Source organism: Carassius gibelio, chromosome B15 (assembly GCF_023724105.1).
Source record: "Carassius gibelio isolate Cgi1373 ecotype wild population from Czech Republic chromosome B15, carGib1.2-hapl.c, whole genome shotgun sequence".
NCBI lineage: Eukaryota > Metazoa > Chordata > Actinopteri > Cypriniformes > Cyprinidae > Carassius > Carassius gibelio.
The window spans coordinates 11,912,685-12,056,863 of record NC_068410.1 but is presented as its reverse complement, the minus strand read 5'-3'; the positions used below and the strand labels follow the sequence as shown (position 1 = coordinate 12,056,863).

Here is a 144,179-nt window from a genome sequence, read left to right as displayed (position 1 = left end):
GCGTGTAAAGCTTTGTGTTTCTCATGTTCTAGCTCACTTCGCTTGAGTTAAACAGGCTCTGACAGGTACACACACATTGTTTTTACATTCATCCAATGCTTGTATGGCATTTTAATCAAACGCCGTGTTGTTGGAACTCAAAGCAGTAAATGTGTTTGCTGTAATCATTCACTTATCGATCAATGTCACGTACTGATTTCATTACGGCTTTCTTTCTCTCTTTCTGGAGCTGACCGAGGAGCTTCCATTACTAAACACGCTCGTATACTGCCAAACAGCATGCCAAGCTATTGTATTACACCCAGGATACTGGATCATTTTGATCTATAAAAGCAGACAATCCTATCAAACACATAAACAACTGATCTGGGATGTGTGTGATTGTGTTCAAAAATATGCTTGCATGTGCATATGGGTTTCTCTGAGCATTTGGGGTTTATGCAGGATAAATAAATAAACAAATAAATAAAATAAGTCACACTTTATTTCCAATTCCAGTTTCACTATTTACAAACCATTAACTAAGAAACTCCTAATTGGCTGCTTATTAATACGTAATAAGGTACTTGTTTAGATTAGTAGATTAGTATAATTTACAATTATAAAACTAACATTTTGAATAAATAAAAAAATCACAATAAATAAGTAATTGTTTTTTTGTTTTGTTTTTTGTGATTTTTTTTTTTGACAACTCTACAGAACAGACAATGTCCTTTTTGCCTTTTGTCTTTTTTTGCAGTGCATGGGAACCCAGTTTTCCTCAGAATTACGCTAAATCTGAAAAAAAAAAAAAAACCTCCCCTTTGAGACATCAGGGGAACTTCCTTCAAGGAAAAAATGATTCATACATAAGAATAATATATATTTTTCTTTCTAAATATGCAAAAGGAGAAAAGTTCGGATTGGTATAATCTGTGGTCTAAATAAATAATACAGACTGTTCAACAAAGACAAACTACCAACACAACTATTGAAGTTTTCTGATTAAACTTAATTGATTAGAAATCATTCCCCACACTTGTTTTCTCTGAACCTGAGTGTTGCTGACCCAAACCTGTTTGTTACCGAACAAATTCAAATCTAAGAGACTCAGTTTTACTCAGATTTGAGTTATGTGTAGTTACTGCATCTTCTTTTCGAAGGACTGTACACTTCATCCCCATTTAAATAACAAACTTAACGTCTGTTTATGTGCAACAACAGTCTGCTGAAGTCAAGAGAGTTCGGAGAATCTCAGGAACTCTCCATTCAGAAACAGAGGGATGCTACATGTAATGGAAAAGAGTGGAATGTCCGCATGTGAAACCCTCAGCCACTTTTTCCATCTCTTTCTTCTCACTCATCTTCTCCGATGCATTCCAGCCCGGAGTGGAGTGGAGCGGAGCAGAGCGCAGCGCGAGGAGAAGGAGAGAGGGAGGCTGTGCGAGGCCGGGAACACAGAGCAGCGGCCGGAGGGATGTTTAGATAGGTGCAGGCTGCCACTAGGAAGTCCGGGCTCCAATATAAACATGCAGCCACACAGCCCAGCGCTCACGACTGTGGGAGAAACCTGCCCCCAGCCGCCTGAAAGAGAGAGAGAGATAGAGGGAGGATGGGTACACGGCCACTTTCAAATCCTTGAGGAGTATATACACAGCTGACTAGCCGCTCTGTAGCAATTTCCTCTCTCTCTCTCTCTCTCTCTCTCTCTCTCTCTCTCACCCCAGGCAGGGCTCTAGAGGCCAAAAGTAATAAGAGTATCTAGATGTGATCTCACCAACAAACAAACACGCTTCTGCACACACACTCACACCCACCCACACGGGTCACAGTTCATCTCTTAAAACTTGTCATTTCGATGAGAGATAGGAAGGGGAACGCGGCTGCAATTACATTTAATTTACATAATAATTAGACATGTGCATTAACAGGGCGGCAACACACCATGATGCTTTAAAAAGGAAAGGAACTGCTTAATATACAAATAACAACAGACTTATTTAGAATAATCTGTCTTATTCTGAAGCAAAATGCTTAAACTAAAAGGAACTGCAATGCTGGTCCAGCCAGCAAAATATAAAAGTATTTTTGTATATTTTTTTCATCTTCATTTTTGGCTTTTTTTCAGTTATTTTTGCATTGCACAGGAATACAATTTTCAATTGTTAGAATGAATGAATGATTAAACGCATTAATTCATATTTGTGTTCTACTTATGGTGCTCTACCAAGGCAAAAATTACACCAAGTTTTATTTTATTTTTTGTCATTGAACTTTGAAAATCATAATTTCTTCTGAATCCAAGCATATCTGGCTCAAACCTATCTCTTAGGGTTAGATCAATTTCACTTAAAACTCAATTCTGAGTTATGTTTAGATATGAATGTGGATCAACTAATGAGGAATAGCATTTGAAATATAACATACAGTGACCCCAAAAAGTATTAGGACACTTAAACACACTTAAAGTATATGAATGTCACTGCATTGAATAAATATCAAACCAAGCCATTTATTCTGAGACAGACAGCACAGGTGCACTTTTGAAGAAAAACATTTCACAAAAAGGCTTTAAAGGATAAGACAAAATATGTACTGTTCAAATGAAGAAAGAGTGCATAATTTCTGGTCGTCAAACTTAGAGGAGAAATTCCATAGTAAATGTCTCGGCTAGGACACCTGTGTGAACCTGAGGGCCAAGATGGTTAAAAGTAATAATAAAATTGGCATGCTTTATTTAAATTCCAATTTGTTATCAATGCAATGACATTCATATGTTTTAAGTGTGGTTTAAAGTTAAAGGTAATAAAAAATTAAATGGCCATCATACTTACCAAGGGCAAAAATAATGTATCTGTTGATACAGTCAAAGTCAATGGGGTCCACAACAACTTTGGGCCCAGTGAATTTTGTTAAGTGGATAAAAACAAACTAAGAATAAATTCAAAATATATTATTTTTGTCTCGCAGAAGAAAGCAAGCCATACAGGTTTTGCAATTAAATTAGTGATTATATTTTTTGGGTAAAGTCTTCCTTTAAGTGTCCAAATATATTTTGGGATCAGTGTATGGTGGCAATAATTGTTTCTAGGACAAGGTCTGCAATCACTAAGCGAAGAGGCTTATGTTTCTGAAGGTAAAGTATGGCAGGTTATCGTGCAGTTGTATAATGGAGAGTAATGACGTGATGTATGTCTCTGGCTGTGATGGGCTCTGTACAAGAGGCCTGCAGACACTCAGGCAATATGTCTCCTAGACAAGTGTGTGCAGACACCTCTAATTCGGGTAAAGATGGAAAAAGACCAGCCTATGCATGTTTAGTCTGTTCAGCAGTGATGAGTCCCATGAGCAGTAAAGAGCGGGACTGTCACCGCGCATCTCTCACAGCACTTAGAAAGAGACAGAAAGATTTTTTTGTTGCACTTTCCTGCAACTCTCAAGACTATAAACGGTGTTGTCGCATTCTCCATCTCTTTCTAAAAATGGTCCTTCTTCCTTTTTGTCAGTTTAAAAAAATTAAATGAATTAAACTTAATTAAATTAAAATGAAAGCAATTTTATTATTTATTTATTTATTTATTTTGAGTTAATTTTACTTTATATAAAATAAAATAATTTTCAGAATTTAAAAAAGAATAAGAAAAAAATATAAAATATTTTGATTTTTATAAAAAATATTAATTAAAAATAAAAAAATTAAAACATTTGTATAATGTTATTCTATTCTATTCTATTCCATTCTATTCTATTCTATTCTATATCCTTATCCTATACAAGAAGGTCAATTTGGGTTAAAATTAGGAAGAGAAAAATGTTTATATATATATATAAAAACAGAAAATATTTATGTAATATTATATCATATTTCAAAAGGAAATAAACTTATATTCTTATATAATATACATGTAATAATATATTAAATAAATGTATAATATAAACATAAAATCACATTTTAAAAGTTCGAGTTTGAAATACAGAAGTACACAAATGTCTAAAACAAAGAATCTGACAATGTCCTTTTTACGTAAAGAAAAAGCCAGTGTTTTGACCAGAACAGTCGCTGTATTCATACCCGGTAAAACCTGAGGCTTTCAGAGGCCGGAAGCCCTGAGGCCCTGGTCAGGTTCATAATGCAGTCATATAAAGGAATTAAAAGGCCTAAAATAAAATAACAAAGAATACAAATAAAAAAGAGCAAGAAGGACTCATTATTAGACACTGGCATTTCTGCTGCCCAACACACAATGCAGTTCAGCCTAGATGAAACACTGGCCATATGGAGAAGGAACGGACCCACCCGAGCACACGGACACACAAACAGGCCTTGACACATCTCTGCCAGTAAACACACGCACATCCAGCTCTTCCTGGAACAGCACCACCATACAGCTGCGAGGCTCGTAAGCAGCACCAGCACCAACAGCGGGACACACGCAAACACACACCCTCTGATAAACAAAAGATCAAAGTGTTACTGTCATCAACAAAGACACCCTCCAGATTATCGTTTCACGTGAAGTGTGAAGATGACACTCCACATACTAATAAAACACACATTTTTGTTTCTTATACATTGTTGTATTCTGTTACCCATACATATAAATGTCATTTTCAAAACGGGGACATGGGCTGAATTTGAGAGTCAGCACATCTACAACGTCTTTGCTTGGTGTGCCGATCGGTTATTTCCCCTGAAAAACCCACCATCGAGATTGGGTTCCCAGACACACCAACAGGTTCTTCCTTTGACACACTTTCTTTGTGCTGCAGTTTAGCAAAAATGGCCTGCGGTTTCATTGTGTGTGAATGTGGGAGCAGCTCAGTTCCCGAACTCGAGCTCCGATCAGCTGATCACTTTATCAGCACAAAGATAGTCACACCTTCAAAAAAAATGTATATTTCACATCCATTTATGATGTGGTTTTGGGGGACAGTCAGCCTTTGCTGACACACGTGCTGATTAATAACGCCACACTAACAGCAGGCTGCTTCCAGGAACATTTTTTGGAGATTCCAAATCAAGGTTAGAGACAAGAGGGACTTTGCAGATGTGACGGCTGGAATGCAGAACTGCAGCCACACTTTGTGCCCCATCTCTTTTCTTTCTGTCCAATCAGTTTCTATATTTATAAACACAATGAATATGTTAGGGATTTACAACTGTATAGAGTAATAGCTATTTTATGCTTTGGTGAAAATGGTGTCTGAATTTGAATAATCTAATTAATACATTTTCATACAATACGCTGACACCCCAGTGATTGTTATGTTTGTTATGTAATGTTAATTGTTAGGTTTGGGCTTCATGTTTATTTTTTTCCCTAAATATCATATGTTGGTAACAATTGACCAAAAAAAAGCCTTTATGTGTAATGCATTATAAAGGTTTATTGAAGACTACAATGTATTAGAATTATTCATAATGTGCATTGTAATACTTTATAACTTGTCATCGTTGCAATACATTATATTTTGTCATAAATAAAATATAACCAAATGTAAAATACGTAAGTATTATAATGTACTGTGGTTGCAATTACTCAAGAGATTGCATAATGCATTAAGCCATAATTAATGCATTAAAACTACTTTTATAACACATTACACATAAAGGCTTTAAGTAAAGTGTTACCAATATGTTTTAAATTTCATATTCATACAAAATCGCAAGCTTGTAAAGTAGTTATGTTTTGTAGTGAAATTGGGTTGCAAGAAATGTTCAAATTGTCCCAGGCTGCATGCAAAACAAACATTCAACACGGTCAGTGTAATCTAATTCATTAACCAATGGCTTTTATGAACATGTTTTTTTTTATGAATCAGAAAAATATGGCAAGATCACTGTAGCCAGATTCCCAAATGAAGAAAATCATAAGCCAGTTCTTTCATCGAATAGTTAAAAAATCTGTATTATCAGCTTAAATCAGTCTGAAACATGGCCTGTATAATTTGTAGCATTAACAGAAAGATAATTTCCTACATGTGTAAGCAGAATACACATTAGCAGAAGTATAACACAATGAAACAGAATCAAATTTAGAACAGAGAACTTGTGAATTGTAAATCGTTTTAGTTTTACCTGAGTGTAGAGCAGCATTTGGGTCACACCACGACCACAAAACCAATGTTCATATCTCCATCTCTCGAGTTACTGGAAGATATGCACGTGAACAGTATACAGTGAGTCTTGCATTGTATGGTGTGACAAATTAACACTGCACGGGTTTACTGTAAATGCAGTCTGAGTCCCCAGTTCTTGAGACCTTTTACTTTTACTTTTAAACAATCTCTGCTCTCCTTCTGATTTACTGCTAGTTCTTTTAAAGGTGGTTAACATTGTTCTGGCCTGGAATAACCTTCATATCAACTAACCAAATTTTAGGGCAAGCCTTGTGATAGGATGAAAACTAGAGATGCATGAAGTATTTGTATTAAATATTGGTTATGTATATATATTTATCCTCATTGTAAAGTATTAACAAAATGTAATTATTGTCCATATCATAAAAATAATTAGTAATCTGTATCTGTCAGAATTTTAATATTGATGAAAAGGAAAGAAATGACATTTGACAGGAATTATATTCCATTACCAACATCTTAATGTTAAACAAAAAAAGATTTTGCAAAACCACCTAGATGATAACATGTTGTATTATAGATAATCTAATAAACCCAACCAGCTTAACCAGACAGATAATACTTGCTGAACAGCTTTCACCAGCTACATTTTGGACATCCTCATGTTGGTACACCAGCATAAATCAGCCTTGACCTGTCTAAGCTGTCTTGAATGACAGAGTATCTGGAGGTCTTTCAATTTCGAGATGCTCCGTCTGCATGCATCGCTCTCTCTGGAGTCTGTGGACAAATTCCTAAAGAATCCTCCTGCATTGTATCACTGTCGCTGTCAGAAGACAAGAATCGTCCTTATACACACACTTCTGCCACAGCGTACAACAAATGACCAACTAGTCAAGAACACTTAACGTTTAAAAAATGTGTATTCACGTAACACTTATAGACACACATACACACTAAACGCTTTCACACAAAAGTCACTCACATAAAAACACACCTTGCATAAATCCATGTAAATGCAATAAATGTGTTCCCCTGCACTATAAACACATCGCTCGGCCTGGAGAGGCTTCAGATGGAGCAGTCGAGTAGTGACATACGAGCGTGTCCTGCGACACAGAAAGACTCCATCCTCCATCGGCACACATTAACGTGCTGCCTACGCACGCTTCTGCGCCGAGTACGCCATGCTGAAACTAGCCAGGTCCTGCTGGTTTACAATGCGTCAGAGTCTGCAGACTGGTCCTGGGTCTCATGATCTACTGCTTTATAAGAATATACAGCACACACACACTAACTTTAGGTGTGTGAAGGTGAAAGGCTGAGGCCTGGAACAATCTGGTAGAGTTTGAACTTAACTGAGTCAATTCATTCTCATGACCTTAAAGCAAATGAAGCAAACATGCCACTGAATGACTTGGTGTGCAAAGTTTTATGTGCTGTGTTGAAGTGTTTCCATTTTGAAGCTTGGCAGAGGCATGTCGAAGGGATTGCAGTATTAGAGGGATATACTTCTTCAAGTCATCATTTCAGTGTAGTGTTGGTGTTGATAATGTTTGGTTTCATTAATGGTCCACAAAGATCTGCATTCTACCACTGAAGCGAACAGAACACATCAACGTAGAACATCAATGTACGGCATAACCAGTGTAGTCTAATTTCTGAACAAATGACTCTTATGAGACAGTTCTTTTTAGTGAGCGAGAAACAAACAGTGCTGGGACCAGTCAATTCATGTCTATCTTCAGTAATCAGTGGTATTTTAAATCATTTAAAATGTTTACTATATATTAATATTTTTAATAATAACAATATATTTTCATGTATTTTATTACATTTTTTAATTAAAAATATTTAAGGTTTATTTGTTTTACTATAAATATTTAGGACCATTTATACTGCCGTTTTAAATGGTTGCATTTCACTGAAATTGCATCATTTAAAAATGAATAAATAAATAAATAAATAAATGAATGAATGAATAAATAAATAAATAAATAAATAAATAAATAAATAAATAAATAAATAAATAAACTAAAAAAATAGCCAAACATAAAAATGATTTCATCTGTATGATTTCCTTATGTGGAAACAGAAGATATTTTGAAGAATGTTGGCAGCCAAACAGTTTTGGTGACCGTTGACTGAAAAAAGAAAGAAACTGAAACATTTATCAAAATATCTTTGTTTTATGTTTTACAGAAGAAAGAAATTCATTCAGGTTTGGAATGGCATGAGGTGAGTAAAGACAGAATAGGCTGAGATGATGACAGAATAACATTTTTAAATGATCTCTCCCATTTTATTTATGATTCCCATTTATAGTTGACTGCTCAAACGTAAAGAAAACAATGTAAAACCACAACAGGCTGTAAAATTGAATAGTCAGCATTTAGAGGGGTACACCAGCAAACAAAATGCCTCAAAAGATAACACATCCATGGGCAAAAGCCACCTTGGCCATGAGAGGTGTTCTGCAGTTTGGGGTTTACTTTGGAACCTCACTTTGTCCTAATTTCACATTCACGATCTTGAACCAAATACATAGAGGCTTTAAACAGAGTGGCATCTCGAAAACAAGTACAAAATAATACTAGAATGGGGCAGAAAAAAGGGAGTGGAAGTTCAGAGGAATGAGGAGGCTCTTCACTGGATATTTAGGGTGGAAAATCCCTTTCTGTTCTTCGACTTGGGCTGAAGAGTGCCATGGGACGTTCTGTCCTGCTGGAAGGGTGAGAGACAGAGAAAGAGAGGTTGCAGCCACGTCTGAAACTCACACCCTCTCTGCGGACGTATCATTACGAGTGTTTGGGCAGTCTTAGAGCGTGTGTCCATGCATGTGGAGCTCAGCAAGCGTCTGAAAGCCATCGCTTACTGCGAAGAAGTGCAGAGGGGGGTGGCGGTGGGCTGCAGGTGGCTTATTCCTGAGTGCTGCCAAAAAAACAGAATACCCCGGGGTGGGAGAAAATAATAAGAGAGGGAGGACGGGATGGAGGTTGATTTAGGCAGTGTTGTTTTTTTCAGTATTGATTTGGAAGGGGCTCTGGGTTACATTGCAGCACGCTTTGCCTTCTACTTGAACCGGGGTGTGACTCGTAGTGAAGCCCAAATGACTTAATTCATTCTTCTAATCCTCCACACGATGCACTTTCAGACCTCAGAGGCACAGGGCTGTGCCCATTCCCCGAGCTAGAGAAGAATCGAGCCAAGATCCATAGTTTTTGATAACAACACATGCCCTTCCTCTCGATCGCGCAAACATTTTCCCAAGTTCACCCTCCCACCTTAGACCACAGTCTGTGAGCTGTTCAAAGAAACATTCTCGCTGACACTTTCTGCAGGGCCACATTTGTCAAACTGAGACACGTCCAAATGCTGCTAATTGCATTTCTGTGAGTCTGCCGATAAGCAACAGAGAGAAAATATTTGTAAATACTTCCCTCGGGGGATTTCGATTGGACAAATGAAAGATAACCCAATAAAATGAGCTGCAAAAATGATTATCTTACTCTGTATTTTTGTCTTGTTTTCCATTGCTTGTTTCCACAACAGGACAAAAAAAGGTAATTGCAACTGTTTGAGGAAAAAGTCAAAACTGTGAGATACAAACTCAGAAATGTGAGATATAAATGCTGAACTGCAAAATGTAAACAAAATTCTTTCAGGAAAAGTCTGAATAGTAAGTCGCAATTACCTTTTTTGTTCCATGGTGGAAATAAAACAAAACAAAAACACAATTGTAAGATTTTTTTGCCCCAAAATTGCACGTTTATATCTCACAATTCTGACTTCAGTTTAGAATTCTGAGATAATTATGAGGAACTGTGATTTGTTTAATCTAAATCATTTTTTTTCCCCATGGTGTAAATGGCTGCAAATTATAATTATAAATATGGAATATTCTCAAATCATGATACATAAAAGCAAAATAACATAAAATATGAAATCTTGTTTTATAAAAAAAAATCATACAATTTTGTGAGTTTATACTTAAAGCAAGAAAAATATCACGATATGGGATAAGAAAAATAAACTCAGAAATATAAACTCTAAAAATAAACAAGATTTTTTTTCTTAGCCCAATAACAGATATATATATATATATATATATTTTTTTTTTTTTTCTTTTTTTTTTACTCATATTAAGTTAGATGATTTTCAACCAGCTATACACACCAAACTATCCTGTTTATTTGTCAACAAAAGTTCACCACATGATTTACAAAGGCATGTAAAATGCATCACCAGGTGGACTTTGGGCTTACACTATGTGAAAACTACAAATCATACTTACACATTTTTGTATGCCTGCTCAGAAATAGTATAATCAAGCTCAATGCATTATGGGTGTTGAAGTGTTTCTCTTTATTTATTTATTTTTGCTGCAGTCATATAAACCCTTTAAAACATGGTCACTTAATTTGAAGCAATTTTCATCTTAAGCAATTTGGTTGTCAAGTAAATATATGTGTTTATTTTTTATGAAAAACAAGACAAAAATACCAAGAATATAATTTTTTGCAGTGTGACAGAGATACGTCTGAGCCGCTAAAGCCCAAAATCCCATAGTCCAACCATCCAAATCGAACTCACACTGTTTTGCTGCACCTTTATAGCTGAGGCCTTTTGGAAGACCCCGTCCAATTATCATTCAGATGACCTAAGCTCAGCAAGGTGGCCGTCAGCCTACACCTGAACTCAAATGACACGCGCAGATGCACAGGGAGGCTTTAAACTTGGCCCTGCATAGTAGGAAGGAATCTAGAGGAGCACAAAGAAGAGGAGGAGCAGAGGAGGGGAGGGGAGGGGTAATCTTTCCTATGGGTGCTGTGCGATCCAGCCTGTATGACAGCCGAAAATGTGGAACGCATTACGGAAGTGACAGAGTCGGGACATAGATACAAACAAACACATAAATCCCCATTGACTGACACACAGACGCTCCGCCAGACAAACAGGCACCCCTGTGCCCTAACTCCGATGTTTCCCTCTCTCTTCACTCTGTTCTGAAACCTAGTGAGATGCCTACACAGCGCTGTAGATGTGTAGTGGATGTTTCAAAAGCCATGGTACTTCATTATACTATATTATGGTCAAATTCTAATCTAGCAGTGCATGTAAAAGCAAAGACAATACCATAATGCATTACGCTGATAAAAAATTAAATAAGTATATTAGAATGATTTCTGAAGATTAAACAACACTAAAGACTGTAGTAATGACTAAAAAAAAAAATACATAAAAAACATTTATAGTGATTTTGTTCATTACAAAAATTGTATTCATTTTGGTCATCTGTATTTAGATTTCTAATATACAATGTAATCATATATAACATTGCATTTAACCACATTTTAATCATATTTAAACGTTTCAAATAATTATAGATAAAATAAGATCAGAAAAGAAATTAAGGATTAATTTTATTCAAGGGGTTAAACATTTTTCTTTAACCCAAAATTCATTGGGGTTTTCACTTATGAGTGTACATTTCAGTTATGATACTGACTTAGAAGACAGTTCCCTTTATAGGCAGCTCACTTCTAAAATCCCTTCCTAACACTCTCTTCTTTACTCATTTATATATCTGAATCTTTCCCAGTTGCATTTATGGTCACAGCTGGGTTTATCAGTCTGTGAGATCTCTCTCATCTCTGTGGTGAGATTTTTCGTTCTCTCTCACCCTTTTGGTGGGGGCCTCTGGCCTTGCTCTTGGTCAGGGGGCCCAAAGAGAAAGTATTTGCCCCATCACCAGTCCCCTGCCCCTCTTCTCCTCTCACTGTGCCTTGGCCGCTCTATAAAGGTTAGTGAGGGCTTGGTGTGGGTGTTGTGTCTTATAGTGAATTATGGGTACTACAGCCAGGAGACCCCAGAAAGAGTGAGATGGGTGTGCAGCTGGAAGCAGGATGAAAGGGAAGGAGAGAGAGAGAGAGAGAGAGAGAGAGAGAGAGAGAGAGAGAGGGCAATTCGAAAGTTCATAATGCCAAGTGCCGATGTGTTTGTTTTCCATCACTGCTGTTCCGGGCAATGAGGAGGGGAAAAAAATAACATGAAAAACAAATAACGGATGTGATTTATGACATACTGTACGTTCATGAGCAAAAGAAGGGCAATAATTTCACTGTGAAAATGGGTTGAATTATCACATAACAACCCACTGGGAGGATTGCTATTTTGATTGACTATTTATCATAAAGGATAATACAGAGTTCTGGGCTGTTATTCAATATACTGCACTTTTTATTATACACATTTGTTTTTAAGTTTTAAAAAAACATTTAATGACTAATGGGCATATGTAACACTGTTTGAGGAAGTGAGCATATGAGTGAGAGAGCAGAGAAGTTTTATTAAATTTTTTATTTAAGCCAGTTTAGTCAGACAAAACAAAAGAGATAATAAAAAATATATCTTTAACTTTACACTCTTAATTTATACAGTGGATAATTCATTATTAAGTATAATATATAATGTTAATGTAGAAATTGTACAATATATGGATATAATAAAAATAACTAAATGATCAAAAAAGGATTAGGACAAAATAAGAACATGCTAAAATATTAATACTGACAAATGAAAGTCCATGGTAGCAGACAGATTTAATATGGTCAGGATCAGACTTGCACAGAACACCTGTTTTACGTTTTATCCTTTATAAAACTTTACCATGTCTATTAATATTCACAGTATACTAAATATTATAAATGTCAAAGTACACATATGTACATTTTCTCTGTTACTACCACTGATACAAAAAAATCTCTAAGAAGATCAATAAATCAAAAAATGTTTGTTCTTATAAATTTTGTGTACCAACTTGCATCTTCTTTAAAATAATACAATTTGTCTCTTCACACTATATTTTCAATAAGCACTTGTACTCTGGTCATCCTATGAAAATACAAAATTTCTTAAGCTAAAAAAACTAGTCGTCTGTGCATAAGCATCACATAGTTTATTCACTGTCACAGTCATTAAATTGTTACATTTGATGCCGTCAGACTCAGCAGAGGGTCAGGCATTTTCGCTGCACTGTGTGAGTCTGAAAAAGCAGCATTGCACTATTGGGAGCAATGGAGGAGGGAAGAGATGACCAGAGAGAAGGAAAGAGAAGTGAGATACGGACAAGGTCTCACCCAGACACATACAAACTCACCCTAGGCCTGACCCTCAGCTCATCTTATGAATGGAAGGAAACCGTTTCCTAAAAAAGAAGCTATTGAAAGCATGAGTAACGCCAATAATACAATCACTCCTCCTTCCAGACCTACTGCAAGAGGAAGGGACGAGGTAACAAATGAAAGAAAATGGACAAGAGAAAGAAAGGAGAGAGAACAAGAGAGGTTTATTTTATTAGCCCTTAATAAATATCTGACAGATTTCCTCAGGAAATATTGCAGATCACATGTAAAATAGTTTAAGACTGATGTCAACTGCAGCAACATATGAAATCTATTACTGCGAAGCCGCAGCAGGCACAGAGTGAGAGAGAAAGAGCTGTGCTGAAAGTCATGGTGAAAAAAAAAAATCTCATGGCCTTTCCAAATTCTTCGAGAGGTAAAAAAGTCAGCCAAGACAAAATCAGAGAAAAAAAAAAAAAAAATGAGAAGGGAAAAAAGAACAGAAATGCACACACACACAAATGCTGAGCTCCACATCCTGTTGGGGTTGAGGCCAATGCTGTGGTGGAGAGTGCCCAGACTCTGCTGCCAGCTCCGGGGAAGGATGGAAGATGGAGAGCCGACTGGGACTAGGGGAGCGGGGGGTTAAAGTGCCCGGAGAACAATACCAGCTGCAGGGAGGCAGGGGGAGGAAGTGAACCCTCCTCCTCATCCTGAAGAACCAGAAACTTGACAAAGCAATCAGCCTCCTCATAGCCAGCTCATCCTGCTGGCATCCTCCTCACATCTGGGCCAGAGGGCAGCATGGACTATTTGGACTATTTATCTAACAGGTTATTGACTATTTACCTAACAGGCTAGTGTAGCTGGGCCAAAAATAGCTGGTCTACCAGCATGATTTATTTTATTTTATTTTTTATTTTTTTGGTGAAACCGGTTGACCAAGTACTACACATTCTGCTGGTTAACCTGGTAAAAAATAATCTCATCAGATTGTAACATAACAATCTTGCCAGGTGATCCATCTATCCATTGTATATAAAATGTATAAAAATGTTCAGATAACCCCCCAAAATCATACCAAACATCAGGTATGAACAAAACGATCCATGATTGCTTGACATGTGACCTAGATGGCTACTTCTGCGTAAGTGTCCATTTCTTCGAAATAATATGCAGAACTTCTAAATAAGTTTTTGCCATCTGCTTGAAGGTCTGGTTACGTTATGCACAGAGATTCTTGAGTTTATTACACATTTCCTTTTCATCACAATCTGCATCACGAAAGCCAATAGGCTGTAATAATCCAAATAGTTTAGATTTAATCTGGTTAATGAACAGCATGGCTCTCGACTACAGCAAATGTTCAGGCAGATTCAAGTGGTCAAAAGGACAAAAGTAGCCCACACTGACACACACACACACAAAGTCTTGGTTCCTTGTTTTGCATGGCAAGAGGAACTAACTCTGCCCTACTGGTGCCAGTATGTCTCAGTGTGGCAGCCATCTTTACGCTCTGTCTCTGTTCGGAGCGAAACCACAGGCCAGTACCCACAAACCAACCAGCCCTGGACTAATAACCTTTGAAGAACACACACACACTCAACATCGAACCACCATACATTCCAAAGAGGGAGGTAGCGCCATGGAAAATGAGAAGTAGTGAGGTTTCTTTCTTTTTTTTTGCAGTATTTCCTTCTTTTTATCATCACTTCATGAGAGGGCACGCAGAGTTCAGCTGGGGCACTGTGGGGTAGTGGGTGGGGAACTATAGATATGAGCCAGCCACACACACACTGCAGCAGAGGTGATGATTTCACTAAAAAGTGTCAGCAGGCCACCCTTTCTAACTGATAAGCCTCTTGTGCTTGTGCCTGCCAAGTATGAGTTTGTGTGCATTTCATAATCAATGGTGCAAGGGTACAGCATATGTGAGATCTGTAAAGTTTTAATGCAGATGGGTGCAAAACATTTTGAGGGTCCCGATTAAAAGGGAACTGACCCAGCACAAGAAACTGACAGGGAGAATGATGCCAGAGCCCAAACAGGCCCTTATATGGAGTACTTGGGTTATTTTCTCTCCTCCTTCAATCCCTTGTGCTAGTAAGCATTGCACGTTTCGAGGGGAAAAGATGATCCTTCCAAGACCTCCTATTTACATATTTGCAGGACTATTTGCTGGCAGGCTTGTGGTCAGTATAGCCACTAGACAGGGTCATATGCATTCCTAATTCAAGTTTACCAAATTGCTTCACAATTCGTGACCAAATTCTACCCTCAGTGGGAGACAACAATGGAGGAGAAGATTCACATCCTTATGAAATTTAGTATGTCAAAACATATAGTGATGTGCAAAACTACATTTAATTAATATTTCATAGTAAGCCTGAATAACTAGTCAATTAATACCTAAAAGCCCTGCAAAATTAGGCAGTTTGCACTCTTGCTTTCAAAAACGACTACTCTGGCAGAAAAACATTTTCTTTTAGAGGTGCAAGAGCTTGTAACTGAAAAATACTCTGAAGGGTACAACTCTGAACACTGTCCATCCCTAAATGGTGCATAGATGAGGTACTACTATGAAACTTTTAGTGGTAAATAAGGTACAAAGATGTGCCTTTAAGGGTCTTGCCCCAATGACAGGCTCTTGTATTAAAATTTTTGCACATTGTTTCCAAAATTATAAATGCTGTACAATGGGATGGAATGGATTGAAGCAATCTAAAGAGCAGTTATTGAAAACAATTTGGCCAAAGATGCATGTCTTGTGTATGGATGTAGGTACTACAAGGCTCCTAAAGGGGGATTAAAACTTAAAGATGCAACTATTCTGAGAGGATAGTTCTGTGCAGACTTCCTAAAACTATCTAGGATAGGGCTATCCAATCCTGCTCCTCAGCTCCTGGAAAGTCTTTATCCTGCGGAACTTAGCTCCAACACTCATTAAACACTCTTAAACCACTCTGCCAGATATTAGCCTTTCAGCAGCAGGATTGAAAATAACAAAACTACTAAAAAGAAATATCTAAATCAAAGTCACAATTTAATTGTCGATTGCTGGACGACTAATCGTCCATGCCTATACAAGATTGTCGATCATCACCCTTCTCCAAACAAGCCCTAACACGATAAACAGCCATGTGGATTTTGTGGGTAGTGCTGTGAGTGTTTGAGGAATGATCTCTTCCTGTCTTTAACCGAATCGCACTGTATGGGAAAGAGTTCTTCCACACCCCATTTATCTCTGGGCAAGGGCCTAAGGTAGAGCCCTGAGGAACCCCGGCGAGCCCTGCAGCCTAGCCTCCCTTCATCGCCTCAAGTTCCATGAGCACAGCGCCATGTTGCTCTTGGCAGAACCCTGCAGGCTGTCCCTGCGTGCCTGAAAACCAGCACTCCCCCCACCGTCCCCTCGGCCAAGGCGCACATTTCTCACATTTTCTTGTGCTCTCAGCGACCAGCACACTGGGAGTGCGTTAGCCGGCTTCGCACTGACAAACCGAGGGTTGGGACGGATGTGTATATTTCCACTTGTATCCTTTCCCTCTGCGGTGGTTTACAAACCTTTTGCTATGACTGACACACGGCTGCAACCGACAGGTGTGCCTTTCGATGTCTCAATCAAGGACTGATCAAAGAACTGGAGCAGATGGGGAGGAAATAGAAAGGTTGTCTCAAAGCCAACTCGCTGCTCACGTTCTGGTAAAGATACTAAAGATACAAGTTTACACAAAATAGTACTGACACAAAACAGTAACATTCTTCTAACAGCAATATAAGTCGCCATGTCAAAGTTTATTTGAAGTAAAAAAAGAAAAAAGTGTGTTTGTATAATGTCTGTTTGTGTGTTCATTAAACGGGACTCAGGGTGACCAGAAATCAGACCCCCATTTGTTTCCAACAAGAGAGGATGGACGTTTAACCCTGATCCCACACACCGGGATCTTTGGCAGGAGCAGAAGATTTATATTTATTATTTAATCTCTCTTTTTCCCCCTAAACCTTAATTTAAACTTTATTCCCTCTGTGAGTTTTGGGTTTGGGCATTTATACATAAATGAAGCTTCTCAAAAAAAAAAAAAAAAAAAAAAAAGTAGAGACAGAGAAAATGAGGAGAGGAGAGAAGAAAAAAAATGGAGAAAAAGCACGGTATGTCTCCTGGGTGCCCTTCTTGCCATCCCATTTCCTATGCATCTGGTCTGTGTTTGTGCGCAAGAGAAGAGGGGGAGAGAGGGAGGTAGGGCCGTCTGGGGCCGATTAATAACCAGTGATTTATAGGAACTTTTATAGAATAATACAATAAAAATGTGTGTGTACGTGGTGTGTGTGTATGTGAGTTCACCCGTGCATGTGCGATCGTGTATATGTTTGTGTGTGTGTGTGTGTGCATGAGCAAGAGGCAGCAAGCACACAATGGTTTTCTAATTCTAGGGAATCAAAAACAAATTATCAAGAAAAAAACAGACCCAGCTCAGGGTAAATTGGGCACAGATGGACAAAGAGAGGTAGGGAATCAAGAGAGGGAGAGAGAAAACGAGATTGAGTGAGAGAAAGAGAGAGAAAAATGTGATTAAGAGGAGGACAGTGGGGTACCACAGAGCAGGGATGTGACTGAAAGGATAAAGGGGAGGTGGGACAGGGTAAGGAGGAGGTGAGAGAGAGGACAACGGCACAGTGGGGAGAAGAGGAGGAAGAGAGAGGGATTGTGGGAGGAGAGTGATCAGGGTTCCCATGCCCTGTGAAGAGGAAATGGGCTTCGGAGGGGCCAGACTGCATGTGTGAATGATGAAGGGTGTAAGGTTGAATTGACAGTAATATGTGCTTTATAAGTAATAATAAACAGCCAGTTGGCTAGTAATATGCATTCATAATAAGCAAAGTAATAATTAGTCATGTGTTACCAAAACAAGAAGCACACTTCAAGCCCCCTGCTTAATTTCTGATGCACAAAAGGTGGGATGAATTACACAGCTTAGAGGATGTCAAATGTTCAGTGACAGGAACTTATACATCAACTAAATTTACATTCATTTTAATACACTTCATGTGGCATGATTTGATCACTTGTCATTTTCTCATGCACATGTGTGCTTCTCATTTATCCATCTCTCACTACATATGACACCCAGGGTCTGTTAGAAACTGTTAAACATGAGCAGTGTTCACGAGCAAAAGGTTTGGTTAAGGGAAAAAACTGACAACCAATTAGACCGTCTGAGTTACGAGAGGTTCAGGGCTCTGGATTCTGAGAAAAGAGAGGCAGGTACAGCTGCAGCATGAGAGGAAGTCCTGCTTGTGTCCTGTTAAGTGGGAGGTTAACTCTAGCCCAGAGAAGCCCACAGAGGGCCTGTGATAAGCAAATAGCAATATGAATGACTTCCTGTAATGAGGGTCTGGACTGTGGCATCTGTCAGTGAGGATCTGCTGCCTTTGTACACAGAGCGGAGACCACCGCAGCCCACTCGGCATACATTCACACGCACACTCACAACCCTACCCAGAAACTCCCTGGTGACACTGATCTGAATAACATGCATTAAATCTCACAGAGCTGGCCCCTGGGCACTGCCACCCACATAAACAGTCCTGCTGTCTCCCAGCATGCTTCACTCCCACAACCAAGAGGAGGGGAGGGGGGCGTTGATATTGGCAGAGGCTCTGTGATGGCCCCACACTGGAAACTTCATCAGTGAATCATGCTCAGCTCCACTGTGCACAAAGAGAAAGGATAGCAATGAACTTCCTCTCTATCTCTCTTTCATAAACAAGACACACACACACACAGACACAGAAACACACAATCTGGTGTCCTTTGCATCAAAGTTCGCACTAAGAAGAAAAAAAAAAAAACGGAAAAAAATCTTATGGGGAAAAAAGTTCTGCCACAACAAAAAAAAAATACCCCTGCTTACTCACTCTAGTACTCTCAAGTTCTCTCTTTCTCACACTCTGATATTCTTAACTGTAAGAAGAGGCCCAGTGAAAGCTGAATGCTGACACAATGAAAACGATCATGTCTGAAGATGGGAACCAATACAGCATGCATGAATGGAAAAAACAGAAAAAAAAACACACTCCTAAATGTCACTTGCTGATATGAAAGTTAAAGTGATTGTTTTATCCAAAAATTAACACTTTCATTATTTACTCACCCCTGTGTTATTTCAAACCTTCCACTATTTTTCATGTAATAAAAGTGAATATGAACTGAAATAAAATAAAATAAAATAAAATCAAGTGGACCTTGTTGAGCTCATGAGACAAAACATTCTCTTAAATAGGATATTTTCAAGGAATCAATTTATCTGGCTTGTAAAACCGGTATGAAATGATTCATTTATGAATTTGACTTAACCGGATCTTGAGTTCGAATCCTGTCACACTAGATAACTGTTCACTGGAAGGGTTAATTATCTTTGAATAATTCTTTATTTTCTGTCTGTTCATCACTCAAAGCTGCCACGTGGCTTTTAAAAGACTTGGAATATAAAATGCTTAAAAGAATGATGAAATGGAAGAGACATGGAAGATCTTCTATTGTGCACTGTGAAATACATCCAAATGTAAGAAATTACTGCAAAGAAAAAAAAACATTGTAGGGCAGTACTTGGTTTTATCCATTGATTTTCTATTTGAGAAATCCAGTATGCATCACCAGAGAGAACTCTTATATTTTCACCTGAAGACTGTTTTATGATAGTCTGATTTAAAATAAGCTTGGTTAAAATTTTATTTTATGCAGACTTTAAGTAAAATTTGACCAAATTTTTTCAAAGCTTTGAAGCTCCAGTCTCCATTTATGGTAATTGCAAATGGAAAAATGAATAGAACAAACTACAAACATTTCTTCTTTCTATTGCTTTAAAAGGCCTACTAAACAAATTAATTTCTTCAAACAAAAATATGACTAAAATAGTAGCAATATGTCAGCAAAGAGCTCGGAGCTAAAAATGAAACCTTGCCCAAACGTTGCACGGGGCACAACAGTGCAAACATGCTTCCTGCCACTCTATAAATATAAATGTGAGCTGAGAATGCAGTTTTCTCACGGTTGTATTCTGAGCTAAGTGTTTACAGCACAAGCTAGGCTGCAAACGTGTGTGCATATGTGTGAGTGGCTGGAGGCAGGTAGCTGGGTGCTGTGTGGTACGTGTTTAAAGACGGGCGCGTACGTGCCGACCTGCCCGTGTTGGAGTGTGTGAGTCTGCTGGTGCGGTTGGCCTGATACGTACATGACCGCAGCACATCATACGACCTTGAGAGAGAAGAGAGCAAGAGAGAGCTAGAGCGAGCGAGAAAGAGAGAGAAATAGAAAGATAGAATGAGAAAAAGAAAGAGAGAAACAGCGAAAACAGCAGCACAAGATCCGGCGTGTGGCGCACAATTCAGCATGGGTACAACATGCAGCCCAGAAACCCACACACAGGTTTCACTTCTGCCTGCTGTGGCAGCAAGTTCACACTTCACACACAGGGTGAAAAGTTCACACGGAGGTCATGGCACAGCCGTGCACAAACACGGATGACTAGATTGTGTCACACTCAGAAAGAAACCTTATTTGACGCATAAGATTTGCACTTGTATACACTTTAATTTCTCACTGGGAAACAGAAGTTTCTGCATTGCCTTGAACTGAATTGGCTGCAACATAATTAAACTGTGGGCCTGCTGAGACAAAGGGAAAAGAGACTTCCAGTGTAAATTATTGGGAACAGCAGCCATTGATTAAAACAGTGATAAGACATGGCATTTTTTGTATTAAATGTGTATGCATGGCATTTAAAGAGAACTTAGGAAACAAAAACCAAACAACCACTTTGGTGGGCCAGAGAGCAAAAGGTTCATATCAAGAATCTACCATTTAAATGTTATTGCTGTGTGTGTGTCAGAGCGGCGCTCAGAGCGAGAGCAGCAGAAGGCAGCTGGGTTTGAGGGTGAGGGGGGTTGAGTCTTTCTCATGGCCTCTCGGCCCAGGCCTTTAATTCAGTTGTGCTATTGGTCGGAGGAGCTAAGTGACACAGTCACCACCACACACCCGAGACAGCAGCCACACAGGCGTTCAGGCACGCTGGAGGACAGAAAGCGAGCGAGAGAGAGAGCAAGATGTTGAGTGTCAGTGTACAGTGTTAAATGAAAGTGTCAGAAACTCATGCACCAGTGACTAAGCCAGCCAGCAGAGCGATGAAGCACGGAGGTCCACCGCGGAGACCGACGCAGGACCAGGCTGTTCTGCTAAAGAAAGAGTCTGCCCTCTGCTGGTGGAGATTAACCCTGCAGCACTGAGACAAGGCCATATTCTGAGCTCATTCATGTAATTTTATATGACTTGACTTTGCTTAGTCATAATGACTTGAGCATGAATTTGAAAGGTTCTAAATAGGCCAGGCCGATTCATCACCCACTCGGTCATTCTGAAACTATTGTACTGGGTGATGATGGTGCCTACTTGACCTTTTAACAATAGTGCTAGTTTCTATCTACCGACAGCCAAGAAGAATTCCAAACATTTTCTGTTTATAAAAATATCATAATAACTTTCAGATATAAATTCATAAAATTGTGTACATTTAGTTTGCTATCACTCAAATCACAGTTATGGACCATATTGAGTATAGAGCAATTAGGCATCAGTGTAAGTGTGCCTTTGCTCATAGGATTTTCAAAAACAATATAATGTAATTAATTTCATATATAAATTCATACATTTTGTGTACTTTTGCTATCACTAATTATAATTATACTTTATGATTAACAATTAGTGAGTCAGTATAACAAAATACACCCTGTAAAAGTACTATATCACTCAAAAGGGGTTTATTTTGTGCAAAAAGAACATAAATTATCCATATTACCAAATAAAGCAATGAATTTGAGTTTTTGATTTGAGTTTATCGTGAGTGAAGACTGCAAATGCGACAAAAAGAGTGCTTAAACTACTTGCCAAAGCTAATGGTCAAATTTAATGGGCAATAGAGAATATAATATATTTGACCGAAGAATGACTGATCAATCAGAATCATATGTTTAGTAAATATATTAGCATTTATATAAGCCACTGGAAAGCCTAATCTCTAGATATTAGCATTAAACCTTAGAAAAAACAGTACCAACACCTTTTCCCCTTAACCAAAATCCAACAATATGCCCTCTGTAAAAAATGCTGGGTTGTTTCAACTCAACTTTTGGTCAAATATGTATTAACCTAACTGTTGGGTTAATTTTTTTAAATAAAAATTTTAACCGAAGAGTTGTGTTAGTCCATATCTGACCCAAAGCTAAATATTGTAATGGGGTGGGGGGTCCTCTCTCTCACCTTATTTCCTAGTCAACTCTTCTAAAAATAAAGCCAGAAAAACACACACAAAAAAGGTAAAGCACCATTAAAATAAACGTACAGCATGTTATAAAAATTGCCCTAATAACTCAATGTGAAATGAAGCATAAGTGTGGTTCTAAGCAGTATATCTTGAGTCTGATGGAAGGAAGCAGTCTCTGGGCGCTGTTTGAGCTCTGTTTAACGATCAGACCACCCTCACGTTCCTCATCAGTGTCAGGCTTTCTTTATATAAACCAGGGAGAAGAAGTGGGCACTGAACCTTTGCCAAAAGCAGTGAAGCTTTACAATACAGTAGTCAGGTGTGCCGGCGATCCAGAAATGACTAATAGCAGCTGCAGTGGATGTGGTCCTCACATATAAATACAGGTTTTTAATGGCTGCGACCCAGAACAGATGATTACAGTGCGGTAAGTGCTCTGGCTGGGTACAGTAGCACCTACTCATCAGCCATATATCACCTCAAGTACTAACAAAGAGATAAGAGTGTTTCTCCATATTATACACACATAAGTGGGCTGTATACATAAGCCCTTTGTTAATAATGAGCTGCATGGCTGTTTATCAAATGAATGCTAATTCCTGTTATGGGATTCCTGCAGCCCAACAAAACTCTATTGTATATACGTGACCCTGGACCACAAAACCTAACATAAGTAGCACAGATGTATTTGTAGCAATAACCAACAATACACTGTATGGGTCACAATTCTACATTTTTTTTTAATGCCAAAAATCATTAGGATATTAAGAAAAGATCATGTTCCATAAAGATATTGTGTAAATTTCCTACCATAAATATATCAACACTTAATTTTTGATAAGTAATATGCATTGTAAAGAACTTCATTTGGACAACTTCAAAGGTGACTTGAGTTTTTTTTTGCACCCTCAGATTCCACATTTTCAAATATCTGGACCAAACATTGTCCTATCCTAACAAATCAATGAAAAGCTATTTTATTCGGCTTTCATATAACTAAATTCTAAAAAAAAAAATCCCTTTTGATTTGTTTTGTCGTCTAAGGTCACGTATGTATGTTTAAATATACCTCATCATAACAACCAGTTGAAGCCTAAATAATGTACGTTATCAAGTTTCAGCATAGCCTACTGTAGCCTAGTAACGAAAAATGACTCGAAGTTCAATGAAATAGTGTTGACTCCGTAACTAATGTGAAAGATTCAAACATTGGATGTTTTATTTTTTTTTATTTTTTTAACCGGTTCATAAAGAGTTGTGAATTGGACATCACGGCGAGAAACACTCATGCGCGCTCTAGTTAGATGATCTCGGACGAAACCGCAGAAATTATTTTTTTTGTTTGTTTTTTTTTGACGCATTTAAGATTTTAGTTGCAGCATTTTTAAGAGAAGCATCTGATAATAAATCGCATAAAAGTAAATTCCCCTGGCAAAGCTCAGCCCATTACAATGTGAGAAAAGGACGGTCGCCACACGACACACTGGTTCCGTCTAACGGTCTGAATGAAGCACACACACGTCATCCCACTGTACTATTTAAGAAAACTCACTCAACATAGCTGAGGACACAACACACCTCAAAAAGCACACCGTCTTTGTTCTACCAGAACCGTTCCCACACGGGGGCTGCGTGCGCTCGTGCGTACGCATGTGGCGAGCGCTGACGAGCAGCGGTAACCAAGGCAACAGAGTGATGATGCCTCCCTGCCCACTGATGCCCATCTCTCTTGCTTTCACCTCCAGCAGTTGGAGTGAGTCATGATGATGCATTCACTGTTTCCTGTGCAGAAACTCTCTTTGACCTCCACTCACTTTCTTTTCCTGTGTCTGTTAAATATGGTGTCATATATATATATATATATATATATATATATATATATATATATATATTATTTTTTATTTTTTTTCTCTAGCGCTGGGTAAAAAAATAAAAAATAAAATTCCAATGATTTTGATGGCGATGTCAATTCTTGAAAACCAATATATCGATCTTTCATAGCTTTATTAATTATTATTTTTGTCAGTCCTACAAATGCTATGGCATTGTAATGAGCTGTAAAGTTTGGGCCCTGTTGCTAATTCTAAGTTGTAAAATGTATATTTTCATAATGTAAACTAAATTAGGAGTTTCTTCACCCAATCTACAATGCCACTTCCTTCATGGAAAATGTGAGTTAGCAGTCTCACTGAAAGCAATGCATTAAAACCTAAAAAATAACAGCAAGAAATGTCTTTCTATTGAGTTTTCCTTGCAAACTACAGGCAAAAACAAACATTTAGCATAACCGGTGTAGTCTGATTCACGAACAAATGTTTCATAGCAACTAGTTCTTATATTGTTACACATTTTGAAACACAGCTACCAAAATAAATCAGATTGAAATCAGAATCCAAAACTGGTTATTCGTTATCATTTTGGGAAATATGTACGGGTTATAAGCTACCCAATTGAAAACTTTTGAATCATATTCGAATGAGAGGCTAATTGAAAATGACAATGCTACAAATAAGTGGCAAAGAGTGATGTGACGTAAAAAAAAAAAACCCATCCACATGAGTTTGTGAAACTTTTTTTCTGCAATCTGAATACTGTGTTTGAAGGGTGAGAACATCTCTATTTGGGCAGTGTGTATTTTCAGGTCCTTATACTGTGGTAGAAAATAACATCAGGGGAGGCCCTAGCAGACAGCGTGACAGTAAGACAAAGAAATACATCAAGTCACACTGGAGGGGGTGTGAGACAGGGTAACAGTGTTTTATTTAGATGACTTATTTTGTTAGATTCATACTGTACAGTGGCCTCAGAATGTTGGATCCAGGCCAGGTCCACCTAGCAGGGGTCTACAAACTTTATCAGGCAAAGAACGTCCTCCTTTCTCAAGAGCAAATCGAAGCAAAGACTCATGATACATACACTACTGTTTAAAATGTAGCATTATATTCTGAGCTGTTTCTATAATTACCTGCATATACAGAATAGCCATATTAATGCGTATACTGTAGTGCCTGTATGACACTCTTTTGACCCTGCAGTTAGGGTTAAAAAGCAAACATGGGTTAGCACATCTCATGATAAGATCACGCACACAGATTTGGGCAAAAACAACAAGCCACACTTCTCAGTTGCTCTGATAAAGTAACAGATAGTGGACCATGACGTACGCTAGTGGTGACTGAGATACTGGTTAATCGTACTAATAATACTACTGCACCAGAACTTTGCAGAACTTTGAACTGATAGAGACTTGTTCACACGCATAAACAAGACTTTAGAAAGAATGAGCAATGAACAAGTGCAACTGGCCTTTGAAGCAGAAGACCAGATCAAAGAATAACTATTTAAACCTTTTAGTGCAATGATGACTAATTTGGATGAATTTGGATGATTCATGCTCATTTATACATTTTCGTGTGATCTGCTGTTTGGGGTTAGGTTAGGGGTTCACTGATAAAAATTATTTTGTGTAAATAATACAGAAAAAATAATGTAATTTCTACATTAACTGAGTTCAGGCAAGAATAAAAAAAATAAATAAATTAAATATTATTACTCAATTTAAGCTTGTAGAATTCAAAGTTTGAACATATATATTACTTGGAATTGTTTATTTTAACAAAGATTAAGAAAATATCAAAGTCATGATCCTGTTGTTCCCATCATGCACTTGGATTGTTATCATCATTGTGTATCATGTGCCAAGTATTGAGGTCTCTGTGTTCATTTGGTTAATAACTACATTGAGTCAACATTTTACCTTAAAAAGAATAAGGAGCTGTCTACTTGCTTATGTAATGGGGGAAATGGCTGTCAAAATTGGTAAAAAAAAATCACATTCCATGGTTGAAATTGCATTACAGGTGGGCAGGGGGTTTCGTGGCAATTTGCTGACCAATTAAACAGCCCATGACAGCTGTATAGAAGCAGCCCAATTCCAAGGGAAAACCATAGACCTGGCAACACTGTCACATTGTCCAAATGTATACATTTCTATGAGGTAGAATTTTTCTTGAAAAAAAATAGAAGAGGAACTTTATAAGCATTATGGAGAATGTTTCTTCATATATGGATATGACTGATATCCTTCTATGTAGTTCTGTTCTGAGAGTCATTCAAGATATTTGCCAAAGTGACAATATTGCACCATATGGGCAAACACAGATGTGCCAAACTGCCATTTTCACACAGACACATGCACTCAAACATTCACTTCCCTTGTGCAAAATTATTTGCATGCTCTCTCTCTCTCTCTCTCTCTCTCTCTCACTCACACCACACACACACACACACACACAATCGCAAATGATTTAAAATACGATTTTTTTTTTTTTTAAATGAATTCCCCAATAAGTCTGGACTCAGTAAACATTTAAAATCAATAAAATATGGCCACTTACTTTTCAATACTAAAAACTATACACGGTTTAAAGGGGGGGGGGGGGGGGGGTGAAATACTATTTCATGCATATTGAGTTTTTTTACACTGTTAAAGAGTTGGATTCCCATGCTAAACATGGACAAAGTTTCAAAAATTAAGTTGTACGTTTGAAGGAGTATTTTTGTTCCAGTACTACTCTATAGGTACTCAAGATTAACAGGAGATTGAGTGAAAATGAGCATTTCACCCCCCCCTTTAAAGACCAATTCATTTTTAAATAATAATTCTCTAACTTGTAGATATAACAAGAAGCATATTATGTAGCATGAAAATTATTTTCAGAATATTTTGAAAATTATTTCACAATTGAATTAATTTTTCTAAATTAAGCATGATTAAGGGAAATCCTCAGTATTTTATTCAGACTTAGATTAAATCAATAATTAAATCCATAATATTAACCCAATTCTATTATTTATTTTGAAAATTAATAATGGTGCATCTCAGTTGTTGATGCTCTTCCTGTTTTTTGTATTTAAGAGAAAGATTTAGCAAATTTCCTGTAGTAGAAATAATGATATATGATTAACTTGAATCTAACAAAAGCCCCCTTTAAAAGCCGCTACAATATAAATAGTTCCTCACTTAATCATCAAAAAAATGACAGATTTTTGAAAAAAGCTAATTTAATTATATTATAAGCAAATGAAAATCATATTTCAGGGAACTATTTTAAATTCTAATTGGCCATTTCTTGTGAACTGCAACCATAGCTCTTCAACCAAGCCATAATTTAAATCACTCAGATATAGAAACAAAGAGCCAGCGAGAGTTAATCATATACAAATGACACTTGTTTTCTTGAAAGATATGATTAGCACTGTGCCTGCTCCAAATCGCTCCTCGCCAAAAAGATAGGACACATGACAAGAGCGGCACTGCCTCTTTTAGATCATATCATTTGGCTCCAAGTATTCATATATCTTCTTAAAGAGTGCCATGACATTTACTGCAGAAGGAGGCCTTCCAAAAGTTTAAGGGGAATGGCAGAGAGTGTGAGTAGGAATTGGTACGCCCCCCCTGGAACCAAGTTTTTTCACTTTGACAAGACACAAAGGGTTACACAGAGACAAACAGCCAGCTACAGGAAAGTTATTAATACACTAATCGCTCTTTAGAAGCAAAGCAAACATTCATCTTGATTACAACTTAAGTGATGACTAAGGAAATGGAGTTTAGTTTCATATGTAATGTGTCATTAAAAGGGTCAATTTGGCATTTCTTAAAGTGATAAAACAGACAGCACTCAAGCATTTAACATAACATGCCTTTAGCGCGAGACTCATCTGTGTACGTGCTACATAGCTAATTCAGGTGATCACAATGGACTGATCTACAGAGACTGTTTATTGTTGTTGGTATAGCAACTGTTAAAACTGTGAGCTTGACGTATGCCTTCGTCTGTCTACAGCTGTCAAGAGTCTGCTGAAAGGACAAAGATATTTCAACATACAATACTGCAGACCGCAGATCTCATACAAACTTCTACATCCTCTAAACTAGAAGTTTTAGTTCAATGTGGTGAGAAGAACCAGAGACAAATAGGAACAATAAACATGGGACATGTCTGACATAAGTTGATATGTGCATAAAATATGCTTCCCTGAATATTTTTAGACCAACGCACTTTGCATGAGAAATATCTTTTCTAACTGAAATCAGGTTAATTCTGTCCAACAGCAACTGGTAAGTGGAAGCAGGAGGAACAGAGAGAGTTGGTTTCATCAGCTGGCAGCTGGTGCATTTTCAGTTCACTTTCGTCACATAAGTATATTGGTAAACTGGCATTTACTTGTACTCAAAGGATGGAAAAGGTGTGTGGGTTTGCTGTGCAGATGCTTAAAAAAACACCTACATGCTTATATACAGACACACTCTTGTTCGAGCTGATGTTGTTTGAGAGACCATAACTCATTTACAAACAAAGTGTGCCACTTATATCAAGAACATTTTACAAATACAGCAGCCCCAAAAAGTAATGTGTCATTAACATATGGATCTATTTGCATTCAATAAAAAATTACAAAACAACTGGCTTATGTTATAAAGAAATACAGCATGACTATATTAAGTTGTTAGATCTGACAGGGCTCCACAGTACAACTAAAATGCCTGCAAATGTTTGCAAATGCAAATGTGTTGTGTTTACTATAGTAATAGCAATACATTTTTAATAACTGCATTCAACTAACCCTAAACAAAATCCTCATCCTAATTCTAACCATATAGCAATTAGGCTACATGTAGAGCATTAATACTGCTCAGTACTGACACCTTAAAATAAAGTGTAACTACAAAAAAATGCAATATTAAAAATTATAAAAATAAAAAAACATGTCTGTTCATATGCATGTGTTTCCATGTTCTGTAACAATGGACACAGCATGAGACTTAATGTCTGATTTGCTAATGGTTCTTTTTCATTTTTCAGTCAAAATGATTTACAAAACAGCCTTGAATACGACTTAGTCTACAAACTCTGAGTTCTGAGTCATTTAAAATGAATCAGGAATTTGTAACCATCTGAGATACTGTAAGTTTGTAATGAAATTACCATGATTAACACACAAACAGTATAATCACCTAAATATCATTTTGTTAATGTCAAAATGATTAAAGCAAGAAAACATAATTTGCATTTAAACATTACATATATATAAAAAATAGTATATGCATGGGTTAAAAAAACTTATAGTGACTTGGAGTCACTTTAAGTGTCTATGTTCTGCTTAAAGGACATTTCACAATCAGTAAACATGAGTGATCACATCAGCTGAGAAAGGTTGAGAGGTTAAGTGAAGGCACAGATGTCTAAACATGCCATGGATGAACTGAAACTTGTTAAGAAGATCTCCCCACCACAGAAGGAAGCAGCGATAGGTTGCGACCTCAGGGTCAGCTGAGCCGCACTGTGTGTGTATGACAGAAACCCCCACCCTACACAATGTTTGTGCGGCTTCCTTCTCACTCTTGGTTCCTTGTCTACAGGGGAAGCGGGATAGTGCCAGGGTGCAAAGTTTTATGAGTTGGTCTCGACCGAACTCACCACATTCCCACCGTCCTGCAGCCGAGGGACGTGACTCTAGCCACGCCGGAGCTGCAGCCAAACCACAGCTCACTTAAGGTCACACACAAAACTCTCATGCTTTTTTCCCCTTTATGCATATATCTGGCATTTTGACCAACATGTGTTGAGAGTCTCAACTTTCATAATCAGCTCTGCATTGGTTAACAATGACTCAACAAATCGAGTGAATAGATGATACAAAAAAATGAACATGCAAACAGAACCACTTCTGCAATATTTGGCCATATTGTGTGAAATAAATCAATATCACAAAACAATGTCACTACATTTAATTTTATATTTTTACATACTGTAATTACTATATTTACATACTGTATATCCTTAATTGTTTTAATACGGAAAAACAACATTATAGAAAATTTGACTTTGAAACATGGGTCTTGTGTGTACTTCACTCATTTCCATTTTAAATACATGACAGTATTTAAACAACCATTGAGTGTCAATAATCTACTAAAGCAGTGGATCTCAAACTGTCCACAAAAAAATATATGAAACCTCCATTACTTTTCTAGCTGTTTGCGATGGATATGGATTAACCATCCCCTGCCCCCTCACTATTTCTAATATATTTCAAAATGATAAAATATTTTAAAGGTAATGTATATTATTAATATTAATAATAATAATAATTATTATTATTATTAATGGCAATGCAGTTTGCAAGACTTTTCCAGATGTAGACCCTTTTCTGAGGTTACCTGATTGAGAAACACTGTATTAAAATAATAGTCTAGCCAAATAATAATAATAATTACTAGATAATTACTATTAGAATTTTTGCTAATTTAAACATCAACATTCTGAAGAATCTTCATGCATTTTCAGCTGTAAAAGGACATCTTAGTGACCATATCTTGCAATCTATCAAAAACGTCCAAAGACATAAGACTCAGAAGTTGTATTTTTAATGTCATGCAATACCTCTGTGTCAGGGGAAAAAAAAGATCTTACTCACTTTCTTATGCCATATGAAGACTAGAAATCTACTTAAGAAACTAAAAAATACTTCTGGTGATTTTTTTTTCTCTCCCTTAAGAAAAAGTGTTTAGTAACAGCATATTGTATAGAACAAAATAAGGATGAGTAAATGATGACAGAACTTTAATTTTATATAAACTATTCCTTTAAATCAAGGAGCGTTCTCTCAGGGTCTATCAGAAGGTGGGCATCTGCTGAATCATAAACAGTCAAACAAGAATGCTGACCCCTCCTGCATCATGAATGTACCCCCACAGTATGACTCAGATGATGCTGGTAATAAGCTGTTGGGTCTCAACATCCGAGACTGCTCACTTCTTTCGTAGGACCAATCCTACGCTTAGATCTCTCACCTTACTACGCCTGCAGAGCTGCAATCCAGTTGGTCAGACTCAAATAAACCAACTTGAGCCTGCTTAACTTCCGAACTGCCAGTCCAGTTACTCTGGCCAAAAGAAAATGACAATAATGTTGGAAAAATGTGGCAGCAATATGACCCTCAAATAGCTGGAATCACATTAGCTTGACAAAGGCCAAGCAACGGTTTTCTCAGCCAACTCCAGGCTCCAGATTTATGAGAGCGGACATGAGGAATGTTTGCGGCTGTGAATGCATGATTTACACACAATTAGTGGTGACTAATATAAGCTTGCAAATTATTATACATGCAGATTAATATCAGCTTTGCTGAGGCCAACATTTAAAACTGATGATCTGGATTTGGTATGAGATGGACCATGTGTTTAATGATACACTGGCATATGCTCCCAGACTTTCTCCAAAGGGCTTTTTGAGGTGTGACTGTCAGCCAATGGCAGTTTGGATCATTATATTAAATTATAATGTATTTGGCATGCAAGTGCTCCCAAACCCAATTAAAATTCCCTGTACTACCCCATCCACAGTGATTTACAGTGTCCCCAAAGGCAGACATATTCATTCTCATTAAATAATAAACATACATCACACTTGCCTCTTTATTAGCCAAGTATGCAGTTAGAACTCTTCATGTCCTCATTTTTTTTCTCCACAGGTGTAAATGATGGTGGATTTAAAAAGCTGTGTTTGAGATGTTGTAAGACAATGGGCTCCGAGTTGAAAATAAAACTCCATTGCCGCAGTAAATGGATCACTAAAGGGTAAAAGCAGAAATAGAGAGAGAGAGAAGCTCTTACGGACCTGTTAAAATGTCTCAAAAAGGACTTCCTTTCCCTTTCCCGCGCTTACACTGCCATCTTGTGGCGCCAAATGTCATTAGAACTTCACTGAGACCTGTTGAACGACAAAAACGTTTCAAATCAAAACCAAAAATCATTTGACTAAATGTCCTTCTATGTTATGGTCAGTTTATGCCACATTATTAAATACCAGTGGACCAATAAAACAAACGCAAACATGCGTTTACTTAGAAATTTTCTCTAAAACGCAGACAGTACAAATACATACCATTATTAATTAATCATCTTTCGGAAAAAGACTGACTTTGAGCAATCGCATGCAGTATTTTTCCTTAACGTGTTAATAAATTTAGCCTAACTTTGTTGCCATTAAAAAAAAAAAAAAAAAATATATATATATATATATATATATATATATATATATATATATATATATATATATATATATATATATATATATATATATATAATACTGTGATGTAAAAATTTAATACTGAATGTATTTGTTCTGAACGCCACATTTTAGCTTCTAATAGTCAGAAAAACAACTGTTCAGTCATGATGCAGTCTAGGGAAGTCACGTTTTGTTCTACAAGATAAATTAGGCTACTTACTGTCATTTGATACCACAAATGTGAATTTTGAAAGATTGTATGTGTAGCTACTCAGTTTTTTGAGACAAATATATAGGTAAACTGTTAGATTATAGGTTAGATTATAGTATTTCTAAATAAAAACAACAGAAGTCTAGAAAATGCCCCCATTTAGATAACCAAGTGAACATGTTGTTTAATGAGTTGCTAATATGCTACAAATGGATTACAAGTTGTTGTTAGATTTGTCAAGGATGTAAACACATCTTTTTGATGATTTATTTAGCAATTTTGTAGCAATGTTGGTTAAATTTTTAAATAAAACACATTAGCATCAAAATTCATGTGTGAAGTACGGCAGTTATTAGTCAAAGAACAAAATCTCTTCAAATAATTCCTGTGGTTCACATTACTTGAAAAACCACCATTTAAAAAAATCCCATAGAAAATTCACAGAGGAAACCTTAAACACAAATTATCTTCTGGGGTTTAGGACTACAAAACATAACAGTTTATTTTCTAAAGTGTGTATGTTTATTTGTATGTCTTTTCTTTTTTCCCCATTTTTTTTATACTAACAGAACAGTAAGGAATATATATTTATAATACTTTAGTAAAATACTTAATTAGTTAAATCTGACGTGAACCTCATTAGTTTAAACATACATCAATAAAAATGTATATATATTTTAACTCATACACTTAAGTGTTGACACATGTCAGCAGTTATCCCATGTCACTGAAACAAAATAAATCAGTTTTTCCAGGGACTGCAAAGTAACCTAAATTGTAAATATTTTATGTCTGTCTGCAGTATATCACTAGATCTTACCTGGATATCCAAATCTTCATATCACTATCCTTGTTTTTTTTCTTTTCTCTGGATTTCTTGACCATCACTGTCGTCAAAAGAGCGTGAGCACTTGCCAGCATAATACAGCATGGGCAATTCCTTGTAGGCCTGTAGGGTTTTTGCCAGCACCTGAAATGTCTTGAAACACCCAAACAAGAGTCTATTAATGCCCTTGGGTCACTGCCAGTTTATAGCCATCTTGTTTTCCCTTTAGATTTTCTCTTTACTGAATTACTTTTGCAACAATAATGCAAAAAAGTATTTATGTAAAACCTTATTACTCCTTAATGTTGATAAAAAAAGACGTTGGTTCTTATTCCCACCTGTCAGAACATACACATTTCTCCTGATTTACAATTATCAATAAATAGCACAAACACGCACACACACACAAATACAGAGTAAATTTTAAAAACAAATATGCGATAGAAAGAAAAAATCTTCATCTTTCTCCATCTTTGCCCAGGTTAGATATGGATATAACACAATGATGTGAAGCGTGTGTGTGATAGAGGAAAGAAAGGGTATGAGTCACTCCTGTGAGTCATTAGTTCTATGGGGACAGCAGCAGCACAATCAGTGTGTGTGTGTGTGTGTGTGTGTGTGTGTGTGTTTTAGAGGGTGGGAGAGATATTTAAGATGCAGGGATGCACAGCTGATCAGGGACCTAAATAGATTTCCTAATTTAAGAAAGCAAAAAGTCTTTAGGACAAATAATGTGTCATTTCCACGTATTATACAACAAATTAATTTATAAATATTTGGAACAAGCATTAGGGTGTTAGGAGATTAATTATAACTGCAGTTTGAATTGAAGATGAGCTGCATTAATATAAATTCTGACCCATTCAGAATAGCCTCCAGTGTAGCAATAGAATGGATTCTGGGAAATTTTAAAGATGTAAAGCTCTCATCCATAATTCAAAGTCACAACTGTATGAATTAGATATGAAATCAAGAGGTTTAGAGCAATATTAAACATTTGTGGAGTGACAAAAATTCAACAAGTGGAGGGACGACAAACAAAGACCTTAAAATACCAGTCCATGTGGTGGGTGTTTTCTCATGCTATGGCCACGGGACACTTATTTGGGGGAATGACATGCCATATAATGGCAGAAGCCGAATCAAACAGGCACTGGTATATCTTCTCTGCCTACGTAAGTAAACGTTTGTTCCAGCACAATCATGACTCACAAACCTGCCGCTGCATTCAGAGACCTCAGCATACATAAACCCAGAATGCACCAACATTTCCAGCCTATAGTGGTAGAGAAATATCTAACAATTAGGCGACGGCAACTGCTTAGAAAGCAGGTAAAAATAAAGCTATTCAATTTAATGGTTGATATCAGTTTTCTAAATGAACCTCAAGCTCATTTTGAGGCATACTGCATTTAAAAAGCATACTTTATCTATCTATCTATCTATCTATCTATCTATCTATCTATCTATCTATCTATCTATCTATCTATCTATCTATCTATCTATCTATCTATCTATCTATCTATCTTTGAATATTCTATGAAAATTCTGAATAATGTCAGACTTTGAGTTTGAATTATGGAGGTTTATTTCAGTTTCAGTTCATTTATGCCTCAACATGTAATTGTAAATGTCATTTTCAATCTATAAAACAGTATGGAGTACTTTTATGATGCCTAATTAAAATTCCCAAATTTCTTAAATCTGACATCCATGAACCTCATATGCAATAAAACATAGCCTTAATATAAATGTATTTACTAATAAACTAATATGCCGTTACTATATACAGTACTTGTTAATAAAGACAACATATGACATAAAGCATATACAATTTATTTTTGTAAATCTGGTCTCCAGCATCACTTCAAAACCAAGAGAATATGCTATCTAACAGCAAAGTTGAATTGAATATTTATTAATTGCTGCTTTAAAACACAGATCTTTGGAAGTGTTTACTGGAGCTGTAGACACAGCAGATCTGAGTGAATTGAGATGATAAAAGTGGATTTCATGGCGGAGTAAGTCTCGTTACTCCATGGTGCTTTTCCCGGACCTGTTCTTCTGTGCGCTGGCCCCTGGAGAACAGGTTAAGATAAAAGACTGACGCATTTCCCTGAAGCCTGAGATATGGCTTTGCATCTGCCTCTGTTTTATGCTTCTTAACACTTTTTTTTTTCCACCGCCAGTGACGCATTCTGCCAAACCTATTTTTTTTTTAATTAACCAGAGTAGCATTTAAACTGATGTATATAGTGATAAAACATGATCAAGTCAATGTGCTTTAACGCATGCTACCATTTCACCACTCACTAAATGAGTGAGTCAGTCCGAAGGTTTTTGTAGTCAGTTAGTGAGTCATTAGAACATGGTATTTTTTATTTTTTTTGGAAAGTGCTGTGCGTTTCATGAGACAAGCCAATAACACCTACACCAGCCCGGGATGACATCCTTTCCAGAATCTCTTTGCTCAGAAAACATGATGACTAATGGAAAACTTGAATCTGAATTAAGGGCCATAAGTCACAGGAAGATGTATGCCACTTGTGGAGGCACGTGCAATGTGTTTTCATATATAAATGGGGACACATGCATGGTTATCTCCTCAAGTGTCTAGCTGTGGATAAGAACATCCAATAGGCTTAGTAGAATCTGGAATCAATAGATGGATTTCCAATGGTAAGTACAGCTATAAAAGATACACTGTAGATTTTGATCTGTTAAGAATAAACAAGGTTTATCAACACTCTGTAAATGGAACATTTTGATGTTTAAACTTTAGAAATCTCAAAATGTTTAGCTGCTTATGATTTATTTAAACACAAAAAGCATAAAATATCTGTGTAGTGAAACTCCACTGGCTGCATATGTGGTATAATGTTAATTAATAATAATTAAAAAAAAGTTTTTTTTTTTCTTGAAAAAATGAAATATTTGGATTACATTGAGGCACTTACATTGGAAGTGAATGGGAACAATCCGTAACTGTTTCAATATATACTGTTTCATATAGCCACAAAATGTAAATTGCATGCATGTTAGTTTTAGTGTCAATGTACAGTATATCCGATTTTACAACTTTATCGCCACAACTTCGTAAACTCTAAAACCAATTTACCAGCTTCACAGCTCAGATAATAGACTATTTTAACAGAAGAATAAATGTAAAAATTAATGCTTTTGAATCATTCAAAATTGCTCAGTTTACTTCTATTTTAATTGTCCCCCGTAACCTTAATTTTTGCCACGTTTTTTTCCTTCAAGGAAACAAGAGATGAATCAAAATGATTTTTTGTAATTACCAAATAGGTCACACATACTGTCCACTGAGCTTAACTTTCACTGAACCACTGGAATATTCCTGTAAAGACCACCATTTTAAAAGCACAGAACAGATAAGGCACAAAAAGAAATGTAATACAGCTGCTCATTTTCTTTAAATGCTACAATTATCCATTATTTGTTCATAGCTTATTTTTGCTTTGAAAGACATGACTAGCAGGCTTCCCAGCACAAGTCAAATTGTGTCAGAGTGGCTTTGTCTTGTAAGTTCAACAAAGCATCACCAACTGAACAATATCAAATGATCCGACAGTTGTCATGCAAGTTGTCTGCGTGCTGTTCCGTATGTCAATACATTTCAGATAGACAGGGTATGTTCTGCACCAGAAGGCAGATTGCACCATATCTGTCAGAGGAATGCCTCAATGCGGCTCAATTTATGCCACGGCTGAGGAGAAGTGAAAGAGGGGGAACAACAGAGCGTGAGAGGAAGAGATGGAGAGAGAATACTGATGACTGACTGATAGAGGAGGAGGAGGCAGAAACTCTGCAGGTGGATGCTGAGCCCCGTGGAGCCTCTCTGACAGATGCTGGTGCTGCATGGTGGGGAACTGGGCAAGCCTGCCTGGGGTGCTTTGGAGACAGCAATCCACAAAAGACACAAAAAGAGTGGGTATAGAGACCGAGGCAAGGGAACATGCTGTTTAAGTAGGGCAGAGACTGGGGCAAAGTGAGGGAGATCAGAAAGGATTGAGGTAAGACTCAGAGGAGCTCTCAGTGACGTACTACTATTTCATATTTAATTCACAAGACTAATTATGCTCCACTTGAGATGGCAGGAATCAATGGCTGCCTCCGGATCAGCATGACCGTGATTGCTTCAGAGTGCACATCTTTTATTAATGACACACTCATAAGTTTGCATAGCTCACGCTGCGTTTCTGCGTTGTTTTCCAACATGATCGGTTCGCAGCTACGGGAGACGCGTCTTTGAAGATGTCTGTGAAGATTGAAGAGAATGGGGACTAAAGATTGCTGGGTATTAAGCAAACTAGAATGATAAAAAAAACTACATCAGTTATGTCTTCTTTGACATAAAAAAAGAAGAAGAAAAAAACAGGTCTGGTGTAAATGCATATGTGACAATAATTGACATCAAAAGAGCCTTTCATTTTCTATATGTAGAAATGTATATACACACAAAATTTAAAAATATATATAAAAAATGTCTAAAAAGTAGACAAAGACAGCTTACACTTTTAAGCCTACTTAAAGAACTTTTAAGTAGACTTAAAAGTATATTTTTTTAAGTCTTTGTCTACTTTTACACTAGTACAACTTTCAACATGTTTTTATGCACAGGAAATTTATGTATTGATATATTTACATTAATGTTTGTGTGCATTTACAGATTTCTGTGTGTGTGTGTTAATGTGTACACACACACACACAGTCTCTCTCTCTCTCTCTCTCTCTCTCTCTCTCTCTTTATCTGCATAAATAAAAATGTAAAATAAAAAGTAGACATAAAATTAGACTTTATTAGAATTATGTGCCAAGTGTCCTTAATATTAGTCTTCTTTCCAGTTACACACACACACAAACACACACACACAAACGCACGTGCCTACACACCTGCAGCACACACACACACACCTATATCACTGAATGTTTAGAAGAATGTAGAAAAGGTAAATTATGATCTCATATTTCTTTTGCTTTTGTCAGCTATTCCTATTAACACAAATAATTAAGTTGAAATGCTGGTTTTATCTACCTGAATGTGAACTTTGAAGGAGGCCTAATGTCAGAATTAGGTGGAGTAATCAGTGAAACTCAAAGGTGATTCATCAGAGACACATGCTGTGTGTGAGCGGAAGACTCCAATCCCAGGTACAAGGGCACAAATGAGAGCAAATAAATCCAAGTGTCGGGGAAGAGGTGAATGAGGTGGTTGTATGTGTGGGTGATCATGTTTAGCTGAGAGTGGGATCAGGAGAGTGTGGGTGGAAGTGACAAAAGAGGAGAGAAAGTGACAGGGGAAGTACGAGGGATTGGCATTATGTGAAAAGCCAATCAGTGTGAGGTGAATCATAGTGAGCAAAACTTCACAACGACAGGCTGCATGTTGGGCAAACACACACGCCATTTTCAATTCCCATTCTCTGAAAGCCTGGTTGCTGCTAAACTCTAGTTAACATTCAGAAAACTGTATATGGCTTAAAACACTCATAAAGAATAATATTATTTGTGATGTTAGTTTTATGTTATGTTCATAACATTTTCAACAAAAGTTTTATACAACAACTTTATATACAAAAGTCCAGTATGTAATAAAACGTATTCAAATACTTTTTTTTAATGGAAGTATATTATTTTTAAATTTTCTAAATCTAAAGGCTTTAGTTTTCATGTCACATGGCAATAAAATAGTTTTCAACATTGTAGCCTGTTGCACAACACACACTGACTTTCATTTGGCAGACAAATTTTCTTCAGTTTTTCTTACTGTTTTGTTTAAAATACTTAAAATGCCATATTCCAGGCCTGATTCATATATATATATATTTTTTTTTAACTAATAATTAATTATCCCTACCAACTAAATTCAGAAAAAGTTTCAGACTTATGTCTGTTTTCTTTTAACAATCTCTGGACAGTTACACTGTACTTAGACATGTTAGTCCCACATAAAATATTAAAATGAATTTAGGTTCAAGACTATGAATGAATAAATGTTAATTATAGATGCACTCATACACTTTACAAATACACTGGTGCATAACCTGCATTAAACAAATGTTCAGGAGACTGATGTCAAACGATTATTTGGTCACACTTTATTTTAGGGTCCAATTCTCACTATTAACTAACCATTAACTATGACTTTTGCCTCAATTAACTCCTTCTTTGCTGCTTACTAATAGTTTATAAGGTAGTTGTTAAATTTAGGGTATTGGGTAGGGTTATGGATGTCATGCATTATATGTACTTATAAGCACTAATAAACAGCTAATATGTTAATAATAAACATGCTAATAAGCAACTAGTTATTAGTGTGAATTGTATCCTATACTAAAGTCTTACCGATTATTTCACTCAAAGATTGTACATACATTTTTCCAATTTTATTCATTGAGGCACAAAAGAAGATATTTTCGCGAAATTTCTTTGTATTTCATACATTGGAAGACAGCAGACACTTAAACTGTTTGCTTACCAACATTCTTCAAATATATATTTTTGTGTTTCACAAAAAAGAAACTAATACAAGTTTAGAAGGACACGACGGTGAGTAGCTTATTACAGAATGTTCATTTTCTGATGGAACTATCCATTTATAAACTGTATTTTTTTATATACTTTAATCTCACTATTTTAGCGCTGTGATTCGTTAACATTTTAAATAAAAAGAATATTCTCCGTATCATGAAGGTCTTTTACGCATTTTCTGTGTGACCCTTTCTATCCATCGCACCCAGTCCGTTGAGTGACGTCATCCAGCACGTCCGAAGCGCGATGCTGCTGATGATTTTCAATGAATGAGATCCCCCTCCCATCTGCATTACTATCACTACAAGCTGTCTATAAATTGCGAACGGTGGGAGAACCCGTTAAATTTCACAAGTGCCATCGACGGCAAAAGAGTGAGTGGATACATCCAGCGGAAGACGTTACATTGCCATCAGCATCATTTCTCATCAGCAGAGGTAACGAATAGCATAATGCACTGAAGTAGACAGGTAACGCAGTCTCTTCGGTGATGCCAGCTGAGAAGTTTCTTGAGTTGAATTTGGACTGCTTTAGTACGAGGTAAGTGACTTTTCCGGCGATAAATGCTAGGGCTAGAATTAAACAAATATGATTATTCTCATATTATGATTTTATAAAATAAAATAATTCAGGATTTAGCAGATTATTGAAATATATCTGTGATTTGTGGCGTGTCAATGGTGAAATATTTCGTGGATGTGGAGCGACTGAAAGTTACTGCAGTGTGACTCACTTTTGCGCACATGTGCAGTGATCGATCACTAGCCAGGGAGTCTCTTAGAAAGTCAGACACACGTCTAGTCATGTATATACGACAAACCTTGTCATTTCATTGGTTAAAATCCTTTTTTAAATGCTTCGTATTCTTTTAAAAAATCGTTAGAACTCACAATCGGCCCTAACAGTACAATAAAAACGACTTTCTATCTGTTTCATATTTATTTATTATCCTACTACTATAGGAATATTGTATTACATTCATGATGGATGTATTTAATGTATTTGTTACAGTCGTGATGTAGCCTACAAGTAAAAAAAATGAGTCAGGGTTCAAGGTTGTGCGCTTTGGATGCTATACTTAACGTGAATACAAATCTGTGCTAGAAATGTATGTGGAAGCTATATATGATAAATGTCATATTTCTAGTGCACTAGAAGCATCTCTATACATATGAAACACTCATATTTGCCGGCTACTAAAGACATATTTCACAAAGACTTTAAAGGTTAAAAAAGCGCAAATGAGCGGAATTTTCCAAATTTGAAATGCTTCGATATAATATTAAATGCACTAAGATAAAGCGATTAAATCTCAAACGCGTTCATATTACGCATGCATGTGCCCAGCTGTTCTTTTCCGTGCGACATGATTCATGTTATCTAACACTTCCATTTCCGACTCACATACTTCCGTTGAGGGGAAAAAGACGAGCCTACAATGTCGCCCTATATTTTCTTTCCAGCTTCTTAATTTTGAATTTACAATATCGTGACGTACTTTCAGATGAAGTCAATCCTGCGTCATTCCTGCGCACACGCCGACGATTTCCAACAGCCAGTCGGGAGCACTAAAAGCGAAAGCTCGCGCGCGGCGCATGCCCAGGCGTCCTTCAAGTGCCTCACTAGGGGAAGCAATGCAGGAGGTAGGGGGTTTCTGAGGGGGTGGGAACAATGTGGAGAACATCCAAAACTCTCCACACGAGCCTTGCAGAATAATTCGGCTTTGAATTCACACGTTTGCCTTTATCTCCTCACTGACATAATGCAGGGATTACACCTCATGCTAAATGAACAGGAGACTGTATGAGGGAAAAGGCTCAAATGAAATTTTGGGATGGGTTCTAGTAATGCAGGCAGGCACGAATAAGTCGTTACTTGAACTTACCTTACTTTCAAAGAATGAAATAAATGAATAGGGTTACAGGACATCCACATTTCAACTCAGTTGAAAATTGTTTTCAGTTGTTTCCTTTCAGTTTTATTTCCATCCCTCTGTGGATGTGCCACATGGCTAATCCTGACTAATTAAATGGATTTAACTGATTTTAACTATTATTTTTATTATTACTACTAAGAATTATTTTTATCACAAATGTTTTAAAGTGTTAAAAATCCAATGAAACTTCAATCCCTGTCAGCACCATGGACAGCGCACCGAGCACTATGCACTTCAAGCAGAAAAAACGAAGCATAATCTTTATTTGAAACTTACAGGGATAGTTCAGACAAAAATGAAAAGTCTGTTATTAATTATTTACCCTCATGTCTCTCAAACTGGTGATACTTTCTTTCTTTTGTGGAACATAGAAGATAGTCTGAGAAATCTGAGAAGTGTCTTTTTCGTATAGTGGGGGTCAATGGTAACTAAAACATTTTGGCTACAGACATTCTTCACAATACCTTATTTTATGTTCTGCAAAACAAATAAAGTCATACAGGTATGAAACGACATAAGATTGAGCAAATTATAACAGAATTGTCATTTTTGAGTCAACTATTCCTTCAAAAGAAAATTTACCCCAAAATATAACACTCATTCTCACGTTGTTCCAAACTTGTACAGTATGAATTACATTCAAAATTACTTTCATTGCATCATTTTGTCTTTGAAAAAAAAGTGAATGGTGACTGACTGCCTCACATCTGAGGATATTCTACATAAAGCTACTTCTGGTTTTTAAAATGGTTTTAATTTGAAATGACCTGGAGATGAGTGAATTTTGGCAAAAAGTCAATTATTGGGTTACTATTCCTTCAAAAACTGATTTAGTCAATGATTTATTCCCATTGTTTTCCAAATCTCATTTCAAAAGTGCAAGTGTTCTCTGGTTTGACAGCACTTTAAATTGATGACTGAATGATTTGAATGCTGATGCAAATGAAGGCCACTTATAAAAGCTCACAGAGTTAGTCACTGAGCTTTGCTTAAACAGAAATACTGAGTAACACAACAGCAACAGAAAAAAAAAAAATCCTTTATAATGACTACAGGGTCACACCAAGCGCCTCCTCTAAGTGACACTTTGGTTTTTTCTCTCGGCTCCAGCGGCAGTCAGTTTTTGATGTCATGACACATAGCATCAACAGCATGGACGTCAGAGCATGATACTGAATAAGGCTTGCATAACCCCCTACCATCACATCCACCAACAGCTAATATCCTGGGAGTGAGTCAGCCCGATAATCTCCACTGTAATCAATACACAGTTGTGGAAGCGGGCCATGCCATTATTATGGACTCGTGATGTCATTCCGGGCAAGGAAAACTACTTTCCTATTTATAGCTGCCCTCGGAGATGCTTGCATATAGTTTAGAGAGTTTTTCAGATAGTTAGATAGCTCTTTTGTGTACATTGGAAATGAACGGTAATGCTTCTTAAAATGGTTTTCAATATTTGTATTTGTTTTCAAGGCTCAGAAACAAGACGTATAACGGTAAATTAGAAAAAGTACATTCGAAAAGTGCAAATTCGTTCAAGGTCAGTGCATCAATACCTTGGCTCTAGACTGCTTACTGCTAAATGTGTCTGAAAGTACAGTAACAGTCTACAGTCATGGCTACTGACGTCTGGCAACATCCCACAGACTGTTCAGCTGCTGAAAGAAAATGGAGAACCTTGTGAAGTCTACACAGGCCTGGTTAGTACAGCTGAGCAGGAATCTGTGTCATCTACCCTGGAAACCCCTGTGCTGAATATGTGGGCCGTGTCGTAGCCAGCCAGCCAGCCAATCAGGTTAGCTCATCTACAGTTTCCATTGCAGACCCTTCTTTCCTCTCTTGCTGTCTCCATGGTGACCGTGGCATTAGATTGTTACTGTAGCAACAGCACTTCTGGTAACAGTCTACAGCCATGGTCGCTAGGTGGCAGAAACTTCAGCATCTCACACATGCATTTTCTAAATGTTTTATAAGCCACACATTGTTATACAAATGTGTTTTTTTTTTATTAAAGTGTTTTATTTTTCTGGATTTAATACATTACTCAATTCATACCAGGGTGAAATATGTATTTTATTTTATTTTCTCAATTCATAGCAGTGAATTATTTGTTTTATTTTAAACTGCTTTAATCAATGGAAAAGCCTCTTTCCATCAACTCAGACACTCTGTCTAGACACTGTTATTTTTTGTTTATTTAATTATTTATATAGTGCATTACTAAATTCACTCTAGGTTGTATTGTTACTATATATTTATATATATTTTAAATTAACTAGCTTTGATCAATGGAAATTCCTCTTTTGTGTACCATTTTGCATTCATTACACAACATTTTTTTTTTTTACATTTATTTTTGTCAAATATCAAACTCATGTTAAGTCATGGAAACCACAGCACACATTTATTTACCATGAATTTAGCACTGTCTTTACAGTATCTTAATGAAATGCTATTTGTTTGTCATTTTTTGGAAAAGTGCAAGTGTAAAATGTGGGGCATAATTTGAGATATGTTTCTGAATTAAATGGACTAATTATAAACAAATCTTATGAGTTTAATTAGGCAGTATTTTGTTACTTGTTCAAAGCTGTCACTTTTCACACCGAGAATCTGCTAATTGCACAATAACAAAAACAGACTGAATTAAATACGACATTCTGAAGTAGAAAAATTGAAATAGTATTTTCTCATAAATATATGTAGTATATTACAGTGCATATGTTAGCTATTTATCACAATACTAAATCCATGCATTTCACTTTTTAGCTATTCAAAGATGACAGAAAAAAACAAAAACAAAAAACAGGTGTGATTGTTTAGGGCTGGAAGTAAAATTTGTGGGACAGTGGCCTTCCAGGAGCTGTAAAGCGTGCTTTTGGTCTGCGATTATTTAACTAATGCATTGAGATTTAGTTCAAGAACAATTATCAGACCGCTACCTTTACTAAAACAGTATTTTACCAAATTAAACACTGTATATCAAGCACCTACATACTGTATTAATATTGGCCATAACCATGTTATCTGATTGTATATTGTCTTTTTCATTTGAACAATGTATATTATGTTTTTATTGCAATTGAATTGGTTATATGTTTTTGTAAGAACTATAGCACAATGTATAAAATACATGGTTATAATAAATAAAGTAATTTCATAATTCAATGATGATCTCCTCTGTTAATGCAACATCAAGTGATTAATTTGTACAGGTAGGTAAGTGGTTTATAAATCAGTGACTCCCTGTGAAGCAAATGTCAACACACACACACAACCACCCACACACACAACTCTGTGTAGCTATCTTTGTGAGGACATAAATTGACACAAATGCAATCTCTAGCTCCCTACCCTAAACCTAGCCTTTACCAAATGATAACCTGACCCCTCAAACCAAGTCTTGACACTCAGACAGGCCTTTAAAGGGCTCTCTTAAAATGAGGAGCAGCCATAATGTCCTCACTTCAAAAGATTGTCCTCACTCCGATGATCTAAAACTCAATCCGGCCCTCATAAAGATGGCTGTACGAGTGCACACACACACACACACATGAACGTATATGTTGTTTAATGAGACTCTTCTAAATGTAACCTGCATAGAAACCAGTTTATGAGCACTGTTTAGTATGTTTTTAAAGCCATTACGTTTATGAGAACAAATTTGTTTTAAACCATGTGTACAAGCACACACACAAATGCATTCAAATACACACAAAACCCTGAGCTTTTCAAAGTGCTTTATAAATGTGAGTCATCTTACAACGTTCTTCCATAACATTTCAGTAATAAAAAAAAAAAGGTTGTCTAATCCATGTCACTGCTTTTAATTTAACTAAATAATTGTAACTGGTTTTGATATATATAGCCTGTGCTTCCCTGTCAATCAAAGAGAATGAGCTTCTGTGGATCTGCATATTAAGTCTGGAGTGAATGGCTATAGGCTTTTTTAAAATTATTAATACTGTATATTTAAGTAGACTCAGCAATGGAAGTTTAGTGAAAATAATTAAATAAATGGTTTGAGATTACTAGACTTAACATTTTTGTCAAATCACTAATACATTACAGTACACATTAAAAGAATCATTCAAATTGCATTTGTAACCATCTTACAGGTTGTTTCAACTAAAGTGAGCTACAGTAAAGGTAACGCATTCTTTCTGTATGCAGGACTTTGTCTCGTGCAGATACAGTCATCGTCACATGACAAACAGAATTTCAATGCATGTCTGAGAGAAAACAAAGCTTCAAGAAGGATTGTTAATAGAAAAACGCATGATTTCAAGCTGGTTTCTCCAACAGCGACTCATAGCCGGTAATAATGTAAAAGACGACGTGGTTATAATCAATTGTAGAATTGTTTGTTGGATTGTGTAGAGGTGTTTTTGGCCGTATTATACAGGACAGACTGACCTCCCACACATGATTACTCATCTCCTTTCAACACTTGATATTTCTCCCTCACTTTAACACTTCATTTATCTTCTTTTTTTTTTTTTTTGGTCCATCTCCAACTTCCCTCATTTCAGCTCTATATGATTCACTTCAGCAGATTACAGTTTCACCGAAACGATAACCGAGGCTTCAGATCACAAAATCCAATCTCACATTTCATTGTCAATTTGGTCTTCTTTCTATATCAGGTATAATTTGATTTCTCTTTCTACATTGTAAAACAAATTAAATAAACATTGTTTCAGATATTGCAGCACCATATATTTTCATTTATATTGTAAAAGGAATAATGATAACAACATTAAAAAAGGTTCGAGCTGTTAAAATGTAACAATTATTTTTGATTGAAATATTAGATTTTTCAGTGTGCCAGCTGATCACACACACACAAATAAAAGCAGTGAAGACATCAAATTAGTATGTCTTACATTCAGATATTCAATAACTTCTTTCACTGAGATTTTATGTATATACTGCTTTACTATTGCTGTAGATGTAGGACGCAATTCAAGCCTTGCTTTTAATTAAATAATGCTGCAAGTAATGATTCCCGAGGGAATCCTTTATTGCCAAGGACATGGATTTGTCTGATTCCAGGAAAGTGGTGTTAATGGCCTAACGGATAATCTAATGAGCCTGGAGAGCAGATGAAATGAGATGAAGTGTGAATATGGTGCGTCGCTAATGTTCAGTGGGTCTGTGGTCAGGTGGCCGGCAGGTAAGGAGTGTATCTGGGGTCCCTGCTGAGAACCTTAAAATAAACCCAGATGCTTCCGTTCCTCATGGCCACTGCACTATGTCTGATAGAGATCCGGTTAATAGATCCATTTTGCCCTTGTTTGTGGGTGGGTGGAGTGTGTGAAGATGAGTATACAATTAGGACATAGATGGTACACAAAAGAGGGAAATTGAGAAAATGGAAGCGAGCAAGACAATAAAGCTCAGAAACATGATAGAGGTGACTCAGCGTTTCCTGTAGCAGGAAGATAAACACTTTGCCAGGCACTTGACGAAAACGGCCCGCTCCCGCTCCAATTCGATCACAACAGAGACAAAAGCTCAGATACGGATGCACACAAACATGCACACTGCACAAAAAAATTATATGAGTCACCGCTTTTATAAAAACCATTATTTCTCCATTGTTACAGTTACTGTCACATTGTTGGCAAAGTACAATCTGCACAGTGTGACATCTTCCTGGCCACAACAGTTTCAGATATAGAGCTCTTTTTCTAGAGACCGTCCTTATAAATACACCGGTACTACGAACGCATGAAATATTGGCAGTCATATTGGTATTTAACAATTAATGTGACTTTTTAATGTTTTACTATCAGTCTGTTAAATAAAAAGTGCCAATGTATTTGAAATGGTTTCAATTAAAATAATTGATTTAATGAAATGTTTACTTAATCAGAGTTATACAAAATATTTTCTTGTATTTATAATTTAAATAATTACTTAAATTTATCATTTAACTACTACTACTAAAAAGTAAAATCGACTATTTAAAAAGTTTATCCAATCAATTATATGAATAATTATAACAACACTATTTTACATGCTAGTAACTATATAGTTTCTATACTCTTCATTATATTTTCCATTTAAATAGTAAATAATATAAAAATATAAATACACATACACACATACACACACACACACATATACATATATAATTATTATATTTATTATATTATTAACTGTTTATTTAAACAAAAAATATAATAAAGAGGGCAGTAACTAAATGTATTCATGTAATTACTGTATTGGCTAAAATGTTCATATTGGTGCTTCCCGAAAAAAGTAGCATGATATTGCTATGTTTTTGGACATGTAACCTTGGAATATATATATAAATATTTAATAGCATGGATGACTTTAAAGTATCATAATCACCAAAAATCTTCACTAGACCATGGTGCCACCATAACACTTTTATATATAAACAAAATAAACCTTAACATCTGTAGGGAAAACATGCTAAACAATACATGCAAAGAAAAAAACAACCCTTAAAAGAACAAAATGAAAAAAAAAAAAAAAAAAAACGGTAATTTGTGCAAATGTACTCAAGAAGGCTTGTCTTCTGAGGAACAGATGCACATATGGTAAACATCATGAGATTCTTGATGAACTTTTGCTAGTCCTCATGAGCTCAGCATGCATGGATTGGCAGAGAGACAGAGAAATCAGAGCATCTCTCGGCTCATCCTGTCAATTCTCGTGCCCTTCCCCTGAGACAGGAAATGAATGCCTACAGCCACAGAAATGTGTGAGTGTGTGTGTGTGTCTGTGTGTGTGGAGGAGAGACATCCTCATCACATCTGGAAGTGATTGCCACACCAGCAACTAAAGCACATTGGGTTCTCATACACTGCCATGCAAAATAAAGCTATAAATCAATCAGCAACAGCAAAGAAGCATTGGCTGGACTATCAGGTAACACTGGCTGTATGATCAGGCAGACAGCATCACCTAGTGGACATATATAATAATGATAAATAGGAATACCTAACCTGAAGAAATACACAAGTAATCAAATAAAATGAACATTTATAAACTGATACAGAGAGAGGCCTGCCTTACTATTTTTGACAATTTTATTTAACTAAAATACTGCTACTACTAAATTATTAAAACATGTATGGAATAATTATTAGTAATATAAATAAGAATAATTATTTTTCACTAATAATAACCATGATAAAAAAATATAGTAAAATAGTACAAATAATTATTCCTATGAATTATTTTGGACTAACTGATAATGATATTTGATTCAATACATCATTTATATTTTACTATTGTTTAATCACTGTTGTTGTTGCTATTTAGATATTAATAATTAATAAATACTAAAAATTACTAATTATAGTCATAATAATTATAATTCCATAAGTGACTGATTTAAAGTAATAATAATAATTATTATTATATTGAATAAATATTAACATCAATTAGTCCAAAATAATTAATAGGAATAATTATGTTTACTATTTTACTATATTTATTATTATTATAACTGTAATAAAAATAACAACCAATAAATAGCAATAATAATTACTATTCCTAATTATATTCCTATTCATTATAATTGTTAAGTGGGCCTAACTTAATAATAATTATAATCATAATAAATATGGTAAAAAAGTACAATTACAAAAACAAATACAAAAACAACAATTATTCCTATTAATTACTTTAGACTAATTGCTAATATTTATTTAATACATTATATTTTACCTTTATTTTATTATTGTTGTATGCTATTAATTGTGAATCAGTAACCGCATTTAGTGTTGAAGCAGCCACGTCAGTGAGGTGCTGTGTGTATCTTGGCAAAGGAAAAAACACTTTATTTGGCCTTCTGAAAGTAGATGCATTTAGGAATCTTTAAGATTACAAACAACAGAACAGCAATGCATTTTATGGACGACTGTTTCGTGAACCTAGGAGAGTATGTATTTCTGACTGCTATGACAATCTGGCACTTCTGAATCAGCTTCTGTAAGTATGTTTTATTAGTTTAAGTATTTGCTATTGACTGTTCAAATGCAGAGTTTGTCACATGAGTGCGCGCGTGGCTTGTTTACTGCAAACACATACAAGCTTCATCACTGTGTCTGTCACACCCTTTCAGGCTCGAACTGATGGTAAAACTAAGGAAATTATTAACTTTCTTTACATTTTTTTTTTGAAAGATGAAGCTCGCAATCACGGAAAGGGGAGTTACATTTCCAAAGAGTGCTTGCAGTGTTCGGCCAATCACAATGCACTGTGTCAGTTGGCCAATCAGAGAAGACTGCGCTTGTCAGAAAGAGGGACTTTGTAGAAAATGATGCATTTGAGAGAGGTGGAACATAGAGGACCTACAATAAAGTACAGTATTTGAAAAATAATGTGTTTTTTGAACGTTAAAGCATGCCAGCATATTCTGTTACACCAAATACACAAAATAATGATCTTTAAAAAAGCATTATATGACCCCTTTAAGAAATAATAAAGGAGATTGATTAACAAGAGAAGACAACTAAAGGGGTTAAACTAGTTTGACAGAGGCCTGTTCTGACAGTCTTACACAGAGTCAGCATCTTCAGTGCCAGTTTCACTAAAACATGGCTATTTTCCTGGACACAGATCATGTTTAGTCTCAGACTATAAAAGATTTCACTGTGAATAATCACTACTGACAGCCAAAGTTCGTCCAAGACTCTGCCTAAACTGCTTCATGGAAATTGTCTCCATGTGTTTCAGCTGCCCACTGATTTATCCAGGACTTCATTGTTCAGTGATTACAAAAGACAAAATATATACTGGCATTCACACAGCAGCAGTTAATCAAAGTCTGACAGCAAATTGTAAACATTTAATTTTATTTTGCGCGTAACTAAAACACATCCTGTACAAAACATTCAAAGAGCTCCTTTCTGTTGGAGAACCTCTCATCCCGGCATAATAGGAAATAAAAAAGTCAGAGTTGGAATTCAGATCGAGTATTATCTTCCTCTGCAGAAGAATAATTCTGAACGCGCTCTCATTTCCCGCTGTAATTTTGAAAGGATGAAGGTCACTTATGCAAAGTGGCTGGCAGCTCCTTTCTAACTGAGGGACAAGATGATTATGTTAAACTAAAACCACCCACTCGCCGCAAGACGAAACATTGTGCATTCAGGGTCAGCGTTTCTTTTTCAATGGATTATCTCTGCCTAACACACACCAGTGACATGTCAGCGCACAAAACACACACACATACAGACTTCACATTTTTGTGTCTTTCTCTCTCACACACTTTCTCTCACTTGCGTTTTTTTCTCTCTCTCACTGTCTCGTGTCAACCAGGGTTGATTTGATGAAGTGTGTTGGCTGTAATGTCAATAGTGAGATTTGATTGGCTTGCTTGTCTCTTGCAGATGTCCATGGTGAGCTGTGGTTGGCTGTTTTAATAGGGCTGTGCTATTCCGGCTGGCAGCCACAGGAGGCGCTCTGTTCACGGCCACAGCTCTTCACCTGCTGACCGGCATCTGAACCCGCCTTCTGTCGAAGACAAAGAGAGATAACTGGAGTCCAAGCAAACTACAAAACAGAAGGTCATCTCCTTATGCGTATTTAAAAACTCACAGTTTCTTTTTATTGTATTGGTGCACTTTGCATTTTCAAAGATCAGGAAAATAAAGGACATTTTATCTGTCACTAATTGTGGCAGGTGTGGGCCTGTTCTTATGCAACATATTAATAATTCAATTTTGTCACATATAAAAGGCACTTGATAGTAAAAAAAAAATATATATTTTGAGACCGATGCAGGAAATCTACTGCTATTAAATTCTGTCAACATTTCTTTACTCTTGCGTCGTCCCAAACCTGTATGTGGAACACAAAAGAAAATATTTTATAGAATGTTACCAAACCACTTTGGACACCCTTAATTTCTACTGTATGGACAAAAATTTAATGAATTCCTTAAATGATCTTCTTTTATGTTCCAAAGAAGAAAAAGAAATGCATACAGGTTTGGAATGACATGATGGTGAGTAAATGATAACAATAATTTTTTTTGGGGTGAACTATTTCTTAAAGAACTTTAACATTTGTAAATAGTTAACACCTAATTTATATAAGGCACTGATAATTATCTTTAATCAGGCTCTTATTGAAATAACATTTTGCCTCAATTAAAATTTATTAGACCTAAACATTTAAAGAGAAAAAAGCTATTAAAGGTATTCTGTGCAATTATTTTGCCTGAATTAAATTTACTATAGGTCACAGAATTGACCTGACTAGTATTAGTAAGATGGTGGTCACGAAAAATAAACCATGGACCCCAATACCATGCGTACAGAATATGATATTTGAAATAACAAACTATGGAATTTGTAATTAAAAAAAAAAAGCCGTAAAAATGTAGAAACTACAAAAACAACTTTGATAAAAGTAAATTATTCCCCAATATTTAATGTTACTGTGTCACTATTTCAACAATGTCCTTACTACTTTTCTGGTCCCTGAACGTGGTAGCTGGGTAACTGTATATGCAGGATCAGAAAGCTCTAGGTTCTCATCAAAAATATCAGAATTTGTGTTCCGAAGATGAACAGAGGTCTTATGGCTTTGGAACGTAATTAATGACATCATTTAAATTTTTAGGTGAACTATCCCTTTAACAACTGTGTCAGACTAATATAGAAAATATCAACACTGACATCAGCTTTTCCAACATAAAGCATATTAACAAGCCAGCAGAATGCTGGTTATTAACACTGACCCTTCAGTATTTTAAGACAGGATTATTTTACACTTGCTGCTGCTTCTCACTGATGAGCCATTCAGGCCTTGAGAAACTAATAACACCAAACATCACTCCCATAAGTACACATGTACACGAGCTGAAGGGGTGTTTTAGTGCAAGAACAGATGCCCAGATTCTCTGTTAGCTTTCATCACTAGGTGGCACTGTGATATCATTTTCATTATAACATATCTAATAGTATATTTATCATATATTATTTTAAAAAATAGTTAACACTGTGCAAATAACAGCACATTACTTCGGCATTACATCATGGATACATTATTATCTCTGCAAAGATAAACTTGGTATATAGACACCTGCACAGGTTTGCGAGAAGGCCTTTTTGGTTGGTTGTCAGGGTGATTAGGAGTCCAGGCCCCCAGGCTCTGATTGGAATAGAAATCCATAGGATACACCTCCTGCCATCCCACCTGCTGCAGCGCTACTGCTGCCTGAAAGAGAGAGGGATTTTTAATTAAAGACATCAGACTGCAGCATCAAACACTGTAGCTGCAAGCCAGAGGAACAGCAAGAATCTTGAGAAAACAACATGGCAGGGCTGCCAACAGCTGACGGGTCGATACACACATCAGCTATGAGCGCAATCGGATATCAAGGGAGCTCTAGTCAAACACGGCGCTTCTCATCTAAGAGGGCAAGTCACCTGACTCTCACACCGCATACCATCTCCCGGATGGCTCTATGTATTACCAATGCACAAAGATCTTCCCCCACTGGCGGAATGCACAGAGCGGAGCCTCTTAGTCGAGGTGAGAGCCGTGCTGTTCCATGTGACCTACAAATGCAGACGAATACATTAGCGGGCCTCGAGAGGAATGCAGGAGTTCCTCGTGCATGTGGCTATATTACAGAAATTCCGGCAGGATCTCAGCCGTCAGACTGAGCTGCTTATATGAATAATCAATGCCCCGTGTTCGTCTCCGCCCGTGGGCACGTATACCCACTGCACAAGCGAGATGCGCTGTAACGTACAGCTTTAATACCGCGGGAGAAATGACAAACACCCCCGCCTCCGGTGAAGGACTGTCTCTCTCTGCTGACAATACTACAATACCTCACAAACAAACGCTTCTTCATAAATCTCTCTTAAATACCCTTCAAAACCTAATGCTGCAGTCACTTGCTTTTATTGACGGAAAAAGCGACAGTGGAGAGGTTCTCGCCCTGAATGTTTTTCTGTGAAAATCGAGGCTTCTGAAATATAGCAGGCTATGTATTTAATTATTTAGACTCTTATTAACCCTACATAGAAATTTTATAAAATATATTTTTTGAAATATTCTTTGGTAAGGGCTGTGACCAAACTACAAATCAAAAGCCTGGAAAGACTTACTTGCATTTTATTATTAATATTTTAATATAACAGTTAAAACCAAAAAGAACAAGTGGAAGAAGAAGTATGCAGAGACCAAAAAGTTAAACTATTTATACACAGGCACTATTGCACTATTCATTTAGTAGAAAACTAAATATATATGAATATACATTTTTTAAATATATAGTTTCACATTAATACAAATGTAACTAATTATTAATAAAAAAAATAAAACATTAAAAACAATTGTGTGTGTGTGTACATATATATGGGCATAGATGGTGGGCATAGATTAATCTTTTTAATCTAGATTAATCTCACTGTAATCTTGGAATGAATCTAGATTAAAATGGCTCATTTGAATTCCCCCGAAGGCATTCAGAATATGTGTGCTCCCCAAATAAAATAATGACTAAAAGTAACGTTAAGTCTTTGAGAACGGGTTTCTCAAGACAGGTGGTGCATTAGACCAGGGACTCCTCTCATGTTTCCAAAATGCATCATAAAGTGCTTGAGAAAGCTGTAAACTAATTTCACATTGCACAAGGTGCAGCACGCAGCACATTAACGCCGACAATGGCCCACCACTAATATATATATATATATATATATATATATATATATATATATATACACACACACACACTGTACATTTATATATATTTACATACATCATAAACATAATAAATGTTATTACATAAGAATCATGTAAGATAAAAAATTCAAGAAATGTATACACAGAAACTACTTCAATTTTTTTTATATTTATTATGTGAATAATAATAATAATAATAATAATAAATCAATAATCAAACTAGGAAATGAAAAAAAGAAAAGGAATTAGGTAAACACCAAAAAGTCACGATGTTTATAAATAAGCACTATTTAACTACTTACATGTTTATGAAAAAATAAATTAATAAAAAGAATAAAATAAAATAAGAATGGTGCTGTACGATATATTAACACTGATGTTAAATCATCTTAATAATATTAAATTCATACATTTCTGTGTGAATGTACTGTAGTCAATCAGCTATGTTGAAAATTATGATTTTTTTTATTTTATTTTATTTTATTATGAGATAAGATCTTGGATGAGCTTTTTATCTGCTTTGGATGTGCTGCCAACACCAGTCTTACGTTCCACTCTCCTTCCATCCATCGTGTTCTTATTAACCCTGGCACATGCATCTCTCTTTCACTGGCTTTTCATCAGAGCTGTGCATAAGCCACCTGCTAATCCCTGCACTGACATGAGAGGCAAGTGTGTCATATTGACTATAAATATATCATGAGACACACTGAAAATGACTGCCCTTTTTCTCTTTCTTCATACTTCCCTTTCACACTCCCTTACATCCTCTCATTTCTTGACTTCACAGAAAAAGCAAACACAAGCAGAAATGCATTAAGGTGGCAGCTTCTGAAAATACTTTTACTATGAACTCCATGTTTAAGCAAACCGGCTGGGCAGGAACACCGTTACCCCTTTTATTATGGACTGAGCTTTCACAAAACATCAGCATGTTATTGCTGCATTTTAATGTATTCTCATAATGCCATATTTGCTCTACGCTTCTACGACACTGAATGCGCTGAGCTCCAGCGTGGGCCAAGCAGCAATGAGAATGGATTACGGTGGCGTGTAGAATATGAGAGCCACATATGATTATACAGTGCTTCAATATGGCTCTACTGAGCATTATCATTATTCACTAAGAGATACGATGCCATAAAAACTCAACATAAATGAGCTTCTCCTAGCACAGTGGGTACATTGTTGCTATAGACCGATATATCGTGCAGGATGATTAATAGGCTGATATTTAGTCATTTTGTGAGGCGTCGGCAGATATCCATGCATGCTTGGCTGATAAACAGAAGATAGCCCTCTTGACAGTTTTAAAATAATGCAAGTTAACAGCATTGTCAATGGATAGTGCACATGGTGAATTTTAAATAAGCACTGCATAAAATATCTGATTATATCTTAGGACTGTGGACATAATGATGTCTGTATACAAATAATAATAGTCATATTGAAATTAACTTTCTGTCCTAATCAAATCCTAGTAATCCTCACATCTGAAAATTCATTAATTTAGTTTACAGTAGGTTAGGTTTAAGGTTATATTATACAAATACAAGTTTGTGGTCGGTAAGACTTTTTAAAACGTTTTTCAAGTCTTTTAAGCTCACAAATGCTGCATTTGTTTCATTGCATTTATTTGAGTATTATTGTGAAATATTTTACGATTTTCTTCAGTGTCACATGATCCTTCAGAAATAATTTTAATATGCTGATTCATTGCTCAAGAAACTTTTTTTTATTATCAATGTTGAAAAAAGTTGTTCTATCCAGCACAACTTTTTTTAACTTATTTTTTTTTAACCATTATCAAGGCCTTTACCTTACTCTTTTCATAATTTTAATGTGCCCTTGCTAAAATAAAAGTATTTACTGAAAAGTATTTCACTGATTCTGGTTCTTTTAATTGTGATGATTTTGGCTCACATTTAACAAAAACCTACCAATTCACTATCTTAACAAATTAGAATACTTCATGAGACCAATTAAAAAAAAAATGTGTGAACTGTTGGCCTACTGGAAAGTATGTTTATTTACTGTACATGTAAGTAATACTCTGTAGGGCCTCCCTTTTGCTTTAATTATTGCCTCAATTCAGCATGGCATGGAGGTGATCAGTTTGTGGCACTGCTGAGGTGGTATGGAAGACCAGCTTTCTTTGACAGTGGCCTTCAGCTCATCTGCATATATTTTTTATGGGGTTCAGGTGAGTTTGCTGGCCAGTCAAACACACCAACACCACATTTAAACAACTTTTGGTGCTTTTGGCAGTGTGAGCAGGTGCCAAATCCTGCTGGAAAATGAAATCACAGCATTTTCAAAAAGCTCGTCAGCAGAAGGAAGCATGAAGTGCTCCAAAATTTCCTGGTAAACGGGTGCAATGACTTTGGTTTTCAAAAAAAAAAAACAATTGGACCAACACCAGCAGATGACATTGCACTCCAAATCATCACAGACTCTTGGAAACTTAACACTGGACTCAAAGCAAGTTGGGCTATGAGCTTCTTCACACTTCCTCCAAACTCTAGGACCTTTGTTTCCAAATGAAATACAAAACTTGCTCTCATCTGAAAAGAGGACCAGTTTTTCTTCTCCTTAGCCCAGGTAAGACCCCTCTGGCATTGTCTGTGGTTCAGGAGTGGCTTAACAAGAGAAATACGACAACTGTAGCCACATTTTTTGACACGTCTGTATGCCTTGACCCCAACCTCAGTCCATTCCTTGTGAACTTCACTCAAATTCCTGAATTGATTTTGCTTGACAATCCTCATAAGGCTGCTGTTCTCTTGGTTGGTTGTGCATCTTTTTCTTCCACACTTTTTTCTTCCACTCAACTTTCAGTTAACATGCTTGGATACAGCACTCTGTGAACATCCAGCTTCTTTGCCAATGAATGTTTGATGCTTACCCTTCCTTGTGAAGGGTGTCAATAATTGTCCTCTGGACAACTATCAGATCAGCAGTCTTACACATGATTGTGTATGCTAGTGAACCAAACTGAGAGAACATTTTGAAGGCTCAGGAAACCTTTGCAGGTGTTTTGAGTTGATTAGCTGATTGGCATGTCACCATATTCTAATTTGTTGAGATAGTGAATTAGTGGGTTTTTGTTTAATGTGAGCCAAAATCATCACAATTAAAAGAACCAAGGACTTAAATTACTTCAGTATGTGCGCACTGAATTTAATACATGAGTTTCACAATTTGAGTTGAATTACTGAAATGAACTTTTCCACAACATTCTAATTTGAGATGGACCTGTATGTATAAGTTTATCATATAACATAAGCATATGTTATATATATTTATATTTTAATATATAAGCCATCATTCCAGTCTACCAAAAAAATCCTTCTAATGTGCTAATTGGTACTCAAGAAACAAACATATTTCTGAAAACCTATCAGTATTTTGTTCTTATAAGAGATGAAGACTATTTCATGCACGGCTGTCTTGAAAAAAGCCAGCAAACTGGATCAAATAAGGACAGCGAGAGAAGAGAACAGCCCATGTGCACAACAACATGAGGACAAGCACATCAGAGCCTCAAGTAGAGTCTCAGCTGGCAGCTTCATTGAACAGTGCACACTAAACACCAGCTTCTGGCCTTTAGGCAGAGTTTCAAAGAAAAAGCCACATCTGACATCTGGCAAATAAGCAGAAAATGGTAGATCGGCTAAAGAATATAAAAATAACACATGGCAAGTTATTATGGATGAGTGAATCCAAGTTTGAAATGAAGTGGAAACGGTTTGAACTTTTATTATGGATGGGTGATTCTAAGTTTAAGATGTTGTGGATATTGTTTAAACATACAGTAAAAGTCTGCAACACTGCCATCGCTGTAAGCTGAAAATTCGCTGACAAATAATGTTTAAAGAATACAGTACTACTTTTTATTTTCTATTATTTGTAATGCAATATACTTTCATTTGTGACAGATACAATGCACACATTAAATAAAAGCAAATAAAATAAAATAAAACAGTGATTTTCTAAATTATAATTATTATTTTTTAAATGTAAGGCAAATTTTTATAAATATAAAGCAAACAAAGTTTTATGTATTACATTACATAAAAATAATGTGATAAGTATATATATACTTGTCTATATATATATATACTTGTATAAAATATATATATATATATATATATATATATATATATATATATATATATATATATATATATATATATATATATAGACAAGGATTATATCAGCTATAGGACAAGCTCATCTCCAGATATCAGTATTGATTTTTGTATCAGCCACAGAAAACCCAATACTAGTCGACCAATAATAAATATTCCTGATAGACTAAGCAAGAAGAGTAACAGGCATCCTAATGAGGTCTATCTGCAGATAAAAATCCACCAGATGTTTCTCTTTTGCATCTGGGAATGGGGAATAGGGATTTAACAGAGACACATATCCCAAGAAAAACGCTTGGTGTGTGATTCTGGCTAAGTCCTGTTTTGGCATGACATGAATCGAGATGCGCATTTGCTTCTGGTGATAAGAGAGAGAGAGAAAGATACGTTTGGAGAGGTACTGCAGTTAGTCGGCCATTGGGAGGAGCTACTGTTCCACCCTGAGCTGGCAGACTCATCCTGTCTGTCTCTGAGGAGTAGAGACGGTGGGTAAACAAACCCTGCTCCTTCACTAGCATTGATGTGTGTGCGTAGATGTTTGTTTGTGAGCACTAACACACACAGGTGGTTCACACAAATGCATACACAGCCTTTATGTCCCAAAGGCACTCAGACATGGCCAGAAACACTCATGACAAACATGACGGGCAGCATGTGGACTGACAGGGCAGATGAGAACATCAGCAGGGAAAGTACAGATGTGTGGCGTGTGTTAAGAGAAATGGGGATTCTCTTAAGGTCTGCTGGGGTTCTTTTTGTCCTCGCTTTCATAGTCAAGTACAGTAAATTGAGGATTGTGCTGTGTGCATGTATGCAAGCCTTGTGTACCTCATATGGAGACAGCAAGGGCTTGGAGAAAGCCGTTCCCCAGTCGATGGAGAGGCGAGGACAAGCGATCTGCACCCATCTATGAAGAAAAAGGAGTAGAGAGAGACCTAGTTAAAAAAAATCTAAGTAAAACTGTATTTGTTTGCAAACCAGTTTACTTTGAGATATGTGATTACATCAGAGTGAGAACAAAACGTAGTGCTTTTTATTCAAAATTATCAGATCGCTAAAAGTTGTCTCGTCAGGGTGAAAAGATACACACAGAGTGGGTGTGATATAAAATGTTATCAAAATATTAAATATAAAGTCTCCATGGGGAATTCTGTGATAACTAAAAAGGGGTATGATTTCCGTACTACTGTGACTGGTTGAAGACAAGGTTTTAAACAATATCAGACCAATAAAAGTAGAATAAAGAGATTAAAGGACAAGTGTGAATATAATTGTTTTTATTTGGAATGACGTGCACACACAACAAGACCAGGCATCTAATTAAATTAAATTATTAATTTTATGTTCACTGGAATTTGCATATAGTAACCCTTAAGGATGTGCAAAATTATATTTTTTCCAAATAAAATATTCTATATAAAATAAATCTAAATATAGTTGACCACAGTGACCGGAATCTGTGAATATTTAAAAATGAAACAAAATCAGTGTTAATTTAGTATTATTTATATACTATTATTAGTAGCTATTACTATTTTAAATTAACTTTTAAATAATATAAATACATTCATATACATAATAAATAACATATTTGAATTAGCTTTATTTGCACTTTTAACATTTTAATTTTAGTTTGTTTAATGTACTTTTGCAATTTAATTTTTTTTTGCTTTTAAATATTTATATGTAGTTTGAAGTAAGAGTCGACAAATATGTGTTTTTCAGGGCCGATACCGATTATTACAGATCAAGTAGACTGATCACCAATATTTTGAACTGATATATGTCTGGTGTAAAAATTAAACAATGTAAAAAATTAAGAACAACAAGGGTTCTGACAAAACACTTTCTTTAAATGCTTTTAAATAAGTTTATTGGCAAATGAGTTTTGAAAATGATCAACACCGATAACCATAAAAATGCTTAATGTCGGTGCCGATAATTTATTCATTAAATAATTATTTTATTAATTATTTAATTAAAGCTTTATTAATTCAAAGTTTTTCATTTTGTATTTCTATTTCATTTCAAAGTTATTTCTACTTACTTACAGCAATGATTTACAATAGCATTAGTTAAAAACAGGGTAATTTTGTTTTAGTTAACTAATACAATAAATAAATAAAAAAATAAACTAAATAAACTAAATGTTAACTGAGATAAAATACAAAACTAATAATTTTCGTCATCTAGTTGCCAAGGAAATATTTCTCATTTTCAGTCAGAAATGCTTGATTCAGTAAAAAAATATTAAATAACTAAATAAATAAACCTGGTTAACAATAACATTGAATAAAATATACCTTATACTATTTAAGAAGTGTGAAGGAAAAGCGAGACACACACCCCCAACACACACACACACACTTGAGGAAGCAGAGCACAGCTTGGCTCGCAGGGAGAATGTAAATGTGAATCTGAACTGCATTGATGTGCAGTGCTGATGCTCTCTCCTGTAAATATGAGAGTAAATCTGCACTAGCCTAAAGCTTCCCTGCAAAGCATTATTATTTAGACAAGCATGGAGTCAAATAAAATAAAGAAAGAACAAGGAGATGAGGCGGAAAAGGAAAGTGTGTTGAGGTGAGAAAGAGGCAGCGATAAGAAAGGGTAGGTGAGCAAAAACAACTGCACTGCAATGCCCTAGTCTCCACGGAGCTACCCTACATAGCAGCCAGACTGGGCGGCAGAGAAAGAGAATAAGAGAGAGCGAGAGAGAGAAGGAGGGACAGAAAAGAATAACAGTGACACGAGAGGTGAGGGAGGGCTCAGAGAGTCACATGAGGAACAGTATGAGTGATCGTTGGCAGGCAGAGCGAGAGAGTGTCTAGAGAAACTGCATTTGTCTTTTGAATGTGTGTTATGAATACAGAAGCACTGGAACTGGAATTGTGGGTATTCCGATGCCTAATGTTAAGTAAGAGAACATTCACTGCGTTTCACACACCTAAATGCCACACTTGGGAAACCAACAAGACAGCATCAATTTATTTTAAGTGGGCTTTAACAAAGCATGCAGTGTTGCATTAAAAAAGCAAGATGTACATCTCATACAAATAGTAATTTTACATAATATATAAATATACTTATATAAAATGTCTCAAGTGTTGGGAAGTAACTAGTTACATGTGATGGAATTACGTAATTACAAAATAAATGTAACTAATTTTTTACAGTTACTGAGAAAAAAATGTGCAATTAAATTAGTTACTTATGAAAATTTTAACATTTACAAAGGGGATTAAATCTGAACATTTACACACACATGACTGATTTCTTTCTCAAATTGCATTGCCTGCTCTAATATATGAGACACCAACGTTTCAGGAGTTTGGACAGAGAACTTTTTATTTTTTATATGCATTATTTCCCTTCATAGCTATAAAAAAAGGTTAAGGGCCCTATTTTAATTATCTAAAGTGTAAAGCGCACAGTGCAGGTGCACTCAAGATGTGTCAAAATCCACTTTTGTATTTTAACGACAGAAAAACAGATTTTAAATCTGTATCTAACCCTCCGAACATTCTCAAAGTAAAAAGAGCTGCTAAAGTCTGATTTTGTGGTGGCTGTGCTTTAAAATATAATTTAGATCCTTTTAATTCAAGCGATGAAGGATTTTGAGAAGTCTGACAGTAATCAGTGTTGAGAACTACTGTAAAGTTAACATTGTTTGAAAATGGTTAACGGTTGAAAAGATTTGTTAGAAATTTAGAAGAGTAATCAAATGTAATCAGTTTACATAACTGAATAGGGTAACTTGTAATCTGTAACCCATTACATTTCCAAATTAACCTCTCTGTTTATATATATATATATATATATATATATATATATATATATATATATATATATATATATATATATATATACACACACACACACACACACACACACACACACACACACACAGACACACACACACACACACACGCACACACACACACATGATATACAAAAATATGTAGGCTACCTTGGAACCTTTATAACTGGGTTAAGAATGTCTTAGTGAGTAACAGATCCATAATGCAAATCATAGTGTAGCTGGTTTGAATGTCTGTCAGTTCATCCAAAGATGTTTTCAAATGCAAGTGGTTCTCATGACCCCTCCAATCTTAGCCTTGAGCGTGACTCTGAATCCTTATTTGCTCCAGGGGGTTGCATCATGGTACAGTTTACCCATTGCCAAATGATCCACACAGCCTTAAAGCAAATAAATGAATGTCATTACATTAATGAAATCCTTTCTCTGGATCAAGATTTCTTAAAAAAAAAAAAAAAAAAAACGGATTAAAAATGGACACATTTGTTTAAATTAGTCACAGACTCATGCAACAGCTGCGTAACTTGACTACTGTGGTGGGAATTTGGTTAGTTTCACAGTGCCAGACATTTGATCAGTATAAAGTCTGACCCATATTCTGCCTCAATCTGGCCAAAAAGGGGCTGTTTGATGGACATGTGAAAGACCAACCACAGTCTACAGTACATATCTACAGTATCTATCTATCGATCCATCTATCTATAAACAGCATCTTCAAGGTAATATAGACCTCCTTGTGTAACACTGTATGGTGACAACCTTGTCTAGATTTAGAGAAATCCCAAGACAAACATCATACAAACAGAAAGCAGCAAAAAGCAAAGGCAGAGAGCTAAAGGCAACGGGAGTCTTCCTCAGAAGTCTTGTTCCAGACACACACAGACAGAGAGGGAAATAAGGAATGGGCGGTAAATGCAAATATGAATTTAGTATCTGTAACAGAATCGGATTTCAAATATGCAAGAGGGTTGGGGCTGCATCGGGAACCTCAGCACGCCACCAAATTCAATTTACAGACTTATCAGAGCCAGCATCTGTCCCCTCGCCAGAGACAGCCCTCACTGCAGGGAGCCATACGGGCAGAGACACACTCCTCCGTCTGGCCGCATCAAGCCCATTCTCCCAATCCACTTCTGCTTCACGGAGAAGAGGAGAGGTCAAAGACGTGTAATGATGCCTGTTTTGCTTCTGCTGAAATGGCCCCATCAGCATGTGAAGGCAGACCTGATGAGGGCAGGTTCCTAATGATCCCCTAACTGTCACCTGAAGGAGTGTGTGGGGGGGGGGGGGTAGGGTTGGGTGCAAACGTCACATCAAAGAGTCCAACAGAAGAAGGAAGAGGAACAGGAGGTCTGCGGTGACTGCAGGGGGGTTTTCATCATGCTGGTGGGAGCAGCAGCCCCAGTCGGCTCTCTCGGAGTGGAAATAATGGATTTTAATTAGCCACTCGACCAGCAGCATACAATAGCACAATTAACCTTTCCGATCCACAGGCAAATAGGCACCGGTGCCTCCAAATATCACTTAAAGCTAACAGAGATGTGCAATTACATTAGGCTTACAATTAAGGGCACGTATATGCGCCGGTGAATGCTGGAAGGAAACTTTCTGAAGTTTTCCCCAAGGCAGCCATCTGGATTTGCTTTAGATGTGCGAGCAAAGAGATGCAGGTTAGCTAAATCTCGTCTTAAATAGTCACAATAGCGTTTAAAAATGAAATCTTAGATCTTAATCAATGGTTTTTTCCCTACCTTGAGAAAAAAAAAAAAATCTAAAACCAGCCTAAACTGGTTGGCTGGTCTTAGCAGCTTTAAGCTGGAAGTAGCTGGTCTCCCAGAAGTGGTCAAAACCACTCTAAAAATGATATTTAGTTGTTAATGGCAGTAGCAGTATACTAAGCTACCTGGCTAGCTCGTTAGCTGCAAGCTAAAACCAAGTTTAGAAATGTTTAAATTTACTATTTGGGTTATGGGTTTTGGTTACATAATGTGATATGTATATATATAATTCTGATGTGGTCTCGTGTCTGTGCGTGTGTGGAAACATGATTCTTCAGTGTGGGCTGTCTCGCACAAGCTCTCACAGTTTCTGAGTATATCTGAAATCCATGCTCGGAGAGAGTGTACAGTACAGTATACAGTATGCGCTGTTTTGCATCACTGTTAAGATCAAACATCCAACAGGTATCTTGGCCTGTCTGGAGTGACATCCCAGGATGTATATCTGTCTGTCTGGACTGCCCGCTCTCAAACAAAATGCTCAATGCAAGATGCTGAGAGCGTCGAAAGGAAGAGTTCATAGCAAACTGGTAATTCTCCTCAAATCTCTTTCTAGCCTCTCCTAGAACCCCAGCTTCATGATACTGGGTCAATCCTGTACGCAGCACATTTTCATGTGCAAAAAATTTACACTACTGTTTAAAAGTTTGGAGTTAGTATTTTATTTGTTTTATTTAGCAAAGATTCATTAAATTGAGGAAAAATGCCAGTAAAGACATTTATATGTGGCAAAATATTTCAAATAAATTCTGTATTTGGAAATTTCTATTCATCAGTTTAAATCACAGTTTCCACGAAATATTTAAGAATCAATAATAGTAATAATAATAATAATAATAGTAATTAGGGCCGGGACTTTAACGCGTTAATTGAGATTAATTAATTACACAAAAAATAACACGTTAACTAAGATTAATTAATTACAGAAAAAAAATCCCACATTTTTAATAACTTATTTTTGCACCGCGGAACGTTTCTCACTGGATGAGTTTCCGCGGACCGATTATACTGGAGCACCAACTAGCGTTTGCATATCACCGCAGCTCATCGAGTCTCAAGTATCACCTCAACTCAAAACATATAGCAGCTAGCGTGGACTTTACACTTTATGTTGAACTATGTATTATTTTGTTGGTGCAACAGTTTATGTTGAACTCTTTATCGTTTTGGCCAAGGTTATTGAGAGTTGGACTTAGTATGTTATGGCCTCTGAAGCAACAGAGAGATAATTTCTAATAGTCAAGGTTTCCAATGTTCTGAATGTAATTGACAGTATTGTGTTTTACTTTATATAAAAAAAAAAATAAAAAAAATAAAAAAAAACACTTTACAGAAGGTTCCAGCACCTATAAGCTTCCTGAATTTCTGAAATGTACTATTTCTAAATTGTTTCTAAATATGCTATTGCTACACTTCATGGCAAAAATTGTACTGGTCTGCTAGACTTGGTTGAACAAAAATAAACAATATTTTGTTGCTTAAGCTTATGTATTCAGTCATTATTCAATGGTATACTATAAATCCATGTGAAAAATAATTACTTCTCACTGTTCTCAGGTCAAATATTTATATGCGATTAAAATGCGATCAATTTCGATTAATTAATTACGAAGCCTCTAATTAATAAGATTAATTTTTTTAATCGAGTCCCAGCCCTAATAATAATAATACAAACACACACAGAGTTTGACTCCTAACACTAGGGTTGTGGGTTTCCAATCTTGGGCAGGCAATACCACGACTTAGCTGCATCGAAACCCCAACTGCTCCCTGGGCGCTGCAGCATAAATGGCTGCCAACTGCTCAGTGTGTGTGTTCACTGCTCTGTGTTTGTGCACTTTGGATGGGTTAAATGCAGAGCACGAATTCTGAGTATGGGTCACCATACTTGGCTGAATGTCACGTCACTTTCACAAACACACACACTATAAAATAAAAACAGTTATTTTAAATTGTAATAACATTTCACATTTTTACTGTTTTACTCTTTGATCAAATGAATGCAGTCATAAGCAGCTTTAAAAAACATTAGAAAATCTTATTGACAACTTTTGAAAGGCGGTGTATTGTTTTGTAACTCATTTAACAATTCAACATGTTAAACATATCAAAATAACTTTTTAAAAGGAAACCAGTATGCAGTCATAAGCGGAATGTCAGAATGCTTCAAGTGTGTGACAAAAATGTTACGCTGCACACCGTACTGTGATGATGTGTCCCGGCACGGCAAAACAAAAACAATAAAACCCATTACAAATGAGGCATTTTTTGCATACAGTGGGGACATAAATACTGATTATAATGATTTACACTTATTGCGCTGCGTGAACATAATACCATGTCTGCATTTGTGATCTGCTTAAAACTTGCGTATTAATCATCAGTGGCAAATCCTTTACATATGAGAGTCATATGTGAGTCAGAAACCCCAGACTGTCCTTGCAAATATGGAACTGTCCCACTTTATAGAAACAGACACCGGTTACACGAGTTTGCCTTGCAGATAATAAAGTGAGAAGAATAGTATGTGTATTTGGTGTGCTGCCCAGTGAGAGGTCTCCAAGCTCGGCATTGGCCCGAACGCGGAGCGCTTCCTCCCCCCGGAATGTGTCGACGTGAGGAGTCAGGGTGGTGAAGGGATGCTTAAAGACTAGAGAGAATGAAAGTAAGGCTGCTATGATTATTTATAGTGGCTCTCTCTCATGGTGGTTGGATAGATGATGTGATTACTGATGGTGAATTATCTGCGTTGATTATCTGCGCGTGGTTCTTTTGTTTCTTTGCAACTTTACAGTTCTTCTTTATGCACCAAGAGCTTGTACAGTAACACTCCAAAGAGAAAGGAAAACTTGAAATCAGATCATATGACCCCTTTAACAAAATTTTAAGTGCCTCAACTTGCCAGGAGCATACTACATTACTGAATGTCTTGTCTACCCACCTCCATATATTACAACACAAGCATATTCATTTTTCAAATGTTACATAGTTCAAAAGGCACTGAATAACAGGAGTGACCCTGCTAGCAGACATCAAACACTTCACACTAGCCAGAGGATCCACAAACACCTTACAGTATTAAAGTTGAATTGTATTTTCAAGTGCTGCGGTCTGCTGGTTTAGCCTCCACATTTTCAGGCCCGACACCAGTGGAAAAGGCCTTCTTCATGCTACAAAACATCCAACCGAAGTATAACGGCTTCACAATCTGACAACAATCATAACCAACAGTTATTTCCCTTGATATTGTATCTGTAATAATTAATTCCAATAAACAGAATTTACATTAAAATGCTTATTTTATGTCCTGTTTTGATGCTCCCATCTCATTATAAATCAACAATGCTTCTAATCAGTGCTTAGTTGTTAATAACGAGAGCAAAGCAGACTGAATAAAGTGAATCTGAAACAATTACAAATTATTGACGATGATTATCACCTCATTTCTGAATGTCTAGCTCTCATTTTAAAAGAAGCGAAAACCTTGCTCATTAGGACCGACCGTCATTACTATAGATGTTTACGTTTTTCCAGTGCGCACAACGTACATGTGTGTGATTAATTAACTTGTCAATTAGTTGTGCAGCCCTACCAGGAATCATACTCGGGTCCACTTCTGTCTGGTCTTGTAATTCAATGCTGGACATTTCGATTAACCTTCTCATTATGGTGACGACTGCTGGCAGACCGCAGCTCCGTTCCTTATCTTATCTTCTCCAGGACGTCATATACATCATCGGTGCGGCATTAATCAATGCTCACGTTACGCTGTGAAATGTCTTCCTCTGCTCGGATCCTCATGTTTCTGCCAAGATGACACCAATCCGCAGCAGTCACCGCACAAGCGACTGACATTAATGGAGGAAATGAGAGGAGGAGAGATAGAGGTGTAACTTTCCTCTGGTCATGGTTATGGTTCGATTACATATGCGGTGTCATTCACGTGGCAGGAGAACGGCACGACTGATGGGGGCGGTTGATCTTCTCTCTCGTGCTCTCTTTGAGTTGTTTCACTCTCTTTCCCTTTTTTAACAGCCTCCACGCCTTCCTCCACCTCCTCTTCGTTTTCTATCAGACCTTTCTGTCCCTGGTTCACCCACTCATTCATTTAAGGGGCCGTCATTTCCGCCTCCCGTCCCCAGATCCAGAGGGCAGGCAGTGGGGGAGTGTGTACAATACAGTGCTCCCACAAAACAGGATTTAGTACAGGCATGTTCCCTGTTAAATATAGCTCAAATAGAAAACTGGACGCTTAAAAAGTTCACAACACTTAAGTGGTCTGATTCCTAGCAACTGTAAAAAATGATTTTACGTCTAAATACAACAAAAGGTTACAGAAGTATTGTACATTTTACAAGAAAATACTATTTTATTATTTTGCTAAATTTCATGTTATTTGCCAACTTTTCATTCATTAGCAATTTTGCTTAAACTTTTTTTTTTAGTGCACCAGCCTATTCAACATCTATTCAAAGCAAAACTATAAACAAAACCAAACAAAAAAAGCAAAGCAAAACAAAACACAAAACAAAACAAAGACTTTATAGTATCAAGCCTACTATTATTTATAAATACTATACCTTTTTATAAATATTAATAATAATATTTTTTTTTTGTATCAAATTAAGTTTTATAAATAATATTTTAAATTATTCAATTAGTTGAATAATATTTCTTGCTTTATTCTGAGTAGCACAAAATGTATCTTTTTTTGTATAACAATGAATGTCAGTCAGGCCCAATGCTGTTTTTGGACCCCATTGACTTTTATTATGAACAAAAATACATTTTTGAACAGAAACTTTTTTTTTTCCATTTTAAAATTCCCTAATGTTTGTAGTTATCCATGACCAGGGGAAACCTCAATCGTAATGGCCTGTGAAACAACAACGATTACTAACATGCACTGAAACAAAAAGGCCATAGAAAATTCCTTTGTTCCACTGAACTTCAACAATCTCAAAGCCCACCACAGCAATAAGAAACATACAAAAGAGAAGCTGCTGACTAACAAAACCTGTTACCCCATCTGACATATTCGCCACTGTCAGTGATATTTCTGTCGATCCTCACCTTGTCCTCATGGTGTGCTGAGACTCCTAATAATGTGCACCTTATGGAGGAGTGTCTTTATATGATGTTCATGTGAGTTGATGTTTCATTGTGTGAAATGGAGAGTGTGATTGTGCATGTAGATGGAGGAGAGACTCACGCGTCCACGTCTGCCAGGAGCTCCAGCTTGCCGGGGAAGATCTCAGACAGGAGCACACGTGTGAATGAACGGCCCAAAGACTCCAATTGAGACTCTAAGTGCTAAAGAAAGAGAGATGGAGGGGGGAAAAAAGAGAGGAGTTGAATACTGGATGTTACACTTATTTACATAAAAACAACTAAATTTCATGCACAAGGCTCAAGGTCACCAAGCACAGCCCACATCAAACAGACTTGACAGTGTAGGAGGAAAGAGAACAGAAAATCATTACAAGCAAGAATTTTCCAAATTTACTGAAGAACAAGAAAACCGCTTCCTATCGCCTAATGAGAAATCTTCACAGGACCGCTGATGATGAACGCATGTAAACAGCTTGTGTAAACCCTTTATGTTCTTCAAAGCTTTAGTAACCAGCATCAGCTCTGTGTTTCTAACATAAATGGCGAATGTAGCTCTTTTTTATTTATTTTTTTTGCATTAATGATGTGGGCTTTGTTGTTGCCTTGATTTATTAGTTTCCCCAAAGAAACAATATACTGTGTATGATGTGGAGGAACTTGACTGGTCTGCACAAAGACCTGAACCTTAGTGAACAAATTTGAGATGAATCAAGAGTACGTATGCACAATATTTATTAGTAACTTTTTAATTTATTTGTATCACATAACATTGGATTGCATATTGCTCATGCTCTTTCCTCTATGTATACATTTAGATTATTTTTGGCATCATTTAACACTCACGTAAAGTGAAAAATGTTTGCATTATCCACCTATTTTTATGAAAAAAAAACAAAAAAAAAAAAACATTGGATTGAAATGCCATGATGTGCATAAATTGTAAAAATCCTCATAAAAAAAAAAAAACTAATGCGCTCAACTGTGTAGGGTTAATTTCTTATCTGGTAAGAAAACATGCACAAACTCAGAAGAAAACATGTTTACCAAAATAAATTCCTTAAAGGGGGGGGTGAAATGCTCGTTTTCACTCAATCTCCTGTTAATCTTGAGTACCTATAGAGTAGTACTGCATCCTTCATAACTCCAAAAAGTCTTTAGTTTTATTATAATCATAAGAGAAAGATGGTCTGTACCGATTTTTCCCGGAAAAACACGACCGGCTGGAGGCGTGACATGTGGGCGGAGCTAAAGAATCACGAGCGCCAGTAGGCTTTTGCGTTGAGAGCATTTGGAAGCTGTGACATTACCGTGAGGAAAAAAACATCCAAAACAAACCATGGCTAATAGTCAGATTCAGCCGTTTATTTATGATCCAGAGGCTGAAACTGAACGAGATCAGCAGCAGCAACGACTCGCTCCGAGCGGGGCTCGAACCCGGGTCTCAGGCATGGGAGGCGGACGCACTAACAAGGAGGCAGAGATTTTTTAAGCAGTTTTACTCACTGCCTGCGGTTCCAACACACGATCGTGACCCTTTTTCGTTGGGATTGCATCATCCTTAAGAAATAAACGATGTGCAAATCCGTCGTAAAACTGGGCCTTGTTTGTAAAACAAGCATCTTCGAAATGCAGGGAACAAACACAAACACTTGCACAACTCCGTTGATGCTCTGTAAAAATAAACTCCGTCCACTGGTCCCTTAATGCTGTTTCTCTTTTGGTAATCTGTGCAGGGTTGTCTTGCCCTGGCAACCAAAAACACTTTTCTTTTGTGACTTTTCGCGACGCTCTCGCTCTGATCAGTGAAATGTCTGTGCTCAGCCTCGCTATACGGGAGCGCGCGCTCTTCCGGCAGAAGTGGGTCATTCTCACGAAACAGTTGAAACGCCATGTCACTAGTGATTTTAGATATTAGACATGCAATTTAGTAATATATAAAAACACCATAAAAAAGACAATACTGTTCTCTACCTTGGAGAGTAATTTCAACATAGGAATTGATTATTTTTGCATTTTATTGCATTTTCTGCTGAAATTCTCAATACCGCAATGCGTCCAGCTGTATCTTAACTTATGTTATGTTGTAATTTAAACAAATTACAATTCAAATATTCTGAAAAAAGTAAATGGATATTCTTCTATAATTTTTCACATGACAGAAAAATGACAGACTGAATATTCATGTATAATAATAATGTTACAATAGTGGAAATATAAAGTGTCCATGACTAATGTTCTCATCCTCCGCAATATTTTTTGAGGGTCATTTACACACACAAATTTTTTTAAATATAAATCTTGATTTTAAATTAAGCAACACATGAGGCAGAACCTTCGAAATACCTACAAGGTAGGCAGATATCTTCATATTGTTCCAGTTAAAAGTGTAAAATTCTCTTGTCAGAACGTGTACATGACAAATTGATTATCATCACCAAAACGGGTAGTTTTCCACATTTAGAAAAATATTAGATTACAAATTTTCTATGAAAATATACTTCATTAATGACTGATTATATACACAGAGTAAAAATTAGGTAAATCATCATGGCTTCTCTGTTGTTAGCAAAACATGCTAAGACACCTCATCCTCCGCAACACCATTTTCACTCACCGCAACAATTTAAGGCCAGTTGCGGTAGAGAGAACCTCTTTTTCGGTAATGAGAATTTAATCATACATACTATTGTTAAATGTATATAATGAGTTATTAAATTAAATATTATTTAATAACAAAACAAAAAAGCTTAAGCAAAGGCTAGGGTGATCAATTTCAGAGAAAACGTTTATACCAACCCACCAAATCCCAGGAAAGAGAGACATTATGGGTTAGAGGTTACAGCAGGAGTAGTTATCAAAAATTGTTGGGAAGCCTACACAAATGTTGGTGCATCTATCATTATGAGGACTTTCTATAAGTGTAATGATTTTTATACTGAGCAACAGAACTTTGTGTGTGTGTGTGTGTTCACTGCTGTGTGTGTGCACTTTGGATGGGTTAAATGCAGAGCACAAATTCTGAGTATGGGTCACCATACTTGGCTGTATGTCATATTAGAATAATTTCTAAAGGATCATTTGACACTGAAACCTGGAGTACTGATGCTGAAAATTCAGCTTTGTCACCACAGAAATAGAATTCTGGTTTAAAGTATATTCCGGGAGAAGTGCCCTTAGGAGCCATATAAGGAAATTCCACTCCATCTAACGTCACACAGAGCCATACTCGAAAAAAACTTTCCGAAACTTGTGACAAACCGGAAGGAGTATTTTTGGAACAGAAATACTCCTTCAAACGTACAACTTAATTTTTGAAACTTTGTCCATGTTTAGCATGGGAATCCAACTCTTTAACAGTGTAAAAAACTCAGTATGCATGAAATAGCATTTCACCCCCCCTTTAATGCACATCAAAAATTATGTGACTTTGCAAAAGGACAGCATAAACTGGACCAACTAACAGACCAATCTTATTTCACAGCATCTGAAATGATAGTTAGTTTGGCATTCCTAAATATACATATATATACACATACGTATATATATATATATATATATATACACACACACACAAACACACACACACATGCACGCACGCATAATATCAACGGAAAAAAATAATAATATGTTTAAAATGTATTAGGTTAAAATAATCCTAAAAAGATCTACATGCACAGAAAACGTTTTGAAAAAGTGTAAATCAAGCTGCATGCAAAAAAAAAAAAAAGGCAGTATTTTAGTGATTAGTCATATACGTTCTTGACACACTTTCTTTGCAATATTCTTTGGCCGTATCTAAGAGAAAAAAAGTGTCAAGTGTAAGAGTGAAAAAAGGAAGTCTGAAGAATATCTATCACATAATTTTATGGTAATTATTCAGACTTTCACAGATCTCTGGTATTATTTTACCTCCATAGGAAATCTACAACTTACTGCTAAATTGTGAAAATTACTTTCAAGTACAAAGAGAGCTGTTGTTAAAACTTACCTCACAACCTGCGATGCTAGTGGTACAGAAATTAAATTCACTTCAACATGCATTTAATAACAACAGAAGTCATAAGCGTCCCTACTACATCATGAAACAAGTGCGAGTGCGTTTAAATAAACACATTCTAATGCGCCTTTTATTTGTTCATTAAGCATCAATACTAATTATTCATTCCCTAGCGATAGGCAGGAAGAAAGTGAATAATAACACAATTCTTGCTCACTTCAGGATAAAGTAATGCATTACCAGATTCTCCCCACACACTTTGAAGTGTGAAACCCAGTGGACCACAAATATTACCAGCAAAAACCTCCAGACATCAGTGAGGAGGTGTTCAGGTGAATGGGCGGCTTCAAAGCACAACCATTGAAAAAAAAAGAAAGAAATGGGGGCTGGTAGAAAAAGCAGAATCTACTCTTCTTCTCCAACTGAAGTGTATTAAATTAGCTGGCTTAGTTAACCTTGAAAAAGGTTACAATTGCTTCTCACTGTTTAGCCAGTACATTTTATATGACAAATACAGAACATGCAGGAATGTGTTTCATAGAACCAGAGAGATTTCTTGAATAAATGCACTTGAGTTTAAATGTGATTGTCTGCTGTATATTCTAAAACAGTGGTTCGTAAATGGTTTTGCAAATGACCCAGATTGAACGAACATAGTTCCTGTTCTATAGAAAAAAAAGAAAAAAAACTGCTTCAGGGATGGAAAAAGCATTTGACAAGAACTACAGAGATCTCGTCCAGAATCACCATCCACTGTCTGTTTGTCTAGGTGCTGAATTCATCTCACTTGTCTTCTCCATGCATACCAATTAAAAAAGGAAACTAGAAAAGGGGAAAAATCTGCCAAAACAAAGTCCAATCCAAATACATACAAATGAACGGATGAAAAGGGGCAAAGAACAAAGAGAGAAGGATTTGATGTAGAAATGAGAAGAAAAAGGAGGGAGAAGAAGTAGAAAAAGGAGGGAGAGGACTTGCCCCTCCCAAAACAATCGATTAACGCCCCTGCTGATCTCTCCTCCCGGCTAAATGCCGCAGGGTGTGTGTGTGTCTTTCAGCTCAGGTGCAAGAGAGACATGAGCAAGGAAAACAGACATCTTTCCACTAACAAAACAAAATATTGTATGATTAAAAGGTAGCAGACTGTCTTACCTCCAAGATTTTGGGGTTGCCCTGACGGCCAAGGGTGCCTAAGATGAGGCCCCATCTCTGGGCTGAGCGGGCTCTCTCTATGGCCTGCAGTCTGGTGGCCCGCATTGCCTCATGGTCATAATACTCTCGCGAAAACACTTTACTGTATGGGTCATACCTACAAATATGGAGAACAACACATAAATAATAAGATACTAAGAAAACAGAAAGAACAATCATAATCTAGATGTTTTTTTTTTTTTTTTAAATGGAAGAAAATATGAAAGGAGGATGTTGCGTTTTCCGTGGGACTTATTTAATTTTTTTTGTCAACTGGGTGATTAATTTTTGTTTAATATTAAAGTATTAAATGGAACAAATGTATTAAGTTAGCTCTAACTAAAGCTAAATATAAAAAGAGGAAATTCACCTTAAGATTTCACTATCCCTCCACATTAAAAAGTATTAAATACTACTAAATATTGTAGAAACTTAATTTTAATTTGTATCGTAAAAAGTGCTTTACAAATAAACTTGAATTGAATTATTAAATCAAATTAAGATGTAACAAAATGATTTGATTCAACATCAGTAATTAATATAATAGTGTCTCACTAATTAAATCAATAAGTATTATTTATTTAATTATATTACAATAGCAGCCAAAAGGATGTCTGGTCTCAAAATAAGTGTAAAATACATTTTAATTGTTTCAATTGTGATAACGCAATGAAACATGCAGAATTATGGGCATCTTGGACAAACGGTCATACAAAGCCTGCATTCATTAATCTCAGGCTATAATTTAATCATTCACTGTGGCAGGTATTATTTAATAGGTTCAAGTTTACAAAAAAAGGGCAAAGAGGAAGGAGCTGTACTCTGTAGCCCTGGGGGATATTGCGGGATTTGTAGATCAAATATAAAATGGTTGAAGACTATGAGCTATAGCAATAAAGATGCTTGATTTAGGAAAAATAAGTGTTGAATTGCACATTGGTTTACCTGTAGGCCGGTATATCTGGGTTGGCAATCATGATGGATTCCAAATGAAATCTTCCGTCTCCAAGATAACTACAGACAGAAACAACTTTATCAGAGAGAAATACAGTCTGAGTGGGCAGAAGGAATACAATTCTGCTAACTCTGGGATCTGCGTAAGGAAATATAAAGGCCAATGGGTCTCGGCCTAGAAGACTCATAAACCAGATTAGAAGTGTCCTTACATTCAGCAAGCAATCAGGGCGACACCTACTCACTCCAAAGTCACGGCAACATTAGCCAGACGGAAAGCGTGTCATAGACACGGAGGCTGATGGGCTACAATCCAGCTACTCCACAAATAAACCTGCGTGATATGATTAGGTCATGACGCGGACAGCACACATGCAGAACTCAACACGCTGATTATCCTCTGCCGTGCCGAAAGGAGAAGACCTGCCATAGTTAATGGGAGTATAGATTAACCTGGCAAACCTGATGGATGCCTCTGGGAACACAGCCGCAATTAGAAAGGCTAATTAAGACACGTTTATGAAACACACAGAACATACTGTGGGTGGGATCCCCCTGGGCCCACCGGAGCAAAGGCTGAACCAGCCACCCTTCACTCTCGGCACACACATAATGATAGAAAAATGCTCTTTATCGTTCATTTTCCTGGTCCCTCAAACATACCAGCTGCGTTAGAAAATGAAAAACGCAAATGTTATATTATTGGTTTAATTACCTTTTTCAATCACATTTTAAGTTTTTACTTCTAGCTACTCTTTGCTGTCAAGTTAATCTTCAAAAAAACACTAAAAGTTTCATAACTCTGTTAAATATAATATTTAGCTAAATTGTCATGCCTTTTATTATTCAGCATTAAAATACTGTTTAACTAATCATTGAACTTTTTTAAACAAATAGCAATTTCTGCACATTAAACGTTATAGACCTTGATATAACAGGAAAAAACAATCATTAAATACATTTCCTTGTTTTTTTTGGTCTGGAAATCACACTTTTAAAATTCCCTTATATACAGTAAAAATAAACAGGATTACCAAGACAAAATAACACTTATTTTTAAGTAATTTAAGACATTTTTAGCCCCCCCGGAAGTCTGCCAAGGCCTCCTATGGTGGGGCTCCTGCCCCCCAGTTCAGAAACACTCCTTTAGAAAAAAGTAGAATAGAAAACATTAAAAAGGGTCAAAAAATGACTTCTTTACTCAAGAGCTCTGGCAGATACCATTTTAACAGCCATGGAAGCACAATCACAGAACTATAGGATACCTTCACAAATTAATGCCTTTCAACCTCCTTATAGTGCACTACCCACAAAGGAAGCAGTTTTTAAAATATATTTTAGCTGTTGGACACAGTCACTCACCCAAAAATTCCCCAAATTTTTCATTTTCCTTTATATGTTGCAATAATAAAACACAAATTTTCCCGGATTACTGCACTGTCTCTTTTAAGGGCCTCTATTATAAATATTGCATTTATAGCAAAGGCATTAAACGTTTAGAGGTTTTCCGGCTCAGCTTTTAACAGTATAACTTAAACGACCACAAATTGATGCATTTTGTGGAGATGGCACTATTGAGAATACAAGATTAGAAATGGCCCAATTTGCAGTTCTTAAAACCGCTTTTCACAGCACCGACCCATTCACCCACAGCTCAGTTCATTATGCCTTCGGCAATGAGACGGAGCTCCCTCTTGTTTCAGAAGAAATCCCAAGTGGTCTGCGTGAAGACCTGTGGCGTTGGTCAAATTTGATTAAATACAAAGCGCTTTACCGTCCACCCAACTCTTTATGAAGGTGCCGATTGGCCATGAACCTGTGTAATTTTTCAACACAAAGCTGCAATCATCTTCTCCGTGGGACTTTATTCAGACCCCCGGCAAACATATTACTTCTTATGAGAAAGTGAGGCTCTGTATAAGCTTAATTTGCTGTTAATTATATGGTGGTGATTTGGCTTTGCAATATAACATCACATTACCACACCGTAGGTGTCAGAGAAAGTTTTTAATTTGATCGCTGAGGGTGAGGGCAAAAGTAAATGATCTATGAAAAAGGCTATTTGCATAATAGCCATGTCATTTTGGGGGTCAGTGACATGACCACTTGTGTATGTCTAATGTTGACAGGCGCCCCGATGAAGAGGTGATGTGTGAAAATTAAAGTAAACATGCATCAATTCTCTTCCTCTCTCCCCTAACACACACACGGACTAACATTCATTACAGACTCTGCACGCTGGATTAAGAGGCAGAAAGCACAAACACACACACACCCTCTCTGTGTACAGACACACACAGTCAGGAGGTTTCCCTCTATCTCACAGGAGCAGAGCTTGCTGCTCAGCCGCTGTGTGATACAGAGAATAATAGATCACACACATATATCTGCTGCTTAATGTCTCGTCTCTGTGTTACAACAGCACTTGACACGCTTCTCATTAAAGACAGCTTGAAACCGCATTCGCAACAGATTTCAGAGAGAAACAATATTCTGCAGGTAATAATGTGAGGCGGGTCTTGGTGTTATCCATCGGAACTTGATAGAAAAGTAGCATATAATATTATTGCTTATGCTTAGTATTTTTTTTTTGTTCTTTTGAATAACATGCACTATTAAATTTGTGCATCATAAAACCATTGATACGTATTAAAGTAAACAGGGTGCATTTTGATCATACTGAATATAAAAGGCCATGTTTTACTGTGAATATAGGATGCACACGGTGTACGCCTGCTTTCAGTTGTAACAATATCCACAATAAAGCATAAGCTTGAGCACCTTATTCATTTCGTTACATGGTTGAAAATGTAATACAATGTGGAATTTTTTTTTTTTTTTTACTATAACCTTAAGTATATTCATTCAAGTGCAATTCTTCCACAAGAAGATATAATCCCAGACACATAAAAATGAGAAAACTTGCTCTTATTAGATAAAATAAAGAAATAAAATTAAATGAACACAGTCTTACTACACAACAGATACTTAAAATGAGCTACAACTGTTTTCCTTACATGATGGCATTGACATGCTTCTCCAGACGAGGTGAGGTGCATCCAAGGATCTCCCCAGGAGAAAGCGGCCGACACTGAGGTACCAGCACCTCGTACTCTGGCTTCAACTCTGCACTGGCTGCCTGAGAAGAGAAAGGAAAGGGATGCTGAGACCAAGAAAGCAACTTTTTTCCCAGCAAAAAGGTGCTGTGCAGAAGCCAGTGCTCAATCTGGAACCACGCCACGAGTTTTCACCTTTCTTGAAAAGGTGGCTCTCTGGGCTCCAGATTTGGCTCCAGGTCAACCCCCTAAACCTGCGGTTATTGAACCAAGAAACAGTAATGTCAGAGGTCCAAAGGCAGGGTAATGTTCACATCGAATAAAGTTTTAATGAAAGGGCAGACTTAACTTTGGCCACTTTTGGAACAATTTTCGCTGACAATTTTAAATTCAGCATTAACTTCAGCATTAAATTAACTGTTGCATAACAGCAATATGAATAATGATGGTGAATGTAATGCACAGTACTGAATATCAGAGCTGCTGTAATTATAATTTATAATGAAGACTACAATTTAAAATAATGGGGTTCGTGATATTTTTTATATTTCTGAGAAGTCTCTTATGCTCACCAAGGCTGCATTTATTTAATCAAAAGAAGTGAAAACAGTAATATTAAGATTAAAACATATTTGAACATATTTTAAAATGTCATTTATTCCAGTGAAAACAAAGCTGATTTTTCAGCAGCTATTACTCCAGTCTTCAGGGTCACATGATCATGTGGAAATCATTCACACATGCTGATTTGGTGCTTCATACTTTAATGGAAAATTTAATGTATTTTTTTTTTAGTGGTGGGCCGTTATCGGCGTTAACGTGCTGCGTTAACACGAGACTCTTATCGGGCGATAAAAAAAATATCGGTTAATCTATTCTCAACGTTGGGAGCTGGGTCTATACTAAGCAAGCTATGATGACTTTCACCTTGATATTTTATATAACCGACTGGCTGAGACCAGCCTAACGGACAGCGACACTGAACCGAGCTCTCTTCTGTGAAGTTCTCCTCAAAATCCCTCCTGCACCGGAACAAACAAATACAAATCGCAGTTTAAAACAAACAACAAGATCTGAAAGAGCCGATTCAGTACTCGCGGAGTTCTGGTGTTCAGGGCTGGTGTTTTGAACATTGAATTTGCTTATTTTTGCTCTAGTGCCAACAAATGCATACGAAATGTGTCAAAATATCCACCTTGGAAATTATGTCAAGTTATTTCTTAAGTTAAATTAAACAGTTGAGGAAAAAAATGAAATGTGTATTATATTGGATGCGTTCATCGTCTCTTAAAGGGACCGTGCCTAATTTAGCTACTGGCTGCTGTAATGTTAATGTCAAGAAAATTAAAATCACTCACTGCTCTTGACTACTTTGTAGTTTTAACAGTCAAACCAAAAAGTATTCAGACACCAGATATATTTTTTGATATATATAGCAAAACTGTAATAATGTGAGAAATGTTGAAGGTGTCTGAATAAATGTAGGTTTGATTGTATATTTAATTTTTACATTGAAGACTATCCAGTGCTTTTTTACATTTAATTATTTAGTTTCTGTACTTTGACACCTACAAACTTGAAAAAAACGTAAACATTGTGTAAATGGCACAAATAAATAAAAATAAACGAACATACAAATTAAACAATTTCAAACAGGGCCCACTGGTACAACCTTCACCGGGTCCCCGCTGACCCCAGCTACAGCTCTGCTCACACCTGTTTCACACATACTCTGTCTGCAGTGCGTATGCAGTCCATATTCTGAATGCCCATGGCAGAATTCGAATGAGCCATTTTAATCTAGATTAATCTAGATTAATTCCAAGATCACAGTGAGATTAATCTAGATTAAAAAAATTAATCTATGCCCACCTCTAATCTTTTTTAATATTATTTGAATAGAGAGTTCAAAGGAACAGTATCTACTTAAAACAGATAAAAAAAAAACAACAAAAAAAAAACAATTGTCATCATTGTCACTTCTGATCAACTGAATGTGCACTTGCTGAAAATTATAATTTCTTTTTCTTCTTAAAAAACTGTAATTAGTGAACGCTATACAATTTTAAATGCTAGCTTTCACAGCATGCGAAACTGATTGTAATTATGAATTTTATTCATTATACAGTATACCCAAATGCCCCTGATGCCATAATACAGCTGAATCAAAATGCTCTTGATGTTAAAATATCTTTTTAAACTCAAGCCTAGTAAACAAAGGCTGTTTGCTTGTGTAGTAATATAGTCAGGTTCTGAGAGAAGCTTGCAGATCTGGCTGAGCACTGGCTCTGGAGCGTGCAACAACACCTTTTCAGTGGAAGGAAAGAGAAACAGATACAATCAGAGAAACAGTCATCCAGCACATCTCCCAACACCTACAGGCTTTCCTTTCCAATGAAAAGAAAGGAAAGAAATGGGTCCAAATAAATTAAGGCAAGGAAGCCGCAGTAATGTGACGGGGGCGGAGACATTACAGATAAGATTTTGTTTCTGATGAGCAGAGAAAATAACAAAAACACATCAAATGTGTGCATTCACACCCCCAGCACCCACCCAGAGCACGGGAATGGGCCTACACACACGATTACACAGGCCGTGCTATTTCCAGATATAGCATGGGTCATTTTTAGGCAGGAGGGTAAAACCGACAGCGAAGAGGAGAGAGCGAAACAGGAAAAAAAGAAGGGATGAAAATCTCACACTTATGTAAGGTGGAGTGCTGAGTGCAACATGACTTCTGATTATTCCTTCTCTTGTGCAGTTCAAAATAACTTTAACTGCATTTCACACCCACATACACAAACACACACTATTATAGGAGCAAACACACATGCACGGGCAGCCTTATGTGCTGTCAGAGACCTTGAAGCAGGAAGGTAAGTGATGGAGAGAAAGATAGACCGTAAACGAATCAGAGAACATCTTTAACCGCAGGGAATAGTTATCATTGAGTAAGAAGCGGGGGGTCAAAGGTCACCTGTAAAGCAGCCACAAACTGGATGGTGCTGACGAGGGCGAGTGAGTGGCCAGGGGAAAAGTTGAACTTGAGTGTGTCCAGGAAGTGGGCAGTGTCAATCTGGATGTCCACAAACACGTACAGCATCTTGATGCCCTCTGTTGAGTCTATGGGGACTGAAGACACAAACAACATTAGCATATTTCACTCATCACACATCCAAATGATTATTTCATTCATAGGTTGACTTCCTTTTTTTCCTCCAACCTGAAAATAAATTTGGTGTTTGTTCTACAGACTCAAATGATCCCACAAATCAAATGGTGCAATTAATTCCTTCTATGATGTTTGCATTTACCCTTTTAGAAGTCGTAATTAGTACACCAGATGTGTAAGATGGCATGCATCTTTTCTACAAAAAAAGTGTTTTTAACTCTACTTCGACAAAATGATTAATAAAGAATGTGCATTACTTATATTTTCTTTTGCTTTTTTTTATGTTATTAATTCATTTATGTAGGTATTGTTAATTGACTCATTTTGGAATTGTACAAATTTTGAACATGCAAATTTGCTAGTTTTATGTAAATGCATATTTTGAGTTTTTAGTTTATGTTCAACATGTCGAATATTATCTTTCTGACATTACTTGAATGCACCCACAGAATCACCTGGTGGATAAAACGGGCACAACAATCTCTTTCGCCCAAAAATGTTGTCATCATTTACTCACTCTCATGTTGTTCCAAACCTGTATGACTTTATTCTTAGAATCACAACAGAAAATATATTTTCAACTATCAATGGGGTCCAAAAAAGAATACAAATTTTTTTTCAAACAACTGTGCTCACAGTATAAAGAATTCAGGTTTGGAGTGCCATTGAGTGAGCAAATGACCCTGGATTTTATTTTATTTTATTATAAACCATTCCTTTTTAGATCCATCTGAAATTGCATACTGTGAGAGTACTTCATTTTTTGAAATAAATCTCAACCTTTGTTATACTGTACAAGTATGAATGTATATAGTGTATCTATAGTATATACAGTAGTACAACCTGCACAAACTAGCACATAACAGTTAATTGTCATAAACTGCAAACTCACAACAAAGTAAATAAATGTCTTAAACTCAGAAAGGTTTGTGTTAGTCAGCCTACCTTCGATCTACTGATGACAATAACTGAAGAAAAGAGAAAATCGTACAATTGCTATTAATGCCATTCATTTCATACCCCATTTAAAAGACAGCAGAGCTGAAAGAGGAAGGCGGGCTTCAGTCTTCTCCCATCTACATTATCATTTACTGCTGATGGTCATAATTGCAGCTCTTCTTGTAGCATTCTCTTTAAAGCCCCTGCTCTAATGGCCATTTCACTGCTATTAGGCAAATGCCACCTTTAGGGAGTGTTTTAAATACAAAGCCCATCTAACTATGTAAGAACAGACGGCAAGACAGTAAAGCAAGTGGGAAGAGAGGAAGTAAATTTACCTCTCAAAGCAAGAAGATTAACAGAGGCTTCTCAGCAAACACACATTGCTGAGGCTTCTATAATAAAGTACAGCTTTTGGAAAGCACTGCATAATTTCAAAGTGGTAATTTAACCAGAAATGACTCATTCGCATATAGTTCCAAACCTGTATGACCTTTTTCTTCAGCAGAACATATAAGAAGTGGAAATATGTTCTCAGTGTTTTTTCCCCAATGGTAAGCAAAACGGTTTACCATGCTTAAAAAACGGTTTTGAAAACCTCAGGAAAAGTTGAACAAAGTGGGAGAAATGTTGATTATAAAGCAAAATTTCATTCAGTACTTAAAAGTATTGTTAAAAGTAGTTCCATGTAAATAAAAACATTATTTTACACAACATGTTTGTGTGCTGAGTGTTGTTACTATGCTTTCAGAGTACTGTGTTGTTAGCTTAGCGACATGCTAACATCACAGCTTGATTGAACTGCATATCAAGCTGCTTCTTTGAGTTGTTCCAAATAAGTTTTGTGGCGTTTTGGATTTTTCCTTAGAGGGCAGCGGCCTTCATAGGCAACAAGTAACGAGACAGCTTACAAGATTTTATAACAGTGCTACTGAATAGATGTCACAGACAGTGTTCACAGTTAGTTATAGGAATAGCTATAGGAAGTGATATACATGACTGAGTGGAGAGAGAGAGAAAGAAAGACTTCTGGGAGAGAGATTTTACTGACTGTGGCAATAAAAGTTTTATTCCTGAAAGTTTTGCATTTAAATGGGTCACTGTCAAAATGCACAAACATACAGGGCTATTTTCATACATGAATGAAACACACAAGAGGCAAAAACCTCTTTCCGCAGGTGCTAGAAAACAAAAGAAAAAGACTTGGAGGGGCCAGGGGGTTGAAGTTAAGTGGAATCGATCCATTTCTCTTATCCAATTAGCACAGCAGACTGAGAGCACTTACTCACTGCAATTACAGCTGTTGTCAATAAGAGTCATGAATTCACTCCATCTCCTCATCTCCTTCCCTTCTATATTGTTTTCTTAAGGAGGTAAAATATAATATGATTGAGGAGATTCATGGGAAAAATTAAAGAATGCTCAGATACAGTTTTTTTTTTTTTTTGTAAATTAAAACAAAACAACCACAATGAAATTGGAGTGCAAACTTTAAGCTTTAATTCAAGGGGTTGAACAAAAATATAACAAAACGTTTAGGAATTACAAACATTGTTATACAGTCCCCCCATTTTCAGGGGCTCAAATGTTATTGGGCAAATAAATATAATCATAAATAAAATGTAATTTTTTTATATTTTGTTATGAATCCTTTGCAGGCAATGGCTGACTTGAGTCTGGAACTCATGGACATCACAGAGACTGGGTTTCCTCCTTAGTAATGCTTTGCTAGGCAAATGCAGAATATTACTTTTTTTTTTACCTTCAAAAACAGAGTCGTTTTTGCTGCATGTTTTGGGTAACTTTCCACTTAGACTATGAAGCGCCGTCCAATCAACTTTGCTGCATTTGGCTGAATCTGGGCAGACAGTATATCCCTATACACTTCAGAATTCTTCCGGCTGCTTCTGTCCTCTGTCACGCCATCACTAACACCAGTAACCCATAGCATCTGGAAGCCATGCATGCTCATGCAATCACACTGCTCCACCATGTTGCACAAATGATGTTTAAGCTTTGGATCATGAGCTGTTCCAAGCTTTTCCATACTTACTCCCATCATTCTGGTACAGGCTGAACCTAATTTCACCCATCCAAAGAATGCTTTTCCAGAAGTGGTTTTTTTTTGGCATTGTCTTATATGGCCTTGTTTGCACCTTGTAGTGGACCTTCTGTATTTGCTCTTGTGAAGTCTTCTCTTGAATGTAGACTTTGACAGTGACCACGCCTACCACATGGAGAGTGTTCTTCATGTGCCTGGATGTTGTGAAAGGGTTTTTCTGTACCATGAAGAGGATCCTGCGGTCATCCACCACTGCCGACCTCTGTGGATGTCCAGGCCTTTTTATGTTGCTGAGCTCACCAGTGTGTTCTTTTTTTCTCAGAATGTACCAAACTGTTGATTTGGCCAATACTAATGTTTCTGCTGTCTCTCTAATTGATGTGTTTTGCTTTTGAAGCCTAACAACTGTCTGTTTCACTTGTATGGAGAGATCCTTCGACCATCAATTGACCAGTGAACCCCAGAACTTTTACCTGTTTAACTGATGTAGAAATAACGAACGAAATCCCCACACCTGTCCTTGAAACAGCTTTTGAGTCAATTGTCCAATTACTTATGTTCCCTTGAAAAAGAAGGGAGGTACATATCAAAGAGCTGCAATTCTTAACCTTTCCTCCAATTTTGATGTGAATACCCTCAAATTAAAGATCAGAGGGTGCACTTTAAGCACATATACATACATTATATAACTGTAACTTGAACATGTTTTGGTCCTGTGTCCAAATACATACTGTGTGGATCTAACTGTACACACATTTGCATACACGGCTTTAAAGTTTTAGACTCAAATGTCATTTTTCATTACAGCAAATGTGATAAACTATTCAACATCACTCTGATAGGACGTGAATATCCATCAAAATATAAAAATAGACTTAAATGTCTATAAATGTCAATGAATCAATCTTTAGGTACTATAAATCTCAGACTACATTTTCTCAGTGACAAAATGAACACTCACTTTTTTGCTGCTTCATCAGCTGTTTTTCACTTGCCAAAAAAGACACCATGCAAAAAATAAAAAGCCTCTGCACTTGCTTTCAGAACTCTTGCTAGAGTTAACCTTTAAGACTTGTATATTGTCGGATTCAAGGATATATCAAGGTAAAGAAACATAAAAAAGCCAAACAATCAAGAAGAGCAAAAAGAAGTGAAATGTCAAGGAATTCCTAACCAAAGAAAAAAATGACAACTTTCCAAAAGGAGGTTTTGGGAAATTCTGTCAGGTGTATCTCACTTTTTGGCATATATACATTTACATACAGTATGCACAGCGTTAAAGCAGTTATCATTTTTAGCTAACACTGACAAACAAACATTTCCAGAAGGTCTGCCTTTGACAGTGTATGGTTCGCAGGAGGCTTCAGCCCTTAGATGCAGGATTAATATTCCTTTGGCCAGCTCTGGTATTTGGAAGAAGTGCGATTGTTCTGCTGGAGATATATTGGCCCTATTGATTTAGCATTTCCTCTACTGTATGTTGTGCTGCTGACGGGCAGCAGGGGGTAAAAGAGTGGCTTCCTCTAGGCTGGCACGTCTAGGCCTTTTAAAGGACCTTAATGCATGTTCACTATTGATCTGCTGAGCACACGTGCAGGCAGGCCCATTCAAAACATCTGCTATCCCTTACACATCACGGCTCGGACTGGCTACCATACTGAGTTATTGAGAGCAGCTTTGCAAAGCACTTCGAGAGTAAATCTATACATCTTCACTTCTCCTAACCCCGGCCGACTGTCTCCAACCTTTGCTCTTAGAAACTCCCACTGAGATCTCTTGGTCTCTTTCTCAATTATTTTTTTAAACGGTCAGTTGTCAGTTAATGAAAGACCCTGAAACATCCTCACGAGAATCCAAAGGAACAGAGAAAGATGATAGAGGAGACATCTTCCTTTATGAAAATTAATTAGTGGGTTTGTAGTATATAAATATATAAAGGAACAGTTATAATACACAGCTATGAAGAACCCAAACCTGTTTGCCTTACTTTCTTTTATGGAAGACAAAAGGAGAACCACCCTTTTTCATACCCATGTTAATTTTATTATTTATTCATATTTTGAATCACTTTTTATTTTTATGTGTTTGGTTTTCTTTTAAAGTTTTAGTAATTTTGTTAAGTGCTTTTGTCATTAGTTGTTTTGTTAATGCATAACTTTATTTCAGGTTTAGCTTCAGTAATTTTTGTATTCAAACTCACATATTTCAGTTAGTTTCAAGGCAACCATTCTATCTTAATATAAGAAATAAACCTAAGTTAGTTATACAGGTTTGGAATTAGGTGAGGTTGATCAAATGATGGCAGAATATTCAGTTTGGGTAAACTGTAACTTTAATTCACATATAAGAACTGTATGTTTGTGCGTTTGTGCAACTTACTGAGACAACTGTGTCCATAATGCACCATGAAGTCAGCTCCCAAAGCGCGGGCAGTGAAGTCGTCCACGCAGCAGGCCCCGTATGTCACATCTCCCATCACCAGAGTGTCTGCCTCTGTGAATCTGACAAACAACACAATCCACCAATCAATGACCTTGATCACCACCCTATTGCAATTCAGATCAATCAGGCCATAAATAAAATGACAGTTCCACACAGTTGGCAGATCAATCACTCTCAAGCGGAAATGTCACTCAGACATCCATGTCTCCAGTTAAGTGGGTTCCCGCTAGCCATAAAGTGATGCACTCTGTGCAGTCTGGAAAAAACATCTAGAATAACCTTGAGAGATGACAGAGCCCTGGACGATAACTAACATAAGCATTTACTGATGGTAAACATTTAGGTACCTTATTAGCATTAATAGCTATGGATGCACACTGTCCTGCGAAAAAGTTGGTAAGCTGGTTATCGAAAATTTACAATGCAGATTCAAACCAGAGATTCAAATCCATGAGCCATCACCACTGTGTTCTGAGAAAGAGACTAAACTGGTCCCTCTGTACTGTAGCTACATAAGTGCTACAACCATCAATGTCTATAAAATAAAAAAAAGACTTCTTATGAAAATTATATTTATCAAAAAAAAAAAAAAAATCCTGTCAGCATGTTAGTATTACATTTATCTCAATGGCACTTACTCAGCTGGTACTCACTCAAAAATCCATCAAAACTAATTTATCTGTTCACAATAAAAAAGGGGGTACAATGTGACATACGTAATAACAGCCAAGACATATTTGAAGTTTAATATACTGTTATGTGGAGCAAGATTATGGACCAATGAGAGTTCATGATTTCTACTTGCCCTGTCAACATTTTTACTGGAAGCAAAGGAAAGCAAAGCAAAACAAAACAAAAAATATAATTTTAAATGTGCTTTTAAATATATAGTTTTTAAATGTATTATTTAACATTATATAAAATATATATGTATATAAAAACTTGAAAACCAACAAATTCATAAACCTATTTGGTATACATTAAAACATATTTTTACTGATTACCTGTCATTTTAAAATCATTTTTACTAACTTTATTTTTTTTTTACAATTTAAACAAAGCTAAAGCTGGTCAATATCAGCTAAATATACAGTACATATATACAGTATATATATATATGTGTGTATATATATATATATATATATATATATATATATATATATATATATATATATACAGTATATGTATATATATATATATATATATATATATATATATATATATTCATTCAGTAGTAGAAAATTGTATACAGTTGGAAGAACTCACATCAAAGTGTCATAAAAATAGTTTAAATCAGCATAAGAAATAAATGCACATACGTGATCTAAAAACATGAGATACAGCAGTAATCCAATAGAGCAAGTTACTCAAAATTCCCATTCTAAACGGCATTCTTAAAAACAAATCATGGCCAGTGAGATATTTTATTATTTATCAATTCTCCTGTTAAAAACAGGTGTAGCAAAACTGTAGACTCTGAATGTAAACATTCCAACAGAGGACATTACTGAGCACCCATCTCCAGTACAGCAGACAGTACACACACACACTGCTACAAATTGTCCTTGGCTTCCTTCCTTCGTTTTGTAGGACAAAGACAAGCATTCCAGCAAGGTGGATCTCCAAGGAGCTGTTTGAAGAACCACAGATCTGTTTTTGTTTGCTTCGGCAGGGGTTGTTAAGTGTTAGCACTTCTATTGACTGGCGCACTTCTGCCGCCTCTCTTTTCTGTGTGAAATTTAAATGCAGGATAAACATGAGACAGGAGCACATCAATTATGAGTTAGAAAAAACAAGAGAGAATGAATATGCGAGGAGAAGAAAGGAGGAAAAGAGCGTAGTGGCTGTTGTATGGGATGCTGGCTGTCTGGAAGCAGACATATTTAGGACAGGTATTATTAATAGAACATAGGCACATTTTCTCTGGTTTTATACAAACATACACACACTAGCACTTTTAAACCCCTCCACCTGATTCACCTTCTCACCTCTTCAGATTGAGCTCTCGAAAGTGGCCAGTACAACTCCGTGACACACAGTACAGTCTGTACTGATCGCTCAGTCTGGGATATCTTTTTCTTACACTTCCTGTCCTGGTTTAAACCTTTCTTTTTTCTCAGTTTGTCAATCTATGATACCTCTGTTGTGAGCCTTTTTCCACTGCTAACCTAAATGGTGTATGAATATCTCGAAAAACATAAGGCTAAATTGCAAATTTATACTACATATACCCTCCATCCAAAAACACCTTGTTCTGCATGAATCATATAAAATTTACTTTTTTGCAATCAAAATGGCAAATTTTTCAAAAAATATATTTTTTTACTGTAACAATTTAAATACCAATAATCTAATAAGAATCAACATTGAGAATAATGGGGATTACAAAATAATAGTAATAATAATAATTAAGTAAAAGTAAAACATCTGGGTTCTAATGAGAACATGGTATTGAGAACGTTGAAAAATTGTTTCTAGGTTTTTCTAATTTCTGCTTATGTGCCTAATTAAAATTAAATCAACAACAAAAAAAAAAAATTAATGAATAAATGCCCTGATAAATAGGTCTAATTTTTTGTACGTAAACACACACACAGTACATACTGTACATACATTCCATCAACTCGTTTTCTTTTTATAAATGAAAAATGACCCTATGACCTTCATGTTCTCTATTTATTTCTGTTCTATCTACTTTTCTTTTCATTTATTATGTACACTGCATTAGACTAACCGAGAATTCACAACACTTACATTTTATCGTTCTTTTGTTGGTTTTGATGGCTTTTATTGTCCTAATTTTTAAGTCACTTTGGATAAAATTATTTGCTAAATGATTAAATCTAAATGTAATGTGTATATACACACATACATACAATTCTATTAATCGATTTGATCACACAGACACACGCTTCGTCCTATTCATAACGCACTCCCTGCATTTGTCGCTCACACATAGCTTACTTCTGTAACCCAGTGCCCTCAAACACACAGCATCTTTCCCCAGTCCCCACATACAGTTATTCTCATGTGAAGGACACAGGCAGGCAGCCATTGCTTGTAAAGTAGAGAGAGATTGATGAGGAGAGCTCATCTGGTAAATAAATATTTGCAGTGGTAGATTTGATTCACTCATCCTTTCTCTCATCAAGGTCCCTCTTTTTCTGCCCATCTGCTACACATTTGCGCATGCACAGACAAGAGTGGGTGGAATCTTCACCGGCGCAAAGTGATAATCAAACACACGAATGAGACTGTTTAAAATACATGTACAGTGGACCCAAAAGTAATTGGGAACTCAAGTCACACTTAAAAATGTAAGAATGTCATTGCTTCACATAACAAAACATCAACTGTAGCACTGTAAAGAGAAGCACAGCCCACACTGAAAACTCACCGTACCCAAATCCCACTCCTCATCTTAAGCATCAAACATAGATGAGCAGATGCTAATTGTGGAAGTTGAGAGGTCTGTGTTTTATGAAATTCACAGTTTACAAAGAAGTGATACAAAGAAAAAGTGTACAGAAAAATATTCAGAATAATGTTTTTCCCATAAAATCAGTCCAAAACAACATTATACCTTAGTGACTCATTGTGGGAAAAAGCATCTGCAAAAATCTGCGTCACGTGGATATGATTCCTACGTTGTTTGCACTTTGATCTGAATGTAGAAAACGTATCCGCGTGGCACAGCTGAAAAGAATTGCACGTTGTTTATGTTCAGTTGATACTCTCTGAAATAGCACATGAGTGATGCGGAGGAGACTAATTGTTGAATAGTCTTTTTTTTTTCTTTTGTGCACAAAAAGTAATCTCACAGGTCATATGACACATGGATTATTTTAATGTCCTTGTTATGTTTCTGGACCTCGATCATGTAAGGACACTTGCTGTCTATGGGAGGGTCAGAGAGCTCACGGGGTGCAAATTTTTTTAAAATTTGTGTTCTGAAGATGAACACAATGATGATGTCTTATGGGTTTGGAATGACTTGAGGGTGTGGAATGACGACAGAATATTCATTTTTGGTGAACTATCCCTTTAAGTTAAAAAAATATTAAGTTATAAAGAAAGTTATAAAGAAAGGATTGTCTGTGTGTGTGTTTCTTGTTAAAAATGAAACCCACTACAGTCATACAGTAATTTAAAATTTCAATACATTTTAATCTCCTTTAATTATAAATTTAAAGGGGTCATTTGCCTTGATCTTTTAGCGTATAATTGTCTTTGTGCCATTAAAAATCCAGAAAGTTTTTTTTAATAATACATACTTGTACCCATAGGCTCTTATGCACTATTAACCAAGTTATAGCTCAGTGTGTGTCCATAATTTCCATGTCCATTTCTTATAGCAGCAGTCAATATGCTTTATGTTAATTACTTGTGATTAAGGTCTGTTTTTGTAGCTGATAGGGAGAAATGTGATATATACATTGGATTTTAACTAATCATTAGGCTAAGAAAGAATGTCAAAATGTATTTATGTAGAGGCTATGCATTTCTAGCCAGTTGTAATTAAAATTTGAATATTTTTGTAAGAAGCTGTGAATATGATTTATACGACTGTTTTGTGTCCATGTTTGTCTTGTGTCCTTGTTTGTAATTTGTGCCTTGCTGTCTGTTTTGTAACTGAAGACCTGGAGCAAAATAATTATTCTATTTTAGCTAATTGTTAAGTGAGAATATAATGTTTAAGATATTATTTGTTCTTAACTAAAAAAATGAAAAGATGCGTTTCTAGCCGAGGTGAACACGCTGAGCGTTCATAATATTTTTAATAGGCTGAAATCTGATGTCAGTATTTTTCATGCACATTTATTGTGTCTATAGCGCCGTTTCTGTAACTGTGTAACTAAAAATAAATAAAAGGCATAAATTCTTCACTACAATCATAAGTGAACTCATGTGCAATATTTACAGAATACAATATTTGCAGAAGCTGTCAATAATGAATGAATAATGAATTTATGGATATAATCCATTCTAACTTAAGATCCTGAGCAACATTGTGAGTAAAATGTTTTAAGGTATAATTTGCTTATGGCAATTAAAAATTAAAAACAAGTTAAATTGGGTAAATCTTCTAAACATATTATAAACTGACATATTCCAATTTGTGTTAAAACACACTAGTCATGCTTATTCTGTGCATTTTAACATGTTTTGTGTGAAATCATGTTTATTTTGTTAATCAAAAGTGTGCTGTCACTTTAATTGAGCATCAGCAGTGCAGCAAAAAATAGACTTCGAGCCGAAACCCCCGCTTCACTGCTGCTCACACGACGCTTCTGCTAGACGCTCACGCGCTGTTCCTGCTGCTGGTGTGAATGCACTCATTGATCAAATAAATATATGCTGCTCACGCTTGCAGTGTGAAACCGGTGTTAGAGAGAATTTCAAAATGAGGGTTAATAATTTTTCCACATATTTAACATATTTGTTTTTTTTAATGTAAAGAACTTTATTAAGATTATAAGTAAAACTCAAGACACACACACACACACAAATCCATGTCATGAAGAATAATGCCAACATTAGCGTAAATACTCAGTCCACATTATGCATTTAAGCCTTAATGAATATATAGCTAGTTATCATTTGAAAAACCTTTACTCACAGAGATTAGGCTAGGTCTACATGTTTTTGTGGAGGAAAATGAATGAATCCACTGTATACGTCTTCAATGTGTTCCTGTGCTCACTGAAGGTGATTATTCACTCATTATTCTTATTATAAACACGGTCAAAACTTTTCCACACCTCAAAACTTTGCTTTAGCTGCTGGTGCAACCAAACATATTTTCACCAGAGGCAAGCCTCCGTTACATCTAATCAGCATCCATTTCACATCTTTCTCGCGCTAATCGAAACACATCACATGACCGCTCATTTACCTCACAAATGGAGCGCAAGCCAGAGTCTGCTAAAGATGATATAAATTAAGCCCCAACACGAGTTTTTTTTTTTATGTCTTAATTTTTAAAATTTATAGTTTGGTCAAAATCGATTCCCTATTTTCATTTTCGAAACTTTTTTTCTGCAATCGATTTTCGAACGAAAAGTGACAGCCCTATGCGGATATGGAGTATGAACTAATATTTTTCAGTCAATATTAAATTACGGAAAGTTTCACTTTCCCTTGTATGTTTAATAGGTTTTCAAAGTAACTTGAAAGTAAAGTAATTAGTAATCTGATTACTTTTTACATGCAGTAATCAGTAATGTAATCAAATTACAATTTTAGAGCAGTAATTAGTAATTTGTAGTGGATTACTTTTTTTGAGTAACTTACCCAACACTGGTCATGACCCCTTTAATTATAATTTTTGAATCCTGTTCGGCATTTCAATTCAAACACATAAGATCCATAAGCAGGATGCAACTATGAAGTAACTGCAAATCCATCGCCTGTAAAGATGACTACCCCAGACTGCAGTGACAAAACACCTGCAAAACCTCATTGTCAGGTTTCCTTTTTTGCACAGTATATCCGATTAACACCAACTAGAAGGGCTTGCGGATGAAAAACGGAAATACATTAATATAAACTCTGAGCGTCAGATTACTGGAGCTTGTGCCAGAGAGAGATAGGGCTCACTACCTGGGAATTGTGCTCTAATTACGGAGCAGGAGTGTGGATCAAGTTCGTGCTCCCGCTGGGACTGAGGCTCAGGGTGAGTAAGATGAGGGGGTTTAGTTGTGATTAGCACTTTGCACGCCCCTCGAAATGTTGACCACAGGATGGAAGAGTCAATCTCACATATTGCCTGGTCTGCTTGTTACTGTAGCTCTGGCTCTTCTCCCACTGAAATAAAATCCACAGTCTCAGCATCTGAGCTGAAATGTCATTAAGATGCAATTAAGATGTAGAAATGTCTGTGATCTCAATAACAGGGCTTGTTAATTAGTGTCAAACTAATAAAACACTCACACAGAGCGGATAATTAAAAATAAATAAAATAAATGATAATAAAAAAAGTTTTAAATACTACATTTTCAATGTAGTTTCAGGCTTTTTGGACCTGACTGAACTCAGCCAAGACATGGCACTCCCTGTCAAAGTGATGGTTGATGAATGGATTAGTGTCTCTCCCTGACAGATTCTCATAAACTCCACAGACAGTTCATGTGTCTCTCTGTCATGTCTCTCTCTCCTTCAAAATATGTGAGACAGAGTCACACTCCTGCAGGACCGGTCAGCGTCTGTGCGTGTCTCTCATTCTCTCAGTTAATGAACATTAGGGTGTGCTGTGTCTGGAAGCGGATTCATCCGTTTCAAGCTATTCCTCCGGTCTCTCAGAGGTGAAATCTTTACTTGGCTTTGACAGGACTTTCATCAAAGCTCAGCGTGAGCGAGGGGCTGCTGGCTCAAAGCTCTCCTGTTTGTGAACGCTGGAAGAAAACAGATCTTTCTCTTTGGCCAGTTAATCAAAGCCTTCAAAAGCAAATGATTTCAAATAAAAAGTGCCTTTTTTATGAGTGCTAATTGTCTAGAATAGGGCAGCCAATTAGAGTTAGAGATGTGGTAATTTTCATAAAAAGATATTTCGGACATGAGACATAGAGCCAAGTTATGATTTTATAACTTGCACATTAAAGATCGAAATCCCTGTTGATTAAACATGAAAAGCTTAAATATTGATTATTGATTTGTGTGCACAATGGCCCACATACATGATTGACATGACGTGGCAGTGGTATAAAGATACAACAGAGCCATTTGCCAGAACAGCGGAACACTTTTTGAACAGAGTTCCATTTTAAGAACCGTGGACCTGCTTCGCTCTTATTTATATCACTGTCAAACATGACAACATTTTATAAATATTTTTCATTTCCAACACAAATCCACCATTATATTATTAAACCAAAACCAAACCAAAAATTCACCTTAACTTAACGATAGCCAAGAAAACACATCCAATAAAATCACTATGACATCAGTTGGTTAAAAGACAAAAATGGCTCAAGTCATTTTTTTATTATTATTATTATTTTTTTTTTTAAAGCATCATTGATTTGCACATGCCACTTGTAATCTGATGCAATTACACTGATAGATTTTTTTAAGTGTCTAAATAATTTTGGGGCTACTGTGCACATCTTCAAATACACAGACAATAAAAACAAAGCCCTCTTGTTGTGTTAGGATGCGGATGAATGCCCAGGCCACGAGCCTCTGAGTGATTCAATGCTGTACCCTCTGCCTTTTTTCAGTGACTCTGATTGTGTGTGTGTATGTGCCTCTCACTTCACTGAGCTCAGTTAACAGCTGACTAATATTAGATCAGCAACGAGGGCCTGTCACAGAAAAGCAGTCCCTTCGGACTTTCCACATCCCAGCCCAGTTTCCCCACAGTTGTTCCCCACTACCCCTGAATCACTTAGCAGAGCACAAAACACACCAGCCCCCACAAATCACATTACCTGTACCTTCTCAACCTACACAACAGAAAAACAGCCTTAAATCCGGTCTGCAAAATCATAAAGGTCCTTATTAGCAAAATTTCTATAGCTATTACTCCTTTTTGCAATGATACGAACCTACAGGTGTCAACATGATTTATGAAAGGCAAAAGTATTCTAATTGTCCAGCTGTGTTCCTCTGTGGATTGAGGTTTTTCCCTCAGACTAGCTCAGGGGTTGAGATAATGTGCAAGGGTGTGCGAGATGAGCTTGTATGCGCTTCGCTCATTTGATGAAAAGCCTGAAAAGCTGACTTCAAAGACGCTTAGTGGTCTTCTTGTGTGAGCAGGTCTCAGTGTCTGGAGGGGATGCAGCATTGGCTGTGTGACACCGTCTATGAAATCCTGTTAGTCCACTTCAGGGCAGAAATCAGCATGGGAGAGAGGGAGAGTGGGAGAGAGGGAGAGAAAGAGAGAGAGATGCTCTATTAAGGATGATAGGATGCCCATCCCACAACACCTGCAGGTCTCCCACACACACTCCTGTTATTGAGGCATGACCTGAATTGAACTGTGTCTGAGCAAATATATAAGATTTCTTTAGTTGAGAATCAAAGGATTGGTTTAGTTTACCTGTGAAACCCAAAAAGTTTCCTTGGTATTTTTAGGGTGTTTCACCGATTCTAGACATTTTCAGCTTAAAAATATAAAGACTTATATATATATATAAAACTTACTAAATTAAAATGTATTTTAATTTGTATGCGTTTCTTGTTTAATGCAATTTTTTTAGTCGTGCTTGCTAATGAAAATTTTACTGTAACTCACTGTATGCATATTTTCAATGAAACAATAACTAACTTACATCATACCTCAAATCACAACTACGGATTTGTTTTGTAAGTGATCTAATAATCTTGGTTTTGCAAATGAAAAAATGGGTGAAAAAAATAGCCTTGCATTGATCGAGAAACCAGATTCAACTTAGGTTTAAAAAAATGTAATTTAATTACTTTGGAAATGTTGCATGCCAGATTGGAACTTATGTCATCCAGATGAGCACATTGGCTCAATGCATTTGTGTTAAGTACTACGCCACTCTGACTTTTTTGTTTTTATTTAATCAGACATGATCCCAGACTTTTTAATCTGATCTAATCTAGTCAAGGCAGTGTGCATTTATATCACCTGGGGGCAGCAAAACAATGTTCTGATGCTGCGTCATTTTTACCACATTTGCCGTTTTTTTTTTCACTCTCTTCACTTAAACCTGTTGATAAGGTGAGCACAGCATCCTCCCGTTACCACTACAGGATTCCAGCCAGGTCTATGACATGCATCAGATATCCAAGTGCTCAGTCTCGCTCTCGCTTTCTCAGAGACCGTAAATGTGATGCGTCCTCCCATGAGAGCAGTAAGAGAGAGGCAGGTGAGTAGAGTAGAATAGAAGTGCTCTGGTACATCTGTACGTGAAGAGCTGTCACGACATTCTGTATCACACACGCACATATACACACACACAAAGATATCCCCACGCATACAATCACATGCAAACAGACATGACAGATATGTGGACATACAGTATACAGCAGGATTGTGCCGATAGACGATAGTATTGTGTAACGACGATAGTCAGAGATATCGACATAAGCAGATTTATCTGTCGATAATCAAGACGATATTAGGTTCATTTTCCTATTAATGTATTAGATTATAATAATAATAACTATTATTTTTATTAGGCGGCTTATTATAATTCGGCTATCAAACTGCCCAGCAATTTCAATACAGCACCGCATTTACACACACACACACACAGTACGGCCTATATATGTGCAATATTTTAAACAAGCCTAATGTCACAGTTATGTTAGAAAGTATCTCATTCTTGTTTCTGTGGCGGCGCGTCGGTCTCGTCATGAGGTGCGTGGTCCCGAGCGATGTATGACTGATGCAACAGTTAAATTAAACTTTACTCCAAATATATGAACTAACCTGTTTTGAATTCTTTATATTTAACGTGTTCGTTTATGCCCAATATTAGTGTTAAACCGTGGGACTTTAAATGAAATCTTCTATTGATTTTCACAGGACACGCGCTATGACAGTTACGCCCTACTATATATGAACGAGCTGTTTTAAATACAGTATTTTTATATTTAATGTTAGTTTATCAGTGTGTTTTAAAGTATATTTTTTAGATTATTGGTGATTCCATAGGCTCTCTCGCACACCTGCTTGGTTTAAAACCTCAAATAGTTACGATATGACAAGAACAAGAGTCTCTCTCTTGCTCCATCCATGCACAATAATATTGTGTATCGTCGATCTCACAGGCTGACGATATGACGATTTGAAAAATGACCATATCGCATAACGCTAGTATAAAGCCATTACTGCAGACACAAACACTTGCAATCTCTTGAAGAGTAATGGAAATTCTGTCATTCTCTTATTTTAAATCTGTCAAATGTTTATTCTTCCATAGAACACAACAGGAAAAATTTATCAAGAATAACCTTGAAACACTTTTCCAAATAATTAAAGTCAAATTCTGTCGAAAGTCAAAAATGATGATAATTTTTCCACTTTGAAAGTAAAAATTGAGGTACACTTTGAAGATATAATAGTTACCCAATTAATTAATTAACTATCACAACTCAAAATGACAGAGAGACAAGCAAAATAGCGTAACATTTATTTTATTTGTGATACTAATATCGCAACACTACAAATGCTTTTTGTTTCACCCCGTGCCATCTTAGTTCCATTTAGGTACTTTTATTTGTGTAATATTTTGAATTAGATGTTGTATTTACTTTTATTATTAAGTTTTAGATTCCTTTTTGTCATTTTTCTTAGTTATGGTTGTTTTTATATATGTGTAATAAAAATTATATATATATTCTTTTATTTCACATAACATTTTTAAAATGGTTTTAGTATGAGTTAACTAAAATAGGTTTCCTATTGTAACCCTGGTTTCATCCAGCACAGTGTTGTGGGCTTTGGCCTTCATTTTGTATTCTGCTCTCGAAGTGTAAAAACAACAGACACTGTGATCTGGTCACCCAATATAATAAACAGTTTCCCATGAATTATTCCACTGTGCTACAGCAGGAATCTCTAATTTCTCTGCCCAAATCTACACCATTCACATCTCTCTCCCACCCCCATCGTTTTCGGCAGGGGCGCTATAAAACTTTATTTTCTCCTCTTCCCTTCAAATCCCTATTAGCATTCTTAACCTTGGGAATGTTTCCAAAGAGAGACAGATTCTTTGTGTCAAAATAATGGTATTTTGAATTACCCCTCCATGTCTCAAAAAACCCAGCTGAATCCTACACAAAAGTACGCAGGTACACAAAACACAGACTTAACGCATACAGAAACAAAAAGACTTGCAGTGAAATCCTGAACACAGGTTCACTCACACAGGTCCGGCCCAGCGCATAACCCGCTACACAACAAATCAGGTTAGGGATGTGAAATATTTATACGCCGCACCTGCTGATGCCTCATATTTCATTTGGTTGTGTGGCGCGTGGGCTCATCCCTCCTCTCGCTGGCAGACGCGCCTGGCGTGAGGACATGGGGAGAGGAGAGATTACCTCCAAGATGGAGAGGCTCTTCCCTTGATATCTGAGCAACTCTACAGAGGGTCTGCCTCATTATTTCCTCTTTAAACGAATTGAGTTAGAGGGAGAGGAAGACAGTAGAGATCGTGATAGAGCAAAAAGAATCAAATGAAAGCAGCAGTGGGAAAATAGAGAAAGGCAGAGTTAAAGAGACGAGCTGTATGCTGTAAGGTTTGCTATATTAACATATCAAAACTTACCACAGCACATCGTTTCGAACATTTCTCTACCTGATCTGAATGTATGGCAAGGTGCCTCTGTTCAGTACAGATCGGTTTTAACTTTGTGTGTTTATCTAAATAATAACTCATAAGGCTTGACATTTTAGTAATAGTGCCTCATTCTGTAATTTATCTATAAATTACATCCAGAAGGGATGACTAAGAAACGTCATATGCGCTCCTTGCATGATAGAATTCATTATCGTTGATGCTCAACAAATATGAAGTATCATTTTTATACAAACGTTAATGAGAAGACCATCATACAAGACATCTTTATTAAGGATGGAAATTCATTATATTATTTACTTGTAGAAGAGCTCAGTGTTCCATGCATTTTTTGCAAATAAATAAATCAATTAATTAAAAAATACAAAATGTATGCAAGAACTGATTTCTGCTGTGTGGTATCTTAATATTTATACTACTGTTTAAAAGTATGGGGCTGGTAAGGTAATATGCTCACCAAGGCTTTATTTATTTGATGAAAAATACAGTAAACAGAAATATTATAAAATATTATTACATTTAATAATAAAAGTTTATATTTGATTTAATGCAATTTATTCCTGTGATGGCAAACTTAGCAGAATTTTCAGCAGCCATTGCTCCAGTCAACACATTATCACCTTCAGAAATTATTCTAATATGCTGTTTTTTTTGCTCAATATGCATTTGATTATTTTTGATTATCAATGTTGAAAGCAGTTTTGCTGATGAGTATTTTTGTGGATACTTTTTATCAGGATTCTTTGATTAATATAAAGTTCAGAAGAATTACTTTTTTTTCACATTTTTGGCAACAGTTGAAAAGTTTTGATGCATCCTTGCTGTATTATTTAATGCATCCTTGCTGTATTATTTCTTTGGAGGAAAAAGGCATAATATTTGCTTAGAAATTAAGCAGCAAGAAAGTATTAACTATTAACTACAATAAAAATGTAATCTGTTACTAAAGTCTGTTTATTTATTAAAATAAAAAAATAATAATTTATATATATATATATATATATATATATATATTATAATAATAATAATATATATATATATTAGGGGTGTAACGGTTCACAAAATTCACGGTTCGGTTCGATACGATACACTGATGTCACGGTTCGGTTCGGTTCGATACGTTTTAGATACAGCAAAATGTAAAAACATCTCAACTTTTCAGAATGCCGCAAGCGCACCGCGGGTCATGTGACAAGAACCAACCAATCAGCTTCATCCTTTCCCGTAACAACGTTGAGAGCTCAGCCAAGATGAAGGAACAGCTGATCATAGTTGTATATGGATTGCAATTTTGAAATAAATTCAGTAGCAGAGCTACTGCAAGCGATTTTTAGAGCTGCAAATCCATTTATCCTTCGCTGAAATTTCCGCGTCTCATGGAGAGAGCACGTCATTGTTGCTTAGCAAAGACAGACGCCTCATGAGCGCTTCTGCCCGAGCGCTTTGGAAAGGAGGAGAAAGACGCGCTTAGCGTTTTCCATGCGTTTTTAGGCACGATATGTGAACGGCCCCTAAGGCGCTCGCTCACTCAGCACGCGCTGAAGGCTCGTTGCAAAATGTCTAATGCATTTAACAGACCAGAAATATAAGATCCTAAAATAACCAACAGGTCTGGTGTTTGGGTTGGATTCCCTGTAAGCTATAGTGTCTAAATGCTGCAGGGATAGTTTGCTGCGTGCATGTTTCTCCTTTTTTTCGTCTTTTCCCAGATAGTACTGACGCATATATCCCAGATATTCCCGCTGTTTTTTTTGTTTGTTTTTTTTTTTATCCCGCTGGTGTACCCTGTCATGTTGCAGATGCGACATACCGTTGTTTTTTTATCCACCACTCTCTTGCCATCACCATTATAGCTTAAAGGGAATCCAAAGTGCACCCAAACACCAGACCTGTTGGTTATTGGAGGATCTTCTCATTTCTAGTCTGTTAAACGCATTGGCTATTTTGCAACGAGCCTTCAGCGTGTACTGAGTGAGCGAGCGCCTGCTGAGTAGCCTAACATAAACATATAAGATGGTGTTTTTTTCTTCTTCGGGAGTGTCAGGGGCGTTGCCTGTTACGTTGTTTGGGTTATTGGGCTACCTTGTTGAACGTATATCATTATATTTCTTTCTCTCTCTTTTTTTTTTTTTTCAAATATAATTAATTACTCCAACGAACCGTTCGGTATACATAATGCGTACCGCGTACCGAACCGAAAGCGTCGTACCGAACGGTTCAATACGAATACGCGTATCGTTACACCCCTAATATATATATATATACGTATGGATGGATGGATGGATGTATTAAACACAACGAAATAAATAAGGTCCAAATTACTGATTATTAATAGTTAGTAAGGTACAGTATTAGGTATTAGGTATTTAGTTTAGGTATTGGGTAGGATTAAGTATGTAGAACATGGTTATGCAGAATACTCCTTAAGTACTAATAAACAGCAAATACGTTAATAACAGGCATGCTAATAAACAACTAGTTTATAGTGAGAATAGGACACTATATTAAAATGTAACCAAATAAATAAAATGAATGTACTTCCAAAGTCAATTTTTAAATGTCTTATCTTCACTTGCAGTCCTTTCTTGGAAATGAGAGACATTAGACTACCATGATTACATTTTATTATAAATAATATAAATTATAAATCTTGAAATCTAAAATTTTGTGTTAGTTCAACTATACTTTGCACATGGAGTACAAAAAGTACCTTATCAAAAAACAGGGGGGAAAAAAACCCTTGCTTCTACAACAGCACAAAGAGAAGCAGCAGGGGGATATGACACTCTGAAGATCAAACGTCCTCCACTTCAGCATCTGAGTTTTTTTTTTGTGCTATAAAAGCAGTCTCCCTGTCCTGATAGACCAAAAGGTCTCCGTACCCACAAACACCTTGTACAAACTGAAACGAAAGAGCATCCACAGCACGGCCTAGCGCCTCCGCTAATGACTGGTTGAGCGATGAGTCGCACCGTAAGTAAACACAACCAGTTTCCAGAACATGCAGACAGATGTTTTCTCTAATGCTGTTGGATAATCCCTTAACCCCTTGAAAAACAAGATCATTACTGCTATTCCACACGCTGGATTTCAGCCATTGGTCCTGACATGCTTTTAGCCTCCAATGGGTTTGCTATTATGCAAATAGGGGTTCTCACATGCACACCCACACAAACTGACAAGCCGAGTCGATCTGGTCATATATGTCTATATGCATCTATAAGGATCTTTCATGAACATAAATATGAACTGTAAGTGAGGTAAACTGAATTTTCAGGCTTATCTGAAGGGGCTTATCGCGGCTGGACCTGGCATAAAGGCAGAAAAGGGATAAAGTATGTCCAGTGGTGCGCGTAGGGCTTGAAAGGTCGGCCGTGAGATTTGAGGGTAGATCATGCATTACTGGTGATTCGTTTACCTTCTGTATGATTTTCTTCCTTTTGTGGAACAGAAAAGATAATATCTTGAAGATTGGAAACTTAAGACCCCACTGATTCTCATTGGCCGGACAAAACAATGCATTTTTCTAAATATCTCCTCCTGTGTTCATACAGGTCACACAGGTTCATAACGGTACAACTATCGGGTCACACTTAATTTTAACGCCCAATTCTTGCTATTAACAAACCATTAACTACAACTTTTGCCTAAAAAAACTCTTAATTTGCTGCTTATTTAGTAAGGTAGTTGTTAAGTTTAGGTACTAGGTAGAATTAGGGATGTAGTATATGGTCATGCAGAATATGTGCTTTATAAAACAGTAAATACTAAGCTAAACTGAATATTAATGAGAAATGGTCCCTGTTCTAAAGTGTTTCCTACTATTCCTTTATAATACACATGCATTCAGATGCACAGTTTTTTTCCCTGCACATTTGAATGTTTATTACAAAAAGCTGGCTAGATATGACAATGTGTAGCTTAAGATTTAAGACTTTACAGACAAGTATTGTATTCAGACATATCAAAAAAATAATAAGGTTCAAGTTTATTCATTAAGCCACTTGATTTCAAAATCCTTTGCCGTGGAAGTAAATGACCATCTTTATCTACATTTCGGTTCACTCAGTATGTCAGTCGTGTCATTCTGATCACAGAAATCTATTTATCTTTCCATTCACAGTTACTCCTCTGTTCTGTGAAGTCATTTTTGTTCCTTTCGTCTAGTTCCCTCTTTTCACAAATTTCTCTAATTTTGTCACTTCTTGCTCTGTGCTCCCCCAAGCATCGTTAAATACATTTTTTACCCTTTTTTACACTTTAAAGGCTTTTGCACACGGAGTTCGATTAAAATAACTACAAAGTATATTCAAATAAACTTTTTTTGGAGCAGTGAATGTCAAAGCATGATAATGTTTTCAATAATAAAATGTGAGAACACCGTTACATTTTCAATGGACGGACTATGACACTACACTTTCTTTCCACTGAAATCCATTCATACGAATATGACAGGAAACGCAAGCTCAGAAGTTCTCCCTATGCTTCTCACTTTGTCCTGTGCACAGTTTTTCAGGAAGCAACTTGGAGTCCCAAAATGATAATTGTTTTAATAATTAAGAAAACACTAAATAAGAACAACATAGTTGTCTCAATAACGAAGTAAAAAAAAAATGTACGTCAGGACACAATGCAGTATTACAGCATTTCATTCGGAAAAACATGGAGCAAAAAATTCAAATAGGCCTTAAAATCTTGCTTCCTTATATATGTTCACTCAGAAAATGCTGAAAATGTCTGTCTTTGTCAAGAAGAGATTGACTGACTTTATGTGCTAGAGGGCATAGAAGTGACTGGCCCACATATCCAATTCCAAACCGGAGGGACCTTCTCACCCCCTTCAGTCTCAGAGAGGTTCTTCGCGGTTCTTTGATTTGAGGAGTCTCATGTGCTCTGCACCTCCATTACCACCAGCAAGTCTGTGAGACTAAAGTGGTAGCAGCAAGATGGGTTTTCTGAGGACACGAAGGAAAGAAGGCTGTGTGGTGTAAAACCAAGTTCAGACACTTCCCATAACAAAACAAACCAACATTCAACTTTGCTTTTAAAGCCCTGCTACATAATTTCATATCATAACGTGAAAATTAATCTGAAGACATTTGTTGTCAAGCACCACAGGCACAGAGATCATGGTGGTAAGTGGATGAGGAAAATATGCAAATTGGAGTTGCAAAGGCACAAACAATACAGAAAATTATAGTTAGATACTTCTCTGGGCATTTGTTCCTCAATTAAACCAAATACGATTAGCAAGAAAGTGTAAGTAGATTGTAACCTTGAGGAGAGAAGATGAGCTAAGAACCCATGCGGTCTCATGATCAAGATATGTACTCAAAAGCCATTCAAAAATATTCCACAATAAATGCACATATTGGAGATTATGATGGTATAACACTTTTTGCTTTAACGTCAATAACTCACTGATTTACTTTATCCACATTTATCTGTTATAAAGTAAAGTACAAAATCTACAAATGATCCTTAGACTGTAGTGATGTGTCGTTCGTGAACGAATCGTTTAGCTGACCGAATCGTTCTCGTTCACGCAATCCACTGACTCATTTCTCGTTCAGTGAAGTTCCTCCCTCAACAGCAGCGTGGCGCTATAAGCAGCGCATGCGCAGCTCAGTGAACCGGGTAATTACTCAACCTCGAGCCAATAGCCTTTGAGTATGAGATGTGACAGAGAATGTGATTAGTTGAATGTAGTGAACGAATACGCCCTTCAATGAACGTGTTTCATATGAGTCTGAACTAGATCTAGAGATCTTATCGTTCGTGAACGAAATGACTGAACTGATACACGTCATTCGTCAACGAGCTGAATGAACAGATACACGTCGTTCGTGAATGAAATGAACTGGTTCGTGAATGAAATTAAAGAGTAAACAGGGTTAGTCTGCTAACCAATCTCAGAAAATGCAAAGCGCAGTTACAGGTACTGTGCACATACGCTTGTTTTGATATTTAGCATACAGAACTCCACATTTAATCCCTGATTTATTAATGTGAATATATAATATACAAACTGTCTGACCAAAAAATTTAAATGCTAATTAGGCAAGAAAACCTTGTGCTTTGTTCATCTGAACAACTTAATTAGACTTTATATATTGAATGCGATTATACACACATTTTAATAAAGTCAGATCTGTTTTTGTAACAAGTTAATACGTTCGTTGACTAAAGCCATAACACATAATAAACTTTTTTTGCCACCTGCTGGCATATTTTGTGTAATATGAAGAAATGATCACTGAACGAATCAGTGAACGATTCTGAACGAATCATTTTGTTGAACAAACTGAAAATGAACAAATCTCTAGAAAGAATCATAATTTCCATGACTGCTAGACTGTCTTAAATCACAAAGAGTGATGTTGTTCCAAACTTGAATCAGTTACAGTTTTGGTCAATTTTGCACATGCACTTATTTGCTAATCAAAAATACTTCTTCAAAATTGGTATTATTACAACTCCCATCATCTCTTGAACCTCAGTTGGTAAATTCTATTCTAGGGAATGAAAAATGCTATTCTAAAAGTGCAAGAATATTGAAGAAAACATGCAATTTTAAATGTAGTACAATAAACTCCAGTTTGCGGGTTGTTGCCGTTTTGAAAGAAAGATATTTGAAATAAATAATACATTAAATTCAACAAGAATGCATTAAATCGGTGAAAAGTGACATTTATATACTAAATATCACTCTTGTGACAATATTTAAATATTTATATTTTGTTCTTCTGAACTTTATATTTATCAAAGAATCCTGAGAAACTATCCCAGTTTCCAATAAAATGGTTCTCAATATTGATAATAATAGAAAAAGATCATGTGGCTGTAAAGACTTGAGTAATGGCTGCTGAAAATTCTGCTTTATCATCATGGGAATAAATAACATTTTCCAATATATTTAAAAATAAAATGCTTACTTTAATACTTTGGGGGGGGGGGGGGGGGGGGGGGGTGAAATGCTATTTCATGCATACTGAGTTTTTAACACTGTTAAAGAGTTGGATTCCCATGCTAAACATGGACAAAGTTTCAAAAATTAAGTTGTTCGTTTGAAGGAGTTTTTCTATTCCAAAAATACTCCTTCCGGTTTGTCACAAGTTTCGGAAATATTCTTTTGAGTATGGCTCTGTGTGACGTTAGATGGAGCGGAATTTCCTTATATGGGTCCTGAGGGCACTTCTGCCGGAAGAGCGCATGCTCCCGTATAGCAGAGCACTGAGAGCACAACAGACGTTCACTGATCAGAGCGAGAGCGTCGCGAAATGTCACAAAAGGAGTGTGTTTTTGGTTGCCAGGGCAAGACAACCCTGCACAGATTACCAAAAGAGAAACAGCATTAAGGGACCAGTGGATGGAGTTTATTTTTACAGAGCATCAACGGAGTTGTGCAAGTGTTTGTTCCCTGCATTTCGAAGATGCTTGTTTTACAAACAAGGCCCAGTTTGACGCCGGATTTGCACATCGTTTATTTCTTAAGGATAATGCAGTCCCAACGAAAAAGGGTCACGATCATGTGTTGGAACCGCATGCGGTGAGTAAAACTGCTTCAAATATCTCTGTGTTGTTAACTTAGCTATCGGCGTTTACATCAAGTAAACAACATGCGATGTTGTCATCAAACTGCACTTTCCACATGTACAGCTTAAAAAAAAAAAAGACCGCTAAGCAAATATATACAGTTTCAGTACATACCACATAGAGACGTTGTTGCTGATGCTGCTCTTGTTAAATTTCAGCCTCTGGATCTGATTCTGGATCATAAATATATGCTGAATCTGACTGTAAGCCATGGTTTGTTTTGGTTGGTTTTGTCCTCACAGTAATGTCACAGCTTCCAGACGCTGTCAACGCAAAAGTCTACTGGCGCTCGTGATTCTTTTGCTCCGCCCACACATCACGCCTCCAGCCGGTCGTGTTTTTCCGGGAAAAATCGGTACAGACTATCTTTCTCTTATGAATATAATAAAACTAAAGACTTTTTGGAGTTATGAAGGATGCAGTACTACTCTATAGACACTCAAGATTAACAGGATATTGAGTGAAAACGAGCATTTCACCCGCCCCCCCCTTTAAACTATTAATATTTTACAGTAATTTACTGTATTTTTTAATCAAATAAATGCTGCTTTGGTGAGGCTAAAAGGGTTCTTGTAAAATACTTTTTTGTCTTACTGACCCCAAAGTTTTGAACAACAATCTTTTCTACCCCCAAATTATTCATATAAGATTAAGCAAATAATTAAGTAGTCCAACTTGAAGTTTCAACATTAACTGAACTAGATTTGCAACCATACTCTGCAACACTGCTGTGCAAGGGAACAGGATGTTTATTTGATTGTTTCATAAATAATAAAACCCAACGCCGGTGAGGCGGTCTCCATGTCTAATTAGCTAGGTCTGAATGCTACACAGCAGTTTTATATTTCATAACCATGTACACTCTCTCACTCTCACACACACACACACACACACACACACACACAATTAAACAATGATACGTGTTGACAAACTTCTATTAGAGACAGTCTTTCAGTTTATGAACAGCTTACGAAATCTATCGTCTGCTTTTGCAGTCTGAGCGATGGTTCTAAAACCCAACGAGTTGCGATTTGCCATACTGACAAGACCAATCAAATCAAACTTTTGGTGTTTTCTCCAGGTTTCTATCTTCATTATTTTTAGCCGTTTCTTCAACCTCCGTTGTTTCTTCCTTTTGCGCTTGAGGCTTTATTTAGTAGGCTTCAGCAGATTGAGGTTCCCCGGGAATTGCTGAAGGTAAGGTGATGTTCAGGTGCAACCTGCAGGTACTGGTTCTCCTCTTTGCACCTCAGTGTGATGTTCACAGCATGGATCTAGAAGGCTCCTTTCCAGGCACCCGAAAATAAAGTACATAAAACAATTTGCCCACCTGCTATCGCCTATGTTGAAAGACCCAACAGAGTGGACGGCAAAAGGAATTGAGGAAAGTTTACAGAGAGAATCTTTCAGCTGAAAATGACATGACAGCTTCCCTGCTAACATCTGTAAGCGCCGTTATGGCCATCTGTAAAAGTGACTTTGACTGCAGAGGATCTCAGGCAAAAGGTCTTCAAGAAATCACACGTCTTTTGAATCAAAACTGAGAGCAGATGACTGCTGACCATCTGTTTTAAAGTCATCTAAAAAATGACTGAAAGAAATTCTACATATGACTTTAACAATGATAAACGACAGGCAGAGCTGGCAGATCCTTCGCATGTTCCTTCTTATCATCAATTATTTTGGCTACAAAAATCCCTAAATGTCATTGTATCTGATGCAAAATATCAAACCAAGTGGCATTTGCAAACAAATTATGTAAGAGCTTTTGTCAAAACCTCACTTTTTGAAGACATTTTGCAGTTACATTTAACCTTTAAGTCTGACAAATCAGAGAATCCAAATACTTTGGCTTAATTTTGAATCATTTCATTGGTATAACTTTACAGTTAGGCTTAATTCATTAAGAGCATTTATTAGTATAGGTTAGTTCCTATAGATTTAAGTGTAATGACCAACTTTTGATTAATCAATTAAAAGTTGGACAAATTTTGTGAAATTTTGCATTAAAGTGTGAATTCTGCTTTTTTATGATTGGATAAAAACTATACTTCATAATTTTCCTGCTTATGTGTCCACTTGCCTGATGTGAACATTAAACATCATACCACCATTGGTGAAAGGGACAGTGTAATGCAAATATTTTTGAAAGGTCTGTGCAAGGGTATTGTGACCTTCTTGCGAAACCAGTGAGATCTGGCAAGACACATCATATCTCGTGAGATCTCGTGCTACAAGATCGACATACCCCTATTCATTGTACACTGTTATTTTAAACAACCTGAAATGTTAAGAAATAGAAACAAACATCCATTGAACGCTACTATTACCATTTTATAATTTTAAGCATAATTTTGTCAAATGTTGTTTATCTGTACTTTATTCCTTTAAAATAACTGCCATTTGGTTTGATATTCTGAGCAATAAAATTATGTAAAAGTTTCAGTACAGAAAATAAGCAAAGTAGGAGTCATCAATATTTTCGGTCCATTTAGTCAGAATATAAGTACTGTATAAGTAAAATTTTAAGTTTCATTCATCTAAAAAGTCAGTCAACTTTTAGAAGAACATTATCCATGATCCATTTCAGATTTAAAAAAAAAATAGAAGAACGGTACCCAGCCGACTCTTGAGTCTTGAATTGAACTGTTCAAGGCAGTAAATTCGTTCCACAAGCCGCTTTTGATAGCTCGAGCACAGCACGCTCTCTGAGAAGTTGCTGTTTGGAATTCATCTCCTTTAAAACACTAAAGCTGAAACATTACACGTACTGTAAAATAACATCCAAGTAAACTGGATGGCCTGAAATTCTCTCACACTGAGCCCTGAGACCTCCTCAACATCAACTACTCAACTAGTCGTCCATCCACTCCATATCTCTCTCTATATCCTTCACCCTTTCCCCCACAGTACTTCATGCCAGCGAGACAAGGCAACACACTGGGCGTGTAGGCAGGTAACTCATTACACAGAATGGCACGGCAGCTCATTAGTCATCGACACAGACCGAGCAAGAAAGACATGGCGAGTGAAAGCGAGAGAAAAGGGAGAGAGAGAGAATTGGCTTGTTCTTCCAGTGGCTGCGGGCCTGGTGATCTCTCCTCCCAGTACGAGCTCCTTATGTAAGAACTGAGGAAGACAGACAGCTGGGACTCACAAATACACACACAATCATAGCCCTGCTCCTGCCACCTACAGCTCAGCTGTGCAGTCTGAGTCGGGAATAGGGATTGTCGGCCCCATGCCAGGATCTTTCCTCCACAATAACTCTGACATTTCCCCTACAGGGGCCGTGGGCCGTAGCCTGGAGATAGCAAAATGGGGCCAGGCGTCAGATAGAAGGCTCTAACGGTGGAACGAAACTCAAAACATTGTCGGATAAAGAGCGCAAGGAGGTATCTGTCCCCATCCACATCGACCGGCCACAGGAGCACACTGTGTTAATGGGAATGATTCATAGGCTTTTGAAGGAAGAGTTCTAAGAGTCCTAAAATGAGAATTCTGTCATCATGCCCTCATGTCAATCCAAACCTGTATGATTTTTTTTTTTTTGGTCTTTGAGCACAAAAGGAAATATTTAGGAGAATAGAGACGTCTTGTTTATAAGAATGCATTTTCAATGTTTGTCAGCTGAGTGATTGACACCAAGGTCAATCCAATCCCTCAGTCTTTCCATTAATATCAAATTAAATATGACATACACCCTATTAAAGGTCAATTACAGATGTTCTGAAGTCATACAGAAGATGTGTGAGGAACAGAGAAATATTTAAGCTAACAGTCATCAATTTTATATACACTACCATTCACTACCAATATATACACTACTATTCAAAAGTTTGTGGTCTGTGAGATTTTTTTTTTTTTTAAACAAAACTTTTTATTTATTTTATTTTTTTTTAAGCAAGGATGCATACATGTCACATTGAGAGTAAACATAAAAAAAAAATACATTTCAAATAAATGCTGTGTAGCTGGTTTCAATAATAATAATTATTACAATAATAGATAATAATAACAAATTTTCTTGAGCACCAAATCAACATTTTAGAATGATTTCCAATGGATCATGTGACACTGAACACTGGAATAATGGCTGCTGGAAATTCAGCATTGCCAATAAAGAAATAAATAACATTTTAAAAAAATAATCATAATTTTAATAATTATTCATTTTTTGTAAAATAAATCTAGTCCAGCTCTTACTTCACTCAATGTCAAATCATATAAGGCAGTTGCTACTGATATTGTTCATAGATGTAAAATCAAAAGAAAAACAATACTGAAATTCAATGATAATGTCAATCAAAGCTTATGTTTATAATCAAAACATTCATTAGTATCCCTGTTTTTTTTATGCGTTTTAATAAGGCCCTAAATCCACTTTTTGCTAGAAATGTTTAATTTTTCCAAATGTAGGTGCCAGCACTGAAAATATCTGTACTTCGAGAATACACAGAGTAACATCTGACTTCCTAGACATATTTTTGGACTGAAAATAATACATATTTTTGTGGGACTGAAAAAAAAAAAAAAAAAAAAACTGAGAATGTTAGAATCGACATTAAATATTTACAATTTTAGGTCCCAAATACCACATGAGCAAAGTGTGAACAAAATCAGTACAGCAAAACTTCAACTGTGAATGAAATATAACAGAAGCAGCAAAGATATTCTTCTAAATATATCCTCTGGAATTCCATGGAGTAAACAGGAGAGAAATAAGGATAAGAAAACTTTCATTTTGGGGTAAACTATCCCTTCAATTCAATTATTCCAATGCACTCTGATGAACTCTACAAAAAGACATTCTCTTAAGCTCATAGTCATGTATCGCTCCGTATAGAAAAACATCAGGCATATCATCTTAATACTTAGAGCAGCGCAAACACATTTGCATAAATGTTGAGGGCTATAGACAGATGAAAATCACCTCGCTCAATAGGACTGCCGAAAGGCTACAGTTGCGACTATATGCCAGCATTTTTATGAGACATTATGAGTGACGATCAATGCAATAAAAAGCCTAGACCTTTAAACAGGAAACTCAATGAAAAGCCTGTTGCTATTCTGAGATGGTGAACATTATCAAGAACATAACACTTAGTGACAGACAGCACAGGAGGAGATTTCTCCACACTCCTTATGAGCCTCAAACATGACTAAAACTGCAGGAGTCTTGGCCCAGTGCTGCGTACATGTTCAACGGGGTTCACATGAGATCCTTTCACGCTTTCCGAATCGGCTGTCGGTGTATCAAAGTCAGACTGACATATGCTCGGCTCTCGTGGTTTGTCGCAGTGTCTCTTAACAAGCCTGAACTCAAATCTGAACACCATAAAAAGATGTTCTTCTAAATGAGTTAAACAGCGACTCACTATTATAGAGCTCAGTGATTTTTTATTTAACACCGTATGCTGTTAGCATGACTATATTTAGCTGTGTGCATCATGTTTTTTTTCATTGGGGGTGAAGATAGTTTACCCTGTGTAGTGTCTACCAGGAGATCTCCAAGAACTGCAAAACTAAATGTCAAACAAACTAGCAAGTTTTGGGACATGCTACCATGTCACAACTGTTGTCTTACAGTCAGTGCTGAGAAGATTACCTAAAAAATGTACTCCGTTATTGATTACACATTACATGATGAAAACCCTAGTTCGTAATTTTAGTAACTCTAGCCTACTCATTTTAAGTAATGTATTCTGACTATTTAGATTACTTAAAAAAATAAGCTAAGAAAATGAAAATACAGTCAAACCAAAGTTTATTCAACATCTCACATTTCACATGTTTCTTTGCTACAGTAATACAACAAGAACTCAGAGTTTAACTGTGTCAGAACAAAATCCTCCTGATGATGTCTAACTTTGTTACAAAGGTATGTAATGGATTACAATGAACCAAAAATTATTCAGCTGTTAAATTTAAGTACACAATTAGATAATACTAATTTAGGTTACCTTATTTAGGTTAATTTAATACCACCAGTTACCAGGAAATGTTTAATTTTGTTCAGTCTGTGGGGTAAAAAGGTGACATTAGCAATTAAAGTTAGAACACTTACTCAAAATATTTCAAACGTAATATACCCTAATTACAAGTAAATTAAAGTAATAAAAAATGCTTTTGGGAATTTCATTACGTAATCCAGATTGCTCATATAATTATGTGGAATAAAAAAATAAATATGATCAGGTTAGACACTGATTGTTAATCACTCAAACACCTTTTCCTAACCCTCTGTACCTCTCAGTCTCACACATACACCATTTTTGCCATTTTTAAACTCTTTTTATTGATGTTTCTAGATCTGAACTGGGTTGTGGGTGGTAATATCAGAGTGTGCTTGGATCTACACTTCGAATTTCCATCTGAGTACTTTTCAAATACTATCCATCTGAGATGGATAGTAAGCGAAATAGGAGAGTAGCTAAATAATGTCAGTGTCAGTAGGGGTTTCCGCACCGGAGGAACCTTTTCATAGTTTCTAAAACTATTGGCGGTAGTTGCTCCCTGGCGTGTTCGCACCACAGGAACTTGGAACGAATTTAATTCTAGCAACACCTTTTGGGGGAAATAAATTAGCTCCTACCACAGAGCAGGATCCAATAATCGGGATCGGTATCGTCTCCGATACTGGCATTTTCTGCGGATCGGGTATTGGTCAGACTAGAACGATACAAATCCGATATTATGTGAATTCTATTCTATGTTACGGTTGATCCACACGAAAGGCACAACAACATTATAATGCACCACAACGTTTTCGTTCAAGTGAAGCTATTCCATAGTTCCATGTAAGGTACAGATTAAAGGGGGGGTGAAATGCTCGTTTTCACTCAATATCCTGTTAATCTTGAGTACCTATAGAGTAGTACTGCATCCTTCATAACTCCAAAAAGTCTTTAGTTTTATTATATTCATAAGAGAAAGATAGTCTGTACCGATTTTTCCCGGAAAAACACGACCGGGTGGAGGCGTGACGTGTGGGCGGAGCTAAAGAATCACGAGCGCCAGTAGGCTTTTGCGTTGAGAGCGTTTGGAAGCTGTGACATTACCGTGAAGAAAAAAACATCCAAAACAAACCATGGCTAACAGTCAGATTCAGCGTATATTTATGATCCAGAATCAGATCCAGAGGCTGAAATTTAACAAGAGCAGCATCAGCAACGACGTCTCTATGTGGTATGTACTGAAACTGCATATATTTGCTTAGCGTTTTTGGAAAATGACTAAGTTCCACTTTTTTTTTAAGCTGTACATATGGAAAGTGCAGTTTGATGACAACATTGCATGTTGTTTACTTGATGTGCTTACACGCCGATAGCTAAGTTAACAACACAGAGATATTTGAAGCAGTTTTACTCGTGCAGTTTGATGACAACATCGCATGTTGTTTACTTGATGTGCTTACACACCGATATCTAAGTTAATAACACAGAGATATTTGAAGCAGTTTTACTCACCGCATGCGGTTCCAACACACGATCATGACCCTTTTTCGTTGGGACTGCATTATCCTTAAGAAATAAACAATGTGCAAATCCGGCGTCAAACTGGGCCTTGTTTGTAAAACAAGCATCTTTGAAATGCAGGGAACAAACACAAACACTTGCACAACTCCGTTGATGCTCTGTAAAAATAAACTCCATCCACTGGTCCCTTAATGCTGTTTCTCTTTTGGTAATCTGTGCAGAGTTGTCTTGCCCTGGCAACCAAAAACACACCTCTTTTGTGACATTTTGCGACGCTCTCGCTTTGATCAGTGAATGTCTGTTGTGCTCTCAGTGCTCTGCTATACGGGAGCATGCGCTCTTCCAGCAGAAGTGCCCTTAGGACTAGGGCTGGGCAATGTGGCTTAAAAAAAATTCTCCGATTTTTTCACACCAAACCCCATTTTCGATTTTAATCGATTTTTTTTCTATTTAAAAACAAATGTACTCTTTATTTTGTTCGGATTTTCACTTATGCAGTTTAATCTAAATTTCCCCTTTGTGCATAAGTGTAACAGGAAACAAGCCTCAAAACATGCTTGTAAACGAGATGGCAGGCACTGCCATTGTAAACAGTGAAAATGTAGCTTATCAGTTTTCTAATAACTTACAGTTACACAATGCACCTTCAAAATAAATTAAAATATAAATAAAAAATTAAATTGTGCGTCCCTCTTTGATAAAAAAACTTTTGGTCAAATAAATGTAACCAAAATGACAAAATTAGATCTATTACAAAAATACATACTTGTCATTACAGAAAGGTCTGATTTACGCACTGTTACAACAGTCATTGTTTTTTTCTTTTTTTTTTCTTTTTACATTGACATTTGAGTTCATGATTTTAATGTTGTTGTTTTTTATGGCACACTAGACAGACTGTTGATCTTTGAATAATCTCATCTGGTCACCCTAACGCTAGTGAAGTATAACCACACTTTGGAACGTTTTGCTCTCTCCGCCATCGTCACTCTTTATTATTAAGCGTGAGTTTTCGTTCTGTTATTCGTGTGTGTGCGCCGCGCTCGTTCTTGTTGTGTGTTTGTGACTGACAGTCGCAGATCTCACAGACAAACTTTTTAATAAAATCGCAAATTAGAAATGTTTGGTAAGATAAAATGTGCACGATAACATTAAGCAAATCTTTTCGCCATCGTCACTCTTTATTATTTAGCGGGAGTTTTCGTTCTGTTATTTGTGTGTGTGCGCCGCGCTCGTTCTTGTTGTGTGTGTGTGTGTGTGTGTGTGTGTGTCTGACAGACAGCCTCCGCAGTGCGCATGACAGATTTCGCAGATCTCACAGACAAACGACTTAATATGATCGCACATTAGAAATGTTTGGTGAGATAAAATGTGCACGATAACATTATTAAGGAAAAATACATAGTACATACATTTTTTTCCCTCCAGTACCGAAAGCAGAACCGTCAGATCTTACTGATACTACGGTCTTTCATAATTTAGCCCCGGGGCCAGTTTAATACCGGGTTTCGGTACCCATCCCTACTGTTTAAGATGCTGGAATAAAATTGTTGTGCTGCTACCTTTTGTAGCAATGGCTTTTAAACACACTTTGCAATGTGGCGTTATTTGTTCTGTATCTAACACTAAAAAAGCAAACCAATTCCAAACAACGGATTGATTAAAACGGTGCCTTTCTTTGGAACGAGTTCTGCGCTGTTAACTGTCATGTTGTCTGTGTGCGGCTGTAAGGAAAGCGGGGGGAGGGCGAGCCCCCTCTGAACTACGGAAGCCTAAGGGGAGAGCCGGTGGTGGAAGTTAAAGAGAAAACCGATTTTCTTTAAAAACAAAATCCCCCTTAACGTCAAATTCTAGTTAATCGATAAAATCGATTTATCGCCCAGCCCTACTTAGGACCCATATAAGGAAATTCCGCTCCATCTAACGTCACACAGAGCCATACTCGAAAAAAACTTTCCGAAACTTGTGACAAACCGGAAGGAGTATTTTGGAACAGAAATACTCCTTCAAACGTACAACTTAATTTTTGAAACTTTGTCCATGTTTAGCATGGGAATCCAACTCTTTAACAGTGTAAAAAACTCAGTATGCATGAAATAGCATTTCACCCCCCCTTTAATATTGAGTATATAAGTCATATATATAAGTCATTAAATTCAAGTTCACAAACTCTTCTTCTGTCATCCTCCATTCTGCAGTCAAACTGCGTGTCGCGTTCGGTTACTAGTCAAAACGATGAAACTCTCTTCAAGAGCACACAGTTATACTTTCCACATGAGCAGTCCGGACGCAGACACAGACTACCTGTATTTATACTACCGAAAGTGTATGCTGATGGTCCACTCCGCAACAAACATCTGAACAAACAATTGCCCAGAATTATTGCACATCTTTATTGCACAATTATTGTTGTCTTAGTTTTATCAACGGATTGTACAGGTTTGAGTAACAACGGCTTCTTCTCACAGCATGAACACAGTATCCATATTTCCATTTCACAAGAAAAAGTTTGTAGCTTAGAGTGCACAAGAGACATGTGTGATAAATTAGAGCATGAAGCTATACCTCTAAGAAGGTATACACACCTTTAACCTGTGTAGGTGTTTTTAGCAGCATTCGAGGAAATGCAAGTACACTGTGTGAGAATACCTACAAAATTAAGTGTGTGTCAGATGTGGGTATATAACATGGAAGTAGGGCTGATTGTGAGTGTGTGTGTAAATCAACTGCAGCTTTTGCTGTAATACATAGCAGCTTGCTCTCATTAGAGCTTAAAACCTCATTTTGTTTAATCAGCTTATATTGCGGCTAGATTTATACAACCTCTTTTCCGCACACTGACATGGAGCTCAGTCTATCACCAATCACAACAGTCACATCCTGTGAAGTCTCCAATCTCCAGTGTTCTTCTCAGTCCACAACACCGTTTCTAATCCATTCTAGTCACTGTCTGACATTTTATCTCAAATTTGGGAGTTGTGTCTATAGCTGTCAGCAGTGTCATGTAACAACCAATCCTTTACCATGGCCCTGGGTCAGACCAGCATGACCCTGAACAAAATATAATCTGAGGTCATAACATAAACATAAAACATCTGGCACTGTTTGCCTGGTATTAACGTTCGTTTAGGCCAATATAATCCAAAGCATCACTTAGTACTAGTGTTGTCACGATACCAAAATTGTTTCGATATGTTATGATATACCTAGTCAAGAATTGCGATTTCGATACTTTTCCTGATAAGGGAAAATACACTCAAATATCATTGCTGTGCTTTATTTTAAAACCGGGACAATATTCTAATCAAATAACACACTAATAAATGAACACATGAACAGCAGTTATATTAAACATTTAACAAATGTTTAACAAATGTTTGCTAAAAACACCTACATAGGTTAAAGGTGTGTATACCTTCTCAGAGGTATAGCTTCATGCTCTAATTTATCACACGTCTCTTGGGCACTCTCAGCTAATATATATATATATATATATATTTTTATGTTGATTTAAAAAAAAAAAAAAAATGCTGTACTGTTTTATCAAAAAAATAAAATTTAAAACTATAATAACTACTATAAAGTTTTAAATGCCACAGCACATTACTACAAGTAAACAGCAATTGGGTTTCAGCCAGCCACTTGTGATCAGATCACTGGAGACTGATTATAACACCAGATGTAAACAGGGTTTGTGTGATCTGTGGCCTCATGCTCAGGTTTCATCACATCATTCAGCAACATGCAGAACAGCACATCAGTCTAATGAAGAGCCCCCCCCCCATCCCCCCCCCCCCCCCCCAGCAACTGCTTTACGCCTAAACAGCTGAAGGCCTAAACACCAATGAGGAATACATTTCCTATGTAAGCCAAGCTAAAGGCCCTCAGAGAAACTGCAGATCGAAGAAATCCTGCTGGCAGCAATCCAAATATGTGGCTGCGGGAACGAGGAGGAGAACATACAGAAGAGGGATGGAAAGCTGTGGCTGATGTCAGAAGGAGACGGGGGCTTTCACAAAGTTAATTAACGGACATTAATTGCTCTCATTAAACACTGACTGGTTTCATTGGGTTTCCAAGTGTCTGGACATTTGTGATGCTAAGCCCTGCTACTATGAGAAATAGGCAGCTCTTTAGCTGAGAGCACTATGGCCGTCTGATAAGGAGGGTAAAGTACATATTACAAGACAGACACACACTCAAAGCACTTCTCACACACTTAATTGGACAAAGAGACTTCAAGGGAGGGGTTAAACCCTCGCACCATGATTAGGGTTGGGAATAGAGTTCCGGTCCGTTTTTTTTTTTTTTTTTTTTTTAAGAACCGGTTCCGGTGCGACCCGTGACCAAAAGCTTTGAGCAGCCTTGTGCCGGTGTTCTGATGATTCAGTGTTTCCCATAAATTATGTCACAAACCGAATAAACTGAAATGCTGCGCTGCCTCTTTAATTACGGAGCACATTGTATCCAATGGCGTGCACTCCACAGACTCACCGCGCCGCATAGTGTCTTTAACTGCCAAACACGTTTCCCACGACTGTACGCGCACTCGCGCCTTTGATAACTGTGCACATTGTTTTGTCTGACTGTACAGCACCTGCCGCCACTAAACTACATTATATTTGCCCAATATTGACATTAATATACATACTGACTTCAACTTAGACCACTAAATAAATGGACTGCTATTGTTATGTAAGTATGAGGGATAGATAATTTAGTGTACAGGTCATTTCAAGAGTGATAAACAAAGTGATAGAAAATATTTATTTTCATGCATTTTAAATGTTTAAAAATGCAGAAACCACTCATTGCATCACACCATCACCTGACTGCATTATCATTTGTAAAATATGGGCTTCATGGAGAGTGTGTATACATGGTAATAAGTATAACAGTATATATTTCATATATTTAGGGAAATGAACAAGTGTCTTAGCCCTCAAGGCACTCTTTAGCCAACCGACTTATTCCTGCTTGAAAAGAAAAATGTAATTGTAACGATAAAAACTCCATAGTCGTCGGGAAGAAGGAGGCGGGAACCGGCGCACAATCAAAACGCATTTTAATAATTCATAAATAAATACAAAACGGCGCACCAGCCCCTCACGGACGACTGGTGCGCACAAATAAAAGCCAAAACATAAAATAATGTCCCAGGCCTGGTCCTCTCTCGTCCTTCACGGTCGTCACTCCAGTTTTATATCCTTCCATCTCCTACGTGGGACTCGATACTAGCGGTGGGGCTCAGGTGTAGCTCATCTCCAATCACTACACCTGGCCTCACTCCTCGTTCCCACGCCTCTCGGCCCCGCCCCACTCGCCACAGTAATTGATAGTGTAAAAACATCAACTTGCATGATTGATGGACTAGCATTACTCAAAATGACTTATTACCTTCCAGCAACACTACATTCAATGAAGGTAAAATAGTAAAAAACATAATAGTTCAAGTAAATAGGATTTTTAATTATTACCAACCCTAACCATGATATTGTGCTATGGTTTATTGGGAAACATATTGATGGTAATACCATGGTAATGATTAACATATGCTGGAGTACCATGTAAAAACAACAGGTAGAAGAATATATAAAATAGAAAAGGTGGAAAGATAGAAAAAACAAGATATGGCCAGTGTTCATTTTTCCCTCAGGTTTTGTGTCTTTTAAATGTAGTCAATATTTTATCATGTTATATTTATTCATTCATTCATTTTAGTCAATTTTCCTTTAAATTTCACATGGTATCTAAACAAAATGGTATCTAATACTTCAAACATTTGTACATTCATAAATTAATTTAAATGTACATTAGCATTCAATAGTTTGGGGTCCGAAAGTTATTATTTATTTTTTTTGCAGGTATTTATTTATTACATTTTTTTGCAGGGACACTTCACATTAAATAAAACAAACAGTAAATGTATAATTTATATAAAGTTTACAAAATGTAAATAAAATACAAAACATTAAGTAGCACAACTGCTTTCAGCATCAATAATATTAATAAATGTATCTTTAGTAGCAAATGAGCATATTAGAATGTTTTCTAGGATCATGAGACACTGAAGACTGAGTAATGGCTGCTGGAAATTAAGCTTTGCCATCAAAGGAATAAATTACATTTTAATATGTATTAAAATAGAAAACAGTTATTTCAAACTGTAATAATCTTTTAGAATATTAACGTTTTTAATGTAATTTTGAGCAAATAAATTCAGCCTTCATGAGCATGAGATATCAAAAAAAAAAATCATATTAACCCCTACAATTGGTAGTGTTGTATAAACATTTAAAAAAAATCTTGTCTTTTTTCCTTGTCTTTTTTTTATTTTTATTTTTATTTTATTTTTTTAACAGTAAGTTTTAATTTAAAATTAATCTTGTCTTCATTTTATTTAACAGAAACCCTAAAACAAAGAAAAGAAAAGAAAAAAAGAAATGGACATGAATTTAATGGTAAAAGACTGTAAAAATGCTACAGGAAAAACCTGTTAAATGGTAAATGGAAATGACCTTACTATATATGATTAATAACTATAAACTGACATGCCCAGAACTCCCTGCGTTACATTTCAAATTTTACAGTTTTTTTTTTTTTATGAAATAACTATGATTCTTCTTAGTTTTTTTTTTTATTTTATCAGTTTTGTATATTAGTGTTGTGTTATATTAAATGGTTAGAGAATCAGGCTTGCAATTGAAAGGTTGTGAGTTCGAGTCTCGGGCCGGCAGGAATTGTTGGTGGGGGGAGTGCATGTACAGTGCTCTCTCCACCTTCAGTACCACGACTTAGGTGCCCTTGAGCAAGGCATCAAACCCCAACTACTTCCCGGGCGCCGCAGCATAAAAATATATGTTATTATTTAAAAGCTGCTTGTGATGGGCTTTGGTTCATCATGTGACTTTCTCATCACCACCATGCATTTGGTGGTTATCATTGTACTACAAAGTTACAAAACAGATTTCAGTACTTCAATAAGTTGGTATATTAACATTATATAAATTACATGATAATTTACAGTACTTAACTGTAAATTTAAAACGTAAAACCTAAAATGTTGCTACCATATTTTTTTACAGTAAAATTCCGGCAACCACAATTCTTTTTACAGTGTTGTAAATGAATATTTTAATTGAGATCAACACTGGACATTTCACTAGAACAAGATCAAAAAGTCGATGTGTTAGAGAAACAGGAAGTTGAATAAAGAAAGTAAGCGCAGAAGTGCTGACATCAGATTTACATCAAACAGAGGGATCTGTGTTAACCAGGAGAGACATCAAACAGCGAGACTTTCACACGACCCAATCAAAACATCCAAAGACCGTTAGATTCAACTCACTGACTCTATGCTCACCTCCAAATCGAACCGCCAGCCCTGAGTGAGAAGGAACCATTACAGTCCCATAATGTTTTCGTAATACAGATGAATCCTCTGGGAATGTGACACTTTGAGTGCGGTTCCCGAGGCTAAACATATCCCTCAACGAAAACGCTCACCCATCTCTCCTCAGCTGAGAATGTCCCTCATTAGTATTGAGCAGACATCCGGAATAGGACTCTGCTTATTCGGAGGAAAGTTGGAACACACTTTAAAGAAACAGGAGGAACATTCATCCCAGGAGATGGAGAAAGAGAAATGTAATGTTTAGTATAAAAGGAGGCAAGGCTCTTAATGTAACAGCTGAGCCAAAACACAAATCTCTGTCATTATTTACACATCCTCATGCTGGCATTCTTTCTCTAGCACAGAGAAGGCTGTTTACTTGGTTCCATGCAATTACAACAAATGTTAACTCTTTTCAGGCTATAATAAGGATGAAAAAGGACCATAAGTATCATGAAAGCGGCCACTATAACTTAAGTTCAGTCTTCTAAAGTAGCTTCGTGTGAGAAGCAGACCAAATCTCTGTCAAGGTTCACTTAAAATCTTGACATCAATCTTGACTTTGCTTAAGAGATGTAGAAATGTCCAATTTATGAACAAAACATTAGAGTCAAATACTTTAAAACAAAAACAAATTATCTGGTTCACAAAACCCCTATTTGTATATGAATCAATTTGTGACTCAGTCCAAATGGTTCATACTGTATTAAATGTCACTGTATGGAAAAGAAGGACAAATATACTCAACAACAAAAAAATTAATATAGGTTTATATAATGACAGAATTTTCATTTTTGACCTTCAACACTTGAACAAACATTTTTTTGTTGTCACAGCACATTGTTTATCATTAAGCAGAGCTACTAGTGTTCATTAGCATTAAACCCAATCGAAGTGGGAGGTGTGGCCAGACCACACTTTGTATTTTCGTATGCTACACGCTCTGCACAGACTGTAACAAGATGTAATTGAGAAGAATAATGGCTTTGTCCACTTCATGTCATTAACTAGCGAGACCGTGATAGCTGGCTTGTGTCTGCAATTGTGTCTAATTTTCTGCTGAGCCCCAGATACGGCTACGGCGGGGAATGATGATAAGCTTAGAGTTTTTTTTAATGAGCACAGAGGTCTTCTGCAGACTCAAATGCTCTTCCTGTTTAACCAAGGACGTGCATCCACAGTCCTGAGGAGCGCTGTGTGAGTGTATGCGGTACCCACCTCTCAATGATGTCAGCAATCACACAGGCAAACATCTGCAGACCCTCAGGCAACTGCAAGGCCACTGCAGGTCAAAGAAAGAGAGTCCAGTCAGTGCAGTATAATGCAATAAGAATGACAGCTGCTCTGGCCTCCTATATATTAGTCTGGCAATACGGGCAGTCTGATGTGCAAAATATAAACTATATGAAAGCTTTGGCAAATATCTAAAATACAAACAAACAAAAACATAGAAGTCCAGATCTCCAGGTTCTAAATTAGAAAATTGCTTTTAAATCCTTTATGCCACAAACATTTAACAATTAACAATTTTAAATTCAGGCCTACTATGAATTTAAAAAACAAGTTAGATAATGGACAATTTTCCTTTGAGGAAGTTAAAATAATAATAAAAATAATAATATTAATAATAATAATAACATTTTGCAAACATATTCAAATGGTACTGAGTATATAACAAATTGTGTATAATAAATAAATTAATACAAAATGTTAATAAAAAATAAAACACTAAATTAATATTAAATACATAAAATAATATATGATTTGATTTATTAGCTTAAAAATACCTATTTTATTTATAGGAGTGATAGGAGAACATAAAACACAATATATTATGCATCCCTAATACAAACTGCATTGTGTACAATTTTCTTTTTTTCATTCTGTTAAATTTAATAGGGAAGTGTTGTTTGTGTGTCTGTGAACTTGTAGTAAAGTCTGACAGATGTTTTCCTTTAAATAGGCAAGTTTGTTTGCTTGAGGCTTTAACCAATTAAAATAACTGTCAAGGTAAATATGCACAACTGTACCTTCTGTTAAGAATAAATAATGGTTTAACGTGTACTGAGCTATATTACTGAAACAACTGAGCACTAATTATTTAAGGAACCTACAGCACAAAACTTTAGACAGGGTTGCCAACTCACACATTTAGTGTTAGACCATGCAATTGGCCTCTGTCTCGCATTTTCACAAAAGTCATGCCTCATTATGAGACACCAGTTACAAAAATGAAATGCAGCCAAAAAACTGTATTGAAAAATTGGTTCAAAGACAGAACACTGGCTAGTTCTATCTGGCGCATTGCTGAGGTTGAACACAAACCCAAAAATTTCCATTGTCTCTGTGGAAAAACAATATTTCGCAATATTGCAGCACTGGAACATAAGGAAATTCTGGAACATCTGCATTGTTACTGTGTCGTTCTCTACACTGAATTTTTTTTTTGTATCTGCATTTTAATGAACTACTTTTCCATCCACTGCTAGCTTGACCATCACAAATGTTAAAGAAAGGCAGAAAAACGAGATTTAACATTAACTGATTTAGCTGTAAACAAGGAGGTAACATATTTAACAAATAACATAATATAACAACATAACATAATATAACATATGCCACTCCTCTGTGCCAGATGATCTTTTAATTTAAATTTTTTTATGTAATATGTTGATTTACTGCCCAAAAACATTTCATATTATTATCAATGTTGTGGCACTTTATTATTTTTATAAACCATAATACATTTTATTGACATTATAAAAGTATTTACTGGTACTTAATTACTTACATGATAAATTAAATGTCCTTGCTCAATAAAAGTAAAAAATTCTTAAAAAAAAAAAAAAAAAAAACGTTTTTGACCAGAAAACTAATATGCAAATCAACCTAAGCAGCTTGCAAATTTGGCATGAAGCAAAAATGCAAAGTTGGCACAGTTTCAGACAAGCTAACCATTTTAACAGCTGCAATAACTTGCGGGTCACACTAAATTTACATCATGCCTTGAAACAGGGACAAAGATGCACTTTCTATTTTTCGAGAGAGCACAAACACAGTGCAAAACAAAAAGCCGTCTATCAGGGTGGAAAGGCATGTGCGGTTAAATGCTGTGAAGGAGGAGTGCATTAAATCAGTGTGAAATGAACATGCATAGAAGAACAGAGAGATGATAATATAGGTACATGGACGATATGAAAGCGTGGTATACCATGGATGTTGGATCCATTAAAATATCTTAATCCAATAAAAATCAATACATTATCCCCTACTGAGGCCAGTGACCTTTCGACAAAGCCATACAAACCATTTCTTCAGTGTTAAATTAATTAAATTATAATAAGGGACTACATATTACTAAAACATGCAAAGCAGTTAACTTCAACGTATTAACAGTAATTGAAACACAGTCTGGCAAATTCTTTTCTCCATATGCTCATTTCTAGAGATTATTATCTTATCTGGGATAAAATATATTTTCTAAATTAACTCGACACTTAAATGTTGAAAAATAGCTGAAAGAGCTGCTAAAAAGAGATCAGCCCATTCTAATTAAAATAATAACATTCTGGCAGACAGTTTGTATATTATTTAAGATAATTTCACTTTATTGGTACAATGATAAGCGATTATTTTCTGGGAATATAATAATAACCCATCAGCTGATCCTGCACCAGTCTAATGAGATCATGCTTTTTGCGCTGTGCTTGTTTTTAAATAATTCAAACTCTATAAATTATGTGGCTGATGAACTTAATAACATTAGACATGTCTAAAGAAAAGTCTTTTTTTGGGGGGGGGGGGATCTCATTGTATGCCAGCATCATGCTTCGATATGCTGCACTGTTGTCTTGGAAACAGACTCATGACCTAAAATTGGATCCGTTACATGTACAATTCAGCCTAAGAAGTGAACAATGAAAAAAGGAACAGTGAAATTTCCAATTATCACCATTCTACATGGCTATCAGCTCTCAATGATGCTATATAAGTGTGACCTATCCAGGAGCCTTTTTATCCGTCAATAAACAAGCATGAACAGATTGCTTGAAAAAGGATGTAGCAATATCTTATCTAATTTTTGATCAACTGATGCTCTCAACTTTTGACTGTTACACTAATTATACAATATTTTAAATCAAGCCAATATTTTAACATTTTCATCATTTTCCATTACAAATGCCACATTTCTGGCTTCTCCTCATTAGTGAAATACATGTGGCCTACAGTCTGCCGTATGAATTATTAAGATATGCTGGATCCCAGCAGAAAAATCAATTACAACCATAATCATTCCATCAAAACATGGCATTCCCTCCACTGTGAGAGATTTTCTAGCCAGTTTCTGACATCTGGCCAGTGATGATCACACGTTTTAAAAACATTTGGTTTCCTGTGAGGTACTGAAAATTGTTGCAAGTTCTGCTTACTTAAATATATAAAGAAAGTAATGTTATAATTTTGGTTTCCTCAATATATAACAGTTTGTAAAAATCACTGTGAGTCTTGTGAGCATCAGTTAAAACGGCTTTAACTGAAGCCATCTTTGTGCCATAATGAGGAGTGTTTTGCACCGCATGTCATCATTTTCCAGCAAAACGGTGTTTATGAATTTATAGCAGACATGGAGTTACACGAATATAGAGCTTTCAGCTATTTTTGCAATTTAAAAACATGATACATTTTTTTTTTAACTAAAGAAAAACAGGGAAAATATGAAAAATGTTTTAAATGAATATATATATATATATATATATATATATATATATATATATATATATATATATATATATATATATATATATATATATATATATACACACACACACACATAAATTTTAAAGATTTTGTTGTAATATTTTAAACAGCAATGAAAATATAAATATAAAAAAAATAAAAGTAAAAAAAAAAAAATAATAATAATTATAATTATATAATTATATATATATTTATTATGTCATTATCATTTTCATATTTTATAATAAATATATATTGACTGAGAGGCCAGTACAAAAAATGTATAGGGCAAGACTGAACATGTAGGGACAAAAAAAAAAAAAAAATTCTTGAACCTGCATTTAAAATGAACAAGCTGCTTCGGTGTGAGCGCAGGATGTGCCCTACTTAGAATTCACACCCATTTTTAAGAAATGGTGAAATTACATGAATATGACTCAGCTGCGAAGAAATGAGCCATAAATGAGATGGAGGGAAAAAAATAACATAAGCAATTTGTTCAGAGAGTGGACGAGCTAAAGAGCGGCCAGGAAGAGTGATGGATGAAAGGAAGAAGGGGGAATACAGCTGGGCTGAGTAACACTCTGATGAAAGGTTAAAAGACTGGCCCCCTTCAGTTCGGACAGACACAGACAGGTCATTACCTGGGAAAGGGCGAGTTTATTAACAGTAAAAGGTTATTCAGCTCAGTACAGCCTTGCCTGACAAATCTCTCCATCCATCCCTCCTCAACCAGCCAATGACGAGCTGTTTCTCACTAAGGAGGCCCAGTGAGCACACAATGTAAGTGAGCACACATTTGTACACCGCACATCCAGAAATGTCATTGAAGCTGAAGGAAATGCCAAAACGCCAGAACCCCCGACTGATGTGGAGTGGGCAAACACACACATAGATAAATGTGCTTAGTGTGTTCAGATACACCTGTTACCACACCACAAGGACTGACAAACAAAATGTTAGCCTTCATCAAACTGAATGACTGAAAGAGCACGGCTGCAACAATAAAAACTAAACAGATGGGATAAGGTGCATTATAATTGGGTAAATTATTATAAATTACTTTTAGACAACACAGCATTTCAGCCTTACTAAAACACACTAGGGATGCACGATAAATATCGGATTTACTACACAGTTGGCAAGTTTGTGTATGTTTTGCGCAGCTTCTCAGTGAACAACGGCTCTCTGTAGTAAATGCTGCTCCACATGAAATCACACATATGTAGAGATTTACCGATGATTACAGAACTGGCTTTACTGACAAGATGCGCATTAAATATCAGCTGATATTTATCATGCCTCCCTATTAGAGCTGAAACAACGAATCGATTTAATCGATTAAAATCGATTATTAAAATAGTTGTCAACTAATTTAGTAATCGATTCGTCGCTAAATAAATTTTATTTGCCATAAGCGGCTCATTTCGTGCATATTTCAAATCTGCGGTGACCAAAGTGTGGCAGTAATGAGCCACCGGAGGTTTTACTCAGCCAGTACAGCAGGTGAAGTAGCGAATAGCCAATAGCTGGCCTCGTTTTATGTCACGTGCTTCCCGAACAGCGTCTCTGCAGCATTCAGCGGGAAGTGGGAGTACTTTACTTTGAGCCTTCAAAATGAAGAGTAACCTGTAAACTCTGCACTACTTAACTGTTTAAGGGGCCGTTCACATATCGTGTCTTTTGCGTGCTCAAGTTCGTTATTTCCTATGTAGGCGCGCAGTATGCACTCTCATAATGGAAGCGACGCGGTCGCGACACGCACGCGGTGCGATGCGCCCGTTTTTCCAGGCGCGTCCACACCGCATCCATTTATCCTTTGCTGAAATTTCCGGGTCTTCATGGAGAGGGCACGTCATGGAGAGAGCACGTCATGGTTGCTTAGCAAAGGCAGACGCCTCAGGGGCGCTTCTGCCCGAGCGCTTTGGAAAGAAGGAGAAAGCGGCGCGACTAGCGTTTTCCACGCGTTTTTAGGTGCGATATGTGAACGGCCCTTAAGAATTTTATTTGTGCAGATTCTCCAGTACAAGGTTGTTTGCAAATGTTTAGTCGTAAAAGCTGATAACATTGCTTTTTAACAGTTAACATTTAAAGCTTTACAAACATGTTATGTGATCAGTTTGTCGTTTACCAGTTCATAATTCAGACTTGCAGCCTAATTATGACTGAATGAGAGAGGTAAATGTTTGAGTATATTTAAAATGCACTTCTTTTCTAAGTATTCACTGCTCTTTTTCACACAGCAGGTTTTTTGTGTGTGCCAATTTTTTTTTTCTGGACAACCTTCTGATGGATTTTACTTTAAATTGTGAGTTCCATTCAGGTTTCATGCCATTGGCACTTTTTTTTTTTTCGAAGGATTGTTTACAATTTCACAGCATAAGCTATAAAGCTTTTCCCCAGTAAATAATAAAATACAATGCACTGCAATTTTATTCTGTTTTATCCTTATACTTCGTGAAAATATTTTCTGAAAGATTCCTTAAGCTTTGTTTGGGATGTTAAACTACTTTAGGAGCTCTAAGGACTGCCATGGTGAAAACAATATTTGAAATCTCCTTGTGAATTTTGCTAGAGTATGGGTCAGTGTTTTGATTGCAGAAGAGTTCGACAAAGGATTACTAACATAATAAAACAACTCCAGGTATATTTTTGATGAGGATATGACAATGCAAAATGGTTAAAATCTCTTAAAAATCTATGCTGAATGATGAAGACCCTTTATTAATAATTTACTTGGGGAAAAAATGGAAAAAACTAAAATATAAGTACATAAACCGATTAATCGATTAATCGTAAAAATAATCGACAGATTAATCGATTATCAAAATAATCGTTAGTTGCAGCCCTACTCCCTATTCAAACAACCAATGACAGATAGGGGGAGTGTTCTAGGAAACCTATTATAAAACAGTTATTATTGGTAGAGAAAACACATTTTAGCTTTAAAAAGCCATATGTTCACAATACAATGCATCTACAAAAACCATAGTTTTGAGGATGGTTCTAGAGAGAATTAAAAACATCACATTTAGGAATGTTACAGTGGCAGATTTTTACCACCGCAGTGGTAATGGACCAACTATCGTATATATAACAACTAATATATATATAAACAGTACATACCAAAATTTTGGACACACCTTGTCATTCGAAGAGTTTTCTTTATTTTCATGATAATGAAAATTGTGGAGAAAAGAAGGAGAGTGATGGGGTGCTGCGCCAGATGACCTGGCCTCCAAAGTCACCGGACCTGAACCCAATCGAGATGGTTTAGGGGTGAGCTGGACCGCAGACAGAAGGCAAAAGGGTCAACAAGTGCTAAGCATCTCTCGGGGAACTCCTTCAAGACTGTTGGAAGACCATTTCAGGTGACTACCTCTTGAAGCTCATCAAGAGAATGCCAAGAGTGTGCAAAGCAGTAATCAAAGCAAAAGATGGCTACTTTGAAGAACCTACAATATGACATATTTTCAGTTGTTTCACAATTTTTTATTTATATAATTCCAAATGTGTTAATTCATAGTTTTGATGCCTTCAGTGTGAATCTAAAATTTTCATAGTCATGAAAATAAAGAAAACTCTTTGAATGAGAAGGTGTGTCCAAACTTTTGGTCTGTACTGTATATATATATATATATATATATATATATATATATATCCTGTGTAGACACGTTCGCTGTTCTGCTTCCAACAAGTGGGCGCATTAACTCCTCAGCTGCACACACTCTCTTTGAAATCAGAATCGTTGCCATATTTCTTGTTAACATCTTCCATTTATCGTGGTCTCATTTATATTTGGCCAGGTTGGAGAAAACCATGTTGGAGACATCATGTGCATTACTGTCGGTTGCAATGTGACATGGCTGTCACGTCGACGGTCAAGGCCTAATCACATCTTCACTTCTTCCAGTACTTCCATCAGTTTGTGGGTATATACTAGGGCCTGCACGATTATGACAAAAATCATAATTGTTGATTATTCCCTTGAAATTGTAATTGTGACTATTAATTAAAATTATCACAATTTACATTGATGTCTATACCATTGCTCGATGCAACTGCATGCCTTATTTTTATATGAAAATAAAAAGCTGAAAACAATTTTTTAGTGCTTTTTTTCAACTATACATCATATTGGTTTCTTTAAATTATAAAAAAGTTAAAATATGGATGGTATTATAACATTATACTAAAATTAAAATAATGGAAAAACCCTTAAACACGCAGAAACGATTAATTTCCACTGTGAACGATTTCGTAACTGTGGCATCCATAATTGTAATCGTGATTAGAAATTTGATTAATTGTACAGCCCTAGTAAATACAAACAGACATCCCTACAGAAAGAGTTTGCATTATGATCACATTTATTTCAAGACACCGTGTACTAATTATACAAACACAAGAACGAATTAATCTGAGAGGCAAGTCATTTCTACTATTGTCTGCATTCATCATCGCCATCCTTAGGCCAGAAAAACTCACAAATAATCAGTCAGGCAAACAATGCATCCTCATTATGTGAAATGAACATAGAAACAGATATTTGTGCAGCTCTGATGAAGCCTACTGAGCCAGAGAGCAACAATAAGGTGACAGGAGAGACCGGAATGAACCAGGAGTCAGGCTAGACCTGGGCAAAAGGGGCCGTAGCGCTGGATTATTAAACTCTATGCTACTGTTCAAAAGTCTGGGATTTGGTACGATTTTTAATTGTTTTTGAAAGAAGTATCTTATGTTCACTAAGACTAGATTTATTAGATTTTAAAAACACTAACAGTTATTACAATTTAAATTAACTTTTCTGTCGGTTCCAAAAGCCTTGTGGGCATTCGATTTGTGCATTTGGCCATCCCGAGTTCGAGGGCTGAGTTGCGGACATTTCAGTCCCATCCCCTCTCCACTTCCTGTCTTTTATACTGTCCTGTCCTAAAGAATAAAGGCAAAAAATTTTTTATATTTTTTAAATAGACTATTTTTTCTATGTCTATATTTAAAATTTTAATGTATTCCTGTGATTGCCATTCAGCAATCATTTATATATGTTGATTTGATGCTCAACAAACATTTATTGTTATTATAAATGTTGAGAACAACTGCTTAATATTTTTGGAAACAATAATACTTTTTTCAGGATTTTTGATGAAAAAAAAACTTCAAAAGAAGCATTTATTTTAAATCTTTACTGGCAGTTTTGATATTTTACATTTTCTTTAATCTTTCTATACAATTTTAAGTGTTCTTTGGGAGTAAAAATAAGAATTTAATTATTTAATGTTTTAAACTTTTTACCTAAAACTTGAACTGAAGTGCAATTGTGGGTAACCTACAATTTTTGGTAGAACTACAACTACCTTTTTTTGGTAGAAAAGTACCAAAGTAACAAACCTTAAAGTATCATACTGCATATATGAAATATTGTACAATAGTCCAGTGTTTTTCTTCCGTAAATCTGTGACTTACCAATATCAGTTATCTTATTAATAATAAGCTGTAAGATAAACAGATACAGCATATCACATGGTTTTGTAAATGTAGGTTGCATGTAGAGACTAAATCTAATAGAATAGAAAGTAAAAAAAATAAAAAATATAAACAAACACTAATTTAAATGTCAATTAATTTATATAATGTTTAATGTACACAATAACAATTATTCTGAATAATATTATTATAAAATTATTATTATATATTTTTTATTATTATTGTTAACAGTCAAGTAAAAACTGAAAAGGGCGATATTATTCAATTATAGCCCTAAATACATGCATATTCTCTATAATATTTTCTTGCAAAATCACTTTGACCACTGGTCAGAACCAGAATACATATTACTCGAGACTGATATAAAAATTACAGTTAAACTTTATTTCTTAATATAAAGCCTATAATGTGTTTTAATGTCACTATTGATGAGAACTGCATGATTTCTAAACAATATCAGTCTTTAAGATATTTAAAGTGTACCTGAAGTACAATTGCAATAATTCCACTTAAGCACAATCAGATATACTTCAGTGGAACTTCAGCACTGCTTCCGCACAATAAAAGTGCATTAAGTACAACTGGAGGGTATTTTTATTAACCATTATCATTTTATTATATTACTACTATTATATGATACTATTATCACATTTATTTTTCACTATGTAGGCAAGCAATTTTATGTGCCTGCTTTCGGTCTGGTCCAAAACCCTCCTGAAAATTAAATGTTATCTAGCAGTTATCTATTGCTGAGCAGCTCCTTGGGGTGGCACATCTAACTGCTGCTACTTTCTGTATTATTATATTACTGCTATTATAATAACAATAAAATGCACCTTGGCTTCTAACATTTATCAAGTCAAGTTGTGATTTTACCTGTGCTTATTTAAACTCAAGACCTTTAGCAAAATAATGAGCTGTGTGACATCACTATATATATATATATATATATATATATATATATATATATATATATATATATATATATATATAATAATAATTTAATAGCATCCTTTACTTAACAGACAAATTATGATATTTGTAGACTACTCTCAGAATTTCATTTTTGTCTACCAATCCGGTATGAATGAATCATAATGATTCATTCTCAAAATTTACACACAACCAGGTTGCAAGGCACCTCTCACTACAGACAGGAAATGTATCTCTGAAAAGTGCTGGTCTCTAGGGCAATGACTACATAATTTGCAACAAAACAATGTTATGTATACACACACACAAGTGTAAAAAAGGTGTGGGGAAAACTTGTCTATATATAAGGCGTGACTCACTGGTCTCAACGTGTACACTAGAGTCAAGAGAACATTACAGCATAACACATTACTTCTGTTACACAAGCATGCTTATTACATAAAGTTCTCCTTATCATAGCAGGAAATTAACGTAGATGAGGTCTGCGCTGATGCCACAGTGCAAGAATATTTGATACAGATCTAATATGACACTATACACATTGACCAGGCACAGGTAATAAATACAGATGCAATTTAGCCTACAATATATACATCAAATGGAATACATACAAGTGAAATAGACAAGGCCCTGCAGCTCTAAACAATAAAGGTTTTTGAAACCAATTTACACACAGTTTTACTGGAAAATGATGGCGTAGTGCAAATCATTACTTCATAATTTGGTCAATACAAATGTTTACATTTGGAAGACAAATGTATTTGATCAATGGAAAGAAATAATTTGTAAAAAAATAAATTGTATATTATATATATATATATATATATATATATATATATATATATATATATATATATATATATATATATATATATTAGGGGTGTAACGATACGCGTATTCGTATTGAACCGTTCGGTACGACGCTTTCGGTTCGGTACGCGGTACGCATTATGTATACCGAACGGTTCGTTGGAGTAATTAATTATATTTGAAAAAAAAAAAAGAGAGAGAGAGAAATATAATGATATGCGTTCAACAAGGTAGCCCAATAACCCAAACAACGTAACAGGCAACGCCCCTGACACTCCCGAAGAAGAAAAAAACACCATCTTATATGTTTATGTTAGGCTACTCAGCAGGCGCTCGCTCACTCAGTACGCGCTGAAGGCTCGTTGCAAAATAGCCAATGCGTTTAACAGACTAGAAATGAGAAGATCCTCCAATAACCAACAGGTCTGGTGTTTGGGTGCACTTTGGATTCCCTTTAAGCTATAATGGTGATGGCAAGAGAGTGGTGGATAAAAAAACAACGGTATGTCGCATCTGCAACATGACAGGGTACACCAGCGGGAATAAAAAAAAAAAAAAAAAAAAACACCAGCGGGAATATCTGGGATATATGCGTCAGTACTATCTGGGAAAAGACGAAAAAAAGGAGAAACATGCACGCAGCAAACTATCCCTGCAGCATTTAGACACTATAGCTTACAGGGAATCCAACCCAAACACCAGACCTGTTGGTTATTTTAGGATCTTATATTTCTGGTCTGTTAAAGGCATTCGACATTTTGCAACGAGCCTTCAGCGCGTGCTGAGTGAGCGAGCGCCTTAGGGGCCGTTCACATATCGTGCCTAAAAACGCATGGAAAACGCTAAGCGCGTCTTTCTCCTCCTTTCCAAAGCGCTTGGGCAGAAGCGCTCATGAGGCGTCTGTCTTTGCTAAGCAACAATGACGTGCTCTCTCCATGAGACGCGGAAATTTCAGCGAAGGATAAATGGATTTGCAGCTCTAAAAATCGCTTGCAGTAGCTCTGCTACTAAATTTATTTCAAAATTGCAATCCATATACAACTATGATCAGCTGATCCTTCATCTTGGCTGAGCTCTCAACGTTGTTACGGGAAAGGATGAAGCTGATTGGTTAGTTCTTGTCACATGACCCGCGGTGCGCTTGCGGCATTCTGAAAAGTTGAGATGTTTTTACATTTTGCTGTATCTAAAACGTATCGAACCGAACCGAACCGAACCGAACCGTGACATCAGTGTATCGTATCGAACCGAACCGTGAATTTTGTGAACCGTTACACCCCTAATATATATATATATATATACACGCACACACACACACACCTTGAGCCCTTCAGACCCTTAAAATATCTCCTTGTTGTGATATTCGATGTAATACAAGCTCCAATTTTACATTTTAACGCATACTGCCAATGCTAGACAAAAAACGTATGACAGTTCTGGCTAAACGCGATAAAACGAGCGGACTGGACAGAAACCATAATCAAAATGCAAAGTGCATTTGGAGCGCACACTTCTTATCAGAAAATGATCAAAAAAGTACTGTCTTTTGTTGTTATGGATTATGGTTTGTCTAAAAAAAAAATTCATGCATCTCACAACTATGTCGTGTATGAAATAATGTGTGTTGTGTATAAAACAACAAACTGACAATTTCTATGCTTAATCATCTGTAATTGTATATATGTTGTGAATGTTGCTGGAATTTTTAAGAACTTGGTAAGAAAGAATAATCAAATATAAGGTTCAAAATTAACAGTATTTATTTCTTTTTCTAGAAAATATTCACATACTTTAAATATATTGTATGTAATGTAAAATTACTGTAACTAATGTCACTGTAAACTTACATCACTTACTGGAGGTATATACTTTAAAATAATTATTATCTAACCACATCGTCAATTAAATGAAGCAACTGCTTCATTGTGGATATTTAAGAAAAATAATGGTCGAAAACATGAAAGAATGTGGAAAAGGTAGAAAAAGAAAGCCAAAATTATTTTTGCACATTGAGTCCAGAAATAGAGGAGGCTTTTAAAATGAAAACCCTCTACAACAAAGAGCCCAGCAGACTGTAGCGTTCGGTCCAATCCCCATGCAAGTACTCGGCACAAGCCACCTGCTAACACATTCAGCACATCAAACACTTCATTCACAACCAATAGAGGCTTGAAATTGCTGCATTATTAGGACTTTTTGTGATTAAAGATCGGAAATCGCTGTAGGTCTGGACTCTACAGACAGATACAGGTGAACATGTATCTAAATACACTGAAACCAACCTCTCGCCTCGCTCTCCTACATCTTACTGTGTAATGACCCATCCTTTGACATCTGCACTAGAATGATGGAGGACATGCTTCAACAGGCCCTTGGGACAAACTGGCATCAGACAATGAAGCATGACCAAAGTGAGAGGATACAAGGTCAGTCGGATAAGATTTAAAGAGACAAAAATAGCAATTCGAAGCCCAAAAAGGTCACATTTCAATAGCATTTCCTGAAACTAAACTTTGGTTGTTCATACAACTGCACTATGGCTATTTTGACATATTAAAGACAATGTCATTGGTATAACATCTTTGGCTTGCAGTTCACAGCCAGCCCAATGGTTATGACAGATTAAGAACGCAGCAAAGGGTCGCTGGATCAGGACCCACTAGACTAAGCCACAGCACTCACGACAAGGCCTTCAAGCTGAGTCAATTCATCATCAAGATAAACAGCTCTCGATTGGATGCATCAAACTAAATGAGGATTAAATTTGCATAACGATAAATGATACAGCATGAATAATAGGATTAGCAAACTGCTTGCTGTGATTTCACCATCTTTTTTATGCCGTGATGAAATTCTCCGAGGTTAGCTTGAGGAGGTAAAGCACATGCGTTAGAATAAGATGTCATTTCATCCGTTAATGTGGATAGTCTACAGTAAAATGCTTTAGTGAAATAGCGTGGGGCGACCCTGGGAAGTCTTGACCACTTATAATTGCTAAAATCTCACTTAGAAGCTGTATGACATCTCATTAGAGCGGTTTCAAATAAGCCACAAGTGTTGTTTCCTGGGGGAAGTAATTTCACACCAATCTGACAGGATTTTTGCAAAAACCACTTATGGAAGTCACTACAGAGAATACAACATATTTTGATGCAAAGCGCTGGCTGTTGTGGACACAGATTATAACATCACAACAAAACAACAAGAAACTTTAATTTATCACATATTTCTCCAAAGAATGAACAATCAAGACCTCAATAATTGTTAGAAATTAAGTAACACTGTACAATAAGTTTCATTTGCTCAGCCTCATTTAATGCATTAGACGTCATAAGCTAATGACAGACAAAACATTTTAAACATCATATATTAATAGAAGTTAATGTTTAATTTTCAATAGAATATTGTTTATTGCTAATTCAAGTGTATTCCACATACATTACTTAAAAAAATTAAAATGTTTAAAACTGCATAATATGTAGAAATTAACATTAACTAAGGGAAATTCTGTAATGCACTTGGATAATGAGTGAACAAAGTTAACAAAATTTAACCTTAATGTAAAGTATTACCAAAATCTGAGTAAAATTCCAATGCCAAGATATTTCAAGCTGCTGTGCTCTGAAGAATAAAAGTCATTCTGTACCATGGCAAACATGTCCTTGTTATTCAGCAGAATCAGTTGATGGTTAAGAACCATATCTTCCACATATTACTGAACCCAAGTCATGATAAAATTATGTAATTATGCCACTAAATGTCATCATGAATTTCACCAATTTTCCCAGAAATTTTCCAACCGGTTATTTGACGTGCAACAACACAGATAATACCGGTATCATCGTGGGGGGCAGGGTGTTCTCTCTTTTCTTTGCTTTCCTTCGATTTTAAATAGCTTGTAAAAGAGGCATGTACATTTTACTTTTACTTTCACTTTCAAATAGCAGCAAATCAGCCTAATGCTATTGTTACAGAAATAAGTAAACAAATAATATATAACCAAATAAATAAGAAATGTAGAATGTTTATTAGCAAAACAAATAAGAAGGCTTGGAGGCCCGGCAAACACCTTGATTTCAAATAAAATAAACATATGTCACAAAGGTTAAATAACGTAAAAATCAGCAAATTAGTGTTGTCACGTGACCAAAATTTCAGTTTTCGTTACCGATACAAGTGAAAATCCATGGTTCTCGGTACCAAAACGAAATACAAAAATATGCCCATAAAAAAAATAAAATAATAATAATTCACAAAATATAAAACCAATGACATTCTTTATACTTATTTACAATTGTGTTTAAAGTTTTTCTACAAGTAATACAATTACGAAAAACAGTAAACAAGTCTCACTCAAATTTAATTTGTCTTAATTAATGAAATTTAAACATTTTTTTGGAATTTTTTGAACATGGAAGAAATATTGTGTGATTTATTTCTTTAAAAAATAAAGTTGTATAAATTTTTTCAACAGCAGTAGCAGTATCACATACATGCTACTAAATAATAGTAATGAATTTATGCTAACTTGGACAAATTCCATGACTGTCCATATTAAAATTTAAGTTTCATTTTCATGACTGGATTTTGAGATTCCATCAGCGTTTTCTGCTTCGAGGAAATCATAGCGCTGTATGAGTCAAGAACCGGTTTACCGGGTACCTGGTACCGGTACTTAAAGAAACCTTGTACCATGACATTTTCATTTTTTTAGTACCAACTTGGTACCGAGTCTTGTGGCAATGTGGAGTCTGACAACACTACAGTAAACAACGTGGAACCAATTAAATAAGAAACAAATGTTTAAAAAAAAAACTTCCAAAATCACTTTCGATAAATGACAAGTCAATAGGCTTTTCAAAAAACGAAATATTTCTAAACAGGTGCTTTTGCATCCCGTTTCTGTTCTTTTACTGAACTAAATGATTTATACAAAAAAGAACCACGGTGGGCAAGTGACGTAACCGGTGTTGTGGCTTAATACAGTCTTATCACCGTCAATCGCGTTTGCCTACTCCAAGGCAATTTTGATTTTCAGTTTGCTTGACTCTGTCCATATAACTTAAATAGCACACTAGTGAATAACATTAATCTATATAACGAAGCCTGTATGCTCTCATAAAAACAATGAGCTCAAGACATACATTATGTAAAGCTACTGCATTATCCTGCAAACAGAGATCAACTTTAAGGCAATTTAATTATATACAGACAGACAATCAGAATGACTAATGTTCTGGAACCGAAACTGTAAGCCTAATAACAAACAATACAACATATGGAGGGTTTTGCAGATACCTACAATACATAGCATCATTGTCCCTTCTGTTGAGGTAGGCAGCAAATCAAAAGTTTATTCACACATAGTGGAAAAATTATATCTAAATAGGTCAATATTTCCTTAAATGCACAACAAAGAACTGTTGTTTTAAAATTGTATTAACCTTTCCAACAAAACAATTTTAAACGTACTCACCTCTCTTGGCTTTGGCTTGTCGCACCCTCCAAATTGTTTTGTGGATTTCAAAATTGTAGTTAGCTGGCAAAGCCTTAATGGCCTCGATGAGCTCTGGATCTTTGAGGATCTCATCAGGAATCTGATTGGCCACTCTCCTCGGTCCTCGCACTACATAAAAAAAGACAGTTAATTAACTTAATTTAAGTTTGCTGTAAGCATTACTCAACACAGGTGTCTGTAAAGACACCATACAGTGGAATACAGTATGAGTGCAATTGCAAACTGCCTTAGCAGGATCCACTAAAAATTATTTTATGAGAAATTGATTGTGCTACAATCTATATAAGACAAGGAAAGTCCATGCATTCATTTCTCAACTACAAAATGAATCATCACACAATCAATCAGTGCACTGTCAGAACAGCTGCTGAAGTGAGAGGTCAGTCATCAGCAGAATGAGTCTGTCAGCGATGTCCATTTATTTTTTAAGCCTATGACAGACAGACCATCTTTAATGTAAGTTCTGGCTATAGTTTAGTGAATGGCTATTCCTACACTACCAGTTAAAAGTTAGAAACAATTAAGGGACAGTTTTACTAAACATGGCAAGGTAGTGCGAGAGTGAAATTCCTAAACAGTACAGATGGGAGGGGAAATTTCTGCGGGTGATTTACTAACAGCGCACAAATTAAAGAACAGCAGCTGAAAGAACACAAATTTAAATATCAGATCATATTAAATCTTTTTTCATCGTTTTACTGCGTACAGTGTGAACGTTCTGATCCGTTAACATGGGCTCAAAAAAAAAAGGCTACGCATCACAGACAGTGTGTGAAACTGGAGTTAGTCATATGCCCAGTCGGCTCTGTTCTCGTGCTCCACTTAGGCGTTCTGCATCCTGATTGGTTCAGTTAACATACTGCTGGAGGCCTGGGCAACGGAAAATCGTGCTATAAAGCGATTTAGAAATCCCGCACACTCAAATCGCAATTTTATTTCAATTTTGAATAATCGCACAGCCCTAAACTTAAGTCTTTGCAACTTCAAGGATCCTATCAATGCACAATCAGATTGTAACACTCTAAAGAGAAAGAAAAACTTGAAATTGCATAATTTCACCCCTTTAATAAAAATAAATGATTATGCAAGTAGAAGATGGGTGAGGGATGCCACCAAGAGACAAATGTTGGTTTGGGTGTTTTAAAAGTCTTCCTAAAGAGGAAATCACTGTTTGTATATATATAAAAAAAAAATAAAAAAAAAGTAAAGCTCATCTACTAATTTAATGGGGATATTTAACCAAAAATAAATAAATAAATAACTTATGATTAAACGTAATACATTGTTATATATTTATATTAGTGGTGGGCCGTTATCGGCGTTAACGTGCTGCATTAACGCGAGACTGTTGGAACCACAGGCGGTGAGTAAAACTGCTTAAAATATCTCTGCCTCCTTGTTAGTGCGTCCGCCTCCCATCGGAGACCCGGGTTCGAGCCCCGCTCGAGCGAGTCCTTGCTGCTGCTGCTCTCGTTCAGTTTCAGCCTTCACAGCTGTCACAGCTTTCAAACGCTCTCAAAGCAACTGGCGCTAGTGATTCTTTAGCTCCGCCCACACGTCACACCTCCAGGCGCTCGTGTTTTTCCGGGAAAAATCGGTACAGACTATCTTTCTCTTATGAACATAATAAAACTAAATACTTTTTGGAGTTATGAAGGATGCAGTACTACTCTATAGGTACTCAAGATTAACATGATATTGAGTGAAAACGAGCATTTCACCCTCCCCCCCTCCCCTTTAAATAAAGATTCAATCACTTAAAAACTTAAAAGGGGCTGTATAACTTTTTATTAACACATATGAAAAACTATAGATGACAGAATACAACAAATATTAAAATAATTACCATTTTCACCCGGACAACACAACAAGCAAAAGACTGAGGACAGCATTTAGGATTAGCATTCTGAGAGCAGCAGGATTGATTGGAATACCCGAAACACAATCATTTATCACAAGCCTACTGGAGTCAAGTGAAGCTGTACCATTTAGGGTCAGGAAGAAACACAGAAGTTCTCTTCGGTTTGCTGACAAAAATAGCGCTGGTGACAAAAGTTTAAACTATTTTCTCATTGCAACCAACCAGTGTATAAACGTATGTGTAGAACAACTCTATAACAATTTGACAATTGTGTATAATTGAATCATGATTTTTTTTTGTTTTGTTTTTTTGAGTGAGATTATTTCTAATCATAACCATTTGAAAAACCATGGTACCTAATATTCAGAGACCACATAAACACACATCAATATGTTACACATATATGGGGACCAGCGTGTCACACATTTTATCTTTACAGTTACTACAATATTATAAATATAATTTCTCTGTTGACTACTATAGACTACTGTTTATATAATTAATAGCTGGTGTTGTATGAAACCAAAATACAAAACTACTGATGAATAAACACATCTGCTTATTTTAACTTACAGTCACAGATATTTAAACTTTTTCACAACGTCCCTGAGTGACAACTATCCCCGGTGCTAATATGCAACTGCAGTAACACATGATACAGTTCAGATACAGTTCTGAATACTTATGTAGTGCTAACATATAGTGAAGCAATATAACTTACAGTATCTTTAAAGGTACCATTTATTTCACACAGCATCAAATAGAATTGGCGCCTACAGATTTATCGCGATGTTTCCTTTAAAAACCTATTTGGATTTTATAGCTTACAGATATAACAAACACGATGAAGTATTACAAAATCAAACTATTAATACTCACCATTTGGTTTTTTCGCAGCGACCACTTCAATCTCGCTAGCGGGAGCCGCCATCTTTCCCCAAACAAGTGCACGTGGAGTGAACAGGCATTACTCATCGAACACAGAGCTCATGTGAGCAAATCAAGTGTCGATAGCATCGATATGAGCGATGTAATGAGACCTATGATTGAGACGCAAGAAAAAAGTTTTCAAACATTTTATGCCAAGGACACAAGAAGCAAATTTGATCCCATTGGAAGTGAGCTCTTGTATCATGTGTGATGTATCAAAAATAATTTATGCTGAGCGAGAGAAGTATTTATTAAGCAGACATTACCCTCATTTATATGATTAGAGTCGTGGTTCAGTTTTAAAAATACATTTAATGTAACTGAAAATGTCTCTCTTTTGTCCCCCCCCCCCCCCCCTCTCACACACACACACACACACACACCCTGCCTACTAAAGTTACTACTGTATGTACAGTTTACTTTAGATAATAAAACATAGCCTACTTGTAAAGTTCCTAAATAGAGCATGTACATTTTAAGGTAGCCTACTGATACTGTAGGCTATGTACTGTTTAGTGGTAAATAAGATACAAAGATGTACCTTTTAGCTTTGTACCTTTGGGTACAAGTCAAGTGTAAGCTTTGTAGCCTACCTTTTATTTCTGACAGTATAGATGTGTAAACATGAAGGGGAACAGTTTCAATTCAATACCTTTAAAAACGAAAGGCAAATTTAATGTAAAAAGGATATATATATATATATATATATATATATATATATATATATATATATATATATATATATATATATATGTTGTGAAACCTTATATTTATTTCCCTAATTTCACATTTGTATAAACTTATAAAATGAATAAACTAAAATCAAAATCTTTTTATAATTAAAAAAAAAAAAATCTATGTAGCCTGTACCATACTAATATTTAAGCCTACTTTAGGAAATAATATTATGTACCCTTAAGGATTTACTATGAACCCTTTATGGGTAAATATGGTACAAAGATCTACCATTTCAAAAGGTACCACCCCAATGAAAACTTTTGTACCTTTTTTTCTGAGTGTGCATAGCCTGATTAGGAATCTCCCCATTATCCTATATCCATAGTCTGAAACTAAAATAGGGAATAGAGAAATACTTTTTTAGTTGTTGAGGGCTTTTTTATTTATATGTTTAATAAGAATAATGTCAATATACAGAATCTAACAAAATCAGGTGCAGTTGTCATTTTCACAGCCTTCAGGCTCCTCATTAATCAAATTTATAAAGAGTCTTTCATGACTCCTCATCTCCATCTGTGCTCTGTCGCCTGGTGTGTATCTGCCTGTGAATGGAGACAGAAGTGTTAGCTTGAGTCACAGTGAATGAATCAGTGGAAGTGTTTGTGTGTCTCAGATGCAAGCAAACTACACATATGGTGAAAGAGGCCAGAAAAATGTAAGAAATAAAAACGAATACCTGCATTTTTCATCTCTGATAAAGATAAACGCTATAATGCATGTCTTTACACATAATTTTTTATACGTTATAAAAAAAATATAAATTTTTCACAAAATAAATGGTCAAAATGGTATCCTTTTAGCACGCTTTATCTACCCCCTTTGTAAATCTTTTACTTCAATTTGATCTAGCTCCTCTTCCTAAATTTATTTAATTTGCACATTATGAAACACATTTTGTTTATCCGACAAAAAATTCCTTCATGCACAAAACTTACTTCAGACTGGATGATATTG

The 144,179-nt window shown here is 36.3% G+C and overlaps 1 protein-coding gene and 1 long non-coding RNA gene across 3 annotated transcripts; both read right to left on the bottom strand.

Moving 5' to 3' along the window:
- Positions 1-31,984: 31,984 nt before the first annotated feature.
- Positions 31,985-34,090, bottom strand: LOC127972410 (uncharacterized). Its single transcript, XR_008157085.1, has 3 exons — positions 33,953-34,090; positions 33,609-33,767; positions 31,985-32,277 (listed from the first exon to the last, which is right to left on the bottom strand). It is a non-coding gene; the product is annotated as an uncharacterized LOC127972410 (long non-coding RNA).
- Positions 34,091-50,928: 16,838 nt separating this feature from the next.
- dph1 (diphthamide biosynthesis 1) lies at positions 50,929-142,586 on the bottom strand. Of its 2 annotated transcripts, none has more exons than XM_052576346.1 (12): positions 142,437-142,586; positions 139,655-139,804; positions 123,430-123,493; positions 87,407-87,528; positions 81,832-81,986; positions 78,816-78,937; positions 75,790-75,858; positions 74,806-74,962; positions 69,757-69,857; positions 59,775-59,853; positions 53,182-53,316; positions 50,929-51,606 (listed from the first exon to the last, which is right to left on the bottom strand). In XM_052576346.1, exons 1-12 carry the CDS (start codon positions 142,486-142,488, stop codon positions 51,526-51,528), a joined length of 1,287 nt encoding a protein of 428 aa, XP_052432306.1. In that variant the 5' UTR covers positions 142,489-142,586; the 3' UTR covers positions 50,929-51,525. The 2 variants fall into 2 exon arrangements, with proteins under 2 accessions (XP_052432306.1, XP_052432308.1); XM_052576348.1 differs by having other exon boundaries at positions 50,929-51,603.
- Between the last annotated feature and the right edge of the window lie 1,593 nt (positions 142,587-144,179).

Bases quoted from the DNA above. Each gene is read 5' to 3' on its own strand.
- dph1 (XM_052576346.1), bottom strand. From the start codon at position 142,488: ATGGCGGCTCCCGCTAGCGAGATTGAAGTGGTCGCTGCGAAAAAACCA. The intron at 81,987-87,406 runs GTAAGTTGCACA...TTGTGTCTTCAG, and splicing joins TTATGGACACAGTTGTCTCA to TCCCCATAGACTCAACAGAG. The intron at 78,938-81,831 runs GTGACCTTTGAC...TTCTCTTCTCAG, and splicing joins AGTTTGTGGCTGCTTTACAG to GCAGCCAGTGCAGAGTTGAA.